A 121,853-nucleotide genomic window follows, 5' to 3' on the forward strand; every position below is an offset into this window, starting at 1 on the left:
CAAGGTATCCTGCTGCTAATAAAAGTAGTGATTATTTCTTATACCACTCTGTCCAACATTTCCACTGTAAATCAAATTTTTTGCCACAAGATTTCCTGAGAGCTAGTAATCGTTCATAATGATAATTTAGATTTATTTGAACTAGAACTTCTGATGGGTTTGGGGATAGTACACTTTTCCAATGTCGGGCTATAACCAACTTGGCCGTGATAAGGAAGTGTGTCACTACTATACGGAACTCGGGTGGGTAATTATCAATACCTATATGGAGAATTGCTAGAGCCGGGTTTGGGGACTGCAGCACCCCTGTAATTTCTGCAAGTATATTGAATAATTTCCTCCAATAACTAGAAACGTTTTTGCAGTGCCAAAATATATGTAGTATGGTGCCCACATTGCCGCAGTCTCTCCAACATAGAGACGAGTGAGTGGAGAACATTCTGGCTAATTGTTGGGGGGTTCTATACCATTTATGTAAGATCTTCTGCGTGAGTTCCCAATGGCTAACACAACGTGAGGCTTTATAGTTATATCTGAGGGCAGAGCTCCATTGGCTAATGTCGTAGCTTTGATGTAAGTCGTTCTCCCAAGTAAGCATAGAGGGAGATTTCATTAGGAGTTGTTTGTGTTGTAGAGTGTTATATAGAAGGGAGATACCTCTGTCTCTGGAGTTGTGAGAAACATAATATTGCCATATAAGTGTTTGAATTTCAATGGTTGGTGGTGGGGATCTTGATAAGAATGATGATACCTGGTTGTATAGAAATTTGCCGGTTTGGGGCAGTTTGAAGTCGATTCTCAAGGATTCGAATGATTTTAGTGTTCCCTGGTTGTATAGCTCATCTACCCATGCTATTCCGGAATTTTCCCACGTGGCGATGTTGCTGTACGGAAGTAGTATAGTTAAAGTTTGAATCGGGAGTCTAATATTAGTGGAAGGCTTCCCCATCAATTGCTGTTGACAGAGATGTCTCCAGGCTGCTATGGTCGCTACGATAGGAGGGGAGAGATATGTCAAGGGTCTGAGTTTCCAAGTGTCTGCTAGGAGAAGGAGACTAATAGGGTGGGTGTTTGTAATAGACGCCTCAATGTCTACCCATAGTTGTTCAGGGTTGGGGAGGAACCAAAGTTTCGCCTGTGCTAATATAGCCCCCCAGTAGTAATCTTTAATGTCAGGGAGGCCCATGCCTCCTGCTTTCCTATGCTTTATAAGTTTGTTAATTGGGCATCTGGCTCTCTTGCCTTGCCAGATGTACTGCTTAAGAAGTTTTGTTAATTTATGGAAATGTGAGGCTTTATATGGTATTGGAAGAGTTCTAAATACGTAGAGAATTTTTGGCAGAATTAACATTTTATATGATGCTATTCTGCCTGCCCACGACAATTCAGTGCGTGAAATTTTGGAAAGGGTGTTTTAACGTCTTGTAGGAGAGATTTCATATTGACATCTGCTAACTGGGGTAGATTTGCTGTTAATAGGATGCCAAGGTAGGGGATCTGCGTAGAAGTCCATATATAAGGGTACGTTTTTTTCAGGTGGGAGCTCGTGTGAGGGTTTAGACCTAGATCTAGTATAAGGGATTTGGTAAAATTTACCTTGTAAAAGGATATCTGTCCAAATGTTTCTAAGATAGCGTGTGTAAACGGGAGGGATACTACTGGATTCGATAAAAACAAGATGATATCATCTGCGAATAAGTTCACTATGTGTTCTTTTCGTTTGGTTTTTAGTCCTGAAATTTGTGGGTGGGTTCTATCATCAGATTAAAAATTAGCGGTGATAACCCTGACGGGTGCCATTCGATATATTGAAGGATTTGGACAAGAGCCCCATGGTATAGACTTGGGCAGAGGGATTGGAGTAGAGCGCTAAAATGGCCGACAGGGCTTCGTTTTGAAAGCCAAATTTTCGTAGAGTCGCTTCCATATATTCCCACTGGACCCTATCGAACGCCTTCTCTGCATCTATTGAGAGAAGCAGAGAAGGCGTTCCCCGAGCTCCAGCTTGGTGGATGATATTCAATAGACGTCGTGTAGCGTCTGAGGCTTGCCTCCCCTTCATGAATCCGGTTTGGTCCGGACTCACCAAGGTAGGCATAAGATCATAAATTCTGTTTGCTATCACTTTCGCATATAACTTAACGTCTCCGTTGAGAAGAGAAATAGGGCGGAAGTTAGCTGGGGTATCTGAGGGTTTCCCTGGTTTGGGTAATGTAATGACATAGGCCTTTAGCATTTCAATAGGGAAAGATCCGGTTTTCCTAGCTATATTGAATATGGATATTAAGTGTGGGGATAGTATGGTACTGAAATGTTTATAGTAGGCATTGGAGAGTCCATCTGGGCCTGGGGACTTTCCCAGAGGCAGTGATCGAATTGCTTTCTCCACTTCCGTTGGGGTGAATGGGGTTTCCAACTCCTGGAGTTGTGTTTGTGATAATGAAGGTAGACGGATTTTGGCTAAGAAGGAATCTATACTCTCTTTTGTAGGTGTATTCGTGTTTGGGTCCAGGTGTAAGTTATAAAGGGAAGCATAATAATCTGCAAATGCATCCGCAATTGCCTGAGGGTGTTCTATTTTTGCCGAGGTTGTGGGGTGGAGCAGGTATGGGATCGAGGTTTTGGAGCATTTATCCTTTAACCGGTTGGCCAGAAGCTTTCCCGCTCTATTGTGGTTCCCATAGTAATTTATTTTGAGTCTTTTCATAGCATGTTCATGTTGGACACAGTACCATTCCCTTATTTTGTATCTCACATGAAATAGTTTATCGGCTAGGTCCGGGGAAGGGTTAGATTGGTTTGTTTGTTCTAAAGAGCGTAGTTCTTTTAATAGATCGTTTAGTGTAGCAGATCGAGATTTAAAAATTTTGGAATTGAGTTTTATCAGAACCCCCCTTATATAAGCCTTATGGGCGTTCCAGTTGGTGAAGGGACTAGTACACTCAGGGTCATTAAATCTAAAGTACTCTTCCAAATGTTGGGAGATTTCTATTTGGAGTTTTGGGTCTTGCAATATCGACTCATCATTCCTCCAAATACGAGACGGAACTTGGGATCTGGTCCCTGCAATGGAAATCAACACAGGGGCATGGTCTGACCAGGTGATATCTAGAATAGAAGATTTTGTGACCTTGTGGAGCAGCTCCCCATCTGTAATAAACATATCTAATCTGGAGTAGGAATTAAATCTTGGTGAATAGTATGTGTACGATCTCTCGTTTGCGTTTAGGCAGAGCCAGGCATCGTACAATCCTTCCTGTAGTAGGAGTTCACGGAATTTGGGAAAATGGTTCCTGACTCCAGATGAGGTATCTAAGTCTTTATCGAGGATCATATTAAAATCCCCACAGATCAGTAAACTTCCAACCCGCATCAACTCCATTTGTTTAACGACTTTCTTAAGGAACCTCAGTTGGTGCGAGTTGGGAGCATATATGCAAGCTAGAGTAATAGGGATCTTATTGACATTACAAACCAATATAATGAACCTGCCATTGGGATCGATAAAGGAATCTTTAAGGTCAAAGTTCACCGAATCTCTCAAGGCTATCATGACTCCCCTTTTCTTTGCCGCTATGGAGGAGCGGAAGATGGATGGAAAGTTCTGGTGTGTGCAAAGCGGCGTGGACAATTTGTGAAAGTGGGTTTCTTGCACTGCCAGAATGTCAGCTTTCTGTTTGATTGCTTCAGTCCAGAGGGATCGTCTTTTAGCAGGATGGTTAAGTCCGCGCGCGTTAAGCGTTAGAATGTTAATATTCATGGGTTCAAGTCAAAGAGCGATATATAATCTCGTGGTTATATAAGAAGTGGTTTACGGTCCAGGACAAAACGTGTTTTGTAGAGGTGTAGTATCTTGGGCCCAAATTGCGAGGTAAAACTATAACAATTAATGTGCTGCCTCTGTTTAGAGAAGTCTTGTATTTACGCAGGTTGTGTCCATGAGGATCGGAGTATAGCAGGTATGGATACAATGAACCATGGTTAAGTAGGATTCGTGGGGATATCAGAAAGCTGTTCAGGTCCTTATGCCAGTACCATGACATGTGTAAGCGCCAAATAGAACGTGAAAAGAACACAATCGGAACAATGAAGAAAAGAAAAAAAGAAAAAAAATGAAAACAGGAAAACTGGGGTAAGAAACAAGACCCATACGGGTCAGGCAATATGAATGCCCAGAGTGGGGGTTCACAGTATGATAACATGTACCAGGAATGCTCAGGGAACTTATTTGGAAGCTATGGAGAGGATGACCATGCTGTAAGAACTCAAGTGTGAAGAGCTCTGGATCTACGATGTGGTTTTACTTGCCAATCGGGATGCAGTTTGGTCGGCAGTCTGGTGGACGACTGAGATGGGTCCGGATGAAGGTCTGGCGGTAGGATCTGCCAGGTTCTCAAGAGATGCAGCCCTTCCTCTAGTGATTGGATAAGATGGGTGGAACCGTTGAATGTCACTTGCAATTTGGCGGGGTACTTCCATTTATATAGGATCTTGTGGTTCCGCATGGCTTTGGTAACTGTCGCCAAGTTATGGCGAAGTTGTAAGGTGTGTTGTGAGAGGTCTGGTAAAATCTGGAGATTGGAGGCCGCCTCCGGAATGTTTTCACCTTTTCTAAGCGTCTCCAGGATTTTTTCTTTGGTATGAAAGAAGTGCAGTCGGAGTAAGACATCCGGGGTATTTCCTGGGGTAAAAACGACGGTTTGGGGACCCTGTGGATCCGGTCAATCGTCAGATCTAGTGGAGACAGTGATGGGACCATTGCTTGGAATAGGTCCTGGGCGTAGGATGGTAGTTGTTGTGTTAGGATTGTTTCCGGGACCCCTCGGATCTTTAGATTGTTTCTACGGGACCGGTCCTCAAGGTCTGCCATTTTTAGTTGCATTTTGTCGATAGTTTCTTGTTGCATTGCGTGCGAGTCCACCAACGCATTAAAAGATGAGGTGACGTCGCTCATTCTGGTTTCCACTTGGTGCACTCTTCCCCCCAAGTCATTAATCTCAGCTCTGCATTGATGTAAGCAGGCTGCCATGTCAGATTGTAAGGATGACCTCAGTAGCATTAACAGTTCTTTAAGTGTGGTGTCAGAGATAGGCTGACCTGTAGTCGGGAACTGTGCGAACGGATCCACGTGCGGTTGTATTGTCGTACCTCCGCCAGTCGAATCGGTCGTTTCCAAATCCGTTCGGTTAGACGCTCGTACAGGGTCAAGTCTAGGCTTAGACTTGACAGGGCTTGGTGACGATGGGGAAACGTTCGGAGAGTCCGAATCAGAGGATTGTGTACCTGTTTCCGCGTCCATCTCCACCGAGTGTTCCGCTCCAGGCTTTGTCTTAGTTGACGATAGATGGTGAGAGCGTCGCTCTGCGTGTCGGCCTCCTCCGCCATCTTTCTGTGGCCCGCGGCCTACCGCCGGAAAGAAATCCGGTAATTTCATGGTGCTGGCCGGGTGTTGTGTTCTCCTCCGCATGTTTGCTGGATCGGCGGGGGTCTCCCACGTCGCTGGTGTGCGATGTGCCGGCCGTGTGATGCAATTAGCGGGCTTGAGGGCTAAACTTCCCTGAGCATTGAGCGGAGCTCTTTCAACAAGCGGCCATCACGTTGCGCAGTTGCCACGCCCCTCTTTTTAGTACATTTTTGATCAAATGTTACTGTACTGTTAGAGCACTTTGTTTTCTGTAGATCTTTCCAAGGGATCTATTGCATGGGTGGAAAATCGTTGGATGGTTTAACCCATTATGGGTTGAGGCTTATTTGACAAGCATGAGAGTACAAAGCAATGTCATTTGGTGAGTGGACACCCAGAGGGGAATGGAATCATATTGAACCTGCTTTCAACGCATTGTGAATCTTTATTGATTAATCACCGTCGCATATAAGCTAATGGACTTTTGTTTTATTTTTACTTTTATTGTTGTGTTTTTTTTTTTTTTCTTTTATAATATTGATCACTTGTCACTGGGTATTTTTTTTATTATTTGATGTTAATTCAGTTATTTATTCACAGCATTGTTCACTTTAGAATACTTTAAAGGTGTTTACAGCTCATCAGTTTAGAACTGGTAATAAAATAATGACTGAAGAATTTTTATTCACACTCAAAGAGATGTAACAACATGTCATGTGTGGCACAATTGTCAAATTTGTACGCAGACATACCTATAAGCAACTTCATATGTGCGTGCATGTAGGGGCCTTAAAATTTTTTTTTTTTTTTTTTTTTTATTTCAATCATTTTTTATTAAGTTTTAGAAAAGATTTACAGAAAAATAGGTAGACAATATATTCCTGTCATACTTTACAACATATACTATAAGGTTGTTTAACAGATTACAATGAACCACACAAGTTATGATTTAGAACTTGAACTAAGGTGCAATATCATGGATCTAAAGGGAAATTGGCTCCTCACCCGGACACCGCATCCGGGATCAAGCTGTGTCCGATAGTGGGAGCCAACTCGGTCGATCAATACTGTACACTACTATACCAAGAACTTTAGATTTGTTTAATGTTTAGTACTCATTATTGGGTTGTTGAGGTAAGGTGGAGGGTAGGGAAAAAAAAAAAAGGAAAAAGAAGGAAGGTTAAATAGTGGTAACTGTACAGGACTACAACCGAGGGGGATTCAAGGATAACCATATTGACCAGTTGGAGATATATTTTGCACTTGAACCATTTCTAAAGGCTAGAATTTTTTTCATACTCTGCTACAGTATTAACTTTCAATATTAGTTCTCTTATACTTGGAATTTCGTTGGTTTTCCAGTTGCTTATCAACAAGGATCTAACAGCAAATATGATATGCATTGCTATAGATCTAACCATAACTGGATACTCTGACATATTGATACTCAAGATAGCTTTTTCAAGTGAGGGCTTTACTATTACCCCAGTGACTTTTGCAATTAGTTTGAAAACTTCTGACCAGAACCCACGTAAATGGGGACACTGCCATACCATGTGAGCAAGTGTCCCTACCTGTCCACATCCTCTCCAGCAAGCATTTGAATTAGTGTTAGAAAATTTGGCTACTATATATGGAGTGTAATGCCATCATGCATGAAGTTTTTGTCCTAGGTCATCATAGTTCGAACACCTTGAAAATTTATAGTTGCATTTAAATGCTGACATCCATTGTTTTTCGGTGAAGGTTTCCCCCAATTCCTTTTCCCATTTTATTAGAGTGTTGGACTTGAGAAAGACTAATTTGTGAGTAAGTTATAAATAATGGATATGCCTTTCACTTTTGGATTAGAGGAATTAAGGTATTTCCAGAGTTGTGTGGGGATTGGGAAATTTTTTCGTGTTCAGTTGTTGATAAGTGGATGAAATTTGGCGGTGTGTTAGGAACTCAGATGAGGGCATATTGAATTTTGTTTGGATATCTGGAAATTACATCATAACGTCGTCCTTCATAATATCTTTTATTAGGGCTATCTCCCTCCTCAACCAGTGAGAGAGGGAGATATTTGAGATCAACCAATGTAAAGATTCCAGAGGGATATGGACCTTTGTCGACTGTGTAGTGTGGTGTATTACTCATTTTAAGTATGTCCATGCCTTTAGTGAGGCTTGTATGGTGGGGTGATCTATTACTATATTTGTGCATGATGTATTGCGTGCTATCAGAAGGGACCTTGGTGAGAAAGGAGATATCCAAGCCTGTTCTTGTTGACACCATGGTTTCGTTATAGGCTGGTCAAACCAGCCTCTGAGTTGGTCTATAATCCCCACTATATAGTAATCTTTCAGGATTGGGATGCTCAGTCCCCCCACTGACCTGTGATTTTTTTGCATTAATGCAGGGAATCTAGCTCTTTTGCCTACCCAGATACATTTTGAAAGTTGTGTTTGCATGGTAATGAAGAACGTCTCTAGAATGGGAATTAGTAGTGTCCCGAAGTAGTATGTTCATTTTGGTAAAAGTAGCATCTTATACGCCACCAAGCGACCACTCCAAGAAATATAATGTTTCTGAATTTTACTAATTTCCTGTTTAAATTTTTGTATCAATGGAAGGTAGTTGGCCTTGAATAAATTTGAGATGGGATAGGTCAACTGTATTCCTAGGTCTTTTAGACTTTTATGCTGCGTACACACGACCGGACTTTTCGACAGCAAAGGTCCAACGGAACAAATCCGCCGGACAATTCGATCGTGTGTGGGCTTCATTGGCCCTTTGCAGTCTAAAAATCAGACAGACTTTAGATTTAAAACATGTTTCAAATCTTTCCAACGGACTAGAGCCCTGGTCGAAAAATCCATATGCTAGTCTGACGGATAAAAACCAATGCTAGGGCAGCTATTGGCTTCTGGCTATGAACTTCCTTATTCTAGTCCGGTCATACGTCATCACGTTTGAATCCGTCTGACTTTGGTGTTCTTGTGTGTGGCCAAGTCCGTTTGTTCAGAAAGTTAGTCGAAACTCCGCCGAAAGTCCGTCGGGAAGACCATCAGACCTAGTCTGTCGAAGTCTGGTCGTCTGTACGCAGAATTAATGTTACCTCTGCACTCTGTAGGAACAAAGCCCAATCATTCTCAAATATCTTCTTCCCCGGCCATGGAGGTCGGGGAATGACAATAGTGAACCCAGAAGGGATCAGAGCACATCACTACTGGGTCCATTCTTCACAGGAACATGAGGAGAATGTTCCCTTATCTCCTGTGCTCTCATACCTGACACTCACTTTGGAGATCCTGGACATCAAGGTGCAACTGGTAATCCCTAGACACTATGAACATTGAGTGTTCACCCATTCGGCAAACACCAAACATTATGGGGCGTTCACAGCAAATTCGACCACCACAGAACGTCCCATAATGCACTGCGAGATTGCAGTGCATTGGCGTTTTAGGATTGGCCAAAGCATGCAACTGACCTGCATGCTTTGGCCAATTACAGGGCTTTCTGACTCAGGGGGCTAAGTCCACACCCCACACTATATAAGGCTGTACTCAGCCTTATATAGTACCCCCGTCATTTAAAAAAAAAAAAAAATTGGTGCTGGGTTCACATTAAAATCCATACCAGACGTGAAAGGCCTGGTATGGATTTTGGGGGGACCCCCATGCCATTTTTTAAAAATGTTTTGCCATTTAGTTCCCCTTAATATCTGGACTTGGGGGGGACCCACACCTTTTTCTTTTAAATTTTTTTGTATGTATATTGCCGGGATTCGGCAATACATTACAGCCACAAGCAATTTTAACCACTTCAGCCTCGGACCAATAAATACCTTAAGGACCAGAGGTCTTTTTCCAATTTTGCACTGCGCTGCTTTAACTGGTAATTGCGCGGTCATGCAATATTGCACCCAAACGAAATTTGCGTCCTTTTCTTCCCACAAATAGAGCTTTCTTTTGATGGTATTTGATTGCCTCTGCGATTTTTATTTTTTGCGATATAAATGGAAAAAGAGCGAAAATTTTGAAAAAAAATGATATTTTCTTCTTTTTGTTATAAGAAAAATCGAATAAACTAAATTTTAGTCATACATTGAGGGCAAAATTTATTCAGCCACATGTCTTTAGTAAAAAAAATGTCAATAAGCGTATATTTTTTGGTTTGCGCAAAAGTTATAGCGTCTACAAACTAGAGTACATTTTCTGGAATTTACACAGCTTTTAATTTATGACTGCCTATCTCATTTCTTGAGGTGCTAAAATGGCAGGGCAGTACAAACCCCCCCCAAATGACCCCATTTTGGAAAGTAGACACCCCAAGGAAACTGCTGATGGGTATGTTGAGCCCATTGAATATTTATTTTTTTTGTCCTAAGGGATTGAATAATGACAAAAAAAAAAAAAAGTACAAAAAGTTGTCACTAAATGATATATTGCTCACACATGCCATGGTTATATGTGGAATTGCACCCCAAAATATATTCCGCTACTTCTCCCGAGTACGGGGATACCACATGTGTGGGACTTTTTGGGAGTCTAGTCGCGCACGGCATCCCGAAAACCAATCACCACCTTCAGGATTTCTAAGGGTGCAAATTTTTGATTTCACCCCTCACTACCTATCACAGTTTCGAAGGCCATAAAATGCCAAAATAGCACAAAACCCCCCAAAATGACCCCATTTTGGAAAGTAGACACCCCAAGCTATTTACTGAGAGGCATGTTGAGTTCATGGAATATTTTATATTTTGCCACAAGTTGCGGGAATATTACAAACTTTTTTTTTTTTGCACAAAGTTGTCACTAAATGATATATTGCTCACACATGCTATGGGCATATGTGAAATGACACCCCAAAATACATTCTGCTGCTTCTCCTGAGTACAGGGATACCACATGTGTGGGACTTTTTGGGAGCCTAGCCGCGTACGGGACCCCGAAATCCAAGCACCGCCTTCAGGATTTCTAAGGGCATAATTTTTTTATTTTACTCCTCACTACCTATCACTACCTATCACAGTTTTGACGGCCATAAAATGCCAAGATGGCACAAAACCCCCCCAAATGACCCCATTTTGGAAAGTAGACACCCCAAGGAAACTGCTGATGGGTATGTTGAGCCCATTGAATATTTATTTTTTTTTGTCCTAAGGGATTGAATAATGACTAAAAAAAATAAAAAATAAAAAATGTACAAAAAGTTGTCACTAAATGATATATTGCTCACACATGCCATGGTTATATGTGGAATTGCACCCCAAAATATATTTCGCTACTTCTCCCGAGTACGGGGATACCACATGTGTGGGACTTTTTGGGAGTCTAGTCGCGCACGGCATCCCGAAAACCAATCACCACCTTCAGGATTTCTAAGGGTGCAAATTTTTGATTTCACCCCTCACTACCTATCACAGTTTCGAAGGCCATAAAAAGCCAAAATAGCACAAAACCCCCCAAAATGACCCCATTTTGGAAAGTAGACACCCCAAGCTATTTACTGAGAGGCATGTTGAGTCCATGGAATATTTTATATTTTGCCACAAGTTGCGGGAATATTACAAACTTTTTTTTTTTGCACAAAGTTGTCACTAAATGATATATTGCTCACACATGCTATGGGCATATGTGAAATGACACCCCAAAATACATTCTGCTGCTTCTCCTGAGTACAGGGATACCACATATGTGGGACTTTTTGGGAGCCTAGCCGCGTACAGGACCCCGAAATCCAAGCACCGCCTTCAGGATTTCTAAGGGCATAATTTTTTTATTTTACTCCTCACTACCTATCACTACCTATCACAGTTTTGACGGCCATAAAATGCCAAGATGGCACAAACCCCCCCCAAATGACCCCATTTTGGAAAGTAGACACCCCAAGGAAACTGCTGATGGGTATGTTGAGCCCATTGAATATTTATTTTTTTTGTCCTAAGGGATTGAATAATGACTAAAAAAAAAAAAAAAAAAAAAATGTACAAAAAGTTGTCACTAAATGATATATTGCTCACACATGCCATGGTTATATGTGGAATTGCACCCCAAAATATATTCAGCTACTTCTCCCGAGTATGGGGATACCACATGTGTGGGACTTTTTGGGAGTCTAGTCGCGTACGGCACCCCGAAAACCAATCACCACCTTCAGGATTTCTAAGGGTGCAAAGGCCATAAAATGCCAAAATAGCACAAAACCCCCCCAAATTACCCCATTTTGGAAAGTAGACACCCCAAGCTATTTACTGAGAGTCATGTTGTCTGAACGAAAAAAAAGAGATTGATCGGTGGGTATGCCCACCATTAGATACCTCCCTTCATCCACCCACTTCTAATGATGGACATACATGCACCATTTATATATGCCGAAGCATGGGGGCATCCTCCCGCAAAAAAGTTATGCCGCGTACATACGTTCAAACTTTTCCATGGGCAAGCCCCCTGTCGGAATTTTGACCGTATGTACGCGGCATTAGGAGCAAAATCACTCCTCCACCCCTTATGCCCCCATGCTTCGGCATATATGCTCTTTTTTAACTGTGGTGGTGAAATCACCGCCTACAGCACTGGAGTCACGGCTTTATGTATCGTGGGAGCAAACGCTGTTGCTGTCAAGATAAATAAATCCGCGCTGCAGCTGAATGGCGTACCTGCTAAGCAAATTATGGTTAACGTTAAAACAAAGTAACATCCCAGTAAAACCTTACCATACCATACCTGCAAAGCAATTGCCAAAAAAAACAGTAAAAAATAAAACATTTTTTAACACAACCTGTGCCTAAAATATATATATGCCGAAGCATGGGGGCATCCTCCCGCAAAAAAGTTATGCCGCGTACATACGTTCAAACTTTTCCATGGGCAAGCCCCCTGTCGGAATTTTGACCGTATGTACGCGGCATTAGGAGCAAAATCACTCCTCCACCCCTTATGCCCCCATGCTTCGGCATATATGCTCTTTTTTAACTGTGGTGGTGAAATCACCGCCTACAGCACTGGAGTCACGGCTTTATGTATCGTGGGAGCAAACGCTGTTGCTGTCAAGATAAATAAATCCACGCTGCAGCTGAATGGCGTACCTGCTAAGCAAATTATGGTTAACGTTAAAACAAAGTAACATCCCAGTAAAACCTTACCATACCATACCTGCAAAGCAATTGCCAAAAAAAACAGTAAAAAATAAAACATTTTTTAACACAACCTGTGCCTAAAATATATATATGCCGAAGCATGGGGGCATCCTCCCGCAAAAAAGTTATGCTGCGTACATACGTTCAAACTTTTCCACGGGCAAGCCCTCCGTCGGAATTTTGACCGTATGTACGCGGCATTAGGAGCAAAATCGCTCCTCCACCCCTTATGCCCCCATGCTTCGGCATATATGCTCTTTTTTAACTGTGGTGGTGAAATCACCTCCTACAGCACTGGAGTCGCGGCTTTATGTATCGTGGGAGCAAACGCTGTTGCTGTCAAGATAAATAATTCCACGCTGCAGCTGAATGGCGTACCTGAAAACATGAAAAATGGTTAACAATAACACAGTAAACAGTAAAGTATAAAAAATTTGAGAGAAGAGAGAGAGAGAGAGAGAGAGAGAGAACAATAAAACGACAACTATTTTTGGTTTTTATATTTTATATTTTTTTTGGTTTTTTTATTTTACTTTTTTTTTTTTTTTTTTTTTTTTATACACTTTTTTTTGAACTGTAAACTGTAACTGTAACGGTTCGGGTCTCTCAAAATGCGATGGCATCTTGGGAGACCCTGTGTAAGTGTGCCTAGCCTGTGAAATGCTGTACCCTACGCTAATACTTCACTAGTGAATGGTAGCGTTCAAAACACTCACCCTGACAAAGACCAGGATTGCCAGGACAGCGTGGACAATAAGAACGGGTGTCACGCCTATATCTGCGCTTGCTACAGACACGACATCTTTTTTGGGGGGCTCGTTGGGTAGGGGTACTCGGGAGGACATAAGAATAATGCCTCTCATACAGCCGGCTTACTGCATTTGGTTGGGAATGGTGAGGTACAGAACCGTCTGGAAACAGAAGCTCTGTGACAACCTCTCTTTGGAAGAAAAGAAAGGTTAATGTTCCGCCTGAAGCTTTGTATAGCACAAAAGCATTCAGCAAAGCCAATTGAAATAAGTAAGCAGACACTTTTTTGTACCAGCGTCTGGTCTTACGGGAAGTTAGATACGGCGCTAACATCTGGTCATTGAGGTCCACCCCTCCCATATTTTTGTTATATTCGTGGACACAGAGGGGTTTCTCCACAATACCAGTCGCCGTAGAAATTTGGACCGTCGTGTCTGCATGAAGGGAGGTAAGAACGAAAACATTCTTATTATGCCTCCACTTCATAGCGAGCAAATTATTACACCGATAGCAGGCTCTCTCCCCCAGCCTAAGACGGGAATCTACAAGCCGCTGGGGAAAGCCCCGGCGATTAGGTCGCACGGTGCCACATGCTCCAATCTGATTATCAAATAAATGACTAAACAGTGGCACGCTGGTGTAATAGTTGTCCACGTACAAGTGGTACCCCTTTCCGAATAAGGGTGACACCAATTTCCACACTAACTTGCCAGCGCTTCCTATGTAATCAGGGCAGTTCTCCGGCTCTACGTAACTATCTTTACCCTCATAAACCATAAAGCTCCATGCATAGCCTGTGGCCCTGTCACAGCACTTATAGAGCTTGACCCCGTATCTGGTACGCTTGTTGGGAATGTACTGTTTGAATGACAAGCGACCAGTAAACTTAACCAGGGACTCATCAACGCAGACAACTTTTTGGGGAGTAAACAAGTCTGCAAAACGTTGGTTGAAGTGGTTTATGAGGGGCCGAATTTTGTAGAGCCGATCGTATTCAGGGTCTCCACGTGGACGACAAAGTTCATTGTCACTGAAGTGCAAGAACCGCAAGATCTGCTCGTATCGTGCCCTGGGCATGGAGTTAGAGAACAGGGGCATGTGGTCAGCCGGATGCGTGGACCAATAAGCCTGCATCCGCATAAATTTATGTGTGCCCATGTTGAGGGAAAGGCCCAGAAACGACTTAAATTCGGAAACCGTAACTGGTTTCCAATCTCTGGCAAGAGACGGCAACTGGGGATTAGCGGCGATGCGTTGACCAGCATATAAATTGGTTTGGTCCACAATAGATCTATAGAGATCTTCCGTGAGATACAGAGAATAAAAATCGAGTGGCGTAAAATCATCTGTATCCACCTGAATACCGGGTTGGGCAGTGAATGGGGGAAGTACGGGTTCTGCAGAAGTGGTGGGCACCCAATTGGGATAGGCGAATTCTGCAGGAAGGGCACTATGGGTACGACGGGCCTGTCTTTGTCTTCTTCTTCTTGGTGGCAGCGGGACACTACTTGTGCTTACCACCTCGCCAGCTTGAACTGCACTTATGGGACTCGCCACGTCACCACGTGATACTGCAGTGCTGGATGTACGTCCAGGGTGTACTAGGCCGCTGGTGCTTGCCAGTTCACCAAAAGGATGAGCGGCGCTAGTACTGGCTCTATACTCCATACGAGGGACTTGCGGTTCCTGCACCTCAACAACATCAGAAAATCGGGGTCGGGTACGCCTGACAATAGCAGGGACCTCTTCTTCGTCGTCAGAGCTATCTGACATGGAGGCGCTGTCCTCTACAGGTTCGTATTCTGAGCCTGATTCTGACAGATCAGTGTCTTCCTCTTCACTATCTGTCATGCTCAGAAACGTGTAGGCCTCTTCACTAGTGTACCTTCGCTTTGCCATTTTGGGCTCTAAATTTAGGGGTACAGTAGTGAGACTCACAGGTAAAAAAGCACCTAGCCTGTCAGCGACTGTATAAAACGCTACCAAAAAAAACTGTTAGCGATCGCAGGGATCAGGCCTGACTCTGCGAACGCTGCAGTTATGTGTGTTGTGTTTTGTAAGTGACAGTGATCGATCGATACTGCACTTGGGTGGGCTGGGCTGGGCTGGGCTGGGCAGAGGGGCAAAACGCAGGTGCTAGCAGGTATCTGGGCTGATCCTGCTAACAATGTTTTTTTTAGAACCCTAAATTGCTGGGCACGCTAGTATAGATCTGATCAGATCAGATATTGATCTGTTCGGATACTATACCACTAAGGGAGGTGTATGCTTTGCGCGTGGGTGTTAGCGGTGCTGGCACTAACCTAGCACTGCCTGGGGCGACGCAGACCCTTTCTGACCCTAAAACCAAATTTATATCACCCGCCGGGTGATCAGGGGGTTAAACCTTTATTAGGTAATAAATGGCGGGTGCCCTGATGCTATAAAAAGCGAACTACCAAACCAGCGTCACCCGTAACACTTATACGGTGATCACTGGTGAAAGGGTTAACTAAGGGCAATCAGGGGTTAAAACCTTTATTGGGTATTTATATGGGGGTACCTGAAGCTTTATAAAAAGCTGACGGGGAACCTAAATAACTAAATAACTAACTGGCTAACCAGCGTCACCAGTGACACTTATGCAGCGATCGCTGGTGAAAGGGTTAACTCTAGGGGCAATCAAAGGGTTAAAACCTTTATTAGGTTATATATCGGGGTACCTAACGGTATAAAAACCTGGCGTTGAACCTAAAAAAAAACTAGCTTCCTAGCGGGACCAGTGACACTATTGCAGCGATCAGAAAAACGATCGCTTAGTGACACTGGTAAAAGAGGGTGAAAGGGTTAACTGGGAGGGCAATCAAGGGGTTAAACCTTTATTAGGGGGGGGTAGGGGGCTACCCTGGACCTAAAGGGGCCTAACACTAGCTGCCCTGACACTTTTTACAGTCACAACTGACACTAAATGTAGTGATCAATAAATAAATGAACACTGCATTAGTGACACTGTGACTGGGGGGGGGGGGCGGGGGGCCGATCGGGGGGTGATCGGGGGGTGACTGGGGTGAAATGTGTGCCTGTGTGTACCTATGTGTCAGTGGACTGTTGGTGCACTTACTTGCGTCTTCACTCCTCGCTGTCCGGTTCAAAAAGACCGCCACGAGGAGTGTGACATCACTTCCTCCTCCTGTGTTTACATTTTCACAGGGGAGGAAGTTCGTCACTGGCCAGGAGCGATCGAGAGGGGATGGGCGGAAACCAACGGCCATCCCCTCATCGCCGATCGCTCCGGCACCGAAAGGGACCGCCGTATCTAGCGGGAGGGGGTCCGATCGGACCCCCCACCCGCTAGAAGGCATTCACGTACATTTACGTGATTATGCCTGCCTGTGCCATTGTGTTGACGTACATTGGCAATACGGCGGTCCTGAAGTGGTTAAATTACATTTTTTTCCTTTAGAAATGTAATTTTACTGCGGTACTGTTATAAACATGGGACAGATGTGCTACTTTACAAGCAGACTTAGGGAATCCCCCAGGCACAATATTTAAAGGAATATTTAATTGTTATTGTTTCACTTTAAGCATTATTAAAATCACTGCTCCTGAAAAAGTACCTATTAAAATCTTTTTTTTGCATTGATACGTCCCCTGGGGCAGGACCCGGGTCCCAAAACACTTTTTATAATAACTTGCATATAAGCCTTTAAAATTAGCACTTTTGATTTTTCATGCCTGTGTCCCATAGACTTTAATGACTTTTAAACACACATTTTTTTTGCCTGTTTGCATATTTTGGTACGAACTGAACCGGGGGGGGGGGGGGGGGGGGTTTGGCTTATCCCTACTAGACACAGAGTTGAGATGGGGGGGTCAGAAGAGGAGGTAAACATTTTACAGTATGTGTGGAAATGATTGGACAGCTTGACAGCCACTCACTTCCGCAGGAATGCTGACAAGAAAACGTTAACAAACTCCCAGGTACGATAGTGGTCGGTAGTCTCTATACATGTCACTGTCAGTGCTGTCACCAATATAAGCCTTATGTTGATGTAAGAGAAAGGCACCATGGAACAATTGATCCTCAAATGCTCGAATGTAGCCATTATATTAGTATGGAGTTGCCCCCCCCCCCACCTTTGTGTCTATAACTGTTTCCACTTACTTGGGAAGGCTGTTCACAAGATTTCAAATATCTGTGGGAATTTGTACCCTTTTAACCAAAGGAACCTTAGTGAGGTCAGATATTGATGTTGGAAGAGAAGACCTGACTCATAATCAGGCTGAGGTCAGGACTGTGTTCATGACGTTTGAGTTTCTCCACTCCAAACGTATCAATCCATGTCTTTATGGAGCTGGATTTGTGCTCGGGGGGCAGTCCTGCTGGAACAGTAAAGGTGGAAAGAAAACAATTGCCCACATATACTGTAGACCAGGGGTGTCAAACTCAATTTCATCACAGGTAGCATCAGCAGTATGGTTGACTTCAAAGGGACGGTTGTATCTGGGGTGCACTACGTATAGGGTGCAGGGTTTAGGGGTACGTTACATCGGAGTGTAGAGTTCAAAGATTCCTTGCATCTCTCTCTCCTAACCTGTGTAGGTGGCTCTGCCTCACCTTACAGGGAGATCGTTCTCTCAGATCCTGGAGATCTGTCCCTACCATGCCCCACCGTGAAGGCATGCAGGGATCTGTTATTTCTAGGAGCTGCTGAGAGAAAAGCTGTCTCTTGTAAGCATAGAAGCCTCTAGACATGGCGACGTCAATAAATTTGTTTCGTTCCGTTACGGTTCGTATTAGAATGAATTCGTACTTCGTATTTCGTGTTCGAAATTCAATTTCAATTCGTACGAAATACGAATTGTCGTTAACTTGTACGAACGTTCTTTGCGATGAATTTAAAGGCAAAAATATACCTCAATATGACAGTCCATGCTGATGGAAGTTTGGTTTTTATCCGAAATACGAAATTCCAGTGACCCCGCACATCCCCGGTGACCTCGTACAGTGCGGGGGATCAAAACTGGAGCAGCTGTGCATGGCAGCCATGTGCTCATTATGAGGGGCTCCCACCATCCCTGTGCTCTGCTGACTTCCTCCTGGAGCTGTACCTCTGCTGTGCTCATTATGTCAGCACAGCAGAGGTACAGCCCCAGGAGGAAGTCAGAACAGCACAGGGATGGTGGGAGCCCCTCATAATGAGCACAGCAGAGGTACAGCCCCAGGAGGAAGTCAGCATAGCACAGGGATGGTGGGAGCCCCTCTTAATGAGCACAGCAGAGGTACAGCCCCGGGAGGAAGTCAGCATAGCACAGGGATGGTGGGAGCGCCTCATAATGAGCACAGCAGAGGTACAGCCCCAGAAGGAAGTCAGCATAGCACAGGGATGGTGGGAGCCCCTCATAATGAGCACAGCAGAGGTACAGCCCCGGGAGGAAGTCAGCATAGCACAGGGGTGGTGGGAGCCCCTCATAATAAGCATAATGACTGAGTCGTTGATGCGACGACAACTGATCTGAAATTCGTAGACAAAAGTTCGTATTGCGTACAAAATTCGGACGCATGGCAATTCGTATTTCGGATCCTCCCGAATGTACGAATTTTGTAACATCCACCTTCCATCCACTTATTGTATATACACTAGGCAGACAGAAGGGAGTTAACATACACAAATAATAATGTCATTCATAATGATGATGATAATGATGATGATAATGATGATGATAATGATGATGATAATGATGACAATAATGATGGTAGCAATCTGACTGAACATGTTTAATCTGATCTACAGCATTATACATTCAATCAATGTGTTACATTTACACCATTCTTTTCCCCAGCATTGTCCCTCTTGTGTTCAGTTCAGGTTTCAAAACCAAAATGTAGAGTTTTGGAGAAAACATACACAATAATATTCCAGCACTGGAGGTCAGTATGGCGAATATCTCCACAGCCACCATGTATTTCCCTCTGGTGCTCAGATAGGCCGGGATCATGGCAATCCAGACACTGCAGAACACCAGCATGCTGAAGGTGATGTACTTGGCCTCATTAAAACTGTCCGGTAATGTCCTCACCATGAAAGCCAGAACAAAACTCACAGCTGCCAGAAACCCCATATAACCCAACATAGAGTAGAACCCGATAACTGACCCTTCATTACACTGAATGAGGATCTTCCCAGGATAGGAGTCCATGTCATACTCCTGAAATGGTGGAGAGATGGACAACCAGAGAATGCAATTCATAACCTGAATGGATGAGCAGAATAACATGACTGTATTGGGAAGTTTGACTCCCACCCATTTTCTACAAGAGCTTCCAGGTCTGGTGGCTTTGAAAGCAATGAAGACCATGATGGTTTTGGCTAGGATAGAAGATGCTGAGATGGTGAAGGGAATTCCAAAAGTGACTTGTTGCAGCATACAGGTAATATCCACAGGACGGCCAAGGAACAGGAATACAGAAAGGAAGCTCAGTATGAGGGAGAGGAGCAGAATGAAGCTGAGGTTCCGGTTATTGGCTCTGACTATGGGAGTGCTCCGAAACCAAACAAATAGTCCAAGTATAAGGAGAGATGTTGTAGCAAATATGACTGAAGTTACAGAAAAAAACAAAACTAGAATATCCTCCTCATATGATAAATACTCATTGACTTTGTCAATACACATATTTTTAGCTTTGTTGGGCCATTCAGTTTCAGGACACTTCTTGCAGTTTTTACTGTCTGTAGAGTAAAAATAAGTGAAAATTACATTAGGCGTGGTATAACAAGAATGCAACAATTTGACAGTATTGCCTATTTTTCAGTAATTTCCTTAATATACCTGTAGCACTGACCCCTGAAGGAGCTGCTGGTTTTATTGGGCTTACTGTTACCTCCTTGTTTGTTTCTCCATCTAGGGATTCCCGTGGTAGATGGCCCAAAGAATGTGGAAAATGACAATGAATCTTCTTTTGGGTTATTTATTTAAAAACAGAAATTTTCAATAAAGGGTAGAGGGTTAGGAGTAAGTTCAGGTAGGTTGCAAATGTAGCACTGAACCCCCGAAGGAGCGGCTGATTATTTTTGGGCTTACCGTTACCTTCTTAATCTCGTGTGCGTCTAGGGGTTTCCCCGAGATTGATGGCCCAATGAACTGTAGAGACTGACACCTGATCCACTTTAGGGATTTTTATTAGCAAAAAACTGTTTAACAAAGCACAGTCTCTCATTAGGGAATATAGGGTTCAGGTAGAAAAGCACAGGTACTCTTGGAACTGCTGACACTTAAATGTCTCTCTCTATGCAATCCAGGGAATAGTCATTTGCAACTGGATATTACAACTATCGGATAAATCCCCTGTTTGATGAATTTAGCAACCCACAGGTGATTTAGCAAAGTCTCTGCCACAGACTTGGTTGTAGAACTTTAGAATGGAAAGTCTCTCTCACAGACTTGGTTGTAACTGAAGGATAAAATTAGAGAACTCTTATATGGTACCAGTATCTTGCAGCCAGTCCGGCGATACCGTACGAGTGTGGATTCACCTGGTGTCCTTTCCAGCTTAGCTTCCAGGCTCTTGCTGAGTAGCCAGCCTTGTGCATGGCCCTCTTCTGAAGAGTTCAGAAGTTTCCAGTTGCTAGGCCTCTCCAAAACCGAGACAGCACGGGACCAGCTTGGAACCCTCCTTACAGTTACTGCGCCTCGGGCTAGCCAGCCCCGAGACTCAAACGTATGGATCCGCACCCCAGGCCATGAGGGCCTCTGGGGGCTGGTCAGGAGGACCAGGACCAAGGAGTCAGAACATACTTCTGGACTGGAACCTAGAACCATGTGACATCCACATCTTAAGTACCCTCTCCCAGAAGACACAGTAGGAGTGACACTCCCACTGGGCTGGCTCAGAGAGAAATTAACCTTAAAGCCCCCAACCAGACAGTGTTACCATGCCTACCAGAGGTCAAAATTTGGAATAATAATACCCAAACCAAACTGCAGTTTAGGTGTAACTTTAAATTTCAAAAACACATAGCACATGCTCTTCAGGAGCCGGCGCTACACAAATATTAAAGGAAGTCCTTATAGAAAATCCAGAGAATAAAGACCGTTTTACAACTGGATTTTGCAACCCCCGGATAGACCTCCTCTCATTAGGCCTAGCAGCTGGTATGGTGCTTGACAAAGTCCCTGCCACAGACTTGTGATGTACACTTGAGTGTTACTGAGGGACGTAGATAAATTTAAAGAGCTATCATACGGTACCAGGTCCTCTCAGCCCATCCGGCGATACCGTATGAGTGTAGATCCAGGTTGCGTCCTTCAACTAAGCCTCCAGACTCCTTCAGAGAAGCCAGCCTTGCACACGACCTTCTCCTGAACAGTCCTCCCCTGGGGTTCTTCAGTTGCTAGGCCTCTCCCTTCAGATGAGACGGCACCGACCCTTGGATCAATAGGCCCCGAAATCCACTCGGGCCCATCCCTGCAGTTGCGTTGCCTCGGGCCAGTCAGCCCTGAGACTCGGAATGCATGGTTCCGCGCCCCAGGCCAGGAGGGCCATGGGCTGGGTCAGGAGGACCACCAGAACCAAACAGACAGAAAATCAAAGATGGAACCCCCGAACCAAGTGGCGTCGGTACCTTAAATACAACCCCCAGAAAGCACAGCAGGAGAACACTCCCACTGAGCTGGTTCCGAGAGAATAGTGCCATTCAATACACCCAGCTAAACTGCGCTCCTACTCTTGCAGGCGATGACAGTGACACCTGCGGTCAAGGAGAATCCAGTGCAACCCAGCTGCAATGGTACTGAAACCAGAAGTTTGGAGAATAGTCCTGAAACTCAACTGTGGTTTCAGGTAAATTAACTTTAGAAAAAAAAAACATAGCGCCTGCTTGTCAAGAGCCAGCGCTACATACCTTAAATTTTTTTCATGCAAAACAAAAATAAAATGTTGGAACAATATATATGGTGAATATCTCATGAAAGCTTTAGTCATAAATAAAGTGTGATGATGCCCTACTAAAAATAAAAGAACCTCCAGCCTCAGTGATGGCCATAACTTGTATGTAACAATAAAATTCCCTTATTTTTCAATTTTTGGACTCTTCAGTAGGGATGAGTCGAACACCCCATGGTTTGGTTTGCAGCAGAACATATATGCATGGTATTGTCATAAAAAGTGTTTTGAGGTCCTGCCCCAGGGGACATGCATCAATACAATTTTTTTTTTAAAAGCCCGTTTTTTTTTCGGGAGCAGTGATTTTAATAATGTTTAAAGTGAAAAATGTGAAATATTCCTTTAAATTTCATACCTGGGGGGTGTCTATAGTATGTTTGTGAAGGGGCGCATGTTTTGCTTGTTTAGAACAGTCCCTGCACAAAATGACATTTATAAAGGAAAAAAAGTCACTTAAAAGTACTCGCAGCTATAATGAATTGTTGGTCCCAGTAATACACTTAAAAGTCATTGAAAAAAATGGCATGGAATTACCCACAGTCCATTAACATGCCCTTTGGTTCTGGTATGAATATTAGGGGAACTCCAAACCAAATTTATTTTAAAAAATTGCGTGGGGGTCCCCCCAAATTCCATACCAGGCCCTTCAGGTCTGGTATGGATATTAAGGGGAACCCCACGCCAACATTTTTAAAAAATGGCGTGGGGTCCCCCCAAAAATCCATACCAGATCCTTATCGAGCACGCAACCTTGTAGGCAGCAGGAAAAGAGGGGGGTGAGAGATCACCCCCCTCCTGAACCGTACCAGGCCACATGCCCTCAACATGGGGTGGGTGCTTTGGGGTAGCCCCCCAGAGCTCCTTGTCCCCATGTTGATGGGGACAAGGGCCTCATCCCCACAACCCTTGCTCGGTGGTTGTGGGAGTCTGCGGGTGGGGGAGTTATCAAAATCTGGAAGCCCCCTTTAACAAGGGGACCCCCAGATCCCGGCCTCCCCCCCTGTGTGAAATGGTAATGGGGTACAAATATACCCCTACCATTTCACAAAAAAAGTGAAAATTGTAAAAATGACATGACACGGCTTGGCAAGTCCTTTATTAAAAAATAAAAAATCCCACAAAGTCCTCTTCTTCTTCTCTTGCTCCAAAGTCCCCATGCGTCAAAGGGGGGTGGGGTCACCCGGGAACGTCACGAGTGTGGCCCTGCCCTCAGTTATAAAAGAACTGTCAAAGCGAAGATGCGTCATGCGGCGGGTGCCTCCCATGGAGGCAGGTCGGTCGCATTTTTTTCGGTCCGTCGGCGGAGCAAGAGAAGAAGACTTTGTGAGACATTTTTATTTTTTAATAAAGGACTTGCCCCAAGCCATGTCATGTCATTTTTGCCAATTTCACCCTTTTTTGGTAAAATGATAGGGGTACATTTGTACCTCATTACCATTTCACATGGGGGAGGCCGGGATCTGGGGGTCCCCTTGTTAAAGGGAGCTTCCAGATTTTGATAACTCCCCCACCCGCAGACTCCCACAACCACTGGGCAAGGGTTGTGAGGATGAGGCCCTTTTCCCCATCAACATGGGGACAAGGAGCTTTGGGGGCTACCCCAAAGCACCCACCCCGTGTTGAGGGCATGTGGCCTGGTACGGTTCAGGAGGGGGGGGCGATCTCTCGCCCCCCTCTTTTCCTGCTGCTTGCCAGGTTGCGTGCTCGGATAAGGGTCTGGTATGGATTTTTGGGGGGACCCCAGCGCCATTTTTTTTTAAATGTTGGCGCAGGGTTCCCCTTAATATCCGTACCAGACCTGAAGGTACATTTGTACCCCATTACCATTTCACATGGGGAGGCCGGGATCTGGGAGTCCCTTTGTTAATGGGGGCTTCCAGATTTTGGTAACCCCCGCCCACAGACCCCCACAACCACTGGCCAAGGGTTGTGGGGATGAGGCTCTTGTCCCCATAAACATGGGGACATGGTGCTTTGGGGGGCTACCCCAAAGCACCCTCCCCATGTTGAGGGCATGTGGCCTGGTACGGTTCAGGAGGGTGGCCCCCTCTTGTTCCCCCTCCTTTCCTGTGGCCTGCCAAGTTGAGTCTGGTATGGATTTGTAGGGGGACCCCCACGCCATTTTTTTGAATTTGGCGTGGGGTTCCCCTTAATATCCATACCAGACCTGAAGGGCCAGGTATGGATATTGTTTATTGACTTTTTTTCCTTTAGAAGTGTAATTTTACTCTTGGACTGTTGTAAACATGGTAAACATGCTCCACTTTACATGCATACTATAGACACCCCAGGTACAAAATTGAAAGAATATTTCACTTTTATTGTTTCACTTTAAGCATTAATAAAATCACTGCTCCCAAAGAAACATCCATTTTTAAAAAAACATTTTTTGCATTGATACTGTACGTGTCCCCTGGGGCAGATCCCAGGTCCCCAAACACTTTTTATGACAATACCATGCATATAAGCCTTAAAAATGAGCTCTTTTGATTTCTCCCATAGACTTTAAAGGGTGTTCCTCAGTTTTCAAATTTGCCATGAACACCCCAAATTGTTCGCTATTCGGCAAACAGGCAAATAACCAATGTTCAAGTCGAACTTACGTTCGACTGGAACATCAGGCTCATCCCTACTCTTCAGTTAAGTCATTTTCCAGACAATTTCTTTCAGATAAGTGCAGAATTATTGGAGGCTTTCTCAGACAGACAGTAGGAGCAAGCTGTTTCTCATTGCTTGCTTGAGAAAGCCTCCAACACTCCCAGAATGGTCTGAGGTAGAAGAGAAATCAGCAATCTTTCCCCCAAAAAAACAGCAGAAAGGCACCACCAGTAATCACTAATTCCATACAACATAGGGAGATGTTCAGCCAGCAAAGTGGAAAGTGGTTACAGAATCACTTTAAAGGACTTTAAAAAATTGTATTTTCTAATTCAATATTCAACATTAGTTTATTTTAAAGAAACGTAAGGCTTACCAGAATGGTTTGATATTTCTCCTTCTGAACATGGAGCACAATTATAACAACATGGGTGATATCCTTCTCTTATGGATTTTCTGAACCCTGGAAGACATTCCTCAGAGCACCGACCCCTTGGGACCTGAGATAATATAGAACAATATGAACTAATCAAGAGCAGAAGTACAGATATAATAGTGTAAGTAAGTGAAGCTTCTGGTATTTACAATGATGTAGAATGCACACTGTACCTTGGTGGAAACCATTCCAGAAGGAGGCCCTTCATTAGTCTGGATACCACAGCATATATTCTGAACCAGAAGACAGAAATATACATCTAGGAGTACTAGCAGAATCCTTTCATTAGAAAGGTTACAGCAACAAAACTATCTGTAGGAGCATAAATGTTGCCTTAAAAACCCAAAGAGAAAATCTCCTACAATATAAAGAGAAGAACACAAATAGCCACGTAATTCTAGTAACCACATACAATCCAGCACTTGAAGGGTTAAGAGAGAAAATTATTGAACTGAAACCCATCATCACAGAGGACACAATCCAGAAAAGGATATTCCAACAACCCCCAGTGCTGACCTTCAGGTAACCACTTAACAGGGCTGCTATCATTTGGGAACAGCCCATACAGATGTAGGGGGCCCTGGTGTCCAGAGTGGCCCTGACCCCGGGTTGGTATCTCCCCCCTTTATTTCATACTGACAAATAACTAGTCACAATTTTAGCTAGTTCTACCCGCTCCACTGGCTTCTGAGTCCCAGCCTCCTGCTGGCTGCTGCTGTCAAATTTACAGGTATTGGTTGCGCTGACCACCTGGTGTACTAGCAACCAATCACATGCATTCAGAGGCCCCAACGTAGAAGGAGGATGTAACTGCCTCCTCCCTGCTTCACCCCATACTAGTGCACCCCCTCCTAGGTTCTGCCTTTTATTTTGCTGCTGGGAATGTAACTGAGACTCTGGTGATGAGAGGGACCCTCTGAGCATTGATCTAGCGAAGCCGTGATGACGTCACTCCGGTGCATGCGCACGGGAGCCGCCACGCGCGGCATATTTGCCGTTGGCGGCGCCGCACTCAGTGCACCTGTGCGCCGCCCTAGACAGCGGTGCCTGTCTTTTGGCAAATATCTCCTTAACCGTGCAGGTTTAGGAGATATTTCTTGGACCTACAAGTAAGCCTTAATCTAGGCTTACCTGTAGGTCAAAGTGTGTTGGAAGGGTTTACAACCACTTTACCTCTTGCCCCCATTTGTATAAAAATATCCCTTATGAACACTTTGTGGGCATTTCACAGCATAAATGGGCTTTGTACTGAGCCCTCATTATCATTGAAAAAATCAGTCAAATGCTTATTGATCTTTTCCCTCGTTTCTTGGTGTTGTAACAAAAAAGTATTGATCCTCCAGATTGTACTAGGTCTAGGGGTTGCAGAATCCAATAGTGATAAAACTATTGAAGCGTGGTCAGACCATGTTATGGAGTTTATAGTAAAAGATTTAGTGTTCAATAACACTTGTTGATCTACCACGAAGAGGTCAATTCTAGTATACACCTGGTGGGGTTAGGAGAAAAATGTGAAGTCCTTTGGTTGGCATGGAAACATCGCCACGCATCGTACATATTGTGCTTGTGAATGGAAGGTGATAGCATAGGGAGGTTGCGGGTAGTTTTAGACATAGAGTCCATTTTCGGGAATCGGGTGGCATTGAAGTCTCCACAGAGCACAAGTGGACCTTTTTAAAGCTTCCTAACTTCCTTCAGTAGTTTAATGAAGAAGTGCACTTGGTGCTTTTTGGGGGAGTAAACGTTCACTAGGGTATACATTGTAGTGTTTTATTTGCATATTAAAATCAGATATCTACCAAGAGGGTCTTGAATGTCTTGATGTAAATGCTACAGAGTCTCGGATAGCTATTAAGATGCCCTTAGTTTTAGAGTCTGCACTGGCGGCAAAAACATGGGGAAAATTTTTGTGGGTACATTTTGGTGGTGCTTGGTTGCAAAAGTGGGTCTCTTGAGTGCAAAGTATATCACTGTGGTGTGAAAGTGCTTCTTGCATTTCATCGGGTGGTTAAGCCCTTTGGTGTTGATGGAGAGTATATTAATAGCCATTACTTATATATGAGGTATGCATTGGAGGGCTTAGGAAGGCGGTGAATCCTATCAATGGTTATTTCCAAATCCATGAGACTTAATATGAGAGACTTGAATAGGGTAGCAGTATAAAGGCCCAGGTCCTGTTGCTACATTGATTCAGGGATACCCCTAATCTTTAGGTTGTTCCTCCTGGACCTATCCTCCATGTCTACTAATTTTGCTTTAATCCAGTCATTGTCTGCCTCTTTTTCATCATGAGCAGCCATATTAGATTGCAGTGTACTTCTTAGGGAGAGAAGCATGTCTTTTAGCACCGTATATAAAACTGGTTTTGTGTGGGGAAAGATTCAATTGACTCTGGTAGTTCCCTTGTGTCTTCCCCTGAGTCTGAGGCTGCTCTCCCTGACATACTCAATTTGTTGGCCTCTAGTCTGGGTTTTGTTTTGGCTGGGCTGCGGGAGGATGGGGTAGGTGGATAATATAAATTGTCCTCAGGGGATCCATTATTTTGTGATCGATTACCTTTTTTGGAGCCTTTCAGCTGAGATGAGGCCGCCGGAGACGAGTAGGCCTCAGCGCCATTTTGATCATCTGCTCTGCCATTCAGAGTAAAGAAGTTCGTCAATCGCTGGGGTTTCCTTTCCTTCCTCCGCTTCCCGGATATGATCGTGAGTCCCCTGTGCTGTGCCCGCTGTCAGAGCCGGTAAATTTGCCCGTGGATGGGTCGCTTTGTGCCGCTGTTTGTTCCTGTGTCTCGGTAGCTCTGGGCTCACACGTCCATCTGGCTCTCACGCTAGGCCATGCCCCCATCTAAAGTTTATTTATCTCCTTCTGTGCACAGGAATCGGGGTCCTCCTATGAATGTCTATGTCCCAGTCTGTGTGATGAGGAGGGGTAGCTAGTAGCAGTCAGTGACACTCAGCTGGACGTGTTCCGTAATGTAGAAGATGTTTTGTAGTTTATCCACTTCTTCAGGTATAATGAGTGATGGGAACACATCCAGGCATTTATATCCACACATCTAGACCTGACACCTTCATCTAATCACCATGGAATGAGTCAGGGAAGATGTTTGCTGTCCAAGAACAGGATGGGAGGAGAGGGTTAGGCTAGCCATAGATGAAGAAAATTTATTTTCCCTGCATCCACAGTCAGTGTCGACAGGGGAACATAGCCGAGCCATAGTATTCTCCCAGCGGTGGGGGGGGGGGGGGGGGGAGGTTAATCAGTTCACACCTGGAGAAGACAATGATTGTTGCTAGAGGCAATACCAGCAGCAAGAAATAATCACATAAAATCCAGCAGGCTGGTTGTACATTTCGCTTGCCCATACAGACTTCAAATCGTGGGTGAACCAGCTGAGATAAGCCAAGGCTGGTCTTAGGTTTTGTCTGGAGATGGGTTTTAGGGTCAAAACTAGCATTTTTTTGTATAAGTTCTGAGTCAGATTCCTCAGTGTAACTCACCTTGTCTCCTTTCCATGATATTAGCTCTGGTTCTAGTGTAAGTTGTTGATCCTCTGAAAGGGACCCATCAAAGTGGCCCACGTGTACCCAATTGGTTAAATTTGTACCTTCATATTGTGTAATCCAATTTGCAATTTCCAATGGGATGGGCAGTTCTCCTTTATTATTAAAAATCATGATCCTGCCATTCGGATCCATGTACTGGACTTCTTTTACATAGCGGGACAGCTTAAAATAATAAGAGAAATGATTTTAGGTAACAAGTATATAGAACGTTTAATAATTTTTTTATTATACATTGTTTATGTACTTATATCTGATTTAGAGAATGCCATCAGGATTAGATGAACTATTCCCTGAGCATTTATAATCAGATAAATTGTATTGGGACTATTAATAAAATGTTAGCTTTGCTAAGTACATACGAGATAAATCAATAATTCTCCCCCTTTACAATACACTGACTCAGTCTCATCTCGAATATACAGTTTCGTTATGGCCACCAATCTTTAGGAAAGATGTTGTTGAATTAGAAAGAGTTCGCAGAAGCTCAGCCAAGAGAACTAATGCCGCGTACACACGATCGGAATTCTGATGGGTTTCCCGATGGAATTCAGACGGAATTCGGCTTGTCTACACACGGTCACACCAAATTCCAATCGTTTACAACGAGGTGACGTACAACACGTACAACGGGACTAGAAAAGGGAAGTTCAATAGCCAGTAGCCAATAGCTTGTGCCTCGTAGTTGAATCTGAGCATGCATGATTTTTGGCGTGTCGGAATTGCATACACACGATCGGAATTTCCGATAGAAAGTTTTTCCATCTGGAAAATTGAGAACATGCTATCGATTTTTTGCTGGCGGAAATTCGGACAGCTAAATTCTGATGGAGCATACACACGGTCGCATTTTACAACCAGAATCTCTCATCTGTCTTTTGCTGGCTGAATTTCCGATCGTGTGTACAGGGCATTACAGATTACAATTATTCCCTCTGGAGAAGAGGCACCAAAGAAAGGACATGGCCTGGAAAAAAAGCCTGGACTTGTTCCTTAGAGAGGAAGTAAACCCTGATGGGTTTTACTTCTTCTTTATTCCCCTGCAAAGTAAAAGCATAATGAGCTAGTTTATATCACATACTAGCCCATTATGTGGCATTTACCTGCAAATGAAGCCCACTGGTGGAAGCATCCATCTTCGACCCTCTTCTTTCTGGAGTTACGGTCTCCGGCTCTGTGAATGGCCAGAGCCGCATGTGTGAGGCACACGCTGGGGAAGAAACGGCACGGACGTTTCTTCACTGCGCGTACGCCGGTGACATCATCGACACACAACAAGGTAAATATCTCCTAAACAGTGCACATTTAGGAGATATTTTTAGTACATAAAGTTAAACCTTATTCTAGGCTTACCTATATGTAAAAATGTCTCAGGGGGGTTTATGTACTCTAATATACATAATATACTCTAGTCATGGAAGAACCCGGGACTATTAAAGTGAGAACCGAAATCGTCTGTAAAAAAAAAAACAATTTTACGGGAATATCCTGTTTTATTTATGCCTGAAATGAGCTTGTCATACCTAAAAGCATCCGCCAGGCGTTCCATCATAAGAGAAAATATAAGGAGGGGAAGAGGACAGCCCTGGCGGGTACCATTTGTGATCTTAAATTTGTCAGATACCACATTAGAGATGTAGACCTTGGCTGAAGGATAAGTATATAGGGATGAGCCGAACACGCTCCCGTTCAGTTCGCACCACAACTTTGTGTGAACATGCAAACACTGTTAAAGTTTATGGGACTCGAACATGAAAAATCAAAAGTGCTCATTTTAAAGGCTTATATGCAAGTTATAGTCATAAAAAGTGTTTGGGGACCCGGGTCCTGCCCCGGGGGATATGTATAAATACCCCAAAAAGTTTTAAAAAAGGCTGTTTTTTCAAGAGCAGTGATTTTAATAATGCTTAACCCTTCCACTGCCAAGTCCATATGCCGCACGGACCTACAGGCGTGCCTGCACTTAGGGCGTACGGACCTAATTTCTCCCTCTCCTATAAGCTTATGGTCACTTCAATGACCATAAGCTTATATCAGAATTGTTCAGCAGACTCTGCTGAACAATTCTATAACTCTGATCAGTGGATTACAACCCGCTGATAAGAGTTATTAACCCTAAATATCACTGCCCCCCATGCCGCAGCTTCCCTGTCCCCTGCCACTCCACCTCCCACCACTCCCTTTCATCTTAAACTGCCCCCTCTCCTCTACTATCCTCTTCACCCACCTTCTTCCCCCCAGCACTGATCCCCACCCGATCTGACCCCCCCAGCAAACTGGATCCCCTGCAGCCACCATCATTAGCCGGCATCCCTCCTCTGCTGCTCCCGCTGACTTCAGGTACTGAATGGGGTTGGGGGGGGACCCAGATGTGTTGTCCCCGCCAATCATATTACCCCCAACTGCTCCTATACCTCTGATCTATGGCTGCTCTGAGCATCTCTCCTTCCCCTCCCGCCGCTTGTATCTTCTCCCTGCACAGGTCTCTGTGATCTGTCAGGCTGGGGATCGTGGCGGGGTGGGGTGGAGCGGTGTGGGTGGGGGTGAAGTTGGGGCGGCTTGATAAACATGTGTTTACCCACCCCCCTGTACAATGGATATAGGCAGCGATTGCTGCTATATCTACTGACAGCAGAATATTGTAACTGCTAGTGTTACAATATATCAGACTGTAATTTTATGAATGGATGGAATCGCTATACAGATTACAATTATTTATGTAACGTGCTACAGGAATCTCCATGGTGACACCCCCCCACTGCACTCACCCCGCCATGGCTTCCTCAGCTTTTCCTCCCTATCCGTCCTGATTGGCCAGGAGGAGAAGCCAGAAGACAATAGCGAATATTAATTTGCTATTGTCACAAGTGGGTGGGTTTGGGGTGCAATGCTCTGCGCCCCGAGCCCAACCTTTTTCAAGCCAGTTAGAGCCTCAGGCTTTAATCATGTGGTTTTAAAAAAAAGAAAGATGCAGATCGGACACGGACACATCCCTCTGTTTTTAGCAGACTGGACTTGATCGGATGCAGGCGGGTGTAAATGGACACATGTCCATTTACATCAGCATCTCCATAAAGAACAATGGGTGGTCCAATTGGGCCCGCATAAAAAAAAAATGGACAGGCAGACCTGATCAGCCTGCTTGTGTGAAAGGGGCCTAAGGCCTTGTTCACACAGGGCATACACAGCATACCTGTACAGGGATGCACAGGTGTTCCCTGCATCTCTGTGCAGACAGTCCCATTGATGTCATTTGAGATGTAGCACCTGCAGGAACAGATCCATTGCTCCCCAATTTTATATCCATGTAGGTCCGCATGCATGTCCCTGAGCTCACACTCTCTGCGTTCGGGGTCATGTACCCACACCCACACGGATGTCAGCTTGGGAACAGCAGATATGCCTGTTCAGCCTTTGCATTCCAATTGACATAAATGGGACTGCGTGCCCGGGGATGCATGGAATACCTGTGCATTCCTGTGCAGTTAAACATGGGCCCTCATGGGCGTACACTTTAGTATGCCATGTGTGAATGATGCTTTAGTAGCAATTTAGCAGGAATTAAGTCACATTGTGTTTATGTGCACTATTAATGATTTTAGTGTATTTTTAGTAAAAATATTTTTTTGATAAACATTTGCGCAAATATCGTGCTGCCTTAAAAATCAGTAGCTCCTTATTTTTATTCTACTGGCCATGTGCTTTCAGAAAATGTATGGTTTGGGAGGTCTTTTAAAAATTTTGAAAGCTGTAAGTGAAAAAAAGGAAAACCTCTAGATTTTCTTAGCCCTTTTACACACGGTCGGAGAATCCGTCGGAATGTGTCCTATCGGACCGTGTTGTCGGATAATCCGACTGTGTGTGGTATGCATCGGACTGATTCCGTCTGAATATCCCTCGGACCCAATTTTCCAACATGTTGGAAATATTTTCCGACCAACTGGTTCGATCGGACATACTCCGATCATGTGTAGAGAATTTTGATCGGACCAAGTGCCACGCATGCTCAGATCAAATTCCTACATCAAAGCTATTGGCTACTAGTCCCATCGTAACGAAATTACGTCATCACGTTCTGACTGATCGGATTTTTCGACAACTTAGTCCGACCGTGTGTATGCAACAGTTTCGGACAAGATCCGACAGGCAAAATCCAACGGACAAAATCCGACGAATTTGGTTGGCAGAATGACAGGGGCTTATACGTTTGTGTACCTCCGATTTTCACTATTTCTCAAAAAGGTGCAATTTAAAATGTGTTATTTATTAACTTAGTACAGGTTAAGCTTTTATATTTAGTAGAGTTTTAGCAAGAATTTTGTAAAATTTGCTGTGTTTTTATCTGCTAATAATGGTTTTAGTGTATTTTTTGAGAATATATTAGTTTGATAAACATTTGCGCAAATACCGTGGGGTCTAAAAAATCTGTAGCACCTTCTTTTTATTCTAGAGGTCATATACTTTCATAAAATATATGGTTTTGGGGGTCTTTCACAAACTCTGAAAGCCATAAGGGAAAAATTAAAACCTTCAGCTTTTTTGAGAAATTTGGATATTTACATTTTTGTGGACGTTCGATTTTCACCATTTTGCAAACATTTTTACAGATATATTGGTTTGCTAAACATTTCCGCAAATACCGCGGGGTCTAAAAAAATCAGTAGCACCTTATTTTTATTCTAGAGGTCATACAGTACCTGCCCACGAGAATGTGTTTTCAGCGTGATCCCATCGTGCTGGTTCTTGGCAACAGCGTACTGTACATCTTGCATTGGCTGCAATAGGAAAATGTCACGATTTCCTATTGCAGCGAGCATGAGAAAGAAGCGACAATGTCGCCTCTCTAATAATAAAACCTTAGGCCCTTAGGTCTTTTATGGATTTTAAGGGGAACCCTCTACACCAAAAAAAACACCCCCCCTCCATAGCAGGCCACATGCTCTCAACATGGGGGGTGGGTACTTTGGGGAAGGGGGCACCCTGTGCCCCCCCATGCAAAGCACCTTGTCCCCATGTTGATGAGGACAAGGGCCTCTTCCCGACAACCCTGGCCATTGTTTGTCGGGTCTGCGGGCGGGGGGCTTATTGGAATCCGGGAGCCCCCTTTAATAAGGGGGCCCCCATATCCTGGCCCCCCACCCTATGTGAATGAGTATGGGGTACAATTTACCCCTACCCATTCACCTAGGGAAAAAAGTGTCAATAAAAAAACACACTAGACAAGTTTTTAAAGTAATTTATTAGGCAGCTCCGGGGGTCTCTTCCGACTCCTTTGCACTCTCTGGACTCTTGTCCCACTCTCTGGTTCTTCTCCTGCTTTCCGGCCTCTTCTCCCAGTCTCTGGTTCTTCCCCCGGGCTCCTCTGCTATCTTCTTCCACCTCTTTTACTAGCGGTGGCCTGGTCTTCTCCGTCCTTCTTCCCTCTTCTCTTCTTCCGATGTTGACACGACGCTCTCTCCTGCTGTAATACCATGTGCGAGGTGCGCAACGACTTATATAGGCATGAGGCGTGGTCACCGGGTGATGACACACAGTGACCCCACCCCTTATGACGTCACAGTCCCAGCATGCCCTGGGACTTGACGTCATAAGGGGTGGGGTCACCGGGATCACCTTTCCTGACTGGCCGGGCTGCGTGCTCGGATAAGGGTTGGCTATGGATTTTGGGGGGACCCCCATGCCGTTTTTTCAGAGTAGGGGGTTCCCCTTAAAATCCATGCCAGACCTAAGGGCCTGGTATGCCCCTGGAGGGGAACCCAATGCGTTTTTTTATTTAAAATTTGGCAATAACTTCCTCATCATGATTCATACCAAACACAGTGCCTGGTATTGGCAGGGATCCAAGTCGGATACCCACACCAGCGTGAACCCGGTTTCAATGTCAGCAATGCTTGTCACTCATTGGGAAAGGAAAAAATACATTGCACGATATCAATCTCGCCGATAAAAGAAGCGAGATTGACACAATATCACGGTCACCTACTGTATGCTTTCAGAAAATATATGGTTTGGGGGTCTTTCACAAATCCTGAAAGCTGTAAGGGAAAAATTATAACCTTAAGGTTATTAGAGAAATTTGGATATTTACACTTTTGCGTCTGTTCAATTTTCACCATTTTGCAAAAAGGCACAATAGGTTACAAATATTTACAGGTTAAGCTTTTATATTTAGTAGGAATTTTGTAAAATAATGATTTTAGTGCAAATATATCGAAGATGGATGGACATCGCGGGACATTTTCTTTTTTTTTCTTAATAAAGAACTGGTCCCAAACTGTATCCTGTTATTTTTAATTTTTTGGCACTTTTTTTTTGGTGAATGTGTAGAGGTACAATCTACCCAATACCCATTAGACATGTGCATTCGTTTTCGTCCGAATGCATTTTCGTCCGAATTTCAGCTATTTTCGTTTTCGTTTTGACAAACGATAACGAAAGCACAAAAATCCGAAAAACGAAAGATCCGACATAAATAAATGCTTTATTTTCGTTTTCATTGTTACAACAGTTCGATATAGAATAGGAGATTCGACATGACTCTGACAACAATCTGTGTCTATAGAACCTGTGGTCGAATGTGCCTAACCTTACCTCTATTAGTCCAAGATTATATAGAGAAAATATTCGACAGAGAAAAAAGATTTGACAGAGAGAAAAGATTCTGCAAGTTACTGTCCTAAAAAGTGTTTGGGGACCCGGGTCCTGCCCCAGGGGACATGGATCAATGCAAAAATAAGTTTTAAAAACGGCCGTTTTTTCGGGAGCAGTGATTTTAATAATGATTAAAGTGAAACAATAAAAGTGTAATATTCCTTTAAATTTCGTACAGGGGGGGGGGTCGTCTATAGTATGCCTGTGAAGGGGCTCATGTTTCCCATGCTTAGAACTGTCCCTGCACAAAGTGTCATTTATGCAGGAAAAAAAGTCCTTTAAAATCACTCGCAGCTATTATGAATTGTCGGCTCCGTAATACAGAGAACACTCATTGAAAGTCATTGATAAAAAAAAATAAAAAAAATTAAAAAAAAAGCGTGGGGGTCCCCCAAATTCAATTACCAGGCCCTTCAGGTCTGGTATGGATATTAAGGGGAACCCTGCCTCAAATTTAAGAAAAAATTGGACGTGGGGTTCCCCCTAAAAATCCATACCAGACCCTTTATCCGAGCACGCAACCTGGCAGGCCGCAGGAAAAGAGGGGGGGACGAGAGAGCGCCCCCCCCCCTCCTGAACTGTACCAGGCCACATGCCCTCAACATTGGGAGGATGCTTTGGGGGTCTGTGACCCCTCAAAGCACCTTGTCCCCATGTTGATGAGGACAAGGGCCTCATCCCCACAACCCTGGCCGGTGGTTGTGGAGGTCTGCGGGTGGGGGGCTTATCAGAATCTGGAAGCCCCCTTTAACAAGGGGACCCCCAGATCGCGCCCCCCCCCTGTTTGAAATGGTAAGGGGATACAAAAGTACCCCTACCATTTCACAAAGAAAGTGTAAAAAATGGTTAAATAAAACAAACACACTTTTAAAAAATCCTTTATTAAAAATAAAAAAATAAAAAAAAGATTCCAGCGGCGGTAATTCACTCTTGCTATCCAGCGACGGACGGTCATCTCTCCAGCGATGGCTCATCTCATCCAGCACAGCGAATCCTCCATCCTTCTTCTGTCTCCGTGAAGGAGACACTGCAGGCATTCCGGTGGCTGACGTTTCTTATATACGGAGGGCGGGGCCACCCGTCCGCTGACCCCGCCCCCTCTGACGCAAGGGGAAACCCGGGGTTCCCTGTGATGTATGGGTGACCCCGCACCCCTCTGATGTAACACAGGCAGGTTTCCATTACATCAGAGGGGGCGGGGTCACCCATACGTCAAGGGTTTCCCCTTGCGTCAGAGGGGGGCGGGGTCAGGTGACGGGTGGCCCCGCCCTCCGTATATAAGAAACGTCAGCCGCCGGAATGCCTGCAGTGTCTCCTCCACGGAGACAGAAGAAGGACGGATTTGCTGCGCTGGATGAGATGAGACATCGCTGGAGAGATGACCGTCCATCACTGGATAGCAAGAGTGAATTACCGCCGCTGGAATCTTTTTTTAATTTTTTTATTTTTAATAAAGGAATTTTTCAAAAGTGTGTTTGTTTTTTTTAACCATTTTTTACACTTTCTTCGTGAAATGGTAGGGGTACTTTTGTACCCCCTTACCATTTCAAACAGGGGGGGGCTGGGATCTGGGGGTCCCCTTGTTAAAGGGGGCTTCCAGATTCTGATAAGCCCCCCGCCCGCAGACCTCCACAACCACCGGCCAGGGTTGTGGGGATGAGGCCCTTGTCCTCATCAACATGGGGACAAGGTGCTTTGAGGGGTCACAGACCCCCAAAGCATCCTCCCAATGTTGAGGGCATGTGGCCTGGTACGGTTCAGGAGGGAGGGGGGGCGCTCTCTCGTCCCCCCCTCTTTTCCTGCGGCCTGCCAGGTTGCGTGCTCGGATAAAGGGTCTGGTATGGATTTTTAGGGGGAACCCCACGTCAATTTTTTTTTAAATTTGACGCGGGGTTCCCCTTAATATCCATACCAGACCTGAAGGGCCTGGTAATTGAATTTGGGGGACCCCCACGCTTTTTTTATTTTTATTTATTTATTTATTTTTTTATCAATGACTTTCAATGAGTGTTCTCTGTATTACGGAGCCGACAATTCATAATAGCTGCGAGGGATTTTAAAGGACTTTTTTTCCTGCATAAATGACACTTTATGCAGGGACAGTTCTAAGCACGGGAAACATGCGCCCCTTCACAGGCATACTATAGACACCCCCCCCCCCTACGAAATTTAAAGGAATATTACACTTTTATTGTTTCACTTTAATCATTATTAAAATCACTGCTCCCGAAAAAACGGCCGTTTTTAAAACTTATTTTTGCATTGATACATGTCCCCTGGGGCAGGACCCAGGTCCCCAAACACTTTTTAGGACAGTAACTTGCAAATTAGCCTTTAAAATTAGCACTTTAGATTTTGAACGTTGGAGTCCCATAGACTTTAATAGGGTTCTAAAGTATGCTATATACTAGCTCCGTCGAATCTTCTTTATACATTCGACAGACACCATAAGCCTTCAAAGACAGATTCGACCATAATACATGTGGATTTTCGGACAAATGCAATTTTTGAACGAAAAACAAAATAAATAAAAACGAATTTCGGGAGTAACTAAATAAATTAAGTTTTTGGACGAAAACGAAATTCCGAAACAAAATATTTTACTCTGCACATGTCTAATACCCATTCACATGAGGGGACTGGGATTTGGGGGTCCCCTTGTTTAAGGGGGCTTTCAGATTCTGATAAGCCCCCCTCACGCAGACCCCCACAACCACCGGGCAAGGGTTGTGAGGAACAGGCCCTTGTCCCCATAAACATGGGGACAACATGTTTTGGGGGACCCCAAAACACTCTCCCCATGTTGAGGAAATGTGGCCTGGTACAGTTCAGGAGGTGGCTCTCTCTCGTCCCCCCCTTTTCCTGTTGCCTGCCAGGTTGTGTGCTTGGATAAGGGTCTGGTATGGATTTTGGGGGGACCCTACTCCATTTTTTTTAATTTCCCTTAATATTCATAATGGTAAATGGGCTTCGTAATGGACTGGGGGGAACCCATGCAATTTTTTCCATGATTCCCGGTATATTTCCAGGACCCAACAATACATTACAGCCGCAATGCATTGACGGTCTCGTCGTTCATTCTGGGGCAATCTGTGGGCACTCGAATTTCCCGTGAACGCCCCATAATGTTCTAAATTCGGAAAACGGGCAAACACCCGATGTTTGAGCCTAACTTACGCTCAACTCAAACATCGGACTCATTCCTATTAGTATATAGTGCATAAACAGCTGACAGTATAAAGCCTTGTAAACCAAATGTTTGCAGAGCTGCTTGCAGGTATCCCCAGTGTACCTTATCAAATGCTTTTTGAGTGTCAAATGTAAGGATTACTGTAGGCACTAGGGATGAGCCGAACACCCCCCGGTTCGGTTCGCACCAGAACTTTCGAACGGACCCCACGTTCGTTACGAACGTTAGAACCAGGGCTCAAGTCCTGCGGGAACGCATGGGAACGAAGTTCCTGTACTTTTTCCACAACAGGAACTCAGTTCCCATTAGCAGCCGTGTCCTGCAAGACTTTGAAGTATGTGAGGTATGTGGCAGGTGCTACACCAGCAGCTTCTGACACAGCTCGCAATGGTAAGTGTTGCACACCTGACCATTCAGGCATTGCCAGTAGGGAGCCCCATGACAGCTTGCGCTTCGATCTACCTGTCAATCACAGCTAGCTGACGGGTAGATCAGCTATTCTGCTCACAGGACATGTAGGGAGAGAGGTGAGCTGAGGGAGGAACATCAGTTTGGGGTGGTAAGCTGAGCACAATACCTGGCAAAGTTTAATGCCAGGAGGGAAGTTTATGTGGAAATATGTGAAGGGTTGGAATAACAGCGAGTGTGTGTTGGAGCCCTGCAGAGTTTGCAGCCCCCCAAGCTAACATACATCTCCTAAGCAGGAACACATCACTATCTCCCCAAGCATTCTGTCCAGATAATGTGCAGTTAATTTATGACCTTTCTGTTTAACCCTGTGTTATCCAAACTCTGTTCAAAGAAAAGTGTAAATTCCCCACATAAACACTCTATATAGAAAATAACATTCCCCAATAAAGATCAGAACATGATGTTCACATTTGGATGGAAGCATAATTGAATGAATGCTGATTATTCAGAGAATTACCGTATTTATATTTATTGAGGATTGTTTTTTTATGTACTAACAGTTAAGCTTCATACACACAATAAGAAATTGTATGAAAAATACCACTTTTGAAGCGTTTGTGCATATGAGCGTATCATTTTTTTATTTTTTTTGGTGGGGGAGTGGATCTTGGGTGGGAGTTCCCACACTTTTTTCCCCAGGACTTGACCCCTGGTTAGAACCCCATTGAAGTCTATGGGACTCGAACGTTCGAAATGGAAAGTGCTAATTTTAATGGCTAATATGCAAGATACTGTCCTAAAAAGGGTTTGAGGACCTGACTCCTGCCCCAGGGGAAATGGGTCAATGCAAAAAAAAGTTTTAAAAACGGCCGTTTTGGCGGGAGCACTGATTTTAATGACGATTAAAGTGAAAAAAAAAAGTAAAATATTCCTTTAACCACTTGAGGACCGCCGTATTGCCATTGTACGTCAGCACAATGGCACAGGCAGGCATAATCACGTACATCTACGTGATTGCCTTCCAGCGGGTGGGGGGTCCGATCGGACCCCCTCCCGCTGGTTACGGCGGTCCGATTCGGTCCAGGAGCGCTCCGTGATGAGGGGATGGCCGTTGGTTTTCGGCCACCCCCTCTGGATCGCTCCTGGCCAATGAGAAGCTTCCTCCCCTGTGTATTGTTTACACAGGAAGGAGGAAGTGATGTCATTCTCCTCGGGGCGGTCTTTTTGACCGGACTACGAGGAGAACAGTAAAAGTAAGTGTGCACCAACACTACACTGACATGTAGGTACACACAGGCACACAAACCCCCCCCGATCCCCCCCCGATCCCCCCCCGCCCCCCCTCCCCCCCAGTCACAGTGTCACTGATTGCATTGATCATTTCTTTACTGATCAATGCATTCAGTGTCAGTTGTGACAGTAAAAACTGTCAGGACAGTTAGTGTTAGGTCCAGGGTAGCCCCCTATCACCCCCCAATAAAGATTTAACCCCCTGATTGCCCCTAGAGTTAACCCTTTCACCCCCTTTTGCCAGTGTCACTAAGCGATCATTTTTCTGATCGCTGCATGTGTCGCTAGTGTCGCTAGGTAGCTAGTTATTTTTTTAGGTTCACCGCCAGGTTTTTATAGTGCTAGGTACCCCGATATACTACCCAATAATGTTTTTAACCCCCTGATTGCCGCTAGTTAACCCTTTCACCCCCTTTTGCCAGTGTCACTAAGCGATCGTTTTTCTGATCGCTGCATTAGTGTCGCTACAGTCGCTAGGTAGCTAGTTATTTTTTTAGGTTCACCGCCAGGTTTTTATAGCGCTAGGTACCCCGATATACTACCCAATAATGTTTTTAACCCCCTGATTGCCGCTAGTTAACCCTTTCACCCCCTTTTGCCAGTGTCACTAAGCGATCATTTTTCTGATCGCTGCATGTGTCGCTAGGTAGCTAGTTATTTTTTTAGGTTCACCGCCAGGTTTTTATATCGCTAGGTACCCCGATATACTACCCAATAATGGTTTTAACCCCCTGATTGCCGCTAGTTAACCCTTTCACCCCCTTTTGCCAGTGTCACTAAGCGATCGTTTTTCTGATCGCTGCATTAGTGTCGCTACAGTCGCTAGGTAGCTAGTTATTTTTTTAGGTTCACCGCCAGGTTTTTATAGCGCTAGGTACCCCGATATACTACCCAATAATGGTTTTAACCCCCTGATTTCCGCTAGTTAACCCTTTCACCCCCTTTTGCCAGTGTCACTAAGCGATAATTTTTCTGAACGCTGCATCAGTGTCGCTAGTGTCGCTAGGTAGCTAGTTATTTTTTTAGGTTCACCGCCAGGTTTTTATAGCGCTAGGTACCCCGATATACTACCCAATAATGGCTTTAACCCCCTGATTGCTGCTAGTTAACCCTTTCACCCCCTTTCACCAGCGATCACAGTATAAGTGTCACTGGTGACGCTGGTTAGCCAGTTAGTTATTTAGGTTCCCCGTCAGGTTTTTATATAGCGCCAGGGACCCCCATATACTACCTAATAAAAATTTGAACCCCCTGATTGCCCCTAGTTAACCCTTTCACCACTGATCACCGTATAAGTGTTACGGGTGACTCTGGTTAGTTTGTTTTTTATAGCATTTTATATTCAAATCCGGAAGGCAGTGCTTGGTTTTCGGGGTCCCGTACGTGGCTAGGCTCCCAAAAAGTCCCCCACATGTGGTATCCCCGTACTCGGGAGAAGCAGCAGAATTTATTTTGGGGTGTAATTTGACTTCTGCACATAGCATGTGTGAGCAATATATCATTTAGTGACAACTTTGTGCAAAAAAAAAAAAGTTTGTAATATTCCCGCAACTTTTGGCAAAATATAAAATATTCCATGGACTCAACATGCCTCTCAGTAAATAGCTTGGGGTGTCTACTTTCCAAAATGGGGTCATTTGGGGGGGTTTTGTGCTATTTTGGCATTTTATGGCCTTCGAAACTGTGATAGGTAGTGAGGAGTTAAATCAAAAATTTGCACCCTTAGAAATCCTGAAGGTGGTGATTGGTTTTCGGGGTGCCGTGCGCGACTAGACTCCCAAAAAGTCCCACACATGTGGTATCCCCGTACTCGGGAGAAGCAGCAAAATGTATTTTGGGGTGTCATTTCACATATGCCCATAGCATGTGTGAGCAATATATCATTTAGTGACAACTTGGTGCAAAAAAAAAAAAGTTTGTAATATTCCCGCAACTTGTGGCAAAATATAAAATATTCCATGGACTCAACATGCCTCTCAGTAAATAGCTTGGGGTGTCTACTTTCCAAAATGGGGTCATTTTGGGGGGTTTTGTGCTATTTTGGCATTTTATGGCCTTCGAAACTGTGATAGGTAGTGAGGAGTTAAATCAAAAATTTGCACCCTTAGAAATCCTGAAGGTGGTGATTGGTTTTCGGGGTGCCCTGCGCGACTAGACTCCCAAAAAGTCCCACACACGTGGTATCGCCATACTCGGGAGAAGTAGCGGAATATATTTTGGGGTGCAATTCCACATATAACCATGGCATGTGTGAGCAATATATCATTTAGTGACAACTTTTTGTAAAAAAAATTTTTTTTTTTTTTTTTGTCATTATTCAATCCCTTAGGACAAAAAAAATAAATATTCAATGGGCTCAACATACCCATCAGCAATTTCCTTGGGGTGTCTACTTTCCAAAATGGGGTCATTTGGGGGGGATTTGTACTGCCCTGCCATTTTAGCACCTCAAGAAATGAGATCGGCAGTCATAAATTAAAAGCTGTGTAAATTCCAGAAAATGTACTCTAGTTTGTAGACGCTATAACTTTTGCGCAAACCAAAAAATATACGCTTATTGACATTTTTTTTACTAAAGACATGTGGCTGAATAAATTTTGCCCTCAATGTATGACTAAAATTTAGTTTATTCGATTTTTCTTATAACAAAAAGAAGAAAATATCTTTTTTTTTCAAAATTTTCGCTCTTTTTCCATTTATATCGCAAAAAAAAAAAAATCGCAGAGGCAATCAAATACCATCAAAAGAAAGCTCTATTTGTGGGAAGAAAAGGACGCAAATTTCGTTTGGGTGCAATATTGCATGACCGCGCAATTACCAGTTAAAGCAGCGCAGTGCGAAATTGCAAAAAGACCTCTGGTCCTTAAGGTGTTTATTGGTCCGGAGCTGAAGTGGTTAAATATGGTGCCTGGGGGGTGTCTGTAGTATGCCTGTGAAGTGCCACGTGTTTCCCGTGTTTAGAACAGTCCCTGCACAAAATGACATTAAACGGAAATAACACCATTTAAAACTGCTTGCGGTTTTAATGTTATATCTGGTTCCTGCAATATGGTTGAAAATCATTCAGAAAAATGGAATGGGTAGCCCTCCCTGCCCATTACCAGCCTATTTGGGTCTTGTACGCATATTAAGGGGAACCCTGTACCCATATTAAAAAAAGGAAATGCGTGTGGCCCCCAGGCCCTATATACTCAGAACAGCAGTATACAGGCGGTGCAAACAAGACAGGGACTGTGTAGGTTTGTTGTGTTAAGTTGAATCTGTTTGTAATTTTCAACTGGTACATTTTTAAAGTGTAGCTCCAGTCAAAAAAACTATTTTTAAGCTTTTTGGAAAACATAGGGAAGGGTTATCACCCCTGTATAATTTGTTTTGTCGTCCATCTTTTTTCATCTCACTTGCTGCTGTCTCCTTGCGTTTGCAAGTAGGAGATGTTTGTAAGTTGGATGTTTGAAAGTAGGGGCCTGCCCTATATGCTCTGCAGAAATGGCGGAACAAGGTGTTGGTTTTGCCACAACATTGTAAGCCCTCAAAGTGACTCTTGGTGGGCGCTGGAGCGCCCTGCTGTGAACGATTATATCAAGAATTGTTGAACAGTGGTAGAAAAATTGACCTTTGGTGGTTGTGGTGCTGGTACCACAACACTATATGTCCTCACCGTTACTCTGGGTGGGCACAGGAAGGGGCCCTCCTGTGAAATATTATATCAAGAATTGTAATTACATGTCCCTGTTAAACAGGGGCAGAAAAATTTGGCCTTAGGCACTGCTGCTGGTGCCACCACACTGCAACCTCTTCCATATACTCTAGTTTTTTTGCTGGAATTAGTCCTGCTGCAAAGCATTGCATCAAAAATTGTACTTAAACGCCCCTGTTAAACAGGGGCAGAAAAATTGGGCCTTAGGCACTGGTGCTGGTGCCACCACACTGCAACCTCTGCCATATACTCTAGTTTTATTGCAGGAATTAGCCCTGCTGCAAAGCATTGCATCAAAAATTGTAATTAAACGCCCCTGTTAAACAGGGGCAGAAAAATTGGGCTGCTGGCATCACCCAGAACCAAAAATGTTCTTCCAACATATCAGCGGAGGAGGAAGAGGATAGACAATCAACATAACAGGACAGTCACTCAGCATCAGCATAGGCAGTCTTGAAGGGATGTGGTATTTCAAAAAAAATTATTCGGTTACATCAGCTTCAGGTGCTTGGTAGCTGTGGGTGATCCAAGACTGATTCATCTTGATGAAGGTCAGTCGATCAACTGATTCGGTGGACAGGCGCACCCTGTTATCGGTAACAAAGCCACCAGCAGCACTGAAGGTACGTTCCGAAAGAACGCTGGATGCAGGACAGGCCAGTAGCTCAATTGCATACTGTGCAAGCTCTGGCCAGTGATCCATCCTCAAGACCCAGTAAGCCAGAGGATTTTCGGTGGGAAAGGTGTCCAAGTCTGACCTTGCCCCTAGGTATTCCTGCACCATGTAAATTAGACGCTGGCGATGGGTGCTGGAACCAATCATACCTTGGGGCTGCGGACTAAAAAATTGTCTGAAAGCATCAGTCAGACGGCCACCTTCTCCACTGCTCCTTCTGACCGATGCCTCAGCAACACGTTGTTCAGGACCAGGAGTTTGTAACCTCCCAGTCTCTGGGAACGCGTTGCACAGAGCTTTCTGCAAGGCCTCCCGGAGATGTCTCATCCTCTGCTCCCTCTGCGATGGCAAGATAAGGTCGGCAACCTTACCCTTGTACCGTGGATCAAAGAGAGTGGCCAGCCAGTAATGGTCCCTCTCCTTGATCCGAAGAATACGAGGATCCTTCCGCAGGCTTTGCAGGATCAGGGAGGCCATGCAGCGTAGGTTAGCTGAGGCATTCGGTCCGGAGTCCTCTGGGTCACTAAGGACAACATGATCCGCAGCTACCTCCTCCCAGCCACGTACAAGTCCACGTGTTTCTTGGGACTGTAAATCATCCCTATAAGACTGCTGCTGCTGCTGCTGATGCTGAGTGCCAGCCTCCACCTCCATGCTGACACAATCATCCTCCTCCTCCTCTTCCTCCTCCTCTTCCTCCTCCTCATCCTCTTCCTGTGTGATGGGTGGCACAGCAGGAACACTGTCTGGATAAAGGGGGCCTTGAGAGGCAAGGAAGTCCTCCTCTTCCTGCCTCTGTTCTGCTTTAAGTGCCCTGTCCATTATTCCACGCAGCGTATAATCCAAGAGGTGGACAAGAGGTACAGTGTCACTGATGCATGCACTGTCACTGCTCACCATCCTTGTGGCCTCCTCAAACGGTGACAGGACAGTGCATGCATCCCTGATCATGCCCCACTGGCGTGGTGAGAAAAAACCAAGCTCCCCTGACCCTGTCCTGGTGCCGTAGTCGCACAGGTACTCATTGATGGCCCTCTGCTGCGTGTGCAGCCGCTGCAGCATGGCCAATGTTGAGTTCCATCTGGTGGGCATGTCACATATAAGGCGGTTCTTGGGCAGGTTCAACTCCTTTTGGAGCTCAGCCAGCCGAGCACAGGCATGAAATGATCGGTGGAAATGCACACAGACTTTCCTGGCCTGCTTCAGGACATCATGTAAGCCGTGGTACCTGCCCAAGAACCGCTGCACCACCAGGTTAAGGACGTGAGCTACACAGGGCACATGGGTCAGTTGTCCCTGTCGGAGGGCGGAGAGGAGGTTGGTGCCATTGTCGCAAACCACCATTCCTGGCTTAAGCTGGCGTGACGTCAACCACCTCTCGGCCTGCCCCTGCAGAGCTGACAAAACATCCGCCCCAGTGTGGCTCCTGTCCCCCAAACAAACCAGCGCAAGCACGGCATGGCATCGTTTTGCCTGCGTACTTGCGTAGCCCCTGGAACGCCTACGGAGCACCGCTGGTTCTGAGGACAGAGCACTGGAAGAGGCCATGGAGGAAGAAGAAGAGGAGGGGGTGGAGGAGAGAGGTGTGTCACAACCAATAGTAGCATTTTGGAGGCGTGGTGGCGGAACAACCTCCAACACTATTGCACCTTGTCCTGCATCCTTCCCAGCAGCCAGAAGAGTGACCCAATGGGCCGTGAAAGACAGGTAACGTCCCTGTCCATGCCTGCTGGACAATGAGTCAGCGGTAATATGCACCTTACCGCTGACTGCCCTGTCCAGCAAGGCAAGGACATTGCCTTCCACATGCCAGTAGAGAGCCGGAATCGCCTTCCGTGAGAAAAAGTGGCGTTTGGGGACCTGCCACTGAGGAACCGCACATTGTACAAACTCACGGAAGGGGGCCGAGTCTACCAACTGAAAAGGCAGCAGTTGAAGTGCTAGCAATTTAGCCAAGCTAGCATTCAACCGCTGGGCATGTGGATGGCTGGGAGTAAACTTCCAGCAGCTGGGGCAGGGACATTTGGCTGCTATAATCGGACGTGGGTGTACCACTAGCAGAGTTCCCGGAAGCACTTGGCTGTGACACACCTAATTCTACACCTTCATTCCTCTCAAAGCAGGTTTCAGAGAGGACTGAAGGTCTAGTGGGGTTGGAGATGCCAGCTGATGAGGAGCAAGGAGAGGTCCGCTTTGTTCTTTGGTGTGGGTCTTTGAGGTACGCTTGCCAACGAGCTGCATGGCAGGTCAACATATGTCTGGTCAAGCATGTGGTGCCCAAGCGGCTGATGTTTTGGCCACGTGAGATACGCTTGAGACATATGTTGCAAATAGCAGCGGTGCGATCTGATGCACTCGTCTCAAAAAGGCCCACACCAAAGAACTTTTAGAATAACGCGCAGAGGCAGCGCTCTGCACAGGCGGAGCTCTGCGGTGTGATTCAGTCGGTGTGCTGCCCCTAAGCTGGCCCCCGGAGGGCATCCTGCCTCGTTGGACATGTGCCTCCTCCTCCTCCTCCTCCTCCTCCTCCTCCTCCCTCCTTCCAGGCACCCACGTGGAGTCAGTGCCCTCATCATCCCCTCCCTCTTCATCGCTGTAGCAAACCTGGCAGTATGTTGCAGCTTGTGGAACATGACTGCCAGATTGCTGTCCTTCTTGAGCATCCCCTCTCTCTGTGCTCACGCTACTGCCTTCCTCTAGCTGAGTGTCATCATCAGAGCCCACCAAACACTGGGCATCCTCCTGGAGCATGTACCCAACACTGTGCTCAAAGAGTTCAGGAGACTCCTCAGGAGGACGTGGTGGGTCTAGGGAAGAAGTCACTGATGATGACATTGAGAGGAGGGAAGACGATGCGTTGGCAGCTGCTTTGCTACTACCCTGAGACTGGGTGAGAGAGGATGAGGAGGATGAAGAGGGCTTGGTCATCCACTCTACCAAGTCGTTGGCATGTTGCGGTTCAACATGTCCAGCTGCAGAAAAGAAGGACAAGCATGTCCCATGGCCACGTGCTGATGACAATGCACCGCGTCCATGACCAGCACTGTTGTCTCTAGACACAGAGCCTGCTTGCCCTCTTTTATCAGCTCGCGCCTGTCTGCCTCTCCTTGCTGGCCTTCCAGACATGGTAATGGCCTGAAGGGAGTTGGGTAAAACAGTAGTTGGGTAGTTTATATTGTGCTGGAGGCACACAACACCCACTAACTCCTGCAGATGCCTTTTTTATAGAACAGCAGAGATAAAGGGGTATATACAGATGTATACTGTGCTGTGCTGGAGGCACACACAACTTCCAATAACTCCTGCAGATGGCAATTGGGCTCAAATAGAGAACAGCTATGTAGGTGGATTATAGCGGTATGTACTGGGTACAGAGCACGCAGACAGCACGCACTATCTCCTAACACTACTGACTGCAAGCTCTATTATTAAAGATGGACCACTAGCTATATAGGTGAGGTGAATATCGCGGTGTATACTGCGGCCAGGGCACACAGACAATAACCAGAAAACAGCAGAGATAAAGGAGTATATACAGATGTATACTGTGCTGTGCTGGAGGCACACACAACTTCCAATAACTCCTGCAGATGGCAATTGGGCTCAAATAGAGAACAGCTATGTAGGTGGATTATAGCGGTATGTACTGGGTACAGAGCACGCAGACAGCACGCACTATCTCCTAACACTACTGACTGCAAGCTCTATTATTAAAGATGGACCACTAGCTATATAGATGAGGTGAATATCGCGGTGTATACTGCGGTCAGGGCACGCAGACAATAACCAGAAAACAGCAGAGATAAAGGGGTATATACAGATGTATACTGTGCTGTGCTGGAGGCACACACAACTTCCAATAACTCCTGCAGATGGCAATTGGGCTCAAATAGAGAACAGCTATGTAGGTGGATTATAGCGGTATGTACTGGGTACAGAGCACGCAGACAGCACGCACTATCTCCTAACACTACTGACTGCAAGCTCTATTATTAAAGATGGATCACTAGCTATATAGGTGAGGTGAATATAGTGGTGTATACTGCGGTCAGGGCACAGACAATAACCACTACACAACAGCAAGATAGGAAATCAGCCAAAAACGATCGGTGTGTACTGTGTTGAAGGTACACAGAACACCCACTGCTTCAGATGCCAACACACTACACGAGGCCACCATATATAGTGTGGGGCGTGCACTACACAGCCTGAGCTATGATTGGCCACAGGCAGGATGCCTGTGGCCAATCATGGCTCTCCTCGCTGCTGGCGCTGCGATTGGCCAAGCATGCGGGGTCACAGTGCATGCTTGGCCAATCATGAGCCAGCAATGCACTGCGCCATCGCAGTGCATTGTGGGCCGTGCGCGCCACACAAATTTTGACACGAACGGACCAAGTGTTCGGGTTTCGTCGAACGGACGAACAGCCAATGTTCGAGTCGAACGTACGTTCGACTCGAACGCGAAGCTCATCCCTAGTAGGCACATTATGGGTTTCTGCAATCTTGATAAGGATAAATAATCTCCTTGACTCATCAGGGGCTTGCCTGCCTTTTAAAAACCCACTTGGTCCACTTTTTTTTTTCTTGCCACCTCAGCTTAATCATTCAAGAGACTTAGGTCACTTTGTCTCTCCTTATGTCTCTTCACAATTCCACATCCTTACCCCCAGCACCCCTCCCACCCTCCTTCCCAGTACCCACCCCTACCTCCATTCCGAATTTCTGTCTCTCTTCCTCGAGCTATCTTTACTCTTGACTTCTTTTCCTACGACCTCAAGGCTTCAACATAACTCCAAGTTTTTTTGAATTCCCTCCAAAACTTAAATTTTTCCCTAGTCCCCTCATTTCTTTCCTCCAGGTTGTACTTTAAACAGTCCATGTTATATGTTTCTTCTACCGCATCTACCCACTCCCATAGTGTTGGGCTATCCACCGCTCTCCATTTAGCTGCGTTTAAGAAGTATGGGACTAGTGAGTCCTTGTATTGTGTGATCCCTCCTTTCACTCAGTGCATCAAGATGACCCATGGGTCATTCACTATTTCCTGTTTAGTTATTTCTCTTATGTAGCGTAGAATCTTTTCCCAATCATTTTTAATAATAGGGCAGTCCCACCACAGGTGGGCCATTGTTCCTGGCATGTTACAACCCCTCCAACATTCAGCTGAGTTGCCAGTTTGGTATTTACTGGTCTTATCGGGGGTAGCATACCACCTAGTTCAACTCTGCAGTTCGACTATCCACCGCCAAACTATGGGTTAATATCAAAACTTTTCCTAAAGTGCTCTTATCAATTTGTGATCCTAATTCCCTCTCCCATTTTTTAATTTATGACGGGATCTCCAGTTCGTCCATCTTCAGCAGCAAATTATACATTTTTGATATCATATTCTTTGTGTTATCCGTTGTACATAACCTTTCTAGTGGCACCAGATCATCGCAACATCTAATAGGCTGAGGTAATTTTTTTTTATGAAGTGCCTCAACTGAAGATACCGTCACTCAGTGATTCCCATTAAATCCCTTTTCTTTTTAATTTCCTGCAGTGACACAATTTTTCCTTCCTTCGTGACATCTCTCAATTGCACCCTCACTCCCTTTATCCAACTCCCTCCTATTGACTTTTTCCCGGGTATAAAATGGTTATTTTCATATAGTGAGATTAATGGTGAATTGTATTTCCCAATTAATTTTTTGTATATTTTATCCCAAATGTTCAATATGTTTTGTGTTAAAGCGTGAATTTTGTCTTCTAGCGCTCTAACGTTTGGGAGGATCCCAAATTATACTATTCAACCTTGCCTTACTCAGTGTTACTCAGTGTTTTCTCTACTTTAACCCACCTCTTCATTTTTTTCCCTTACCCATTCTGGGATTCTAGACAGTACGACTGCGTTGTAATATTTTTGAATGTCGGGGATTGCTAACCCACCATGTCTTTTGTCCTGTGTTAAAATTTGGAAAGAAACTCTATGTTTTCTATTTTTCCATACTAAGTTCATCATCAATTATTTTAATTTCATAATATTGTTGGAGAGGAACTGGGAGCATTTGGAACTTATAAGTTATCTTGGGAAGGATGGTAATTTTTAACGTGTTCACACGCCTTACCCACGAGAGAGGCCCGTTTATTAACTCTTTGCTTACTTTTTTTATTTCATCTAGAAGGGGGATGTAATTTATCTTATATATCTTATTCATGGAATTCGCAAGCTTAACTCCTAGGTATTTTAGTTCTTTCCTCCACGGGAACCCAAATTCCTGCTGCAACTTTTTGACTTCGTTTTTTTCCAGATTGATATTTAATATCTATGATTTAGTTAGATTTATCTTAAAATTCAAAATTTCCCCATACTTTGCCAGGATTTTTAATAGTTTAGGCATTGTGTTCCTGGGATGGCTAATGAAAAAAAGAACATTGTCTGCAAACGCTGCAAGTTTATGTTCATCCTCCCCTATCCTTATTCCTCTTATTTCTGGATCTTTTCAAATCGTAGAAAGTAATGGCTCTAACAACAAAACAAAAAGAAGGGGGGGGGGGGACAAGGGACAACCCTGTCTCGTACCATTTTTCAACTCGAAGGCTGAGGAGACAACCCCATTGATCTTTACCGTTGCTGTTGGCTGATTGTAAAGTGTTTTAACGCGCTGGACCATCCCAATGTTTGCAAAGTCTGGAACACAAATCCCCAGTCTACCCACTTGGTCCACTTTAGCCAAAAAAGGGGTGACTTTGGCTAATCTGTTTGCAAGAATTTTTATGTATACTTTCAGATCCGAATGTAGTACACACCCTAAGGAGCCACAAGTGTAAAGGGATCCCCCACCCTGCACAGCCAGGCACACTGCATCTTCACAGAACCCTTGAGTCAAAAGAACAGTCCAGTGCTTTTGTTTTATTGAAGGGAAAATAACTTTTCAGGGCATAACTATATACACTCTATATATACACTCCTCCTCTGCCTCCTGCACAAACTTGCTTGCAGGCACAAAAATCACTCCAGCTCCTCCAGCACAACACTTGTTTGAAGCACTATAACTCAAAGGACCAGCTGGCACAATGTTAGGTGATATGACTATAGGGCTCAGTCAGATTGGTAGAAAAATCCATTTACAGGCAGGGATCATGGGCCCCTTGTTTGTGTAGGAAAGTCCTAGTGACCAGCTCTCCTTCTGAGGCTACTGATCCCAACACCACCTTATCAGGCACTGCCAGCCCACCCAGTTGCAGCTACCACCCTCACCATCCCTCTTGGTCACTCCTCCACAGTCCTCCCAGACTGACTCTGCATCCATCCCAGACTGCTCTCACCCAGTCCTATGAAGCATACCTCTCAGTCCTTCCAACTGTTTCATCACTCACCAGCCCACCTAGCTGTCTTCTCCCTGAAGATTTCCCCTGCAGTGTTCTCCTCCTGCTAAATGTCTCCTGCTCCTGTGGTTATGGTCAGGACAACCCCGTATGTCATGAAGAGGGTCTCTTCTGCACCCAAGCCCAGGCCTGAGGTCACCCCCCCAAATCAGTGTGTTACACTCAAAGCCCACCAACAGCTTCCCCACTCCATTTGAAGCTTCCACCTGAACTCCACTCCCCCAGTTGGGCTGACCCTAAGTATTTATGGGAGTCTGCCCCCTGCTAACCCATCTGTTGAGGATTGGTCAGACACTCCAGACAGCTCCTCCTCACCTCCACTTCCATTCTTCTAGAAGTTTCTCCAAGTCTCCAGAAGTAGGAGGAGGTATGAGAGATGCTGCCTGTAAGCCCTTGTACACACGATCTGAGAATCCGTCGGAATGTGTCCTATCGGACCGTTTTGTCGGATAATCCGACTGTGTGTGGTATGCATCGGACTGTTTCCGTCGGAATATCCGCCGGACCCAATTTTCCAACTTGTTGGAAATATTTTCCGACAAACTGGTCCGATAAGACATACTCCGATCATGTGTAGAGAATTCCGATCGGACAAAGTGCCACGCATGCAAAAGATCAAATTCCTACACCAAAGCTATTGGCTACTAGCCTGAACGTAGTCCCGTCGTAACGAAATAACGTCATCACGTTCTAAACGATCGGATTTTCCAACAACTTGGTCCGACCGTGTGTATGCAACAGTTTCGGACACAATCCGTCGGACAAAATCCAACGGATTTGGTTGTCGGAATCTCCGACCGCGTGTACAGGGGCTTAGTCATAACAGCCTCCCTGAGTCACTCACCTAACCCAGATTAAACACTGACTTGGCTGTCATCCAAGCCTAACAATTTACCTACACCACAGAAAAATCCTATTCCAGCACACTAGAGGGTGCTGCATGTATTTGTGGAGGGGAATAAGTCTAAAGTTTTGAGGACTATCAGGCTTCTTCCCTGGCTTAGGCAAGGCAATAATTGCAGCCTGCAGTATTTCCTCTAGAAAAGAAGCAGAAGCAGCAACTTTGTTAAAAATGGTGTACATATGTGGTAACAGAATATGAGAAAATGTTTTACAGTATGCTCCTGTGAAACCATAAGTCCCTGGTGATTCATGGGCTGGTAGAGAATGGATGGTACCAAAATCTCTTTATCCTCTATTGGAGAATTGAAAGAGTCTACAGATTCAGCATGTAGTGATGGCAGATTGACTGATTTCAAGAAGGCGTTTTCATTGGCTTCTGTTGTTTGAGGGGCATTTTTATCTAGCTGTAGGTTATAAAGGTCCTGGTAATAGTTGTTAAAAGCGTTTGCTATTGCTAAGGGGTGATGTTCCGTCTTACTGCTATGAGGGCCTCTGAACTAAATTTGGCAGCACTTTTTACAGTGAAGACCGCTATTGCATATTTACCCCCAAACTTATAGATACTTTGCTGTGTGTGACTTCAGTAAACCAGTGGCAGAAATATTTACTGTTAACTAAACTCAGACAACTCTGATATGAAAGCATCTGAACAGCCAAAGAACTAGCACTCTCGAAGGAGATTTCAGCAATGACATCCTTCATTAGTGAGACCAGTTAATGTCTGTTGATCTCCCCTACCTATTTTTAACCCAGAGGTGATAAGTAAAATGCCACTTTGGTGTCCTGCTGCCAGAGCTGCCAGGGAAGAACCTAATGGAGCGTGATCTGAACCAGTGGCGTCACTAGGGTTGGTGTCACCCGGTGCGAAAAAAAAATGGTGTCACCCCCCACCAACTATAGTCCCCCCTCAGTACAGACCCCCCTCCACTAACTACAGACCCTCCCCCCGCAGTATAGATCCCCCTCCCTCAATACAGACCACCCTCCATCAATATAGACCCCCCTCCCTCAGTATAAACCTCCCCCCCTCAGTACAGACACCCCTTCAGTGCAGACCCCTCCATCAGTACAGACACCTTCACCTTGGTGCAGACCCCCCATCGGTACAGACACCTTCACCTTGGTGCAGACCCCCCATCGGTACAGACACCTTCACCTTGGTGCAGACCCCCCATCGGTACAGACAACTTCACCTTGGTGCAGACCCCCCATCGGTACAGACACCCCTACCTCAGTACAGACACCCCCACCTCAGTGCAGACCCCCCAGCATTACAGACACCCCCCTCAGTGCCGACCCCTCTCAGTACAGACACCCCCCTCAGTGCAGACCCCTCAGTATACAGTATAGACACCCCCTCAGTGCAGACCCTCCAGTGCAGACCTCCCAACAGTACAGACACCCCCCTCAGTGCAGACCCCCCAGTGTAGACCCCCCAACAGTACAGACACCCCCCTCAGTGCAGACCCCCCTTAGTTACAGACCTCCCCTCAGTGCAGACCCCCCAGCAGTACAAACACCCCCATGGCAGACCCCCCAGTGTAGAACCCCCCAACAGTACAGACACCCCCCTCAGTGCAGACCCCCCAGTGTAGACCCCCCAACAGTACAGACCTCCCCTCAGAGCAGACCCCCTTAGTTACAGACCTCCCCTCAGTGAAGACCCCCCAGCAGTACAAACACCCCCATGGCAGACCCCCCAGTGTAGAACCCCCAACAGTACAGACACCCCCCTCAGTGCAGACCCCCCAGTGTAGACCCCCCCCTCAGTGCAGACCCCCCTTAGTTACAGACCTCCCCTCAGTGCAGACCCCCCAGCAGTACAAACACCCCCATGGCAGACCCCCCCAGTGTAGAACCCCCCAACAGTACAGACACCCCCTCAGTGCAGACCCCCCAGTGTAGACCCCCAACCATACAGACACTCCCCTCAGTGCTGACCCCCCTCAGTTACAGACCCCCTCAGTGCAGACCCCCCAGCAGTACAGACGACCCCCCTAGTGCAGACCCTCCCAGTACAGATCCCCTAGTAGTACAGACACCCCCCAATGCAGACCCCCAGTGCAGACACCCCCCAGCAGCACAGACATCCCCCAATACAGACACCCCCTCTGTGCAAACACCTACCCAGTGCAGACCCCCCCCGGTGCAGACACCCCCCAGTGCAGACCCCCCCAGTGCAGAAACCCCCCTCAGTAAAGACCTCCCTCCGTGCAGACCCCTGTGCAGACACCCCACCAGTGCAGACCCCCCAGCAGCACAGACACCCCCCCTTACATACTTTAGAACAGCAGACAATCATATATACACACACAGCGGTGTGTGTGCCTCGAGATCGGCTCCTCGTCCTCTGTGGATGTAAACAGAGAGGAGGGGGAGGCGGCTTTGTTCCGCTCCGTGCTGAGGGACACAGACACAGCCGCGGGTGCGGGACAGTGTAGCGGCTGTTGTTAGCGGGTGTCACCCCTCTGGCGGGGGCGGCCCCCACCCCCCGCACCCGCCTAGCAACGTCACTGATCTGAACTCCATTTGTTTAATGGAGGGCAGGGAAGGGTCTCAATAAAAAAAAAAAAAAAGTATCACACAGATAACTTTTTGTCCTCATGTGATAAAAAATAAAGTGTAAGAAAATAAAGTTACATCCAAGCACTTAAGCCCCCTCAAAAAAATATGAAACCCCAACCCCCACATATACACACATACAAAGACAAACACAGATGGCAGGGGCGTCTGCGCACAAAAGCTTCAATTTTACTACACTTTATATACTGAAAGAATCTTGTAACACCCCCCCCCCCCCCCCCCCAATATTTACATTGCTTTGTGCTATTATTGAAACCTAAGGCTTGAATACTCTTACAATTATATTATTGCTTCTGTATTGCTTCTCTATTGGAAGTAGGAAACAAGTCTTGTTGCAGTGTTGTGCTAACCGCAAGTTAAGAGTCTGGGACAAAGTGATGTAATAACCTGTTTACTGTTAAAGAACTGTCTGTATATTGTCAGACGAGAGATCCTGGTATGACACCCCCTACCTTTTTTAAGGTTGAAAGGGGACTCCTGCTGGGGAAATGTTCCTGGGAATGCCTAGTCCTGATGCCAACCCGAGGCCTGAGAGTTCCAGTGAACACCACGAGAGAGATCTGAGGTGCCAGCTCAAAGACTCAAACCTAGCCCAAATGCATCATCTGTGGATGCCAAGTTCTGTCCTTACAAAGAATCAAGTTTTTATTGGGTGGAGAATCTTCTGATTGCACGGATGAGTGCAGAATCAAATCCTTGGAGGTGTTTTAAAGGTTTAGGAAATGAAATTAAGGAATGAAATAACATGGACTTTGTATATTGGAAATTTTATGGACATTTACAAGCCATTCAGGAGAGACTCTTTTTGGGTACTTTTATATTTTAGATGAAGACTATTTTTCATTAAAGCGGGGTTCCACTGTATAAACCTTTTTTTTTTTTTTTTTTTTTGCTAACTGACAAAGATGATGAATTAAAAATGTCCTACTCACTTTTTTTGTTTGCCAAGATTCATGATGTCCGTTTTCTTATAAAAAAGAAACCTATACATTTTCATCTTCAACGTTTTCATCTTGCCTGTGGGCATGTGAAGCCCACAGGCATCCTCTTCCGGGGTAGATGGTGCTGCCGATTGACCAGCATGCACCGCCCGTTCGATCTCCGATCTCGCACATGCGCAGTATTCTTTAATATGAACGCCTTCTACTGCTCAGGTTGCCATCACAACGGGCGGCGGCGTCGGAAGTCCCGCCCCGTTGTGATGGCAGCGGACATAACAATGAATAACAGAGGATAAAATGTAACTGACGTAATCACGTCACTTCTTTTCAAATCCCGCAAGATTTCCTGGCGGGCCTCCGCACTGTCTCCTGGGAACAATGACACGAGATCCCGTAAGACAGTGCGACTGAAAGGAAATTACGAAATAGCCACACAATACCCGCCCATATCTGCAGAATAGACAGACAGGAAGCAGAGAGGAACATCTTCAAAACACAGGTACTGTACAAAAAATGGTGCATCTGCACTATCGCTTACATATTAGTGAAGCATGTGAAAACGCCTAGTAATCTAGGTATGAATAGTACATAATCAGCTTCCTGTGATCATCTGGCATCAAATATAGGTAACACAAGTGCGGTTTGACCTAGTGCCTATCTTGAACAGTATCTACCAAGCACATTATTAGACACATTATTAGAACAAAGTCACATCATTCTGTGAGGAACAATATACATCGACTTCTGTGGTAACCTGTGGCCAACTTGTTGCAAAGCAGGCAAATAGGATAGTCAGGAAAAGGTGAATAAGAAAAGCTAGACAAAGGTGAGGATGGGGAGAGAGGAGGGGTAAATGGACCAGATTTTACAAATTCATAGTAGTTACTGGCCGACTGGTGAGCTCTGACCAACACTCCTCCACAGGTTTCACTATAACTATTGTGAAAAGTCTGTGCGGATTGTGGTTGAGTATTCTTGAGACCGCTTATAGGCAAACCATGGTTACCACGTTTTATGGAACTTCTCAACTGTACCTCTATCCTGTGCCAGGGTGTCCTCCATCTCACAAATTTCTCCAATTCTATTCAGCCATTCTGGGATGGAGGGGACCCTGGGGGAGTTCCAATGCAGCGGAATCAGAGATTTGGCTGCATTAAGGAAATGTTTGGATAAGGAATGCTTGTACCTCTTAAAGTGGTTGTAAACCCTTACAAACCACTTTGACCTACAGGTAAGCTTAGATTAAGGCTTACCTGTAGGTCCAAGAAATATCTCCTAAACCTATACGGTTTAGGAGATATTTACCTGAAGACAACCACCGCCACTGTCTGGGAAGGCCGCAGATCGCGGCGATATGCCACGAGTGTCGGCTCCCGTGCGCATGCGTGGGAGTGACGTCATCGCGGCTCCGGCGAATCACAGCGCCGGAGCAGCGAGACCCACCAAGAAGATGGACACTCAGAGCTACAGGGGACAGTGGAGACTTCGCTGGCTCCTGTGTCATGTAAGTGACACATAATGGACTACTATGCGATGCAATGCGATGCATAGTAGTCCATTATGCTTACCTTTGCAGGGAATCAAAGAGGAAGTAAACCCATCAGGGTTTACTTCCTCTTTAAGGGAGAAGCTGGTTATGTGGAGGAGGCTCATGCTGCATCCAGAGTCAAGGAAGTCTCTGTTATTTGTTTAATTAGACCCCTAACTCTGTTCCAGAAGGGTACAATTAGTCACAGTGCCACCAGATGTGAGCCAAAGTGCCTGTGTCTCGGCCGCAGCGCCAGCAAACCTCTGGTATTTGAGCCTTCCAATGATGGAGTTTATCAGGGGTGTTATACCAGTGTGACAATAATTTATAGCTTGTTTCTTGTCTTTTCGTGTTCATTGAGCATTTGTGTGCCAAAATGCAGGCGTACCTCCATTGCTTTTCTGAAATTGGAGTATTCAGCTCCTCCGACTACCTCCTCCTGTAGCAGTCCATGTCTGTGATCTTAGAGTGTTGTAGCCATGTGTACGCAGTCGAGGTAGCTTTTGGTAGTGGTTTTCTGTTGTGGCAGGTCGTTTCTAGTGCCGTCAGTGGCCTGTGTAAGTCCTGAGGATGGTTAAGTTTGCTCAGATAGCTGCAAACTTGGAAGTACTTCCAGAGACATAGATGGGGAAAATTGCAGACCCGTTTAACTGAGGACCAGTCTTTAAGCATGTCGCCTGTAAAGCAGTCACCTGCCTATAGAGGAGTATTTTGTGGTGTGGTTTGCAGTGTCGCATTACTCTCACCTAGGACAAAGTCTGGATTACCTTTTATTGGTGTCAGGGGACAGTGTGGTGATGTGTCTTTGGGTAGACAATGAATTCATGACCTCTAGTGTGGTCCCGGTCAGAGGATGTCTGCGTGTGTCGTGTGGTAAGCTTTTCCAGGGAATCCACGGCACATACCTGAGCGGTGTTGAGATTAAACTACTTTCTAGTGTCACCCATTCTTTCATGTGGTCGTGGCAATGCCAGTCAATCACTCTATCTATATGTGAAGCCCAGTAATAATGTTTGAAATTTGGCAGACCTATCCCACCCAACTCCTTCGGCTTCATCAGTCTCGTCAGTCTGATTCTGGGTTTCTTTTCGTTCCAAAGAAATTTCAGAACGATAGAGTTCAGTGTCGTTAAAATATTTTGGGGCACTCTAACAGGGACCATGCACATCAAATAGAGGAATTTGGGTAATATTACCATTTTAATGATCGCAGCACGGCCAAACCACGAAAAGAATCCCATGCTCCACTTCTTGAGGCTCTTTTCGCAAGATTTCAGAAGTGGTGGGTAGTTTTTTTTCAAAAGTAAGTTGGGACTGTGGGGTTAGCCATGTTCCTAGATACTTAAGTGTGCTGTCATCCCATTGAAATGGTGAATTTGCTTTTGTCAATGTGAGAAGTTCGTCAGGTAAGGAGATAATTAGTGCCTCAGACTTTGTATAGTTTATCTTTAGGTTTGACCATAGTGGGAAAATTCCTTCATTAAATTAGGGAGTGATACTGTTGGATTGGTCAAAAAAAATAAAAGGTCATCGGCATAGGCCGCCACTTTAAACTCCCTGTCCCACACCCTAAAGCCGCTAATCGTCGAATTAGCATTCACTGTTCAAATGAATGGTTCGATCGAGAGAATGAACAGCAAGGGTGATAGGGGGCAGCCCTGCCTGGTCCCATTTGTAATTTGCATGCTTTGCAATAATGTACCATTGATTTTCAATTTTGCGGAGGGGTTTTGGTATAAGGCGGTTATCCATGAAAGCATGTGTGCTCCCAGCCCGACATGTGCACACACCGCCAGCATAAAATCCCATGTGACTCTATCGAAGGCCTTCTCCACATCCGTAGAGAGGAGAAGGCCCCCGATATTCCCCCCGCTCGCCTCGTGGATCAGTAGAAGCTTCTTCATTACATTATCCCTGGCCTCTCTGCCCTGCATGAACCCTACTTGTTCCAAGCCAATTAATTTTGGGAGAAGTGGTCCCAGTCGCATAGCCAGCACTTTCGCAAACAGTTTGACATCAAGGTTTAAAAGGGAAATTGGCCGATAGCTAGAGAATTCCCCTGGGTCTTTGACCGTCTTCAGAATAACCACAATGTGAGCTGTGAGAGTCTGGAGTAACTGATCTAGGTGAGGACAGGGAGTTCAATGAGGATTTTGAGGGTATCCACGAGTATGTCTATGAAGGTCTTATAGTAAGTTGAGGAGTAGCCGTCTGGGCCTGGGCTTTTGCCTGTTTTAAGATGTCTGATCGCTTGTCTGAGTTCGGTGTCTGAAATTGGTTCCTCCAGCAAGCTAGAGTCCAGGTCGTTAAGGGTGGGAAGGCTGCTCTTTTCCAAGTACTCTTTGATAATTTGTATCCTATCTCCCTCCATATATGGCTGCTTGTGTTGTGGGGGAAAGTTATACAGCTTTGTGTAATAGTTGTGAAAATGTTCAGCTATCACCTCCGCCGTAACATCTAGCTTCCCATTTGTTTGTTTGATACCTACTATGTTTTGTGGGAAGTATGTTCCCTTAGTGCCCTCGCTAGGTACTTGCCCGCCTTGTCTCCTGTCTCATAGTATATTTTCCTCTTAAAAAAACAGTAGGCGTTTAGCTTTTAAATCAAATATTTTTTGCAGTTCTTTCCTGGCCTCTAGCAGCTGCTTGGCTGACGCTATAGAAAGGGATTGCTTGTGCAATTTTTCTAGTGTGTTAATCTGCTCTGTCAGTTTGTTAATGGCCGCTTCCTGTTCCTTTTTACGCCTGGCACCGAGTTCAATCAGAACACCCCTAATAGTGCATTTATGTGCTACCCACACCACTAGTGGGTCTGATTCAGATGTGGCATTATTTCTAAAATAGTCTGTCAGATGTTGTTTTATCGAGGGGAAAAGTGTCGGGTCAGTCAAGAGCGAGGTATTGAGCCTCCAGGTGGGGTGTCTCTGAGAGGGGGGCGACAAGTCAAGGGAAAGTGCAATAGGCGCATGGTCTGAGATTACTTGTATCCCTACACATGCCCCAACCAGACGGGGAAGGTCCCTCTGCGATATGAATAGGTAGTCCAACCTTGCGTATCTAGAGTGCGGGATAGAATAATGCGTAAAGTCTTTCAGTCGGGATGTAGGAAGCGCCACGTGTCTGTCACTTGCAATGACTGCAGGAGGGACTTAATTTTTTAAAGAATTTTATAAGTAATGCAGGTCTTCCCATTGTTAGTATCTATGAGCGGATTTAGCGGAACGTTAAAGTCCCCTCCTAGAATCAGACAACCCAATGCGAATCCCTGCAGTTCTCCGACCATGCGTTGACAGAACGTGACATGGGCCCTATTTGGGAAGTAGACGTTAGCTAGTGTAATTGGGATGCCCCCATAAGTCCCCTTGAGAAATACCTGCCACTTGGATCACTCAGCTGAGCCTGTAACTCAAAGGGAGCCTCTCTACTAACAAGCACTGAGACCCCCTTGGATTTGGATTCAGGATTGGTGGAGTGGAACGCTTTCGTGAAATATAAGTCCGTAAGTTTTGGTATTTGTGAGATCTTAAAATGTGTCTCCTACAGGAACACGAAGTGTGGACTACCTTTTTTTCGCTCCCTCAGAAGGGTGGTACGTTGTTCGGGTATGTTTAGGCCCCTGATGTTATGAGAGATCACAGACAGGCGGTGTCCCAATGCTGAGTAGGCCATGACGAACGGTCAGGAGGAGGCGGTCGTGAGTGGTCCTGCAATAAGAACACTATGACACACAAGTTAGAATTTATATTGGATATTATAATCAGAAGTGCCACACTAGGTGCTTTATCCGGAACTAGAAACTACTAGGTTTGTGGGCGTACAATTATGCTGTAGGAAAGTAGAAAGGGAAAAAAGAAGAAGGGGGAGGAAAGAGAGAAAATGAGGAGTGAAAGAAAAAGGGTTTACAAGGAATATTATGCTCTGGTAAGATCTCCCCCCGGGGCAGCAAATGCTCCACCAAAAGGGGGGTCCCACCAGCGTTTGTAGTGTCTCCCGGGCCCCAGTCAAGGGCCACAAGATACTTTGTGGGGACGAAGGGAGACTCCCACGACAGGCCGGAGCACACCTGTCTAAACTTAAGATATTAAATCTAAACAAGCAAACAATTCAATGAGTTAAACAATCTAACGATTCCAAAGAAAGAACAATACTCAACATTGCCCACACAGCCGTGCGGACTGCAATCAGTGCGGTTTATTGCCGCAACATATAGCAGTATAGCACAGTGTTGGGTACATGCTCCAGGAGGATGCCCAGTGTTTTGTAGGCTCTGATGATGATACTCAGCTAGAGGAAGGCAGGAGCGTGAGCACAGAGAGAGGGGATGCTCAAGAAGGACAGCAATCTGGCAGTCATGTTCCACAAGCTGCAGCATACTGCCAGGTTTGATCCAGAGATCAAGAGGGAGGGGATGATGAGAGCACTGACTCCACGTGGGTGCCTGGTAGGAGAGAGGAGGAGGAGGAGGCACATGTCCAACGAGGCAGGATGCCCTCCGAGGGCCAGCTTAGGGGCAGCACACCGACTGAATCACACCGCAGAGCTCCACCTGTGCAAGGCGCTGCCTCTGCGCGTTATTCTAAAAGTTCTTTGGTGTGGGCCTTTTTTGAGAAGAGTGCGACAGATCGCACTGCTGCTATTTGCAACATATGTCTCAAGCGTATCTCGCGTGGCCAAAACATCAGCCGCTTGGGCACCACATGCTTGACCAGACATATGTTGACCTGCCATGCAGCTCGTTGGCAAGCGTACCTCAAAGACTCAAATCAAAGAACAAAGCGGACCCCTCCTTGCTCCTCATCAGCTGGGATCTCCAACCCCACTAGACCTTCAGTCCTCTCTGAAACCTGCTCTGAGAGGAATGAAGGTGTAAAATTAGGTGTGTCACAGCCAAGTGCTTCCGGGCACTCTGCTAGCAGTACACCCGCGTCCACTTATAGCAGGCAAATGTCCCTGCCCCAGCTGCTGGACCGTCGAAAGAAGTTCACTCCCAGCCATCCACATGCCCAGCGGTTCAATGCTAGCTTGGCTAAATTGCTAGCACTTCAACTGCTGCCTTTTCAGTTGGTAGACTCGGCCCCCTTCCGTGAGTTTGTACAATGTGCGGTTCCTCAGTGGCAGGTCCCCAAACTTTTTCTCACGGAAGGCGATTCCGGCTCTCTACCGGCATGTGGAAGGCAATGTCCTTGCCTTGCTGGACAGGGCGGTCAGAGGTAAGGTGCATATTACCGCTGACTCATGGTCCAGCAGGCATGTAAAGGGACGTTATCTGTCTTTCACGGCCCATTGGGTCACTCTTCTGGTAGCTGGGAAGGATGCAGGACAAGGTGCAGTAGTGTTGGAGGTTGTTCCACCACCACGCCTCCAAAATGCTACTATTGGTTGTGACACACCTCTCTCCTCCACCCCCTCCTCTTCTTCTTCCTCCATGGCCTCTTCCAGTGCTCTGTCCTCAGAATCAGCGGTGCTCCGTAGGCGTTCCAGGGGCTACGCAAGTACGCAGGCAAAACGATGCCATGCCGTGCTTGCGCTGGATTGTTTGGGGGACAGGAGTCACACTGGGGCAGATATTTTGTCAACTCTGCAGGGGCAGGCCGAGAGGTGGTTGACGACACGCCAGCTTAAGCCAGGAATGGTGGTTTGCGACAATGGCACCAACCTCCTCTCCGCCCTCCGACAGGGACAACTGACCCAAGTGCCCTGTGTGGCTCACGTCCTTAACCTGGTGGTGCAGCGGTTCTTGGGCAGGTACCCGGGCTTACAGGATGTCCTGAAGCAGGCCAGGAAAGTCTGTGTGCATTTCCGATAATCATTTAATGCCTGTGCTCGGCTGGCTGAGCTCCAAAAGGAGTTGAACCTGCCCAAGAACCGCCTTATATGTGACATGCCCACCAGGTGGAACTCAACGTTGGCCATGCTGCAGCGGCTGCACACGCAGCAGAGGGCCATCAATGAGTACCTGTGCGACTACGGCACCAGGACAGGGTCAGGGGAGCTCGGTTTTTTCTCACCACACCAGTGGGGCATGATCAGGGATGCATGCACTGTACTGTCACCGTTTGAGGAGGCCACAAGGATAGTGGGCAGTGACAGTGCATGCATCAGTGACACTCTTCCTCTTGTCCACCTCTTGGAGCATACGCTGCGTGGAATAATGGACAGGGCACTTGAGGCAGAACAGAGGCAGGAAGAGGAGGACTTCCTTGCCTCACAAGGCCCCCTTTATCCAGACAGTGTCCTTGCTGTGCCACCCATCACACAGGAAGAGGATGAGGAGGAGGAGGAGGAGGATGATGATTGTGTCAGCATGGAGGTGGAGGCTGGCACTCAGCATCAGCAGCAGCAGCAGTCTTGTAGGGATGATTTACAGTCCCAAGAAACCCGTGGACTTTTACGTGGCTGGGAGGAGGTAGCTGCGGATCATGTTGTCCTTAGTGACCCAGAGGACTCCGGACCGAATGCCTCAGCTAACCTATGCTGCATGGCCTCCCTGATCCTGCAAAGCCTGCGGAAGGATCCTCGTATTCTTCGGATCAAGGAGAGGGACCATTACTGGCTGGCCACTCTCCTTGATCCACGGTACAAGGGTAAGGTTGCCGACCTTATCTTGCCATCGCAGAGGGAGCAGAGGATGAGACATCTCCGGGAGGCCTTGCAGAAAGGTCTGTGCAACGCGTTCGCAGAGACTAGGAGGTTACAAACTCCTGGTCTTGGACAAAGTGTTGCTGAGGCATCGGTCAGAAGGAGCGGTGGAGAAGGTGGCCATCTGACCGATTCGTTCAGACAATTTTTTAGTCCACAGCCCCAAGGTATGATCGGTTCCAGCAACCATCGCCAGCATCTGATTTACATGGTGCAGGAATACCTAGGGACAAGGTCAGACTTGGACACCGACACCTTTCCCACTGAAAATCCTCTGGCTTACTGGTTCTTGAGGATGGATCACTGGCCAGAGCTTGCACAGTATGCAATTGAGCTACTGGTCTGTCCTGCTTCCAGCGTTCTTTCAGAACGCACCTTCAGTGCTGCTGGTGGCTTTGTTACCGATCACAGGGTACGCCTGTCCACCGACTCAGTTGATCGACCGACCTTCATCAAGATGAATTAGTCTTGGATCACCCACAGCTACCAAGCACCTGAAGCTGATGTAACAGAATAATTTTTTTTGAAATATCACATCCCTTCAAGACTGCCTATGCTGATGCTGAGTGACTGTCCTGTTATGTTGATTGTCTATCCTCTTCCTCCTCCGCTGATATGTTGGAAGGACATTTTTGGTTCTGGGTGATGCCACCAGCCCAATTTTTCAGCCCCTGTTTAAACAGGGGCGTTTAATTACAATTTTTGATGCAATGCTTTGCAGCAGGGCTAATTCCTGTACCACAACTAGAGTATATGGGAGAGGTTGCAGTGTTGTGGCACCAGCACCAGTGCCAGCAGACCAATTTTTCTGCCCCTGTTTAACAGGGGCATTTAATTACAATTTTTGATGCAATGCTTTGCAGCAGGGCTCATTCCTGCACTCCAACTAGAGTATATGGGAGAGGTTGCAGTGTCGTGGCACCAGCACCAGTGCCTAAGGCCCAATTCTCTGCCCCTGTTTAACAGGGGCGTTTAATTACAATTTTTGATGCAATGCTTTGCAGCAGGGCTCATTCCTGCACCACAACTAGAGTATATGGGAGAGGTTGCAGTGTCGTAGCACCAGCACCAGTGCCAGCAGCCCAATTTTTCAGCCCCTGTTTAACAGGGGCATGTAATTACAATTCTTGATATAATATTTCAAAGGAGGGCCCGTTCTTGTGCCCACCCAGAGTAACTGTGAGGACTTATAGTGTTGTGGCACCAGCACCACAACCACCAAAGGTCAATTTTTCTATCACTGTTCAACAATGGCATGAAATTACAATTCTTGATATAATCGTTCACAGCAGGGCGCTCCAGCGCCCACCAAGAGTCACTTTGAGGGCTTACAGTGTTGTGGCAACACCAACACCTTGTTCCGCCATTTCTGCAGAGCATATAGGGCAGGCCCCTACTTTCAAACATCCAACTCACAAACGTCTCCTACTTGCAAACCGAAGGAGACAACAGGAAGTGAGATGAAAAAAGACGGACGGCAAAACAAATTATACAGGGGTGATAACCCTTCCCTATATTTTCCAAAAAGCTTAAAAATAGATTTTTTGACTGGAGCTACACTTTAAAAATGTACCAGTTCAAAATTACACACAGATTCTACTTAACACAACAAATCTACACAGTCCCTGTCTTGTTTGCACCGCCTGTATACTGCTGTTCTGAGTATATAGGGCCTGGGGGCCCCACGTATTTCCTTTTTTTAATATGGGTACGGGGTTCCCCTTAATATCCGTACAAGACCCAAAGGGGCTGGTAATGGGCAGGGGGGCTACCCATGCCATTTTTCTCAATGATTTTCATCCATATTGCCGGATCCAGATATTACATTAAAAATGCAAGCAGTTTGAAATGACTTTTTTTCCGTTAAATGTCATTTTGTGCAGGGACTGTTCTAAACACGGGAAACACGTGGCACTTCACAGGCATACTATAGACACCCCCAGGCATGATATTTAAAGGAATATTTCACTTTTTTTTCACTTTAATCGTCATTAAAATCAGTGCTCCCGCCAAAACGGCCATTTTTGAAAACATTTTAGGCATTGACCCATGTCCCCTGGGGCAGGAGCCAGGTCCCCAAACCCTTTTTAGGACAGTATCTTGCATATTAGACATTAAAATTAGCACTTTTAATTTCGAACATTCGAGTCCCATAGACTTCAATGGGGTTCTAAAGTTTGTATGAATTTTCGGTCCGTTCGAAAGTTCTGGTGCGAACCGAACCGGGGGGTGTTCGGCTCATCCCTACTCTTGGGTTGTCAGCTTGTCTCCGTGGGGTGCCTGATCTGGGGAAGCCCCATCGGTTGTTTTGGGTTTTCTTTAACATTCGTTTCTCAGGTGAGGCTGACCGGGAGGAAGGCGGGCTCCTCTCTAATGGCGGGTGCAAGAACTCAGGGAGGTCTACTTGGCCCAGGTCTAGTGCTTTGCAGAATTCCGGTAAATCGGAGGGCATGCGGAGGACATGTTGATGGCCATTAAACAACACTGTGAGCGCAAATGGAAAACGCCAGGTGTACCTCACATCCTTCTCCCTCAGTCTCTCCAGTAGTGGGCGCAATGCGCAATGGTTTTTTAAAGTGATCTGGAATAAGTCTTGGTATAGCATAATGTTGCTCCATTAAATTCAATTTGATCATTCCTCCTGGCCTTGCGCATTATCTCTTCTTTCTTCTCTGCTTTAAAGTCCGCCGCAAATACTGACATATCAGCGAAGGTTAGGGGGTGGTCTGGGTATGACTTACCCCGGCTTGAGTCCTCGGTAGCTGACAATGAGTCCTCGCTGCCCTCCTCCTCGTGGTATGTCATGGCCATCTTGGTCTTGGACGGTCCACCGCGTGCTATCTGCTTGGCTTTAAAGATGTCTGCAATGTTTTTCGCCACACCCGGCACAGATTGACAGCGTGTGCGGGAGTGGGGGGTCAAGTACAGCTTCCTGCCCGGCATCTGAGAGCTGTCGGTCGGGTGTAGGTTTTAAACGGTCGTGGGTGTCAAGGAGCTCTCTAAATGTGCTGCCATTCCCATTGCGTGCCAAGCCATTCCCCCCGCTTTATTTTTCATGGACAATTGCTATATACTGAGATCTTGATATCTGCTAATTCTGATGTGTTTATTGTTCTCTATTTTATACATGATAAAAGAGCAGTTCCATCTTGGGGGAAAAAATTAAAAGTCAGCAGCTACAGATACTGCAGCTGCTGACTTTTACTATATGGACACTTACCTGTCTTGCGAGCACGCGATGTCAGCATCCCAGCTGATCTTCGGATTGACTGTTGGGTGAAGCTGATGCCTTTCTAGGTAAGGGAACCTGACAGTTAAGCCTTTCGGCTTCATGGTTGGTTCCCTACTGCCCATGCGCGAAGTGTGCTGCTCTTTCTGAAGGGCCCAGCTGTGGAGGAAGAAAAAGGGGTCTGAACTTCCAGGAGATCGGGGATAATAGTGTACCTTTCATCATAGGTCTTGTTGACTCCTCTCCAAATGTAGCGTTTGCGGTTGTGGCTAGGGATGAGCTTGGTGTTCGATTCGAACGCATGTTCGACTCGAAAACCGGCTGTTCGCCCGTTCGACGAATACCGAATGTTATGGGCCATTCGCACCAAATTCTTGTGGCGCTCACAGCCCACAATGCACTGCGCCATGTGATTGGCCACTAGCAAAGTCCCCTATCCTGGAGGCAACTTCAAGTTGCCTTGTAAGTTGCCTCAAGTCACGCTGGGATTCATACTCAAGTCGTCTCCAAGTTGCCTCCCAAAGTCCCGATGGAAGTCGTGTTGCCCCAGCTCTAAGTGTTACTTCACAGTAGCACAACAGCCAATCATACAGTAAATAACACCAAAAAAGAGCAGTGCTTAGAACGTGATCATAAAAAGTCCTTTACATAAAAATCCATATGCCCATAAAGGGACACTGTGATATCCATCTGTTGACGAAACACCACAAAATCCACTGTGTGACACTTAGCCCTCTCCCAGAGGATAGCAACTCACCAGATCCCAATGCCCCCCATTCTCATGAGTGGGCTAACACACATATACATTTATGATGAGTCTTTTAATGATAATGCCCTTGTCCACAGGTATGTAGAAAAAGGCTCCACTAGTGTAAAATTGTCACCACTATATCATTTATTAAAAACCCTCACAGGTATAAAATATTGCACCCAGCATTCACAGTAGCGTAGCTGTGACAGACCTAGCCGGGACACAGGCTTTTGGAGAGGACTGAACGCCAGCCTCTTGCCGATCGATTATGGGCCCTGGATTTTAAAGGGCACAGGGTGAATGAGAACCCCACTATAATCTGTGCTAGTCAGATTCAATGCTGTATATATGTATATATAATGTGTGTTGTCTCATGCTGTTGGGACACACACTGTCAGATGCTAATGTCATCAACTCCAGCCACCTGTCTGTTGTGTAAATGAGTCTGGCTTGTAAGAGTATTCAACACATTGTTGTTTGTGCTAATTAACCCTGTGTTTATGTTTATGGTAATATGTATTGAATAGTCAATCAGTGAGCTAGGAGACAAACCCTGAAATGTCTTATCTCTCAGACAACTAGTCTGGGTCAATGATTAGATAATTAGCTCATGCTAATTAGGTTAGGTTTTAGTCTTCTACTGCATTATAAATACTTGTCATTTTGGTTCTAATAAATCAGTCCATGTTGAACAGCTAAGCAAGTGTCGGCTTGTTTTGTGGTTGTGAGCGGTTGGAATATCTGATATCTATATTCAGACTTAGGAAGCGGTATATTGACGGAAGCACTCAATCGGAGTGTTGGATCGGATCCGTCACAGTAGCGTTCCCAACTGTCTGACCACCTCCACGCGAGCTCCGACCGCTATAGGGAGACACCACTCATTCTCACATCGGTAATGCGTTACTTCCGGTTGCTGTGTAGTTACAAAATCCATAAATCAAGGTAGAGAGAGAGATATCACCGCTCCAGGTAGGTCAAGCGACAGTGGAAAACCTTCTCATCCAGCTTGGAAGCCCAGGTGCCGGAAATGCATATAGCAAGGAAGAAGATCTGGACAGCCGCACTCAAAAAATTTTATTTTTGCCTTTTATTCAAAAATTCTTGTGACCAAAAATACAAGCCACAGCAGGAACAGACAGGTTCTAACGCGTTTCACACTTCAATGTAGTCATGTAGCTATGACTAAGCACTACATCGAAGTGTGAAATTTTTGAATAAAAGGCAAAAAAAGTTTATTTTTGAGTGCGGCTGTCCAGATCTTCTTCCTGTTTTTGATTGCCGTGTAGTTACACCCCAGCACATTTCATCACCTCCAACTTCCTCACAGAAGGGAACCCCCTGTGACAAAGTCAGAAGTGACGAAATGGGACTGGGTGTGACTACACAGGCAACCCGGAAGAAATGCATCAGTGTTGTGAGAATCAGTGGTATGTCCCTATAGAGGTCAGAGCCAGCATGGAGGTGGTGAGACAGTTCTTTTTTAGTGCAATTTATTTATTTAATATTATTTTGATTATTCTCTAAAATTTACTTAGTGTATCTTTTTTTTTTTTTACTGAAAACAAAGGATTTAATTCGGGAAAGCATTACACTAGTATCATGTGATAGAAAAAAAAAATTGAAACTGCAAGCATTGTTTCTACACGGTATCTGCTTTTAGCAAATATACTGTTTGGGGGTTTTACATAATCTTCAGGCCTAAATTTTTATTTTTTTAAATGTGTGTAGAAATAAAAAATAAATAAAAGCAGCTCCAACTGTGAAAGGGCTAAATACCTCTAAGCTAAACACAAACCTAAACTGGAGATAATTTTTGTCTTGAAAGATGTGTCTATGCACATTGGGGATTATTTACTAAAGGAAAACCCACTTTGCACTGCAAGTTGGAAGTAAAGTGGCTGTAGATCCGTGGGGGACACACAAGGAAAATAATTTAAAAAAAAACAGCATTTTAGCTTGCACATGATTGGATGATAAAATCAGCAGAGCTTCCCCTCATTTCAGATCTACCCCTCAGATTTAGAGCGAGTACACTTGTGGTGCAAAGTGGATTTGCCTTTTGTAAATAACCCCCCCCCCCCCCCCCCAATGTGTTCTAAAACTAAACTGACCGAGTTTAAAACGATACGCTCACCTTATACTTTAGTGTGTTTGGACTTATTTCAAGTTTTTTGTAATTTATTTCAAAGGTGAAATCCATGTCATGTAACACTTGAGCCAAAATGTAGACGGAAATAAACACTCTATAGGATGTTTTCTCATCAGGGAAATATAAACCAGTTGAAAGCTTCTCCAAACTGCAGTTCCTAAGAGGATATCTAGTTGTGAGTGGAATAAGGAAATTTTTCATTTGGTTTTTTGAAAAGCATCTACATTCAGTTATGAGAATATCCTCCATCAGGGGGTCATTTGGGCGGCTGGATGGATTAAAACTATAAAAATATTCCAGCAATCCCTTTATGAAGAAATAGGGGTACGTAAACACCAAGCTGCAGTTACAGAAATCAAAAAACACTTCACTCATTGACCAAGAATCTGGTAGAATAAATGTTTTCTCCGTGTAATAAGTGACACTATTCAGCAAAAATGTGTAGTAAGTCAGACTAAGGGAGCCACAAATAATAAGAACTTCCGTAGTTGAGGTCCGCAGCTCTGGAGGAATTTTATTATAATTTTTTTTAGACACCAGAATCTTGAATTCAATACAAATTCCATGATTAGATAAATGTTTGCTGAGTTGTCGGATCTCCCTCTCTCCGTATTCATCATCAGATGTGAGGATCCCGACCCAGTTCCACTTCAACCTTTCCAGTAACTTTGCTATGGCCACATATTGCATCTCATCATCCGGAACTGTCCGGAAAAAGTTTGGATACATCTTTCTATTACTTAGTAAAGTATCTCTGGCTCCATAACTAATCTAGAAAGAAAGAAAACAGTCTGTATAAATAACGTGTAACCTTTAACATCTAAATGAACAGATGAACAAAATGTTTTGATGTTTTTTTGGAGAGCAACAACCAGAAATTGTTATCTGAGTTGTCTACAAGACAGAGATTTTAGTGGCCTTTTTTCACCAGACAAACAAGATAAAAGATGCAAAAGTAAATGTATTATTATTTTTATTTATTTTTACTTCTAATGCCACATACACATGACCGGTTTTCCCATCGGAATAAACTCCAAAGGTTTTTCCGATGGAGTTCCCGATGAAACTGTCCTGCGTGCACACGATCACAGCAAAGTCCGACCGCCAAGAACGCGGTGACGTAACAACACGTACGACAGGACTAGAAAAAGGAAGTTCAATAGCCAGTAGCCAATAGCTGCCGTCTCGTAATTGCTTCAGAGCATGCGTCGTTTTTGGTCCGTCGGAATAGCACACAGACGAGCGGGTTTTCCCGATAGGAATTGGTTCCGTCGGAAATATTTAAAACATGTTTTATTTCTACGTCCGTCAGAATTTTCATAAAAAAAAAAAAGTCAGATGAGGCCCACACACCATCGGAATATACGATGAAAAGCCTCCGTCTGACTTTTTCTGTCGGACATTCCGCTTGTGTGTACGCAGCATAATACGTACAATATTTAGAGAAAGGGGGATGGCAAAACATGGGGGATTATTGCGGTGCCTAATGAAAATATATCAGAGTAAAGTACTAAGTGCACTATAGGGGAATTGGAAAGTACGAAGTTTAAGTACCATACATGATTTAAAATAAGAACTATTTGTTCTTTATTAGATAGAAAAATGTATATCACCAAAATTGATTCACAACAGTACACGATACATCAATATAAAATCATCGTCTATACAGCGTAGTAAGATCAAAAATTTAAAGCGGGATTCCGCTGACCTATCGTTTTTTTTTTTTTTCCTGTGTCATTGTAATTCGTTTGTCATGTAATTCTAGTACTCACTACTTGTAGTTTTATTATAATAATAATAATAATAATACATTTTATTTATAATGCACTTTCCATCAAAAGACCTCAAAGTGCTACATAATTACAATAAAAACAAACAAACCGCTTAATTTACAAAACATTTGCTAAAAAGAAAAGTCTTCAACCCCTTTTTAAAATTTTCAGTAGACTGAGGACGCGTACACACGGGCGGACTGTTCGCCCAACTTTGTCCGCTGAACAGTGTTTGGGCGGACAGTCCGCTCGTGTGTGGGCTTTCAGCGGACAGTTTCAGCGGACAGTTGGACGGACAAGGTTTTTCGGAATTTCCGAAAAACTGTCCGCTGAAACCTTGTTTGAGCAAACAGTCTGCCCGTGTGTAGGCTTGTTCGTCAAACAAAGTTGCGCGCATGCTCAGAAAGGATTTTCACGCCGAAAGCTATAATGCAGTGTATAGGACGTCGTATTTTCCGTCCCGTCGTACGTGCCGTTCACGTCATCGCGCACGGTTTCAGCAAACTGTTCGTCCGTCGTGTGTGGCCATGTCCGTCCATGCTAAGTTTGAGCGGACTGTTTGCCGAAACTGTTGGATGGACAAAGTTGGGCGAACAGTCCGCGCGTGTGTACGCGGCCTGAGAAACCCTCAGACTATCAGGCAAAGCATTTCACAGACGTGGGGCAGCAGCACAAAAAGCCCTATCTCCCATGGTTTTCAACCTAGTTTTTGGAACCTCTAAACAATTCAAATTAGTTGAGCGAAGGGAACGCGGTAGATTTTGCAATCTAAGAAGTTCCTTAAGATAAGGTGGAGCTTGTCCATGTATGCATTATTCTCCCCGGCTTGCCGATTTCTTGCGCAAATGTAAGTTATAAAACTTCCTCCCGGCTGTTTCTATTTTGTTTTTGGGCATTTGAAGCCCACAAGCATTTAGTTCCGGGATGCGGTGAATGCTGTGCTCCCAGCATTCACCGCTCGATCCTGCGCATGCTCATTGACACCAGCGAGCAGCGCCGTAAGATTTTGGGTTGCCATCACAACGGGCGGCGGTAGAAGGAAGTTCCCGCCCTGTTGTGATGGCAACCAAATAAATACTTGCCTGCCCACTTCTAAAATGGCTTTTTAGGACACGTCCTCGTCACGTGACCGGCGTCTTGGTTCTGAAATCTCACGATATTTCAGCATGACGCCGTTCCCCACTAATTCCTGGGAAGGCTCTAATAAAGCTCCCAGGGGGCTTTGCGAGGCCGGGGAAAGGTGATAAACATGCCTACTCCCATGGGAGGAGAGCCCGGAAGTCAGGAAACGAATTACTACTAAAAGGTAATTACGGCATTATTATTTTTTTTAAAGGTCATTTGAGCATCTATGGTCCTAAGGGAATTTAATTATATCAACTTGAAAAATTTAGTACAAGACCGCTTTAATTGCTGGTCAAGGGAGTCCCAACATGTTTCGCCATTACAATGGCTTCTTCAGGGGAACCAATTTTTGACCCAAGAGGAGACGAACAGAAACTGTGAATAATGACAAAATAAACAAACAATTGTTATACAGAATAGAGTATACGAATACTACCTGGTCCTTAATCAAGGTACATATCTATATATGAATACTAAATTAGAGAGTAATCAAGTTTGAAAAAAATTATTTGTATTTAATAAAGAAAAAATCTAAAACTTAAACTTAAAAAAGTTCTTCAGCTATTTGTTACATGTTGTGCAGCAAATCACAATGATCTGCATCCACAAATTATATGCAGAGTATGAAGAAACTAGTCTTGCTTCTGTTGCTGAAGGGGCCTGCGGCACACGTTGAGGCACATCATGCAGCAGGCTCTTCCAACAACCAAAGAGGCCGATCAGATAAGTGTAATCTTTCCATTTATAACTCTACAAGAAAACAACTAAAAAATCTGATCTTACATATAACATCTCACTAAACTGTATTAATTAATGTTGCATTGTTGAATGATTCCTCAGCTGTAATGTCATACACAGCGATGATGCCGTGAGTGCCTGTGTAGTAACTAGATGTGATAGTTCGAAATCTTTCTTGGCTGGCTGTATCGCTTATCTGAACGTTAAAGTGATACTAAAGGTTTTTTCTTAAATAACAAAGCTGTCATACTTGCCTGCTCTGTGCAAGGGTTTTGCACAGAGTGGCCCTGATCCTCCTTTTTTTGGAGTCCCCCAGCAGAGCTCCTGGCTCCTCCCCTCCATCAGGTGCCCCCTCAGAGAAGTGTTTTCCCCTTCCATTGACACAGACAGCAGGACTCAGCCCCACCCCCTGACTCCCACGTCACTGAATATGATTGACAGCAGCGGGAGCCAATGGTTATCATTCTATCCAATGAGGACCGGAGACAGCAGCTGGAGCTGCTGGGCTCACCCTCAAGGCTGGAACGATAGGGTTCAGGTAAGTAAAAGGAGGGATCTGGCGGGCTGCTGCAGTACAGGAGGTTTTTCACCTTAATGCATAGAATGCATTAGGGTGAAGAACCTTGACAATTTAGAACACCTTTAATTGTTTTCCCATCTAATTCTATAGTCCTGATTTTAAAATCCAAATCAATTGTACTGATGTAACTTTCTGTGTATGTGTCATCTGCAAACCTAAGCAAAAGGCAAGATTTCCCCACCCCAGAGTCTCCAATCAGAAGCAATTTGAATAAACAGTCATACTCAGGATACATGCTGGACATGTCACTGCCCTCTCCACCGCTTCTGCAGAATTACAACACACCAAACACCGGAGACCCGCTGCCTTGCCAAGCAAGCCCAGCTCCCAGGGGACAAATGGAAATTAAACCGGTGGACTGGACCTCCATGAAAGGTTCCAGTGACAAACCTACGATCTAATAATAAGAACAAATTCTTCCCCACAGCAGCCCGGGAACTTCCTCCCAAATACCAGCACAGCCCCCATAAGCCTGAGCTCTTTGTAACCCTCAGTAAATGTGGTATTACATACATGATTACAGCCATCAGTGAAAGCTGATAATATGACATTAAGGGAGAAATTCATGAAAACTGGAGCAGCCAGAATCTGGAGTATCTGTGCATGGCAATCAATCGGCCTCTATCTTCAGGTTGTTTAGTTAAGCTTTGAAGATTAAAGATAGAAGCTGACTGCAAGACTGATTTTTAATTTTAGCTGGGGTTGGACATAGGGTGACCAAGTGTCCTGGATTGCCCAGGACAGCCGCGCATTTTGCAGGTCTGTCTTGGGGCCAGGGCACCTTTATTCCGGGACAACAATACAGTGTCCCAGAATGAAATTGACACAGCCACCCTAACGAAGAGCCGATAATAGAATGTTTCACTCCTTTCCCTCCTATGTGGCAATCAGGATGCAATAAAAGCTGGTTGTTAAGGATCGAGACCTGAAATCAGGCTGCGGCGTCCTTAACAACTGGTCATCAGCTGTCAATGGGCTTCCCCACTGACAGCTGAATAATAAAAAAAAGTTACAAAAAATGGTGTGGGGTTCCCCCTCTAGTCCATACTAGACCCATGCATGCACATGAGCACAGACATTCGCATATTCATGCATCTGTGCCCAAAAAAACGGGCACCTGCACGACCGTGCATGCATATTTGCCTTTGCCTTGGAACTTCTGCTGCGCTATGGCCAGCACGTCCCTGGCATTGCCCCCTCCTTATGGTCAACCTCCGGGTGCCCAATTGGCTTTCTTTCTGTGGGTGACTGAGGAAGAAAGCATGTATAAATTCCTTGGCATAGACATTTTTTTCAGGTTCCCATAAGTTCTTCTCCGGTTTGTAACCCTTCCATGTATTTAAGCACTGTAGCTGATTCCTCCTTTTCCTACATTCCAGAATAACTTCTATTTCATATTCCTCATCCCAATTTACATGTATAGGTTCAGGTGGCCCAGAACCTCTGTCTGGGATGGAATCTGGCACTGCAGGTTTTAAAAAAGTGAGACATGGAATACCAGCTTAATATTAAACGATTCTGGTAATGATAATTCCTATGATACCTTGTTAAGTTTCTTCTTCAAATGACCCCACAAACTTGGGTGCAAGTTTCTTCAAGGGACAAGCCAACTGGAGGTTTGATGTAGACAACCACACTAGGTCACCCATCTAGAGATTCAGTTCCACCCTTCTCTTCCTGTCAAAAGCTTTCTTGTTATCTGCATGGGCTTTAGACATTGCTTCTGATAGTAAATTATTATTACAGCTGAGGAAGTCCACCATGCTCTGAACAGTTGGAACTGTGGATTCAGGGCAGGGCTGGCCCTATCATGGGTCCCAGTGGGTCCATTGGACCCAGACAGCACTTTGAGAGGGGCAGCAAATTGAATCACTGCTGACTCTCCTTCTCTTCTATTTACCCAGCAAATTGAACGACCAAAATTTTTTTCCAGCAGTTTTGTGTGTCATGATGACAACTGCACCCTAAGCCTCTCCACCTGCCCCTATACTACCCTCGCCCACCCCTATACTGCCATAGCTTTCCTATACACTACACTAGCCTGTCTATATACTACCCTAGCCTGTCCCTATACTGCCCTAGCCTGTCCCTATACTGCCCTAGCCTGCCCATATACTGCCCTAGCCTGCCCCTATATTGCCCTAGCCTGCCCCTATACTGCCCTAGCCCACCCCTATACTCCCTAGCCCACCCCTATACTGCCCTAGCCCACCCCTTGGAATTGAACATTATGGTATGTCATATAATTTTGCATATAGACAAGATACTGTTGCATGTCATCCTTGGACCCAAGCAGCACAATATCTTAGGCCAGCCCTGATTCAGGGACAAAGTCAGGCAAAAAAGACAGATGAAAGCCATAGTTGGCAAAGACTGGGGACTGGCCAGTAGCAAATGGCTGGAATTGTTATATGAAAACTTTGCCAATGGTAGTAATGATGCCCAATTGTCCTGGATGAATTATGTGAAACATCTGATGTACTGTTCAAGTGTATAAATGGTCCTCTCTGTCTGTTCATGGGTCTGTGGGTGATAAGCAAAGGATAAGGATAATTAGATTTTTCAAGACTTCACATAAGGCTCTCCAGAAGCATGAAGTGAATTGCAACCCCACATCAGAGATTATATTTGCAGGGATCCCATGCAGGCTCACGATTGACAAAAACCCAAGCATTCTCTATGGCAATGGGCCATTTTGGACAGTCAGTCCATTTTGGACAGTCAGTCCTCGATCACGAGGCTTCAAAACAGACACTTGCACACTTTCTGGTGTGGTATATTTTATCTTCTTGCCACAGCAGTCCTTCTTTAGGCACCAATGCAACTCTAGGAGGACTGGAAACACCCACAGAGGCTGGTTTAATATGTGAGATCAGTTTGCAATAGGAATTGGCCCGAATTACCCCCTGTTCGGCTCGCACCAGAACTTTCGAACATCGCAAAAGTTTGGAACCAAATAATGAATCCCATTTAAGTCTGTGGGACCCGAACATGAGAAATCAAAAGTAAACATTTTGAAAGCTTATATGCAGGTAATTGGGCATACAATGGTTATGGGGGTCTGGGTACTGGCCTGGGGATATGTATTAATGAAAATAAAGTTTGTAAAGAACATTTCATTTCATTTTTAAATGAGCAGAAATGTATTGATTCTTAAAGTGAAAGCTGAAAATTCCTTTCAATATAGTGCCTGGGATGTCCCCTTAGTCTACATGTAAAGTGGCACATCTTTACTGTGTATAGCAGCTGATAAAGTAAAAATTGCATTTATAAAGCCACAGAAATTATTATTATTATTATTATACAGTATTTATATAGTGCCAACAGTTTGTGCAGCACTTTACAAAAATGACATTTTCTCTGCACGCTTTCTCTATTTGGTAAGCAATGGCTTGGAGAGCTAGTCTGTATGCTGAAACAACAATGTTGTGCACTGGGAACAAGGTTCAATTTTTTGGGATAAATTCTGGTGTCTTTTCCACAGACTTTGGATAGAAGTAACGGGTGCTGAAAAATTGAGCTTTGGGTGTTGGTGGTGCCTTAACACTGTAACCCTATAAGAGGTACTCTTGGCCTTGCTGTCAAAAATGGCAATGATAAGCACATGTCTAACAGGCGTGGAAAAATTGGTCTTTGGAAGTTGTGGCGCCTTCACATCATAACCCTATAGAGGTACTCTTGGTGAAAGCAAGAATTGGCCTTGCTGTCAAAAATTGCAATGATGGGGGGCGTGGCTTGGAGCTCGGAGCGGATGGCAGCAGACTAGGTGAGCTCCGCTAAACCCTCAGCCCCGACAGCACGTTTACCACCGTAACCACCGGCGAACATGAGCAGGCTCACCCGCCACAACTCAGGCAGCCGCTCGAGCCGTCCCACACCGACCTCCGGAGCCAGGAACATCCCGGACATTTTCAAATCACAGCCTCGCCGCACTAAGGCCTTGCCCAAGATGGCGCTGCCTCGTGGAGAGGACGAGCTCAGTGATGATTCACAATCCGCTTATGAGGAGGAGGTAAGGGAAGCGCAAGCCGAGCACCCCCTTACACTGACTGACATGATGAAAATAGCGGCGGACATAAAGGGCACATTTTCATCCGCTATTACTGAGCTGAAGGCAGACATTCTCTCCATATCAGAGAAGCTGGAGGGGGTGGAGAGGGCAGGCTCCAAACGGGACAAAGCTATCACGCGCCTGGAAAGAATATCAGATTCCCACACAGCCCATCTCATTGCGATGAACAGGCAATTAGAGGACTTGGATAACAGGGGGAGGAGGAACAACGTTAGGGTGAGAGGCATACCGGAATCGGTGGAGCCCGATAACATCCCCTCCACCCTTCAATATGTATTCAACGACCTACTAGAGAGACAAACCGACACGCCAATAGACTTTGTTCGGGCACACCGTGCCCTGAGGGCGCGACCCGCGGATACAGCACCACCGAGGGACGTAATATGCTGTCTCTCTGACTTCAAGCTGAAGGAAGACATTATGGCCAAAGCAAGGAATGCTGCACATATTTCGTTTAATGAAACTGAACTTTCAATTTTTCAAGACCTCTCGCCCATAACTCTGAGTAACAGGCGTGCGCTGCGTCCCCTGCTGGAAGCCCTACGCAAGCAAAATATCCCATACAAATGGAAGTTTCCCTTTGCTCTACATGTCACTTTCATGGGCAGGCAGCTGTTCTTACGCACACCGGATGACTTACCGGATTTTTGCCAGGCAGTTCAAATTCCACCGATCGATCTCCCGGATTGGTACAAGGACTTTCACTATGCCCCAGCAACTCAGCCCTCACCGGATTCCCCCAATTCCACGCCCTCTAAGCCCCCACACAAGAAGGGGAAGTTCCAGAGGTTGCCGACACCGGGCCGGAGCACCACACCCAGGCGCTCCTCCGCTCCGAGGGCCTTACAGATGAATCCACCTCAGGAAGGATGAACGGTCGGTAAGAAGAACTCTTATATCACCCTTAGGATCTTATAGGCGGTTGTGCTTGGAATGGAGTCGTGGTCCGAACGGCCCTCCTTCTCTTCTTTTGTACATCGTTCGTTGGTTCGCTTCGTACCCAGTTTATACCTTTAAGTTGTTGCGGTACCTACATGTTTTTTCGGACCTTGCACGGACGCGCCCCTGCGATGGATCGAACGGATCAGCCGATCGATTTCTATGCCTCCTTCTTTGTTGCGGTGTCTACTTGCTTCTTCGGAACTCACACGGACGCGCTCCTGCTACAGACCGGGCAGACCGTCCGACCGGTTGTTATGTTCCCCTCTACCTTTTTACTCACCACAGGAGGACAATGGTTGGCATGTAGCTGTGACCGAACTGCTTTATTCTAGATAAGTACTAACACTGTGGTATAAGGTTTCTCTTTTTACACCCAATGAATGGGTTGGTTACGGTTGTTAATTTTATTATGCACGAATATAATTAAGCTTCATATTAAGGGGCTGGGGGGATGCGGAGAATGATTGGCAATTGCAGACGGATTAATCCCCCCGGGTTGACTGGGTTTCTGTCTGTTGGCATTGCTTTGAGTGCTCTCCCACTTCCCCCGCAAGGGGTATCGTGGAGTGGTACCCTGGGCGGCTTCACTGGGGCTCTCTTCTGCCCTGGGGACTGTCGCTGGGGGGGCCAATCTACGGCCCCACTTCTAGATTTTGCCTCTGGGGGCCACCCCCCTGGAGGTTGTTAACTGAATTTTCTTGACCCACTCTCTTGGTGTCAGTTAGTGGGCTTCTCTACCCCCCTTCTCCCCCACTTCCTTCCCTCTCCCCTTCCCTCTCTCTCCCCCCCTCCCCCCCTCTCTCTCCCACCCTCTCTCTCCCCTCAATCCCTCGTGCCTCTCTTGGCCTCCCCTAAACCCACTCCCTTACTTGTTCCTATTCTGTTCTATTCCCTCTTCTTTCCCCTTCCTCCTCTATCTATTACATAATGATCTACTCTGCTCTAGGCCAGAACCTGACTGTGGTTTCACACAATGTGCGCGGTCTCAATATACCGCATAAAAGAACGCAACTGCTCCGCCACTTGAGGAAGGGGAGGCCGTCCTTCGTGTTTCTGCAAGAAACCCATTTTAGGGCTGATTCCATTCCTAAAATGACTGACAAATTTTTCCCTAAAGCCTTTCATGCGGCTAACCCTGACTCGAAGACTAAAGGGGTCTTGATACTGTTAGGGAGAGACTCTGGATTCGAGCTCATACAGCAGCTGGCGGATCCGGGGGGACGGTACCTATTCCTCAAGGGCACAGTCGGGAAGCTCCCTGTTACGTTAGCATGCGTTTATTTTCCAAATACAGCACATGTGAGTTTTTGCCAAACCATGATTGATGAACTTGCTGGGTTTGCCGCCGGGTGCATAATCCTGGGTGGGGATTTCAATGTTCCGTTGGATCCCCTCCAGGATACCTCGGACGGCAAGTCCGCTATCACTTATCGTAAGCTCAAAAAGATTAGAACTATCTTGAACTCTCTAACATTGGCGGACTCATGGCGAGTTTTGCACCCACTGGACAGAGATTACACCTACTTTTCCACTGTACACGACAAGTATACCCGTATCGACTTTCTATTTGTGACACAAAGGGACTTGAACAACCTTAAAGAGGCGCATATCGGGACGAGATCGATCTCGGATCACGCACCGATATCTTTGAACCTCGCATTACAACCTTCACGCCCACAGTCGAGCGGCTGGAGACTTAACCCAACATTACTGACGGATCCTACAATCCTAGACCAGATTTGAGAAACTATACAACACTACTTTAGAGAGAACACCACCGAGGATGTTTCCCATTTAACTATATGGGAGGCACACAAGTGCGTTCTCAGGGGCAGGCTGATAGGCTTGGCGGCACAAAAGAAAAGAGCGACGGAACAGGATTTGAAAGAGGCTTTTATAAAAGTGAGGGATTTAGAAGCTCAACACAAACGATCGAGGGCGGTTGCTCGGGCTGATGACCTGCTTATTGCGCGCAAGGCGCTCCAGGATAAACTGGACTTACAGGCTAAACGGATATTATTTTTTCGGCGAGGATTCTTTTATGAACACGGGAACAAAAATGGCAAATTTTTGGCACGAGCTTTGAGGGGCGTACGGTCTTCCAACACCATTATCCAGATCAGAAACAAGGAAAACAGGCTAATACACGACACGGAAGGCATTGCGGCGGAATTCCATAGGTTTTACTCTAAGCTTTACAACATTCCACCCTCGCATAAACCGGCGACGGTGGAAGGGCCGAGATGCGCGATCATAGACCAATATCTACGTAACAGCGGCATGCCAGGCCTATCAGTGGACGACACTACAGAACTTGATAAACCCATTGAGGAATCGGAACTAATCCGGGCTATTAAATCTTTGAAAACGGGCAAGAGTCCGGGCCCAGATGGTTTTTCCGCTATTTACTATAAGACCTTTATACCCTTATTGACGAAGCCATTGCTCCGCGCTTTAAATTCCCTCTCAGCACACCAGGAACCCTCACCTTCCTTTAATTTAGCGCACATCACAGTGCTCCCTAAACCTGGGAAAGACCCCAACTCCTGCTCCAGTTACCGACCGATTTCGTTGCTCAATTTAGACATAAAGCTCTTATCGAAAATTATTGCTACCAGGTTGAACACTCTGCTACCCGAACTAATCGGGCCGACACAGGCGGGTTTTATGCCAGGGAGGGAGGCGCGGGATAATGTGGTTAAGGCGATAAACCTTCTCCATTGTATTAGGGGGGATGCTGTCGAGGGCCTTCTCCTGTCTACGGACGCGGAGAAGGCCTTCGACAGAGTGGCATGGGACTTCATGTTTGCAGTATGCAGGTGGGTGGGTTTCCAACCAAAATTGATGGCCTGGATCTCTGCACTCTATCGAAGCCCGACGGCCCGGCTCAAAATCAATGGAACCCTGTCGGAACCAGTACTTATACGAAACGGCACGCGTCAAGGGTGCCCTCTATCCCCTATATTATTTATCCTAGCATTGGAACCCTACATCCGCACAATCAATGCTAATCCGTCGATCAAGGGCCTTACATTGGGACAAACGCAATTTAAAATAGCCGCTTACGCGGATGATCTCCTATTTGTCATAACCCAACCCCACACTTCAATCCCTAACCTCTTGAAGGAATTTGAGCTATTTGGATACATCTCCAACTTTAAAATTAATTACGAAAAATCTGAGGCTCTGAATATCTCCCTTAACTCTACCCGCCTGCTGTCTGCCAAATCTAACTGCCCCTTCAAGTGGGTAGACCACAGACTTAAATACCTGGGGATCTGGCTAACACCCGACCTGGACAACCTTTATGTACAAAATTTCCAACCCCTCCTAAATGAACTTCGCACAGATCTTCATGACTGGCACCGTCACCCACTGTCATGGTTCAGAAGGGCGGCGGCGGTCAAGATGACGGTTTTGCCACGGGTACTGTACCTTTTCCACACTCTGCCCATCAAACTACCTAGGCGGTTTTTCGCACATCTGACAGCGCTAATAAGGGACTTCATATGGGCCGGGAAGAAACCCTGAATTAGCTTATCGACCTTGACATTGCCAAAAGTTAAGGGGGGGATTAATCTACCGAACTTCAAATATTACTACTATGCGGCACACCTGGTTCGTATTCTGGACTGGAATTGCCATGCAGCATCCAAAGACTGGGTGGGACTGGAGGGCCGAATGACAGAGACTCCCTTGCGGTTTCTGCCTTGGGTCACCAGGGAGGCCCGTTCGGCCTCACTGTCCTCACACCCCCTGATAGGGCCCACCCTGGAGGTCTTTGGAGAGGCTTCACGCCAATGTGGACTGGCCTCCGATCCGGGCCCTTTGACACCCTTAGCCCACAACCCTAGCTTTGCATCAGGACACACTACAGTTTCGTTCCTGCACGGAAATGATGGGACGCCTGTGACAATAGCACACTGCGTAGAGGCAGGCAAGCTTAGGTCTTTTCAGGACCTCTCTAGAGACTTAAGAGCAAAGCATTTTACGCACTGGCAATACCGACAACTGCACGACTTTGTACACTGTCCGACTAACAGACCGCATGTTTTGAGGGAACAGACATGGTTTGAGCAACTATGCATCACGGGAGAACCGGTTCGGAAGGCGACCTCTCTGATTTACAGTTGGTTACAGGCGACCAGGACAGACCACTCGACCAAACATAAACGAGACTGGGAGAGGTTCCTCTCCACAACCTTCACTGATGAGCAGTGGAAACATGCCTGCATATTGGCACACAAGTGCTCCATAAGCACTAGTTCCCAAGAAACAGCATACAAGGTCTTGTCAAATTGGTATTTTACACCAGTCAGACTTAGCAAATGGTATCCAGGCACGTCAGAACTCTGCTGGAGATGTGGAGGGGCAGGGGGTGATATGATACATATTTGGTGGGATTGTCCACAGTTGCGGAGTTTCTGGATTGAGATCTGTGCACAGATCAGGGCCATCACCGAAACCAAAATTACTCTCACACCTGAGTGCTGCTTGCTCCACATCTCCAACTACTCTCTGGGCAGGTACAAAAGATCAGTGGTACGCCATATGCTGAATGCGGCTAAGACAATCATTCCTCGGCACTGGAAATCGCCTCACCCCCCTTCACTGCGGGAATGGCTCTTAGAAGTAGACTTCCTATATAAGCTAGAAGAAACCGTGGCGATGGCCTCGGAAAAAAACGATAAATTTCACACACTATGGAGACCCTGGTTTATTTTTAAACTTACAGATGGTTATGCAAAACTCTGTACTGGTTGATTTGTGATAATCAGCCCGTCTAACTATATCTCTGTCTAATTGTAAATGTGATTTTACCGAAGCTGGCTATTATGATGTACGAATATGCAAAATGGTATCTCTGTCCACCCCTCGGGTTCGGGGCCAATGGAATTGGTACCCCTCAAACTACCCCCCCCCCCCTCTATCCCCTATCCTCCTGTCTTGATCCTTTACTTCCCTCTTCTAACCCTTTTTCAGACACTTCAAAAATTCCTACCCCCACAAATGAAAATATTATTTTGTACGAGTTTCAGGGGGTTTTTGACTTTGACACTGATGTTTTATGTTAAGGTTCCCGCTTCTATGGAGACCTTCCTATGGCTTGTCTTTCTTATGTACCAACTCTTAACACTGGATTGTGCGGTGCTCTATAGCGGACTTATGTAATAGAACAACATGTTTTTCCTTTTTTCAATGCCCTGTGGGCTGAATGTTGATGGATATACTTGTTCTTTTCCTGCAATGTATCAAGCTGTCAATTGTTCAATAAACTATATTGTTCAAAAAAAAATTGCAATGATATGCACCTGTCAAACAGGTGTGGAAAAATTGGTCTTTAGGTGTTAATTGTGCCCATGAAACCTATACCAAAAACATTCTTCCACATGAAATCAACACCCACAACGCTAGGCAGCCTAAAAGTCCTGCAGAGATTCCACATCCTAAAAACACTTAATCGGCGACATCAGTATCAGGGGCTTCATAGCTGCTGGTAATCCAGGACTGATTCATTTTGATAAAAGTCAGATGGTCCATGGAGTCTGTGGACAGAGGTGTTCTATTATCAGTAACAAAACCTCCAGCAGTACTGAATGCCCATTAAGAAAGCATGCTGGATGCAGTGTAGCCCAGCAGCTCAATTGCATACTGGGCAAGTTCTGGTCAGTGGTCTAGGAGCCAGGATTAGCCACTTTGGCAGCTGCAGGGGACTGCACACTAGTCTCTGCTTGACAAAGGATGAGGAGAATAAGGAGGATGGGAGCGGTTTAGTAGGCCAGTCCACAAGATCCAATGCAAGCTGTGGCTGGATAGCACAGGCAACATCACTAAACAGAGGAAATGATGGCGTGCCTGAGGAATGACCACATCTACCTTTGCCTGTGGACACATACGCTGCTGCCCCCCTTACAGTGCCATAGTAACGTCTGCCTCTCCTTGTTGTCCCCCAGACATAATGGGGCAGTGCTTATTAACAAAATGCATCAAAGATGTGGAAATGTGTACGTGGATGCACTTTAATTAATGGAAAGTGATGTTTTGTGCACTTTAATTTAAGTACTCACTACACAGACATACTCCATGTATACACTATAATATACTGCAATATACTGCTTCAAACATGCAGAAATGCGGCATCAAACTTGCAGTAATTCACAGAACTATATGACATTAAACTTTCAGTAATGCTATGACATATAGGGCCTTAGCATTATATCGTGGTAAACGTGCAGTGTCGCATAGAACTATATGGCGTTAAACTTGCAGTAACGCTATGATATATATGGAGTTAAACTTGCAGTAATGCAAAGAAATATACTAAACGTATTTTAAACATGCAGTAACATAAGAACTATATGGCGGTTAATTTGCAGTAACACAATTAAATATACTGCATTAAACTTGCATTAAACGTGCAGTAACACACAGAAATATGTGGCATTAAACTTGCAGTAACGCACAAAACTATATGGCGTTAAACTTGCAGTAATGCAATGAAATATACAGTGTTAAACTTGCAGTAAGCAGCGGTGGTTGCCGGTAGCGGCATAGACAATCATGTCCACTCTCCCGGATGCCTGGCTGCTGAGTGAGTGGAAGATGGCTCCCACTCAACTCCATAGCACTGATTGGCGGAAGCGACATCAAACATCACTTCCGCCCAATGCTCTTAAAGGAGACTTTTTTAAATGTTTCTAAATCTGGGTCTTTTTGACCCCATACCTCATATTTAAGAGATCCTGTGATGCTTTTTTTCTTTTACAAGTGATGTTTACATTCCTTGTAATAGGAATAAAAGTGACCCAATTTTTTTTTTTTTAAAGGACAGTGTAAAAAAAAAAGTAACGCATAATTGAATAGCACCCACATATGAAAGCGGTGTTCAAAACACACATGTGAGTTATCACCACGATCCTTCGAGTGAGAGCAATAATTCTATACCTAGACTTCCTCTGTAACTCAACACTGGTAGCCTGTAGAGATTTTTAAACGTCACCATAGAAATTTTTAAGGGTAAAAGTTGCCATTCCACGAGCGGGCGCAATTTTGAAGCATGACATGTTGGGTATTTACTCAGTATTACATTATCTTCACAGTATAAAAAAAAAAAAAATGTGGCTAACTTTACTGTTGTCTTATTTTTTCATTAAAAAGGTGTATTTTTTCCAAATAAAGTGCGCTTGTAAGATTGCTGCTGTGCCAGAGAGCATTGCAATGACTGCCATTTTATTCTCTAGCATGTTAGAACCCCCAAAAATTATATATTTTTTTCTAAGTAATTTTCTAGCAAAAAAAATGATTTTAACTTGTAAACAGCGAGTCTGAAAAATAGGCCAGGTCCTCAAGTGGTTAAACTTGCAGTAACGCAATTAAATATACAGTGTTAAACTTGCAGTAACACACAGAAATATATGGCATTAAACTTGCAGTAACGCACAGACCTATATGACGTTAAACTAGCAGTAATGCAATTAAATATACGCATTAGGCTGGGTTCACACCAATGCGAATTGGAATGCGGCTTACACCACATCCACTTTGCATATTTAAAAATCTATTAGTTTGAATGCGTCTGATTCACACATGCATGTTGCATTCACACTTCGCATATTCTTCAAAGGGAACACATCTGATTCGCAGATGCATTCCGTTGTGAACAGGCGTTCTATCCCCCTCCTCACTACACCTCCCCCTCTCCCCACTCAGCTGATCCTCACCTACAGTACAATGGAGAGGAACCACTGAACAGCTGTTTTTTCTCTTAACAGAGAAAACGGAGCTGGAATTCACACCAGACTGGTGAGAATCCAGCCTCAATCTTGCAGTAACTCACAGAAAAATATTGCATTAAACTTGCAGTAATGCAATGAAATATATGGCGTTAAATTTGCAGTAATGCACAGAATTATATGGTGGTAAATTTGCAGCGTTGCACAGACTTATAATGGCGTTAAACTTGCAGTAACACAATTAAATATACATTGTTAAATTTGCAGTAACGTACAGAACTATATGGTGTTAAATTTGAAGTAATGCAATGAAATATACAGCGTTAATCTTACAGTTACACACAGAAAAATATGGCATTAAACTTGCAGTAATGCACAGAAATTTACGGCATTAAACTTGCAGTAATGCACAGAAATATAGTATCTCACAATAGTGAGATTATCCCTCACATTTTTGTAAATATTTTATTATATCTTTTCATGTGACAACACTGAAGAAATTACACGTTACTACAATGTAAAGTAGTGAGTGTACAACTTGTATAACAGTGTAAATTTTCTGTCCCCTCAAAACAACTCAACACACAGCCATTAATGTCTAAACCGCCGGCAATAAACGTTAGTCCACCCTTAAGTAAAATGCCCAAGTTGAGCCCAATTAGCCCCGGTGTTATGTGACTCGTTAGTGTTACGAGGTCTCAGGTGTGAATTGGGAGCAGGTGTGTTAAATTTGGTGTTTTCGCTCTCACTCTCTGATACTGGTCACTGGAAGTTCAACATGGCAAAGAACTCTCTGAGGATCTGAAAAAAAGAATTGTTGCTCTACATAAAGATGGCCTAGGCTATAAGAAGATTGCCAAGAAAATGAAACTGAGCTGCAGCACAGTGGCCAAGACCATACAGCAGTTTAACAGGACAGGTTTAATTCAGAACAGGCCTTGCCATGGTCAACCAAAGAAGTTGAATGTACTTTCATAGCATCATAAAAAAAAAAAAGCGCCAAAGAAATCTAAATATTGATATAAGTAATTGATAATATGAAAATTGACAGCTGCAGTAAATAAAACTTTACAAGTGCAAAATGATACTGCTAAAGAAAATAACTATAATGTGCTAAGTGCCAAAAATGTTAAATAAATATCACATTTGAAACCAATGCGACTTTGGAAAATAATCGCTAAAAAGTCCCATGCAGATAGTTTGTTGCAAACATCAATAACCTAAAAGCAATAAGAGTTCCAAATCCAAAGTAAAGTGCTTGTGCTCTACAAAGTGGATAAGAATCCGTGCTTGATATGTGCTCACAAGACGGATGCCCCTACATAGTTGTGAACTCACCCCTCCAAGTGGACCAACTATTTCTAGTTTGGTCACACACACATGTGGGGCAGTCCCCGTGGATATTCTGTGGGTTGATGTGGTTTAAGATAATTGTTTCCTCATATGAATGGATGTAATAAAGAGTGTCTCATTCCTCCATGTACTAGCGATGTTGTGGTAGATGTTCCTCATAAAAATGGAAAAAAAAAAAAATGTAACAGATTATCACTACATTCACAAACTCAGAGTCATGGCAGGAAACTCAATTTAAAATCATCCACGGAGCTTACTACCCTTTCCACACCATCATGGCGAACTCTACCCAAGCACAATGCCCTTGGTGCACACAATACTTCACCGCTTATGGGAATGTTCAGCTATATCTGCTTTCGGAGCTCTGTGCTTGTATACATCTTTAGAGTCAACAATGTACAGCTCCCCAAAGACCCTCTACTGTGTTTATTTGGATGTTAAGCATCAGGGGGGTGCATGCGTGGAGTAGCCCTTGTACACACGGTCGGACAATCCGACAACCAAATCCGTCGGATTTTGTTTGACGGATTTTATCCGAAACTGTTGCATACACACGGTCGGACAAAGTTGTCGGAAAATCCGATCTTCAGAATGTGATGAGGTTATTTCGTTACGACGGGACTATGTTCAGGCTAGTAGCCAATAGCTTTGGTGTAGGAATTTGATCTGAGCATGCGTGGCACTTTGTGCAATCGAAATTCTCCACACATGATCGGAGTATGTCCGATCGGAGCATTTTGTTGGAAAATTTTACCAACAAGTTGGAAAACTTGGTCCGTCGGATACTCCGACGGAAACAGTTCGATGGAGACCACACACAGTCGGAATATCCGCCAAAACAGTCCGATCGGACACATTCCGTCAGAATCTCCGACCATGTGTACAAGGGCTAAGAACTCCACTCCGTGGAGGATAAAAGCTGCTGATGCATCTGAGGCTGCTGGCTATAAATACACCCATCTTCTCCCGCTAGTTCCCAGGAACCTGGAACTTCATTTTGACTACATAAATGGTGCTAGGAGGCAGCCACACCAAGGCTAATAATTCCTCCATTAAGGATATACAGCCACGAGCCGCAGCTAAAATTGTGCCGGCTCCTTCCTCCCTCAATGCCTCAGTGAGCTCACACAGGCAAATTCTACCACAGTCAGACTCCCCACATGAGTCAGACACAGAAAAAATCCTCTCAGGACTCCTCTGCTCCCCCAGCTCCTTTAAAACAATTTGAATGAATGCTCCATAAAGCACTGAAGCAGACATCTGAACATATAACTAACAACCTCACTAAGGAGATAAGAGCGCTCTCTCATCCCACCTCTTTTCCTGTGGCCTGCCAGGTTGTGTGCTTGGATATGGGTCTGGTATGAATTTTGGTGGGACCCCTACGCCATTTTTTTTTCAATTTTGGCACAGGGTTCCCCTTAAAATCCATACCAGACCCTTCGGGTCTGGTATGGATTTTGGGGGGACCCCTACGCCATTTTTTTAAAATTTGGTGCAGGGTTCCCCTTAAATTTCATATCTGACCCAAAGGGCTTGGCATGGATTTTAGGGGTACCCCCACACTTTTTTTTTTTTTATTTTGGTTTGGGGTTTCCATTAATACTCATACCGGACCCAAAGGACCTGGTAATGGACTGGGGGGATCCCATTCTCTTTTTTTCAATGAGTTTTATCTATTTTTCCGAGACTCGACAATTCATTGCAGCCGCAATCAGTTTTAAATGTAAATTTTTCCGTTAGAAATGTAATTTTGCTACGGTATTGTTCTAAACACGGGAAAAATGCACCACTTTACAGGCATACTATAGACACCCCCCAGGCACTATATTTAAAGGAATATTTCACTTTTATTGTTTCACTTTAAGCATTTAAAAAAATCACTGCTCCCGAAAAATCTGCCGTTTAAAAAAAAAAAAAGATTTGCATTGACCCATGTCCCCTGGGGCAGGACACAGGTCCCCAAATACTTTTTATGACAATAACTTGCATATAAGCCTTTAAAATTATCACTTTTGATTTTTCATGTTAGTGTCCCATAGACTAACGGTGTTCCGGCAGCTTTCTAATTTGCCGCAAACACCGCATATTGTTTTGACTCGAACGTCGGGTACATCCCTATATATATATCCGTCCAGGGTTATACACACCCAGATCAGCATTTCTGCAGCCTGTACAGCCAGGTATTCATGAGCTGCTGCCAATCAGCCATACAATCAACCACAGGCTCTGCAGCTGTTCACATGTGACCGCACATGGAGCAATTACCTACAGCAAGGGTTAGATGAGCGGCCTTGACAAAGAAGGGGAATTAATACAGGGATATACCTGTTTTGTGGTGTAATATTGGCACTTTTTCTGTGTGTTAAGGAAATCAACATCAAAATCTAGTAGCTCTTATGCCGTCCTGCCCCCATGCTCGCCACCCCTCCCCTTTCAAGCTGCAGAGAGGGGGGGTCACTCAGGGCAGTACCAGGATGAGGGGGCATATTGGTGGGTTAGCTCCACTGCCGTGGTCGGTTCATGGGATTCCTTGCCTGTGTTCCTGTCTTAGCATGTTCCTGTCAGTATCTTTCTGTCTTAGCATGTTCAGTCACAGAATGTTCTGTCATGATGGTTTGTCAGCAGGTGGTCATAGCGGTTCTGTCATTATGTTCAGTTACAGCATTTTATTTTCAAGTCATAATCATAGCTTCCTGCCATAGCGGGCCTGTCATAGTGTGTCACTGTCATAACGGGTGCTGTCATTCATGTTCAGTCATGACGTTCCAGTCTAGCGGGTTCAATCTAGCGGGGGCGTCCTAGCGTAGTCGGTCAGCGCGTCCAGCCTCAGCCTCTTGGTCATACCATGTCCACTCATAGCGTTCCGGCATTTCATAGCTTGTCATTCAAAGAATTTTCATTTGTAGCTTTTTCATTTGTAGCATTTTTATTTGTTGCATGTCATTTGTAGCATTTCATTCATAACATGTCATTGTAGCATTTTCATTTGTAGCATTTTCATTCGTAGCATTTTCATTCATAGCATGTCATTCGTAGCATTTTTCTGTCGTAGCGTTTCCTGTGTAGCTTATTTTTGTAGCATTGTCCTGTCGTAGCTTTGGTTGTAGCATTTATGTTAGCTAGTGCTCACATCCAGGGTCTGTCACGTCTACGAATCCATTCGGGCTGAGGTTTTGTTTTAATTGATAGTCGTCCCACAATCTTCTCACCAGTATACCATACGTCATATGATGCACGTTCATTTTATTACACTTGTACGACTACCCACCACGGTCTGTGAGTACACTAGCCCTGAGGGTTCAGTTTTGCTATCTGTCTCTGTTTTCTGTCGTAGCCTTTCATTCGTAGCATTCCTGTCGTAGTATTTTGTTCTTAGCAATTCTGTTAGCTAGTGCTCACATCCAGGGTCTGTCACATCTGTCACATACGGGCTGAGATTTCGTTTTTAATTGATTGTCGTCCCACGATCTTCTCGCCGGTATACCATACGTCATAAATGCATGCTCACCATTACACCTTTATTACTACCCACCATGGTCTGTGGGTACCTCAGCCCTGAGTGTTCATTTTTAATTACCTGTCTTGGCTCTGCAGGTTGCTGCATACTAGTGTTGAACTTTTGTTTTTTTTGGTCCCGAACAATTGACTGTGTATTCGGGTTCGGGTTCAGTGTTCGGTAATGTAATGGCGCTTTTTTAACAGCTACAGGGCAGCCAATTAACATTCGTTTAACTGGTGTGCCCTTAGAAGCCTTCACAGCCATGCCTACTAATGGCATGGCTGTGATTGGCCAATGCAGCATGTGACCCAGCCTCTATTTAAGCTAGAGGCACATTGCACAGCACGTCACTCTGCTTTAGATAGTGTAGCGAAAGGTTCCTGGCTGCTGTTAGGGAGAGAATAACATAGGAGTCTTGATTCAGAAATCTATTCTAATTAGTCAGCGATTTTACACTGCACTGAGAGAAAAGATAGACAGTGTAGGGCAAGGTTCCTGTTGGTGCTACCGTGTTTCCCCTAAAATTAGACCTAGTGTGATTGTCGGTGATAGCTGCAATAAAAGACCTACCCCCAAATAAGCCCTAGTTAAAGTCCTTGTAGGTCTTCTTTTCAGGGTAGGGCTTATTTTTGAGGAAACAGAGTAGGGCTTATTTGGGTGGTAGGGCTTATATTGCAGCCAACACCGACAATCACGCTAGGTCTTATTTTAGGGGAAACGGTATGAGAGAGAGAGAATTATGTAGGAGTCCAGATTCAGAAATCTATTCTAATAACTCAGCGATCTACACAGATTTACCTGGTTGGGTTGCAGTGCACAGTCTTTTTACACTGCCATGAGCCCAGTGCCAGAGAAAATCTAATTTTTTATCTGCAAGCTCAGTGCACCCGCACTGCATATGTTACTGTGCCATACACCCTGTACAATGTGAGTGTATTCTGCTCTTCCAAAAACACCCATTTAGTGCAAAAAAAATTTGCATTGTTTTCTGCATATGTGGAGGTGTGTGTTACTTGTGCTATTCTAAAAAAAAATTGTAGAGCAAAAACATTTTTTTTTGCATAGCATTTTCGCCATTTCTGCAGCTCTAAGATACACGTTTACATACTTACATGCTATTGCAAAAACACCCATTTAGTGCAAAAAAAACACTTTGCAGTGTTTTCTGCATATGTGGAGGTGTGTGTTACACAATTTATATATTTTTCTTCTATTGTGCTATTCAAAAAAAATTTTTTAGGGCAAAAACTTTTTTTTTGCATAGCATTTTCGCCATTTCTGCAGCTCTAAGATACACGTTTACATACTCTGGGTGTATTCTGCTATTGCAAAAACACCCATTTAGGGCAAGATCCTAAATTTGGAAAATATGAGGAGAACGTCAAAGAAGGGACGTGGCCCGGTCGTGGTGCTGCTGGTGAAGCTCCTTTTGCAGGGAGAGGACGTGGTCGATCTGTGCCAGCTACACGCACAAGTGAAACACCTTCCTCAGGTGCAAGTAGATGACAGAGCCTGCAGCGGTATTTGGTCGGGCCTAATGCGGCTGTACGAATGTTGAGGCCAGGACAAGTACAGGCGATAGTAGATTGGGTTGCTGACAGTGCCTCCGGTTCCTTCACATTGTCTCCCACCCAGTCTCCTGATGAAAGATCAGAGTTGGCACCTGCAGCCGGTGTCCATCAGTTTTTCACCTCACCCCCTTGCAAATCAGCCAAGCAGTCTGAGCCCCAAATCATGCAGCAGTCTCTTCTGATTTTTGATGACTCTGTTAGCAGGGTTTCCAAGGGTAGATAGAGTGCACTGATGCCCAACCACTTATATTTGAAGATGAGTACATGGGAGGGCCATCGCAGCACGTCTCGGATGATGACGAAACACAGGTGCCAACTGCTGCTGCTTTCGCAATTGTGCAGACTGACAAGGAAGGCAGGGGGGAAGACTGGGTGGAAGATGATGTGGAGGACGATGAGGTCCTGGACCCCACATGGAATCAACGTCATGCAGGTGACCAGTGTAGTTCGGAGGAAGAGGCGGTGGTCACACAGAGCCACCAGCACAGCAGACGAGGGAGCAGGGTGCAAAAGCGGAGCGTCCATCCCCTAGACAGTACGCCTGCTACTGCCCAATGCAGCAAGGGACCGAGCACACCAAAGCCAGGTCCAAGGAGTTCCCCAGCGTGGCAGTTCTTCAGACAAAGTGCCGATGACAAGAAACGAGTGGTTTGCACGCTGTGCAATCAGAGCCTGAAGTGAGGCATAAACGTTCTCAACCTGAGCACAACCTGCATGACCAGGCATCTAAATGCAAAGCATGAGCTGCAGTGGAGTAGACACCTCAAAAACCAAGAAAGGTCTCTGGCTCCTCCTGTTTCCTCTTCTGCTGCAGTCTCGGCCTCTTCATCCACCTCTTTAGTGACAGTGGCACCTGCCAACCCGCAAACAGAGGATCTGCCAGCAACACTACCACCTGGGTCACCAACCATCTCCACAATGTCCCATGGACGCATTCAGGTCTCTATCTCCCAAACACTGGAGCGGAAGAGGAAGTACCCCCCTAGCCATCCATGATCCGTGGCCCTTAATGGCAGCATTTCAAAATCCCTCGCCTTTGAAATGCTGTCATGCTGATGGCATTGACTGTCCCACAGTATGTCGTGCCCAGCCGCCACTACTTTTCCAGGCAAGCCATCCCTTCCCTGCACAACAAAGTGGGGGACAAAATCAGGTGTGCACTGCACAATGCCATCTGTGGCAAGGTCCACCTAACTATGGATGCGTGGACCAGTAAGCACGGTCAGGGACGTTATATCTCCCTAACAGCACACTGGGTAAATGCAGTGGCGGCTTGGCCTGAGGCGGATAGCAGTGTGGCGCATGTCCTTCCACCACCGAGGATTGCAGGGCGCTTCAGTTTGCCTCCTGTTGCTAACTCCTCCTACTCCGCTTCCTCATCCTCTACCGCCTCCTCATCCAGTCAGCGTAACACCTTCACCACCAACTTCAGCACAGCCAGGGGTAAACGACAGCAGGCAGTTTTAAAAGTTTCCTATTTGGGGGAAAAACCACACACCCCGCAGGAGTTGTGGAGGGACATGGAACAACAGACCGATGAGTGGTTGGTGGCAGTGAGCCTCAAGCCTGGCCTGGTGGTATGCAATAATGGACGAAATCTCATAGCAGCTCTGGGCCTAGCCAGTTTGACGCACATCCCTTGCCTGGCACATGTGCTGAACTTGGTGGTCCAGAGGTTCCTTAAAAATGACCCCCATATGCCAGAGCTGCTGCAGAAAGTGCGGGCTGTCTGTGCGCACTTTCGGCTCTCTCACCCTGCTGCTTCTCGCCTGTCAGCGCTGCAGCGTAACTTCGGCCTTCCCGCTCACCGCCTCATATGTGACGTGCCCACAAGGTTGAACTCCACCTTTCACATGCTGGCCAGACTGTGTGAGCAGCAGCAGGCGATAGTGGAGTTTCAGTTGCAGCACACACGCGTGAGTCGCTCTGCGGAACAGCACCACTTCACCACCAATAACTGGGCCTCCATGTGAGACCTGTGTGCCTTGCTGCGCTGTTTTGAGTACTCCACCAACATGGCCAGTGCAGATGATGCCGTTCTCAGCGTTACTATCCCAGTTCTATGCCTCCTTGAAAAAACGCTTCGGGCGATGATGGAAGAGGATGTGGCACAGGAGGAGGAGGAGGAAGAGGGATTATTTGCAAGGCTTTCAGGGCAGTCATTCACAAGTGGCTATGAGGGTGGGTTCCTGCACCAACAAACACCAGGTACACAATTGTCCGGCAGCAAGGGCACAGTTCTGGAGGATGACGAGGTGGAGGATGAGGAGGAGGAGATGGAGGAGGAGGAGGATCCATGTTCACGGCAGGGTGGCACCCAGACCACCACTAGTGCGTGGCTGGGGGGATACAGAGGACACAGACGATACACCTCCCACAGAGGACAGATTTTCGTTGCCTCTAGGCAGCCTGGCACACATGAGTGATTACATGCTACAGTTTATCCGCAACGACCACCGAGTTGCCCACATTCTAACTGGTGCTGATTACTGGGTGGCCACCCTGCTCGATACCCGTTACAAGGACAATGTACCGTCCTTAATTCCCTCACTGGAGCGTGACCGTAAGATGCGCGAGTACAATCGCACGCTGGTAGATGCGCTGCTGGTGGCATTCCCACCTGACAGCGGGGGTACGGTGGAAGCACAAGGCGAAGGCAGAGGAGGAGGAAGAGGTCGCCAACGCAGCCGGGGCACCACCAGCACCTTAGAAGGCAGGGTTAGCATGGCTGAAATGTGGAAAAGCTTTGTCAGCACGCCACAAGAACCAGCACCACCAGCTGAGATGGAACGTCTTAGCAGGAGGCAGCATTTCACCAACATGGTGGAGCAGTATGTGTGCACACGCTTACATGTACTGAATGACGGGTCTGCCCCCTTCAACTTCTGGGTCTCCAAATTGGGCACATGGCCTGAGCTTGCCCTTTACACCTCGGAGGTGCTGGCCTGCCCAGCAGCCAGTGTATTATCTGAACGTGTATTTAGCACGGCAGGGGGCGTTATCACAGACAAGCGCAGCCGCTTGTCCAGAGCCAATGTATCCATACCTTTTGCAGAATAGACATGTATACCGGTGTTCTGACAAAAACTGTCTGGCCATCGGATAGTGTCTGGCCCGAGGACAAGGAGATTCTGAAAATCTCGGAAGATGAACGGCATCTGCCCCGTGAGTGCAGGTTCAAGCCCCACCATCCAAGTGGACATACGGTAGCACATAGTAACAGGGCCCCTCATATGCTCGCTTCGCTCACCACACTTCGCTCGCCATGCTTCTGGCACAGCCTCGCTTCGCTCGGCTTGAACCTCGGATGGTGTGGCTTGAACCTGGACTCACCACGCAGCGCCGTTCGTCTTCGGAGATTTTCAAAATTCCCTTGTCCTACATACTGAGCAAACGCAGTACAGGGCGGACACTATCGACGGGGACAGAATTCGACACATCACCGGCCTTACCCAGCCATTGTTGTATTTTTGAACCAGTGTTGTCTACCTCGTCCTCCTCCACCGCCGATTCCACCTACACCGCCACATCCACCGCCACCTCAACCTCCTACTCCATATGGACCTTGTCCTCCTAGGTCAAGATTATAATTTTTTATTTTTTTTATTTCAAAATTTTATTTTCCCACTAGCTTATCCATTAAATTTAATAATTTTTCTTCCAGAAAGGGCGTATTCAAGTATCTTACAGGTGACCAGCATTTCAGGCTCCTACAAACTTCTGTCAGTCTGTCCATTTTTGCAGCTCACCCTCTCTAAGCCATCATAAAGGGTAGTTAGGGATGTTCCCTTTGGCACGACTACCAGGTTTTTGTCGTGTTTGTCTTCCTATCTCATACCCTTGGCACAGTTAACAGTTAGTGCTCTAGGCAGTTCCCTTTATTACGCTTACAGTGGGGATCGAAAGTTTGGGCACCCCAGGTAAAAATGTGTATTAATGTGCATAACGAAGCCAAGGAAAGATGGAAAAATCTCCAAATGGCATCAAATTACAGATTAGACATTCTTATAATATGTCAAAAAACGTTAGATTTTATTTCCATCATTTACATTTTCAAAATTACAGAAAACAAAAAAAAGGCGCCTGCAAAAGTTTGGGCACCCTGCAGAATTTATAGCATACACTGCCCCTTTGCAAAGCTGAGACCTGCCAGTGTCATGGATTGTTCTCAATCATCGTCTGGGAAGACCAGGTGATGTCAATCTCAAAGGTTTTAAATGGCCAGACTCATCTGACCTTGCCCCAACAATCAGCACCATGGGTTCTTCTAAGCAGTTGTCTAGAAAACTGAAAATAGTTGACGCTCACAAAGCTGGAGAAGGCTATAAGAAGATAGCAAAGCATTTTCAGATGTCAATATCCTCTGTTTGGAATGTAATTAAGAAATGGCAGTCATCAGGAACAGTGGAAGTTAAAGCAAGATCTGGAAGACCAAGAAAAATATCAGACAGAACAGCTTGCAGGATTGTGAGAAAAGCAATTCAAAACCCAAGTTTGACTGCACGATCCCTCCAGAAAGATCTGGAGTTGTGGTACACTATTACACTATAAAGAGATACTTGTACAAATATGGTCTTCATGGAAGAGTCATCAGAAGAAAACCTCTTCTACATCCTCACCACAAAAATCAGCGTTTGAACTTTGCAAATGAACATATAGACAAGCCTGAGGCATTTTGGAAACAAGTTCTGTGGACCGATGAGGTTAAAATAGAACTTTTTGGCCGGAATGAGCAAAGGTACGTTTGGAGAAGAAAGGGCACAGAATTTAATGAAAAGAACCTCTGTCCAACTGTTAAGCATGGGGGTGGATCAATCATGCTTTGGGGTTGTATTGCAGCCAGTGGCACAGGGAACATTTCACGAGTAGAAGGAAAAATGGATTCAATAAAATTTCAGAAAATTTTGGATGGTAACTTGATGCCATCTGTGAAAAAGCTGAAGTTAAAGAGAGGATGGCTTCTACAAATGGATAATGATCCTAAACACACCTCAAAATCCACGGGGGATTACATCAAGAGGCGTAAACAGAAGGTTTTGCCATGTCCTTCACAATCTCCTTACCTCAACATTATTGAAAATCTATGGACAGACCTTAAAAGAGCAGTGCGTGACAGACAGCCCAGAGATCTCAAAGAACTGGAACACTTTTGTAAGGAAGAATGGGCAAAGATACCTCAAACAAGAATTGAAAGACTCTTGGCTGGCTACAAAAAGCGTTTACAAGCTGTGATACTTGCCAAAGGGGGCAGTACAAGATATTAACTCTGCAGGGTGTCCAAACTTTTGAAGACGCCATTTTTTTGTTTTCTGTCATTTTGAAAGTGTAAATGATGGAAATAAAATCTGATGTTTTTTGACATATTATAAGAATGTCTAATCTGTAATTTGATGCCATTTGGAGATTTTTCCATCTTTCCTTGGCTTCGTTATGCACATTAATACACATTTTTACCTGGGGTGCCCAAACTTTTGATCCCCACTGTACAACGTCCCCATGATTAGAATATAGGAACAAGCCAGGGGTTTGGGGTCTCATTACCGTACCACAGTAACGGTGTTGGATTAAGTATTCGTCCTTCTCTGCAATATTCCTCTGGTCAGCTCTTTCTGTCTTCCCCATGCATCCTCTTACTATGAACAGTTTGTTCTCATGTCCAGGTTTACCTTCCATATCAAGCTCATATCCTAAATCCTTTACTGGATATTTGTCGCAATCGAAGGCTACTTTCTGGGTCCCGAACAGGGGGTGCCTTCTTTTTTCATCAGGTACATGGGGCGCTGGAGTTCCTCTTGTTTTAGTAGCTTCATACGTAATCGCCCTTTTTTGGTAGCTTTCGCTGTTTTCTGGATGAATGGCTGTTGCTGGCCCTTCATTGAAACTTTCACATCACACCTACTTTGTGTCTCTTGTTGCCCTCTTTTAGGCATACTGACCAGCTAGGTCAAGGCACACATCAGTTCTTGGTAGTTAGGATTATCGCATTTCCAAGTGAAGACTCTGACTACAAGGTTGAAGGCTGGCCGCAGGCTAGCCTGGATTTGTAGGAGTCTGAGGGCTATATATCTCTCCTCCTCCTCCATCAGATCCTTCATCGGATCATTTCTGGGTTCCGAATGCCACCCACCCTCCCCTATACTTTCATTGTTTCATTTACATTTCATTCATATTCATTCCGGGTATGCCCTCTTTTAGGCATACTGACCAGCTAGGCCAAGGCACATCTCAGGTCTTGGTAGTTAGTATTATCGCATTTCCAAGTGCAGACTCTGATTACAAATGTGTATATATAGTATGTGATCCAGACCAAAGCAGTCGCTCTGTCACATTATATGTACAGGAGTCGGTCCACAACTGGTTATACTTTATGATTCTTTGCCACAAGGGCTTTTTGTTCCCTATCGACCCACCTCCCCATAAGATGACTAGCTGTCCTTACCTTATGTAAAACAGGGAACTCCGCTTTTCTTACCTGGGTGTAACCATATAGATTCAGCAGCTGGGCCATTTGGAGAGTGGTGTCAGAATTGAGATCTCCAATGAAACCAGCCAGGGCACCCCGCTCCATACAGGAATAATTTGGAGCTTCCTTTGTATGTCCAGACAATATCTGTAGAACATCTTTTATAGCTTTATTCACATATCCACAAGAATCATACACATGGTATCCCAGAGTTATGTTGGGAAGAATATCTGGATTGCTGTTTATCTCATCAATAGCAAATATAAAAGCCAGGAGATGTCTGTATTCTCTCCGGTAAACCCTGCAGAAAATGGATAGTTTTTCATTGGTCTACAGCACAAGGATTCAAGCAGAAGTTCTCTATAGCAAAACGTACAACACATTTCAACTACAGATCTATTGTGGGATTGGTGGTCCTGTGTATTGCTCTGTGAAACATATTGTAGAATTAATTCATTTCTGTATTTATATGAATTATAGGAGTGGTTGGCAATTTAGGAGGAACAGAGGACCTATGTAGCTCCTGAAATCACCAAGTAGCTGCACAGAATATTCAGTATACAGTATGCAATTGTACAGAAGAAGGCCAGAGAATGAAGAATTACTAGAAGAAAGGGCCAGAGACTACAGACTTTGCTACAGGACTGCTTGGGTCCTGCAGACATGTTGTAAGAGACCATCAAAGATTGGGGCTAGAGATAAGAAAATCTTCCTGAGTTTGAGGGCTAATAAACAAGCTATTGGCAAACAAAAGGCATGGGAGGCAAGTACCAATACCATAATAGAAAAAAAAAAAATCATAAATATTACTGCCAATGCTAAATATAACAGCTTCCTTTCTAGCTGGTTCTTAGGAAATCAAGAGTTGTCAACATAATTTGTTTCATCGCTCGATCGTGTTGGTGGGTTGGATCTGAAACATTTGACAAAACCGATTAATATACTTACCTTTTGGGATTGTTCTTAATTTTTAAATAAAGGACTTTTCAAAAAATGTGGTGTGTCTTATTTCTTCACTTTCTCTATGAATACAGAGGTGTGCTGTGTACACCTTACTCATTCACATGGGGGTATGGCCTGTATCTGGGGTTTCCTATTTGCAAAAAGCCCCCAGCATGCAGACCCCCACAACCATCAGACCAGGGTTGTAGAAATTAGGCTCTTGTCCTCAACATTGTGCTGCTTTGGTGCCTCCATGTTGAAGGCATGTAGCCTTGTATATGTAGCACCGGTACTCCTAATGAGTATGCGCTATGTCTGCAAATCTAGTTTTTGCCCAAAACTGTAGTTAAGTTTGGGGGTTAATTGTGCTGAATTATGCTTTGGCATCAGTTTGGCTGGGCTGTATTAAGGTTCTGCCTGGTCATAGGTGGGGTTTGCACCTGTGAGAGGCCTTAGAACACAGTCTGGTTGGACGCATTGGGTACCAATCTCTCTCTCAGAGCCAATCAGTGGGAGTTTGTCTCGCTGTGTATTCCGGGAGGGGGTACTTAAGGTGCTGAAGTCATGTGGTTCTGGGTTCCGGTCCAGAAGTTGTTGCTGACTCTGTGGTCCTGGTCCTCCTGACCAGCCCCCAGGGGCCCTCATGGCCTGGGGTGCTGATCCATCCATTTCAGAGCCTCGGAACTGGCTAGTCCGAGGCACAGTAACTGGAAGGAGGATTCTAAGGTGTTCCGGTGATGTCTGGGGTTTGGAGAGGCCCAGCAACTCTACATGCAACTAGGGGAGGACTCTTCAGTAAGAGGGCCACGCACAATGCTGGCTGCTCAGTAAGAGCCTGGAAGCTGAGCTGAGCTGGCATGGAGATTGATTGAATCCGCATTTCTTACGGCATCACTGGACCGGCTAAAAGATTCTGGTACAGTAAGAAAAGTTCCTACTTCTATCCTTCTGGTTACAATTAAGTTCTTCAAACAAGTCTGTGTGAGAGACTTTGCAAAGCTAGAATTACCTGTTGGCTGCTAAATCCAAGCTCAAGGATTTATCCAACAGTTAAAGAGTCCAGTTGCGAGTGGCTATTCCCTGGATTATGTACAGAGAGAGACTTTTATTGAAGTCAGCAGTTCCGAGCACCTGAGCTAAACTCTACCCTGATATCCTCTATTCCCAACTTAGAGACTGAGTTTGTTCAACTGTTTTATGCAAAATAAAAATCCTGCCAAGGAATTCAAGTGTCGGTCTGTACAATTACTGGGTTATCAACCCTGGGAACCCTAGACAAGAATAATGAGTACGAGCTGGTGGAGGTAATCGGTAAGCCCAGAAAAATTCAGCTGCTCCTTCTGGGGTAAGTGCTACATATAGTTCAGAAGGGAAGACTGATTACTGATATCACTTTCACTGGCTTGACATGATCATTTAAGTTTCAGGTGTTGATTTTGGGTGTAACCACATGCAGACCCAAATGGTCTGATATGGATATGTAGGGGGAGGTCACATGCCATTTTTATTGTGTGGTCCCTCTTGACATCCATATCTGACCCAAATCAAGGATAAGGGACTCTATATTTCCATGAGGAAAATCACACACTTTGTTTTGTGTGGGGTGACCTATTAGCATCTATATCAGACCCTCACCTAGGATAAGAGTCTGGTATGGGATAGGCAAATCCCCAGATGTTTGTTCACAAACAGAGGTAGGTGGCTGAAGCTGTAATTTTCCAGCAACGTAAACAATGTTGCCATAGGTTGTAGGTTAATGTTGCCATAATAGGTTGTATAATTCATGCAGGTGCACCACTTCTCAGGCATGGTCAGGCTATCCCCAAAGCATGTTAGTGATTTTTTTTCCTGCTCACTTTGCCTTTGTTAACTCAAAGAGTCTTTTTGAGCCCACCCACAGTTTTTCAGTTTCTGTCGTTAATAACAAAACAATCCTCCCATGTTGTAGCGTTTAGGAGAAGGGGAGGCCTTCTATAATTTAGCAAAAAAAAAACTGTTCAATGGGTATTTTTCTGTAACTGCATTGTCTTTAATCCTTTCACTTGCAAAGCCACTTTTGTGTGCAATGTTAAAATGTTAAGTTCATTTAACGGCTCTCCACCCGGCCACCGCACATAAATGGTTGGGTGGGAGCTTTGCTGTTCTGACTGGACTCACTTTCACATTCCATAAGAAAATGTGCCTAGCGCCGACTCTAGACTGCGCAGTGGCACAATCCTGTGATGGCTGTGTCCCTCGAACACAGCACATCACAGATCAGGATATGGGTACTGTTATTGTCCCACCTGATCACATGATGGCTGTGTCCAATCACAGCCTACACACAGTATAAACAGTGACCCCTGTTTCTGTTTCAGCTCTCCCCGCTGAGCTCAGTGAGAACTCAGTGCGAGGCGGAGAGGGGGATGCTGCAGCCTGTAACATTTTCTGTGTAGCTGATGATTTTAATGTTCAGCAATACAAAGTGATCACAGACTGCAGCCATCCCACACCAGAGCACCAAGCACCATCTGTCCCTGTCCAAGTGTCCCATCAACATCTGTACCAGTGTACAAAACATCTGTCACAGTGTACTAGTGTCCTATCAATATCTGTCACAGTGTACCAGCGCACAAAAACATCTGAAATAATGTTCTATTGCAACATCAACATCTGTTGTTGAACCTAGTGGAACGGAAATATCTGTTATTGTCTGCCAGTGAATGATCAACATCTGTCACAGTGTACAAGTGCACAAAAACATCTGTCACAGAATGCCAATGTCCCAGCAATAAAAAAATAAAGCATTGAAAGTACCTCCGTGCTCGTGTGCAAAGGCAAACGCACACGCTGGTCCTGTACGCATACATAAACAGCGTTAGCACCACACATGTGAGGCATTGCAGCACAAACATCAGAGTGAGAGCAATAATTCTAGCATCAGACCTCCTCTGTAAGTCTAAAGTGATAATCTGTAAATGCTTATAAAGCGTCGCCTATGAATATTTTTAAATACTAATGTTTGGTGCCATTTCACAAGCATTCAGAATTTTTAAAGCATGACACGTTTGGTATCTATTCACTCGGCACAACACCATATTTTACATTTTACCCCAAAAAATTGTTGATTATATTGTGTTTGTCTGCATTAAAATTCATAAAAATTTATTTTTGCGTCAGTGTGTAAAATCGCATTTAAAAAAACTGCTGCGCAAATACCACGGCACAACATTTTTTAAAACTCACCATTATTATCTATTATCTAGGGCCTCCGCTGAACAATCTATAATGTTTGGGGGTTCTAAGTAATTTTCTAGCAAAAATACAGATTTTTACTTGTAAACAAAAAGTGTCAGAAGAAAGCCTGGTCTTAAAGTGTATAATGGGTGAAGGTGCTCCTTGGATGTTGGGCCTCTCTATGTGGCCAGGCTGTGGAAAAGTCCCACAAATGTGATATCACCATACTCAAGACGAGTAGCAGAATGTATTTTGGGGTGTAGTTGCAAGTTTGCCGTGTAAGAGAAATAACCTGTTAAGATTAAATTTTTTGTGAAAAAAATATATTTAATTTCTTCAATTTCCAAACAATTGTGGAAAAAAAAACACAAAAAAAACTCACCATGACTTTTACTAAATACATTGGAATGTGTATTTTTCAAATATGGGTCATTAGGGGATATTTGTACTGTCTTGGCATGTAAGGCCCCTTTCAAACATGCTGTTTGTCTGTTTTTTCATCCATCTGTTGACGGATAGACATGTGCATTTCGTTTTGTTCCAAATTGATATTTTTATATTATTTGGACATGCGGATGCATCCAAATTACCGAATTACAATGCTAACGAATTCAACCGAATTCGGACGAAATTCGAATCAAATTAGAAAAATTACATTTTGTGATCCGACTTTGGGGCCACGTATCTCGAGGTCACTTATATCTAGAAACCCCAAATTAGGTATGAAAACCTAGCACTACAACATATCCAAATTTGGGGTTTCTAGCATCAAGTGACCCCAAGATACGTGGCCTCAAAGTTGGGTCACAAAATGTCAAGCACTTTTCTGCAGCAGAGAATTACATTTTGCGACCCGACTTTGGGGCCACACATCTTGGGGTCACTTATAGCTAGAAACACCAAATTTTGTATGCAAACACAATAGAACTAGCACTACAACATTTCCAAATTGTCCAAAGTAACCTCAAGATACATGGCCATAAAGTCGGGTTGCAAAATATTTTTTGAATCCGGTTGAAATAGTTTCGAATGCGGTTGAAATAATGTCGAATCATGTTGAAATCATTTCGAATCCGGTAGAAATATTTTCGAATTTGGTTGAAATATTTTCGAATGTGACCGATTTTTAAAATTCGGTAGAAAACGAAACGAAATCCGAAAACTAATTTAACAAATTTAACGAATATAACTAAACAAAATTAATTAATTAACAAATTAAACCAAAACTAAACTAAACAATTTTTTTTCCTTTTGCACATGTCTATTGACGGATGAAAAACAGACATCAATGCATCTCTATGAAAAAATGGATATAAATAGATGATCATCCATTTATATCCATTTACATCCACATCTGTCAACATCCATTTTGTTTTTTTTTAAACTGATCAAAACTCTATTTTTCCTCCGTTGAAAAAAATGGATGGGATGAAAAATGGATGTAAACTGACAAACAGTCAATTTTCCATCCATTTTTGCATTTGTAGTGGATGTAAAAAAAAACTGATGCGCACTTGATGAAAACGAATGAGCAGCTGATGAAAAAAAACGTTGAGCAGCTGATGAAGAATGAATGAATACTTCATCTGTTTTGACTGAACTGATGAAATGAATGGTCCGCATGTGTGAAAGGGGCCTAAAGCCTCATACACACGATTAGATTTTCGGATGGCCATTCGTCCGTTTTGCGCTGCATGCTAGTCTCATGTTGAAAGTGAAGAGGTTACTCACTGTATGACAATTCTCGTACGACAGAATAAAACTTCAGAAGTGATGTAATGTGTTGGCTGGTTTTGTATGTATTCTTTCATTTCTGAGCATGCGTAGTCTTGCTCTTATGATTTTTTTCGGATAAAAACATACTAATTATACGAAAATCGGACGTTGTGTTCACGTACAATTAAAATTTTATAGTCTGCACATCCAGCTTTTGTTGTACAAAAAAAATCGGAATTGGTTGTCGAAAGCACCGTACTAACAATCTGAAAATCGACAGATGGTTCGTCGGATGAAATTTTACTTCCAATTTTCACATCGTGTGTACAGGGCTTTAGTGAGAAAAGAAAGGGTGAGATTGCGCTATGGAATGACAGTGGAGTGATAGTAGAATAATAATGGGTAAGAGCTGCCTCTACTTGATATGCCCCCCCAGTTGGATGGGGCCTATTGAAGTGTGAAAAGAAAATTGGGTAGAATTGCTCCTGATGACCTGCGTGACAAAACCGGTAGGGCGTGGCCATAAGGACGTGACCTCTCTATAGTAAACCGCAGTGGCCGGCAGTGGAAGTTTTTTATACATTGCGAGCACACCATTTATGATATGTGAGTAATTTTCTTCTTCTAATAAATACATTATAAAGACATACTACACTATGGACTTCCTTCTTTTTCTATGAACCATATGAATGAGAGCTTTATCTGTGGATGACAAACCAGACTCCCAGGGGGGCGCCAAAGAGTGGCACAGGGGCTAACACTGTGGAGGCAATTTTGCCCCAGTGGGGCTAAGGATCTGGTGAGCGCCATAGAATTTAATTTCACCAAAGCGCACCGGGAATTTGCTTTGAAATTTTGCACAAGTCACCACTTGGAAATAAAATATTGTTTGTGAACTGTTTTGCATATTATAAAGCATTTGCCTATATTTCCACACTCATAGGAAAAGAAATTGGAGGATCTGAACTTTTTGCACATTATAATTCACTTGTTAATTTTAACAATTTTTTTTTTTTTTTTTTCATTTTTCATCAGTTTTTTTGGCACAATCACTGGTACGGGTTATAAATGTTGATTAATGGTGTTATAATGGTTTATAACGCTTAGGAATTTTCACACACATATCTATATATATATATATATATATATATATTTATTTATTTATTTTTCATAAGGAAAAAGGTGCACTTGAAATTTATAACAGCACGGGGCCCTTGCTAAAGGGCATGTATATTAATAATTTAATAATTTTTTAAGCATTTCACACAGCAGCAATTTCACAGCACCAATGATTATAGGATTTTGTGAGTTGAAATTTATAGTTGATTTAAAGGTATAGCGCCAATTCTACCCAATTTTCTTTTCACAGGGCTTTAGTGCCTCAAAAAAATGAGAGGCTATCCATAGATCAGGTGTGATCAATTTTCAATGATTGGCACCATAGCTTGTAGACTCTATAACTTTCACAAAGACCAAATAATATACACTGATTTGGGTTATTTTTTCCAAAGCAATCTAGCAGTATAAATTTTGGTCAACATTTATAAGAAAAAAATACTCATTTGCAACATTTTATAAAATAAACAAAGAAAAACATGCTTTAAAAAATGTTTTTTTTTTCTAAATTGTTGGTATTTTTTCAAATATTTGGGTATTTTTTCATTCATAGCACAAACAAAAAAAACCCAGTGGTGATTAAATACCACCAAAAGTAAACTCTGATGCCCTGTACACACGATCAGTCTTTCCAAAACAAAACCGTGGATTTTTATTCAAAGGTTGTTGGCTCAAACTTGTCTTGCATACACACAGTCACACAAATGCTGGCCAACAGTTACGAACATAGTGATGTACAAGACGTATGGTGAGCCGATAAAAAGGAAGTTCAATAGTCAAGCGCCACCCTTTGGGCTTCTTCTGATAATGGTGTGTTTGGTGAGCATTGATTCTGAGCATGCGTGGACTTTTGTGCGACGGACTTGTGTACACACGATCGGAAAGTCCAACAACAGCAGGCTTTCCACCAACAAGCACACATCCAACATTTGTTGTCGGAAAATAGGATAGTGTGTACGCGGAATTATTGTGTGAGCCTTGGTTTACATTGCAGCAATTTGGCATGTGATTTGACATGCCAAATTGCATACAAAATCGGCGGCTATTACCTGCATCCCACCGTCCAAATCGGTGCGATGCCTCATTTGCTGCACAGCACCAATTCCCAAAAGTAGTTTCTGTGCTACTTTTAGCAACTTCGGGGTGCGATTTCAATAGACATCTGTACAGAAACCCACACAAATGTCTCTGAAATCATCCCCGAAGTCGGGGCTGACATGCAAGAATGAAATTTTGAGTTCAGCTGAATTCCCGCTGTCAGTGTGAACCTAGGCTGAAACAAATTATAATATGGGTACAGTGTTGCATGACTAATTAATTATAATTTAAAGTGTGAAAGTGCTGAAAATTAAAGAGGAAGTAAACCCTGATGAGTTTACTTCCTCTTTGATTCCCTGCAAAGGTAAAGCATAATGGACTACTATGCATCACATCGCATCGCATCGCATCGCATAGTAGTCCATTATGTGTCACTTACCTGACACAGGAGCCAGAAAAGTCACCGCTGTCCCCTGTAGTTCCAAGCGTCCATCTTCTTGGTGGGTCTCGCTGCTCCGGTGCTGTGATTCGCCGGAGCAGCGATGACGTCACTCACCGATCTGCGGCTTGCCCAGTGCGCGGCTGCGCACCGATGTCTACGGCGCATGCACCATAGACAGCGGTGGCTGTCTTCAGGTAAATATCTCCTAAACCGTATAGGTTTAGGAGATATTTCTTGGACCTACAGGTAAGCCTTAATTTAGGCTTACCTGTAGGTCAAAGTGGTTTGTAAGGATTTACAACCATTTTAACCTGGGCAGGAAGCGCGTGACAGTGTCCGGTGTTGAAGTGATTAAATCCCCTTACCCCCCCCCCCCCACAACAATATACATTTTCTGGAAAAAATAAGACCCTGCAGAAAAAAAAATGGCTGTAGTTTCAATTTTTTTTATATTAGTGGAGCTGTTTATCAAATCTTCAGTAATACTCACACTGCACTTTTATATATTTCATTGAACTTAGCGGATATAAGATATCACTCAGTTCTCAGGCCAAATATGATCATAAAAATGCTTTCACAGAGATATGCTGTGCACAAGATCAGAATAGCACACATTCATTAGAATTTCACCGAACTAGCAAATAGGAAATCACAGGTAACTAATACATTTCACAAAATATCTGGCCATCAGAAATATGAACATTATTTAATGTTATTGTGGTTTCTTATAGTGCATGTCCAACCAAAACCTTTTTTTTTCTTTTGGATAGAGTAGGGATTAGGAGGCCTGTCTATTGCTACCACTATCCAGGGCTTTGTAGGAAAGATTTCCCCTCACTTCCTGGTCTTTGTGAAAGTTATAGAGTCCACAAGCTATGGTGCCAATATCTGAAAATTGATCACACCTAAAGTACTGACTGCCTATCTCATTTATTGGGACCCTAGCATGCCAGAAAAGTACAAATACCCCCCAAATGACCCCTTTTTGTAAAGTAGACAGTCCAAGGTATTTAGTAAGAGGCATGATGAGGTTTTTAAAGTTGTATTTTTTTCCAACAATTCTTTTCAATATCAAGATTGTTTTTCTTTTTTTCCACAAAATTGTCATATTAGCAGGTTATTTCTAACACACAGCATATGCATAGCACAAATTACACTCAAAACACATTCTGCTGTTACTCCCGAGTATGGCGATACCACATATGTGAGACTTTTACACAGTGTGGCCACATGCAGAGGCCCAACATGCAGGGAGCACCTTCAGGCGTTCTGGAGAACCCAGGACAATTCTGACATTTCTCTCCTACATGTAAAAATCATCATTTATTTTCTAGAAAATTACATAGAACCCTAAAACATTATATATGTTTTTTTTTTTTATCAGAGACCCTAGAGAATACAATGGCAGTCATTGCAACTTTTTATCTCGCACAGTATTTGCGCAGCAATTTTTCAAATGCATTTTTTTTTAAAAAAAGCTTTTGTGCTTTAAAAAAAACAAAGCAGTAAAGTTAGTCCAATGTTTTTGCATAATGTGAAAGATGAAGTAAATAGATACCTAACATGTCACCCTTCAAAATTGAACATGCTCGTGGAATGGAGCCAAACTTCACTACTTAAAAATCCCCATAGGCGACGCTTTAACATTTTTTGCTGGTTACATGTTTTGAGTTTCAGAGGAGGTCTAGGGCCAAAATTATTGCTCTCGCTCTAACGTTCGCAGCGATACATCACATGTGTGGTTGGAACACCGTTTTCATATGTGGGCGGGACTTACATATGCGTTTGCTTCTGCATGCGAGCACATGGGGACAGTGGCACTTTAAATTTCGTTTTATTTTATTTATTTTAGTTTGACGCTTTTTTACCAAAAATAAATGTTTTGATCACTTTTTTCCTATTACAAGGAATGCAAACATCCCTGTTGTAATAGAAATATGGCATGACAGGTCCTCTTTACAGTGAGATATGGGGTCAATAAGACCCTGCATCTCACCTCTAGGCTGAGAAGCCTGAAATAAAAAAAAATAATCCTGGCTTCGATCATATCGGTGAGTCGGTAGAAGCACCGGAGGGTGGCAAGAGGGGGGAGACCCCTCTTGCCTCCCATAAGAATGATCAGGCAATGGAAGAGCCACTATGTTCATTCTTATGGTGTAGGGAATCTCAGGCTGAAAAAGCTGATATCTGAAGGATGCCTGTAGCTGCAGGCATCATTCAGATATCCTCGCACAAAGTCAAGGACGTCATATGACGGCCGGCAGGCGGGAAGTGGTTAAAACACATTTTTTTCACACAAAGTTGTCAATTTATACAATATTTCTAACACATAGCATGTACATACCAAAAATGACATCCCAAAATATATTCTCCTACTCCTCCTGAGTACGGCGATACCACATGTGTGAGACCGCCACAGCCTGGCCACATACAGAGGCCGAGTACACCTGAGTACGGCTGAGCATGGCTGAGTATGGCTGAGCATGGCCGAGTATGGTTGAGTATGGCAGAGTATGGCTGGGTATCACTGAGTATTGCAGAGTATGGCAGGGTATGGCAGGGTATGGCAGAGTAGTGCAGAGTATGGCAGGGTATGGCAGGGTATGGCAGGGTATGGCAGAGTATTGCAGAGTATGGCAGGGTATGGCAGGGTATGGCAGAGTATGGCAGAGTATGGCAGGGTATGGCAGGGTATGGCAGAGTATGGCAGGGTATTGCAGAGTATTGCAGGGTATGGCAGGGTATTGCAAAGTATGGCAGGGTATTTCAGAGTATGGCAGGGCATTGCAGAGTATTGCAGGGTATTGCAGGGTAAGGCAGGGTATGACAGGGTATTGCCGAGCGTGGAGGGATGGCTGAGCATGGATGGATGTGACTGCAATTATCACAGAGCAGCACTGTGGGCACTACAGATCTAGCCCACAGCGCTGCTGCCATCTGTTCTCTCCCCCTCTCCGCTCACACTACACCGAGCGGTTGCGTGCCTCAGGGGGCACGTGAGAGCAGGATTCTGTATGCCCTCCCAGAGTTATCCAACCACCCTGTAGCTGTCATTCGGCTATGGGGCGGTTGGGAAGTAGTTAAAGACTCATTTGTACCTGTGCATCATGGCAGAAATGCACACTTTAACACATGCTACAATAATGCATGGCAAACTACCTTCTCTATGGGCAGGGCAATGCGGTGTCATTCATTGTGAACTGCCCCCCCAATACATTGTACAGAAGATACCTACACTCAACACACCTCTAGGAACCATAATACACATACCATGCTCTGCAATGTTCTGCCTTATAAAAAAAAAGGGTCATACATGCCTATTAATTCATTGCAGTGCAATGGCAGCTATTCATAATTAATAAATATGTGCATTAACATATGGCAATGGAACGCTTGTGTGTGAAAGGGCCATACATGGCTTTCATTAACAGATTGAAGGATATGGTTTAATTTCACAATTATGAAGCTGAACAGACTGAATGAATCCTGCACATTATCACACAAATCTCAAAGACACAGCTCTGTAGATCAGATTGGAAGTTTTGCATATCAGTTTCTTCATATTTCACTTACGCTGAACACATGAGATTTGTAATAAGACTTCCCTTCTGATGCCACCGTGTCACTACAGAATGTACAGAGAATATCCCTCCTATAATGATGTCTCCATCCTGAGAATACTTGTACTCAAATGTATAATTCTTCATAGTCATATCACAGCGGTGAGCAGAGTTCTGGGTGTCAGATCCACAGGGGGTCACACACAAAGACAACAACCACAATATTCTAAGTAAATATCTGAAGACAACATGGCCGAGTCTCCTATAGACTCCAATCACTTCTTCCTCTTCTCCCACCTCATTATCACTGACAGCAGCCCAGGATGTTGACACTGATTTCATGGCTCAGCTGAAGGCTGTGAGAGTATCAGGTTTATAAAGAATAATTCTGTTATTTTTTACTGATGGACTGGAATATGAATCTGCATATAGAGTAGGAAAAAAAGGTAAAACATAAAATACACAGAATCCATCTTTGTCTGCACCATAGAAAGAGAAGGTTATAAAAATACCAATATGATATATTGTCCATGAAACAGTAAAAATGTGACGTTTGATGGCCAAGAATGCTATGTTTAATATTAATTATTATTATTATTATTATTATTATTATTATTATTATTCATAATATGATTATGCTATAAATACAAGTGTAGGGATGAGGTTCGGTAGCTAGCATAGATTTGTGTTGAATCCCTGGAATTCATAAAGTTTGTGAATCACAGACTTTTGGATAAAAAGCTTTCAGGTTCTTCAACAAAATAGGGAGCAACCTATAATGTAGTGCACAAGGAATGGATGAAGGAATGTATAACCTATGGGTCAATGAAAGGCTGGGGTCAGAGCAGCTACTGTATATTATCAGCGTTGTTTTGGACAGCTAACAATTCTATGTAGATAAATATTACATTTTTACAATATTACAATATTATATTTTTACATTTTTTGTCCCCTATGGCAGTGCATAAATCGGAATATGAATGTGTTACTGCCAATCTGCTCTTTAAGCTGGCTTTTGCTCAAAGCATGCCACTTGATCATTTGGAAGACTAGGTGCAAGAACAGTGTGTACCTAAACCACCTCACATGCTTCACCACTCCCCCTATCCCAACTGTTGCAAGTTTAACGCCATATAGTTCTGTGCATTACTGCAAGTTTAACGCTGTATATTTTATTGCGTTACTGCCAGTTTAAAGCCATATAGTTATGTGTGTTACTGCAAGCTTAACTCCATGTATTTTTTTCACGTTATTACAAGTTTAACTCTGTATATTTCTTTGCATTACTGCAAGTTTAACGCCATATATTTCTGTGTGTTACTGCAAGTTTAACGCCATATTGTTCTGTGCGTTACTGCAAGTTTAACGCCATATTGTTCTGTGCTCCGTATATTTCATAGCGTTACTGCAAGTTTAATGCCATATTGTTCTGTACATTACTGCAGGTTTAATGCCATATACTGTAGTTGTAAGTTTCATTGCATTACTGAAAGTTTAACACCATATAATTATGTGCGTTACTGCAAGATTAACTATGTAAACGTCATAGTTTACTGTAAGTTTAATGCCATATAGTTTTGTGCCTTACTGTACGTTTAACACCACTTATTTCATTGCATTACTGCAAGTTTAATGCCATATATTTAATTGTGTTACTGCAAGTTTAACTCCATATATGTCTGTGCATTACTGCAAGTTTAACACCACTATACTATAGTTCTGTGTGCTACTGCAAGTTTAACACCATATATTTCATAGCATTACTGCAATTTTAATACCATATAGTTCTATGCGTTATTGTAAGTTTAACACTGTATATTTCATTGCGTTACTGAAAGTTTAACGCCGTATATTTAATTGCATTACTGCAAGTTTAACGCCATATATTTATGTGCATTACTGCAAGTTTAAAACCACTATACTGTAGTTCTGTGTGTTACTGCAAGTTTAAAACCGTATATTTTATAGCATGACTGCAAGTTTAATACCATATAGTTCTGTGCGTTACTGCAAGTTTAACTTGGTTTTAGGTCTAGGCTTTGACTGGGCCATTCTAACACGTGAATATGCTTTGATCTAAACCATTCAATTGTAGCTCAGGCTGTATGTTTAGGGTTTTTGTTTTGCTGAAAGGTGAAACTCTGCCCCAGTCTCAAGTCTTTTGCAGACTCTAATAGTTTTCCTTCTAAGATTGCCCTGTATTTGGCTCCATCCGTCGTCCCATAAACTCTGATCAGCTTTCTATACCTGCTGAAGAAAATAATCCCCACAATACAATGCTTCCACCACCATGTTTCACAGTGGGGATGGGGTGTTCAGGGCGATGTGCAGGGTTCATTTTCCACCACACATAGCGTTTTGCTTTTAAGCCAAAAAGTTCAATTTGGGTCTCATCTGATCAGAGCACCTTCTTCCACATGCTTGCTGTGTCCCCCATGTGTTTTTCTGCAGACTGCAAATGGGACTTCTTATGGCTTTCTTTCAACAATGAGTTTCTTCTTGCCCTTCTTCCATAAAGGCCAAATTTGTGGAATGCACAACTAATAGTTATCCTGTGGACGGATTCTTCCCCCTAAGCTGTGGATCTCTGCAGCTCCTCCAGAGTTACCATGGGCCTCTTGGCTGTTTCTCTGATTAATGCTCTTCTTGCCCAGCCTGTCAGTTTAAGTGGACGGCCATGTCTTGGTAAGTTTCTTGTTGTGCCATACGCTTTCCATGTTCAGACAATGGATTGAACAGTGCTCCATGAGATGTTCAAAGCTTGGAATATTTTTTGTATAACCTATCCCTGCTAACACTAACCATCTACAATTTTATCCCTGACCTGTCTGGTTTGTTCCTTGGCATTCATGATGCTGTTTATTCACTAAGGTTCTCTAACAAACCTCTTAGGGCTTCACAGAACATCTGTATTTATACTGAGATTAAATTACACACATCGGTGGACTCTATTTACTAATTAGGTGACTTCTGAAGGCAATTGGTTCCACTAGATTTTAGTTAGGGGTATCAGAGTAAAGGGGACTGCATACAAACGCACACCACACTTTTCACATATTCATTTGTAAAATATTTTGAAAACAATTTTATGATTTTCCTTCCACTTCCCAATTATGTGCCAGTTTGTGTTGGTCTATCACATAAAATCACAATAAAATACAGTTAAATTTTTGGTTGTAACAATCGAAAATGTGGAAAATTTCAAGGGGTGTGAATACTTTTTCAAGGCAATGTATTTCTTTGCGTTACTGCATGTTTAACAATGTATAGTTCTGTGTTACTGCAAGTATAACACTGTATATTTCATTGCGTTACTGCAAGTTTAACGCCATATAGCTATGTGTGTTACTGCAAGTTTAACGTTATATAATTCATTGCATTACTGCAAGTTTAATGCTATATAATTATGTGTTAATGCAAGTTTAGCGCCGTATAATTCATTACATTACTGCAAGTTTAATGTCATATGTTTCATTGCATTACTGCAAGAATAATACCATATAGTTCTGTGCGTTACTGCAAGTTTAACTTGGTTTTAGGTCTAGGCTTTGACTGGGCCATTCTAACATGTGAATATGCTTTGATCTAAACCATTCAATTGTAGCTCAGGCTGTATGTTTAGGGTTTTTGTTTTGCTGAAAGGTGAAACTCTGCCCCAGTCTCAAGTCTTTTGCAGACTCTAATAGTTTTCCTTCTAAGATTGCCCTGTATTTGGCTCCATCCGTCGTCCCATCAACTCTGATCAGCTTTTCTATCCCTGCTGAAGAAAATAATCCCCACAATACAATGCTTCCACCACCATGTTTCACAGTGGGGATGGGGTGTTCAGGGCGATGTGCAGGGTTCATTTTCCACCACACATAGCGTTTTGCTTTTAAGCCAAAAAGTTCAATTTGGGTCTCATCTGATCAGAGCACCTTCTTCCACATGCTTGCTGTGTCCCCCATGTGTTTTTCTGCAGACTGCAAATGGGACTTCTTATGGCTTTCTTTCAACAATGAGTTTCTTCTTGCCCTTCTTCCATAAAGGCCAAATTTGTGGAATGCACAACTAATAGTTATCCTGTGGACGGATTCTTCCCCCTAAGCTGTGGATCTCTGCAGCTCCTCCAGAGTTACCATGGGCCTCTTGGCTGTTTCTCTGATTAATGCTCTTCTTGCCCAGCCTGTCAGTTTAAGTGGACGGCCATGTCTTGGTAAGTTTCTTGTTGTGCCATACGCTTTCCATGTTCAGACAATGGATTGAACAGTGCTCCATGAGATGTTCAAAGCTTGGAATATTTTTTTTATAACCTATCCCTGCTAACACTAACCATCTACAATTTTATCCCTGACCTGTCTGGTTTGTTCCTTGGCATTCATGATGCTGTTTATTCACTAAGGTTCTCTAACAAACCTCTTAGGACTTCACAGAACATCTGTATTTATACTGAGATTAAATTACACACATCGGTGGACTCTATTTACTAATTAGGTGACTTCTGAAGGCAATTGGTTCCACTAGATTTTAGTTAGGGGTATCAGAGTAAAGGGGACTGCATACAAACGCACACCACACTTTTCACATATTCATTTGTAAAATATTTTGAAAACAATTTTATGATTTTCCTTCCACTTCCCAATTATGTGCCAGTTTGTGTTGGTCTATCACATAAAATCACAATAAAATACAGTTAAATTTTTGGTTGTAACATGACAAAATGTGGAAAATTTCAAGGGGTGTGAATACTTTTTCAAGGCAATGTATTTCTTTGCGTTACTGCATGTTTAACAATGTATAGTTCTGTGTTACTGCAAGTATAACACTGTATATTTCATTGCGTTACTGCAAGTTTAACGCCATATAGCTATGTGTGTTACTGCAAGTTTAACGTTATATAATTCATTGCATTACTGCAAGTTTAACGCCATATAGTTCTGTGCATTACTGCAAGTTTAATGCTATATAATTATGTGTTAATGCAAGTTTAGCGCCGTATAATTCATTACATTACTGCAAGTTTAATGTCATATGTTTCATTGCATTACTGCAAGATTAATGCCATATAGTTCTGTGCATTACTGCAAGTGTAATGCCATATAGTTCTGTGCATTACTGAAAGTTTAATGCCATATATTTCTGTGCATTACTGCAAGTTTAACGCCATATATTTCTCTGTGTTACTGCAAGTTTAACGCCATATTGTTCTGTGCGTTACTGCAAGTTTAACGCCATATAATTCTGTGTGTTACTGCAAGTTTAGCACCGTATAATTCATTACATTACTGCAAGTTTAACGCTATATATTTCGGTGCATTACTGCAAGTTTAACGATGTATAGTTAATTGTGTTACTGCAAGATTAACGCCATATATTTCTGTGCATTGCTACAAGTTTAACACCATATAGTTCTGTGTGTTACTGCAAGTTTAACGCCATGTATTTCTGTGCATTACTGCAAGTTTAACGCTGTGTATTTAATTGCGTTACTGCAAGTTTAATGCCCTATAGTTCTATGCATTACTTCAAGTTTAACACCATGTAGTTCTGTGTGTTACTGCAAGTTTAACACCGTATATTTAATTGCATTACTTCAAGTTTAACGGCATATGTTTTGTTGCATTACTGCAAGTTTAACGCCAAATATTTCTATACGTCACTGCATGTTTAACGCCATATAGTTCTGTGCATTACTGCAAGTTTAACGCTGTATATTTTATTGCGTTACTGCCAGTTTAAAGCCATATAGTTATGTGCGTTACTGCAAGCTTAACTCCATGTATTTTTTTCACGTTATTACAAGTTTAACTCTGTATATTTCTTGTGTTACTGCAAGTTTAACGCCATATTGTTCTGTGTGTTACTACAAGTTTAACGCCATATTGTTCTGTTCTCCGTATATTTCATAGCGTTATTGCAAGTTTAATGCCATATTGTTCTGTACATTACTGCAGGTTTAATGCCATATACTGTAGTTGTAAGTTTCATTGCATTACTGAAAGTTTAACACCATATAATTCTGTGCGTTACTGCAAGATTAACTCTGTAAACTTCATAGTATACTGTAAGTTTAATGCCATATAGTTTTGTGCCTTACTGTACGTTTAACACCACTTATTTCATTGCATTACTTCAAGTTTAATGCCATATATTTAATTGTGTTACTGCAAGTTTAACTCCATATATGTCTGTGCATTACTGCAAGTTTAACACCACTATACTATAGTTCTGTGTGCTACTGCAAGTTTAACATCATATATTTCATAGCATTACTGCAATTTTAATACCATATAGTTCTATGCGTTACTGAAAGTTTAACGCCGTATATTTAATTGCATTACTGCAAGTTTAACGCCATATATTGATGTGCATTACTGCACGTTTAAAACCACTATACTGTAGTTCTGTGTGTTACTGCAAGTTTAAAACCGTATATTTTATAGCATGACTGCAAGTTTAATACCATATAGTTCTGTGCGTTACTGCAAGTTTAACTTGGTTTTAGGTCTGGACTTTGGGCCATTCTAACACATAAATATGCTTTGATCTAAACCATTCAATTGTAGCTCAGGCTGTATTTTTAGGGTTTTTGTTCTGCTGAAAGGTGAAACTCTGCCCCAGTCTCAAGTCTTTTGCAGACTCTAATAGTTTTCCTTCTAAGATTGCCCTGTATTTGGCTCCATCCGTCTTCCCATCAACTCTGACCATCTTTCCTATCCCTGCTGAAGAAAAGAATCCCCACAATACAATGCTGCCACCACCATGTTTCACAGTGGGGATGGGGTGTTCAGGGCGATGTGCAGGGTTCGTTTTACACCACACATAGTGTTTTGCTTTTAAGCCAAAAAGTTCCATTTTGGTCTCATCTGACCAGAGCACCTTCTTCCACATGCTTGCTGTGTCCCCATGTGGTTTTCTGCAGACTGCAAATGGGACTTCTTATGGCTTTCTTTCAACAATGAGTTTCTTCTTGCCCTTCTTCCATAAAGGCCAAATTTGTGGAATTCACAACTAATAGTTATCCTGTGGACAGATTCTTCCCCCTAAGCTGTGGATCTCTGCAGCTCCACCAGAGTTACCATGGGCCTCTTGGTTGTTTCTCTGATTAATGCTCTTCTTGCCCAGCCTGTCAGTTTAAGTGGACGGCCATGTCTTGGTAAGTTTGCTGTTGTGCCATACGCTTTCCATGTTCAGACAATGGATTGAAAAGTGCTCCATGAGATGTTCAAAGCTTGGAATATTTTTTTTATAACCTATCCCTGCTAACACTAACCATCTACAATTTTATCCCTGACCTGTCTGGTTTGTTCCTTGGCATTCATGATGCTGTTTATTCACTAAGGTCCTCTAACAAACCTCTGAGGGCTTCACAGAACATTCATATTTATACTGAAATTAAATTACACACACCGGTGGACTCTATTTACTAATTAGGTGACTTCTGAAGGCAATTGGTTCCACTAGATTTTAGTTAGGGGTATCAGAGTAAAGGGGGCTGAATACAAATGCACACCACACTTTTCACATATTCATTTGTAAAATATTTTGAAAACAATTTTATGATTTTCCTTCCACTTCCCAATTATGTGCCAGTTTGTGTTGGACTATCACATAAAATCACAATAAAATACAGTTACATTTTTGGTTGTAACATGACAAAATGTGGAAAAATTCAAGGGGTATGAATACTTTTTCAAGGCAATGTATTTCTTTGTGTTACTGCATGTTTAACAATGTAAAGTTCAGTGTTACTGCAAGTATAACACCATATATTTCATTGCGTTACTGCAAGTTTAACGCCATATAGCTATGTGTGTTACTGCAAGTTTAGCGTTATATAATTCATTGCATTACTGCAAGTTTAACGCCATATAGTTCTGTGCATTACTGCAAGTTTAACGCCATATTTTTCTGTGCATTACTGCAAGTTTAATGCCATATAATTATGTGTTAATGCAAGTTTAGCGCCGTATAATTCGTTGCATTACTGCAAGTTTAATGTCATATAGTTCTGTGCATTACTGAAAGTTTAATGCCATATATTTCTGTGCATTACCGCAAGTTTAACGCCATATACTGTAGTTCTGTGTGTTACTGCAAGTTTAACGTCATATAATTCTGTGTGTTACTGCAAATTTAGCACCGTATAATTCATTACATTACTGCAAGTTTAATGCTATATATTTCGGTACATTACTGCAAGTTTAACGATGTATATTTAATTGTGTTACTGCAAGATTAATGCCATATATTTCTGTGCATTGCTACAAGTTTAATGCCATATAGTTCTGTGTGTTACTGCAAGTTTAACGCCATGTATTTCTGTGCATTACTGCAAGTTTAACGCAGTATATTTAATTGCGTTACTGCAAGTTTAATGCCCTATAGTTCTGTGCATTACTGCAAGTTTAACACCATATAGTTCTGTGTGTTACTGCAAGTTTAACGCCGTATATTTAATTGCATTACTTCAAGTTTCGGGACTGCACTGCAGCCTGAGATTTTACTGAAAAAGCACTTATGCTCTTTGTACACGTGAGTTTGATAATTTTCAATTAAATTATTTGAAACGAAAAACGGAGTTACACTATTGTGGTCCCTGCTTTCTTCCTTTATATCTATCCCATTACCTATGATGATCTATGTGGATGGAGACATACCGCAGAGAAAATAGCTACACTTGAAAGCCTTCCAGAAAAAGACAACACTCCAAAAATAGCCTATGTATACCTACAAGCACATATGATCCTCCAAATATAATTTTGAGTAGGATCCATTAAATCTGGTAAGCCCCCATTTTATGTGGTGGAGGGTTCACGCGGTGATTGTGTGATTATCCTTTGGAGAAGGTGTAGGACTGTTTTTCACTTCATCGTGTCACACACAGTAACCTTGGAAAATCTGGAGAACTCTTCATCTGTTTTCATGCTGTTTTTCCACTTTTGTGGACATATTTTTTTCATATATATTTACTTGGACATTCTAGCTTTACATATACAGCAATTGAGTGTTTAAATGTTTATATATTTTTTTTATGTGTTTTGTGCACAGTCTAACACATGTATTGATTACATTGGTCACATTGTAATGTGGTAAAAACAAATAAGCGCTACACGTTTTTCACAAAAAATTTATTATGTCACATTTGTACACCTAGATGTTGTGTTAGCTGCTGTT

General features: G+C 44.2%; 1 protein-coding gene across 1 annotated transcript; it reads right to left on the reverse strand.

The window, feature by feature from the left end:
- Positions 1-19,085: 19,085 nt before the first annotated feature.
- On the reverse strand, positions 19,086-113,033 carry LOC143958247 (vomeronasal type-2 receptor 26-like). The gene is made up of 7 exons (XM_077467766.1): positions 112,711-113,033; positions 100,677-100,968; positions 70,802-71,587; positions 28,741-28,968; positions 25,414-25,473; positions 25,181-25,304; positions 19,086-19,993 (listed from the first exon to the last, which is right to left on the reverse strand). Exons 1-7 carry the CDS (start codon positions 112,848-112,850, stop codon positions 19,086-19,088), a joined length of 2,538 nt encoding a protein of 845 aa, XP_077323892.1. The 5' UTR covers positions 112,851-113,033.
- Between the last annotated feature and the right edge of the window lie 8,820 nt (positions 113,034-121,853).

Source organism: Lithobates pipiens, unplaced genomic scaffold (assembly GCF_037356315.1).
Source record: "Lithobates pipiens isolate NorthernLeopardFrog02 unplaced genomic scaffold, aLitPip1_a1.2 Scaffold_6, whole genome shotgun sequence".
In the NCBI taxonomy this organism is placed as follows: Eukaryota; Metazoa; Chordata; class Amphibia; order Anura; family Ranidae; genus Lithobates; species Lithobates pipiens.

Excerpts from the sequence above, each read along its gene's own strand:
- LOC143958247 (XM_077467766.1), bottom strand. The coding sequence starts at position 112,850 with ATGACTATGAAGAATTATACATTTGAGTACAAGTATTCTCAGGATGGA. Across the intron at positions 28,969-70,801 it reads CAAACACACTAAAGTATAAG|CTGTCCCGCTATGTAAAAGA; the intron begins GTGAGCGTATCG and ends TATTATTTTAAG. Across the intron at positions 25,474-28,740 it reads TATCATGGAAAGGAGACAAG|AATATATGCTGTGGTATCCA; the intron begins GTGAGTTACACT and ends CTTCTGGTTCAG.